Source organism: Cryptomeria japonica, chromosome 1 (genome assembly GCF_030272615.1).
Source record: "Cryptomeria japonica chromosome 1, Sugi_1.0, whole genome shotgun sequence".
In the NCBI taxonomy this organism is placed as follows: domain Eukaryota; kingdom Viridiplantae; phylum Streptophyta; class Pinopsida; order Cupressales; family Cupressaceae; genus Cryptomeria; species Cryptomeria japonica.
The window spans coordinates 395,051,093-395,195,271 of NC_081405.1; the positions used below are offsets into that span (position 1 = coordinate 395,051,093).

Consider the following 144,179-nt stretch of genomic DNA (forward strand, 5'->3'; position numbering starts at 1 on the left):
CAATAGTAGCCCAACCATGGTTTGTAATTATGAAAAGCTATGCTGGGATACCAATGTCAGTCCTTCTACCATGACTTGGTAGAATGAATGCCAATCTTGTGTAGCATATCAGAGGTAGAGATGACACAACCATTTCAAATGCTTGTCAATATGGTCATATGAGATGGTATTGGACTCTCAAATCTTCCCAAGTGAGAAGATTCATAGTAGCTTTGGAAAACAAGTCCTAGGGAGTGCAAATTCCTTCTTATGAAAGCGTAGAGCATGGACCCAACAAAAACAAGCCAAGGGAAGACCCTGAACATGAATGAGAGGGTACCACCTGAGGTTATACTAATTGAAAGATAACCCATCTCAAAAGCTAAAGCCATCCCACGAGAGCCAAGGCTTAATGACTTTCCAAACACACCATATACTTTTGGCAACAAAAGTGTCTTTGATTGGAATGACTCTTGGTATAACAAGAAGGGTCTGGAGGCCAAAACCCTTCTAGGTTGGCCCATGAGCTAAGAAGTCAAAGGAAATGTAGTGTTTGAGAAGAAACATCTAGGCCTCATTCCTAGAAATGGCATGAACAATCCATTTAGCACAGAGGGCTAAACCTTGTCTCCAAGTAGAGAGGAGACCCAACCCACCAAAATCCCATAGAAGATAACAAAAATCCCAAGCCACATGATGAAAACCTTTATGATCCTTAGAAGAGGCCCACAAAAAATCATGAAGAAGCTTCTCAAGTTTCAAATATGACACATTGGAGGGAGCCCAACATGAAGAGTAATACACATAGGTGGTCACCAATATTTTAGAACACATCTAGAATTTACCAACGAAGGACAAAAGCTTAGTAATCTAGTATGATAGCTTCTTCACAATTCTAGCAAGAATAACATTCTAAAGCTCAATTGGAGATGCTTGAAAGGAAAAGGGAATGCCTAGGAAGCAAAATATTTCCTTGTGGTCAATCCACGTCCACTCATACCCATGAAGCTATGAAGGCGTTGGAAGGAAAGACTAGCGATAACACTGCGTTTTATGCCAGTGTCTGACAAAACTAGAAGCTAAGCAAAAAGTGTCAAGACACTGAAGAGCTTCCTTGACATTTTGCTCCTCCTCAATGAGAGTGATAAATGAGATCCACAATATGCCCATTGACCAGTTGATTAGATGACTCTGGCAAGGCAATACCTCAAACTTTCCTAGAAGAGATAGAGTTTGCTAGCAAATAACCAAAACCTTCAACAACAAGAACATACAACGAGGGAGCAAGAGGGAAACCCTAGGGGATAGAGAGATTCCAGAAATAGATGATTGGTCACCATTAATGGTGATGCAAAAGATGCATCCCAAAAAAGAATTTTCACAAATTGAATGAAATGAGGGCCAAAACCAAGGAATCCCAACATAACCAGAATGAAAGACCATTCAATATGATCATAGGCCTTGCCAAAGTCAATTTAAAAAAAAAAGGTCTATCTATGTTGAATGTCAAGCTCACTCCATACCTTCTTAGACTATAATAATAGTATCCAGTTTAAACTTGGATTTGATGAAACCCTTTTGTTTCAGATGAACAATTTAAGGGGGCATATGACAGATTTTCAGAGCCAAGGCCTTGGTTATGATCTTGTATGAAATGTTGAGGAGGGAAATCAATTGCCAATTGAAAATATCTTTTGAAATGCTAAGTTTAGGTATGAATTTGATATTGCCTTTATTGATTAACTTACCTAAATACTAGTTTGGAAAAGCCTCCAGGTAGACTTTATGAAGGTCAGAACCCACACAAGGCCAAAGGGCTTTGTAAAATTCACATGGGAAGCCATCACAACTAGGAGCCTTATCATTGGCCATATAGCTGACAACCTCTTTCAAATCCTCCAAGGTGAGCAGTTGCTCATAAAAGTTAAACTAGGCCTTAGAGAGCTGACATGGCACAACTTTGAGACAATCTTGGAGAGCCCAATCTCTCTCTATAGAAGCATTCTGAGTAGTGAACATTTTCTCATAATGGTGAACAAATGATTGGAGAATGTCCAATAGCTCAGAGAGCATCATCTATCTTTCTCTGATTCTTTTAATGCTTGGTGAAGAATGACGAGCTCAAAAAGCCAGGAATTTTTTTTTAGAAGCTTGGTCACCAACTTTTAACCAGTAAAGTTTGGCTTTGATTTGAGCTCCTTTAGTAGAGTGGGCATCAACAATTTGCTTCTGCTAATACAAATGAGCCACATGAACTTGCAAAGTAGGTGAGAAAGGATCAACAACAAAATCTTGTGACATGTCAGAGATCCGAGGTGGTAGCCTCATAGGATTATTAGTGAAATATAGCAAGTTGTGGCCCATAAATGTGAAGGAAGCATGATGTGCATTGCATAACATAGTTCAACCAAGCAATCCACCCATACTATTGAGTGGGACATCATTTAAGATTCCAAACCCATTGTATGTGGGCCAATATGGGTTTGTGACTCAGTAATGACTTAAAAAAAAACTACATTTTGGAAGCATGTACTAGGCCCACACACCATTCAATGTTGAACTTAATGCGGTAGTGGTTTGATAATGTGATCTTGGGGAGAGGTAAAACAAGTAGAGCTTGAAAAGGATGCAAATGAAAAAAAGAATTGATTTGCAATCATGTCATGAACAAGCTATTTAAGGACTCCGTCATTTCCCACTCAGAAGTTGCTCCACATAAGCCATACAATTTGAGGATGCCAACGATAAGAATTGGGATCATAAAGCCTCGATTTATTATACATGTAAAACCACACTTCCTGCTTGCCAATTGTCCAGTGAAAGGGCACTGAGCCTTCTTTGTCAGACACCACCTCTACCATATTGAAATCTTTGCACACAACTCAAGTGGCAGGGGCCACTGAATCCACAATCCATCACTAGAGGGCAGATCATTCAACAACATTATTGGAAGCATAAATATTAATGATCCCAAAAGAATGATTTTTGATTGACACGAGGATCCATATTAGATGGTGAGTAGGATCAAACCCATGGTCAACAATGTAAGAATGTCATTGGGGCACAAGAAGAGTAACAACCCCACCATAATCAACCTAGTGATTGAAAGCAAAACCAGGTCAACTTGCCAAATAACCTGAGATACAACAGAAAGCATGAAAGAAGCAATCTTAATTTCCTAAAGACATAACACACTAATACCAAGATAATTTTGCAAAGTATCCCATTTGGAGTACTTCCTGGCAAGGTTAGTGAGACCTCTAAAATTCTAAGAAAGAAAATTCATGTAATATATTCTTGCATGCCATCATTATCCTCAAGCAAGGAGAACTGATTCTACAAGAAGTTTGAATCTGTCTGGAACCCAGGCAATCCACTCCTCCATTTTTTTGGAACAATCTCACCTTCCTCCATATGCCCAAAAAGCTTGAGCTGAAAGCACCAAGGCTTGCTAAGGAGTTCACACTAGAGGTTGATGAACTAAAGCCTCAATATTATTGGAAACAATACTTTTTCTCCCCTCCTTCAAAGGATTTGAAACTAGAGGTGGCAAATAAAAAATTGAGGGTTCTTGAGGCTTGATGGACACAGTTCCAAACAAGGTGGCCTTGCCCTTACGTGTCACCATTGTCCATTTTTCTTCAGATTTGTTTGCCTTTGTAGAGGCGCACATAAGCTCTGTAACCTTGGGAGGGGTTTTAGCTCTTGGAGTTGCCAAAGGGCAATCCTTGATCTTGCACTCGATAGATTGACATCAAAACCATGTATTGGGTAGATTCATATAAAACACATGTTGGGTGGGTCAAAGACCTCCTATCTGAATATCAATTGTATCCTTGAGGTCATGAGATAAGTCAACCTCAACACACACCCTTTTTTGGGGTTGAGCATGATAGAATTGGTTTGGTTCGATGCAAATAACCTTCCCAAGGGAAGCAACAATGGAAGAAAGAAAATGCCAATAAGGCAAAGGAAGACTAAAGAACTCAACCCAAACTAGGGCTTGGAGTTACTTTTCATTAAAGATACAAAAGTTTTAGGACCAGGGCTGAAAAACAAGTAAGGGTGACCTAACATATCGCGGGCCATTCTGAAAAACGAGTTGGACATGGTTAATCTAGACAAAATGAAATAGAAAACAACCTTTGGTAAAGGTTTTGAATGCCTAGCAGATCCTATGAGGGTTCCATGCCTTGGTAACTCAATCCCAAAACATGCTTTTAGAGGGGACGCTCCCAACAAAATACCCAATAAGCATAAATTACTGTAACCATTGACATGCATAATCAAATTTTAGAGCGGATAAAACTACATCTAGAAGATTATCAAAAGACATACCTTATGAAAAATTTTCAGAACAAATTTGTGAAACTGCTTGTATAATGGAACCACTCACATCAGACCCTAAAACATCAACACCAACATCAACTACTTGCTTGAAATAAGCTGTGGCCATTAGGGGAAGAGCACCAGTAGCCGTCATAGCTAACTTCGTGCACTCACTGATCCTAAACGATACGTCAGATTTTGATTTTTTTTTAGTTGTCTTTGTATGCGATTTAACTGCTTAAACCTATTGATCTGGCTTCTAGGTAGTAATGATGCACAATGTGGAATCAGGTATGCGCACAAAGGTCAAAAAGTACACATTTTAAAGTGTTGCCTGATACCTAACTAAAGATGTTCCAGTAACCATCAACTCAAAATCACTAGTACTTGTTGACAAATGTCCCAATAGTGGTGCACAAATGTTCCAATAGTGGTACACAAATGAGACAAATGTTCCAATAGTTGTGCACAAATGTTCCAATAGTGGTACACAAATGAGACAAATGTTCCAATAGTTGTGCACAAATGTTCCAATAGTGGTACACAAATGAGACAAATGTTCCAATAGTTGTGCACAAATGGGCCAATTAATTACAAAAAATGATTGACTATTGGTACAAAACAAATTTATTATTGGTGTTTTCACTATAACGGCTATTGAGGGGTCAACATGACAATAAGGTGACAGTTATTAGAACTATGTTATGTATTAGTGCTCTTCCCTAAAAGACTTAAAAAGTCCTGTTCCCACTATTAAAAAGGAATTCCCTTAGAAATGAAGCGGTTGATTCAATATTCATCAACCTCTACTAACGACATTGAGCGTGGCAGTGAGGTGAAGGGGCAACTAACTAGCAATCCAAGCTGTGTCTACCACTATTAAGAAACGATTCTTCCTGCCAGGGATGTGTAGCTCATAATCTGTTTCGTAGTTAGAAGATTGTCTAAAGCACACAACAATTCAAAGGAAAGAAAAGAAATGGCAGACGCGCTTGGGGTCTGCAATGCGTGTGGATCGCGGACAAGGTGCTCATACAAGCATGCCACAATCGTTATCTGTTGCTTAAATGTGGTCACACTCATTTTCCTGCTACAGGCGTTGCTGGCTCCTTTCTATAGAAAATCTCAGATGCGTCAGGGCATCCCAGGTACATTCCCACCCAAGATTAGCAATTTACTTTTGAACTTCAAATACCATCAACATTTTTTTGAATTCAAGTCTGCAAATATTGTATTCTGATTACTCAATTTTGTTTTTTTTGGAGATTATATGGAGGAAATTCTCTAGATTTATGGTGAAATATCGAATTTAAATTCTCTGGATTTGTGGTGAAATATCGAATTTAAATTCTTTTCCCTTTTTTTTCCCGAAATTTCTAAACTTTCTTCGTATTGAATTATACAAACAAGCACGCTTATTTCAACCATATATCTGAAAATAGCCACAAGCACGATCTCCACACAAAGGGCCCTAAGTCTGATAAACATTACAATTTTAAGAAAGTAAACAAATAATTTAAAAAACCACTATCAGACTTGAGGGTTCAACAGTTCACGAAATTGAGTGAATACGCTTCTGAAGATGTCTGAGTTTTCTTTGCTTTAATATCTGGATCAATCTACTTGATCCATCAATGATTTTTCTCATCCTGGTGAAACGTTGTTGTAAACAAAACTTACATAATTGTTTCCAGAAGCATACTCACTCAAAGAAATCTCTATTAGTAGAGCAGGAATCATGGAAAACTGAAAAGACAAGACTTTTAAAAAAAAAATCCGCTACATTTCCAGAGAAAATGTGACATCTTATATTTGGCAATTCAAGTACAACTTTCTCGTTTTAACTGAGGTCAGCCCCGTGCCAACCTTAATGATGGTGATATGTTTGTGTTGGCCATTCTGGCCACGACTTTCTAATCTGAGTACGATTACGGAAAAGAAAAACAATGGACTGGAAAAAACACAAATAGATTTTCAATTTGTTCATTTTACTGTAGAACAGCACAGTGACAAAACCTAGATGGCGGCTGTTGCAAAAAAGTAGGTGATGCTAAAAAATTCATGGATAATATGAATACTGTCGATAGGTGTATAGAAAATAAATGCTTCCTGGGCAAATAACCTAGGTTAAAGTAATTGATTAACCATAAGAAACAAATCAGCCTAGAATTATGCGCTGACATAGATTATGTGACAAAAGTATGCTGGTGAATAAGCATTGAAAATAATGAAGAAGATTGGGGTACTTGGCTCTAGGATTTAATGTAGAATATTTGGTGAAAGATTACTCTTGTTGATTTGCCCTTGTAGCTCATGCTCAGAATTGTATCAGATGACACCTGTCAAACTGGAAAATTCAGGATCTGCGAAAATGATCTTAATGCTGGTGAATTTGACCTCTGTTTGTGGAAATGATCTGAACACTTAAAACACCTGGAATCTGTTCAATTCAGTGGCTGGAACCCGTGTCTGAAATACTGGTGGTGTTGATGAACATGTTTAGGAGTTTGCTACACCCCTTAGCCAAAGCCTTGGATCTGAGTTAATGGTTCGTACAATGGTTGAAGACACACCAAGCAATCATGCATTATATCTAGTCACTGTAAATGCTGATGTCATGTTGATGCAAATACTCTTCTTATAATGATGCAATTTTTAACTAAGCTCTCTTGATATTCCCGGATGATTCAAATGAATTAGAGTTTGTCCTTGTATGCAACACCCTATGATGCAAGTTTAAAATTTTCACGTTCAAGCCAGCAAATGTTGAGGTCATGCTATTCTAATTACTGATGATGCAACGTTCAACAGAGGTCTCTTGATCTTCCTAGATGATTCAAATGAATTAGGTTTTCCCTTGCATGCAACACCTCATCATACAAGTTTAAACATTTCACATTCAAGCCAGAAAATAATGGCTAGTTGGAAGGGAGGTGTCTTCGGCCCAAGATAAAATTTGAATTTGGAAATCAGGGGCCATTTTTGAACAAGAGATTTGACCCCGATTCATTTTTGTGCCTTGGACATGACTTAGGATAATGACTAGATAGATTTTGGGGCAGGACTGATCCTTGGAGATATGTGAAGGTAGTATCGGGTTTGATTGAGGTTAGTTGCCAACTTTTACACAAAAATATGGCACTTTTACAAGTCATTGTGACTGGGACAAATGGGCCAAAATGAGTTTTGTTAGCCCTGTTTTTAAACTTGCCAAATTTTAAATTTTAAAGTCTAAACTATTGCGTTGAGTACTTCGTAATAAAAAAGGTCTCTGATTGTCCTCACATTCTAAGTCTCTTGCCATTTTGGAGTGAGGTTGTTGATGGTCTCAGTCAAAATCCTAGGAGAAGTCATCCAATTCACCAAGATTTATGAAAGCAATGAAATTTTGAAATCCATGCTATGTTATGCTAAATCCTTTTGTGGGAACATTTCTGGTAGTATTTTGGCCAATGTGGCAAGTTTTTCAGGCCAGTACGCCTTACAGTTTGGGAGATATTAAACTTTCAATTTTTTGACAGTTAATTTGTGGAAACAAGTAAGTCGAAGGTTTTGTTTGTTTTAAATGGAATTAGATTTATGGGTTTTGGTCGTAATAGTATCATCAACGAGCTGACAAAGTTTCATGAGAAAATGTTGACCTGACCAGAATTTATAATTGTTTCTCTGTTGCTGCTTCTGAAGGTTTATCAGAGAAAGGTTAATTAATTTCTTTGTGAAATTAATAAAATATGTTTAAAAAGTAAGGTTTTTGACAAAGTTGGGAATTGAGTCTCAAATAGCTTTTTTTCGAGTAGTCCCTAACATTTGGAAAAGAGAAGACTTTTGTGAAGGTTAGAAATTGAGCCTCAACTGCGCACCTTTATGTCAATTTCTAACCTGTGGAAAAAGTGAAGGTCAGGAAATAAGCTTCAATTACAGACCTTTTAATGAATTCCAAATCATTCGAAAATTGTAGGTTTTGTTGCAAGATTTTGACAAGTTAGAAATTAAGCCACAACTTGTTAGCATGCTCAGTTTTTAACAAGTTAAGAACTCCTTTTCACACCAACAAAGGATATATGGCAAGTTAGTTATCGTAACAAAAATTAATACCAAGAACAGCTCTCTTCATGAAGTCTTTTGAAGCTAAAACAAAGGTTTTAAAAATACCTAATGGCTTGAAAGCAAAGTATGGGAGCTTGACAAAACATGTGAGACCATTGTTAAATGCCTCAAAAAGATCTTGCAGTGCAACAATTGCAGAATATGTATAAAATGATGCCTGAAAAAGACTTTAGAAGTTTATAAGCAAATGCAATTGGATTTTGTATAGACACATTTGCAAACCTTTGTCAGCATTATCCTATGGATGCCTGAATAAATGTTTTGAAATGGATTATGCTATTGCATCAAAGCATATTAGAAAGAAGGTTTTGGTTAGACATTATAGTTTTGAGAATGCTCTAGTATATATGATAGGTGAAGAATCAAAGCGTACAAATGGCACCTGAACTGTTTAATATAATGACTCCAATAGATGCACTATCATGGAGCGCACTGATTGCAACACATGCACAAAATAGATCTGTTGAAAAGGTTTATAGAAATTCCTGAGCAAAACTTTGTAGGTTATACACTAAATGGATTTGTTGAAAAGGTATTCGAAACTCTCAAGCAAATACAAGCGATAGGTGTGAAGTCGAGTTCCACTGTTCCACTATATTCATCAACATTCCCTTAGCTGGGCCAGATGGGGAAGTATGGCATGTGAACTGTTTGAAATAATGGCATTATCACATGGAATGCAATAGTTTTTTGGATATGTGCAAGATTGAGGCGTTAAAGAGGCCTTCAAAACTTTTAAACAACAAATGCGATTTGTAGCTGTAAAATTAAATTTCCCACCTTTGCTAGAGCCCTTTCAAACTTGTGTGGCATAGTGAAAGTTTTTTGGTAGAGGAAGTTTGTCATATGTTTTAATTAGCAAATATAATTGGCAAGTGTAAATTTCAGTTTTTGTCAACATATGGAGTTGACAAGGCGCACATAAATTGTTTGACAGAGTACCTCAAAGAGACATCCTTTCATGGAATACTGCGATTGGAGGTCATGTACAAAATGTATTTTTTGAAAAGGTTTTAGAAACTCTAAAGCAAATACAATTGGCAGACAATAATAACAAAACAAGGCGTTGAAAAAACTCTAGAAACTTTCAAGCAAATGCAATTGGCAAGCGCAATGCCAACTTGACAATTTTTACTAGCATTCTGCTTGCCTGCGCTAAAATGGGAATCGCATGACAGATAATGGACATCCATTAAAATGTGAAAGATAGAGGAATGAAAAGATACTCGGATATAGTTGGTTCAAAGGCCATAAAATGGCATATGCTTTTGTGTAGGAGACAGATCATATCCATAGACACAAGAGATCTATGCAAAGTTCGAGAAATTGGCTGGGCAAATGAAGGCAGTAGGATATTTCCAGATTCAAGAAATTTACTTAATGCTATTATTTATCTACCGTCATAGTAAAAAGTTAGCAATTGCATTTTGGTTTGTTAAACACGACCCTTGGAAATAGTTATAGTGCCCCGGTAGACACATGCAAAATGTGGAATCATAGACAAAACACATGAATTGTTTAATAGAGTGCCTCAAATAAATGTCATATCATGAATGCAATGCTCTCACAATATATTATAAAATGAATTTATTGCAAACCTTTTTAAACTTTCAAAGAAAATATGCTCCGTAGGTGTGAATATTAGTCTTGCTAAAGACAATAATGGTAGTATTGCATGTTTAGTGGATTTACAAGAAGCAATTTTTGGATATGCTATGGAGAGATGCCATAAGGCATAGGCCAATGCATTCTTCAGAGAAGATAAGTCACACCCACAAAGGTACATAATTTATGAAGAATTAGAGAGATTGTTCGGGGAGATGAAGACCATGGGGTATGTACCCGACCCAACATTTGTGCTAAATAATGTTGAGAGAGCAAAAATAACGCATCCTTTGTCTACATAATGAGAAATTACCAATTACGTCTAGATTTATCAACACATACTCAGCCACAACTAGTAGGAATATTAAGAACCTTACAGCCTGTGATGATTGCAACTCTATCACCAATTTCAGCTTCAAGATTATTGCAAAGGAGATTGTTGATAGGGTTCTAGTTGATATCAACATTTCAAAGATGGTTTATGTTTTTGTGAAGATTTTAGGTGATGCTATGTGAAACAAGGTGCACCTGAGGCTTATATGATAATAGTCGAGGCTTATATGATAATAGTCTTGAATATATCAGATTCCTGTTGCTAGCTAAGGTAGAAATCAAGGAGGATGACCTCAATCTCTATTTGATGATTCTTAATGGTAAGGGTGGAATGGAAACGAAAGGGAAAACAATCTCATATTGGAATCTAAATGTTTTTAAATGGTAAATGAAAATTGCATCTCATAATTGATCACAATGTGAGGTGAATGAAACTTTGAAAATATTTAGATGAATGCACATGCCACGTCAAGGAAACATATCTATAGCTACATCAAATACAATGATTGCAAATAATATCTAGAAAGAATAAGAAGAAGATTCCTTGAAACTCTTTTATCAAATGTTCTTCACTAGTGTAGAATCTGATTCTGTCACCATTGTTAGTGTTTTTGTGGCATGCTTTTGTTTATCAGAACTCCAAAATGGCAAAGAAACCCATGACTACATTATTACAAGGGCAAAGGGAGCAAATGAAGATAGAAAGTTACCTCAACAAAGACCCATAACTCAAAAGCTACATGTTTTTAGTTACATTTTTTTAAAAGTGACTTTGTCACTTGATGTAAACAAAAGTTAGAAAATGGACCTAATTTCTAAATTTTTTATGTAAAATATAACTATATAAGGTTCATTATATTATTTTTAACTATTATATTTTAAAAGGTTAGTTAGGAAGTAGTTAGAAAGTGGTTACTAGGTGGCTATCAAGAGGAAGCCTATAACTATTCCAAATTGTAAAGGGGACTTTTACAGAGGGGAAACTTTGGAGAAATTTTTAGAGAGACTTTTTGATGACTTTTGGCTTTACACTTTGTACAGAAAGGTTTTATGAAATTGTATAGTTTCATAAAGATAATACATAATACTTTTGGCTTGTATTTGTTAAATGCATTTTTGGGTTATTATTTCTAGTTGTTCATATGTCAAATTGGTAATCCCTTTATGTTTAGGTGGAAATCATTTGTTATCTATTGAAATGCTCACTAATACATACAATTGATGTAATGAAACACAGCTATATCTTGGTATCTTGGTTTAAATGTGTTGAAAGTTGAAACTACTCATCTCTTCGTATGTCGAGATTGGTTACCTTTCTTTCATCATCATTGCATAACAAAACACATTTTATGGTAAAACCCCCTTGTAATCTATCGTCAATTGTGAAATCTCAGTTGGTATTCATATGTCTACAGTTGGGGTTTCTGTTAATCAGTTTTTTTTAGTTTTTCTCTTTTCTCCTTTTTGTACTTTCAGGTTAAAAGTACATAGAAACCTTAAAAATCCATCATACGAGGGAGCTGCCCCTTTCAAATGCAGAGGATAGTTGTTACCTCAATAACAACTTATCCAACTGTTGGGATATTTTTCACTGCTTGTTCGGTGAGTCACATTAAAATCTGCAGTGACAAATCTGTTTACCAACAAGTCCAAAACAAAGGGGAAAAATGCAAGGTATGCAATCTTCACCCTTACAATAATAAATGTAGGGCATTGAGCATTTAAGTTTTTGATGATAACTAAATCTGGCAATGGAGGGCATTTTATTGGTTGTATGATAGGCCTTATTTCAGCTGCAGGTATCCATTTGTTAATCTAATTAATTATTAGGAGAAAAAACACTTGTTTATTTGACTAGATACTTTGCGGGTACCCTGCTATATCTGTATCCCACATATGCAATACAGATCCACATATGGATACTGCAGTAATAGGCATCCAGTATGCTGCCTTTTGCAGGTCATATACAGACACATCTTGGATATGGCAGTGCAGTATTCATGAAAGGTACTTGTTATCAGGTTGCATCCATATAATAGCTAGATATATTTGGATATACATCATCTTCTTGATGGAAAAAAAATGGTCAAGGAGTATTAATCCCACAAAAGTTTAATTACATATCGAGAATTTCTAATGTGGGTTGGGTAATTTCTACAGTTGCTTTAACAGTTGAATACAGTGAGTTATAATTTTATTTCCATGACATGAAAGGAAATCTAAACATCTCAATCTATAATTTTTAGTCAGCTATTTAAAACGGATGATCTAAATGTTTAACAAGATTCTGGAGGCTAAGAAAGCTACTTAAAGAATCTATTTTCATGTAAAGAAAAGTGGTTTCAAGTCTTTTGAGTGTTGTTGAGCACTGCATCAACCATTTCAAACCAAGGACATCATAAGCATCCTTTTATAAAGTTATGTTTATAAAACATTATCGTCTCCTAATTTGCTAATAGCATTTTTCAATTTTATTCTGTAGAAAATTATGGTTTTTTCTACAAATATGTATTTGTCTATGTAATATAGTATGGCAAGGTCCCCGGAAAACTGCCATATCAGTAGCAATAGCTGCATCTGTGTCAACATCCCTGTATACTGGTAACTTTGGTTTGTTAATTTTCTTTTTCAAAACCTTCTTTTTTGCTATATGTGTTTATGTCTGTGTAATTTCATTTGAGGAGTCCCCTGGAAAACTGCCATATCAGGACCAATAGCTGCATCTGTGGCTGTAGGGCTGTATATCGTTAACTTCAGTTTGGTATTTTTTTTTCTTCAAAACCCCTTTTTTTGGTACTACGCTTCTTATGCTACTATTCTGACCACAGCGAATGAGAGCAGTCAACCACAGGTACCTGCTACACACTTTCATTGGTTTTCTCTTTTACAAGGAGACCTCCATTGCTCGGGTTTTAGTTTAAACTTTAAACATTAATAATTCTAGCAATCGCTTGCCTTTGTACCTTTTAGAACATCAAATGGAAATTCTTTGCACCTGTCTAGTATGATGGCTTGCCTGGAAACTGATAAATCCATGCAATGAATCCTGAAAGCTGTTCGTCATTCACTGCATTTCTTTGTGCTTCCACTGGATTTGCATGTGTGGATGTTTTTTCAATTTGTTTCATCAATGATTCTGAAGAATCTTTGTGATAAAAGGAATGAAGCTTACTCATATAGCTACCTGTTTAGGGTTTAAAATCTGTTCAATTTTGTTAGCTGCTTCTTTGGTAGAAATAAACCATGGGTTTTTTTCAGGAAGAAAACCCTGATTTGAAGTTTTTTAATTGTAAGTTGGGAAATTATAATATGTATTGCACTGACAACGAACTATTGAATTGACACTGATTTGTGCCTAAAATTGATGTACAGTAAAACTATAAATCAGGAAGTTTAGAATATTTATTGCATTGACGTTGAATTTTCATTTTACTTTGTGTTATGCTTTTAATTGATTAGGAGTAAAGCAATATATGAAGTGACTAATAGATGCTGTTTAGGGATTTATCAGCATTCATTTCAGACATCACAATGTGTTTTTGTTCTAACAATTATCTGCTAGCAGCTAAAACTAGTTTGAATAGGAAAAACAACATTTACTCAGCATCCTATCTTGATTAGGTTTCCTTTTGATGTTTTGATATAAAATCCCAGAGCGTGCAAAGTTTGTAACAGCAGGTGAAGAAATTCGTCGAGCTATGGAACCTATGGATCTTATTAAAAGAGTGAGAACACCATAACCACTATTCATAAGTTTGTCATATTGAGTATGTTCAGAAGAGTGTATGTTATTGCTTCTATTTGTAAGTAAATACTAGAGATGCCAGTCATTAAAGTCTTAGAATTAGTTATGTTTTTTGATATAAACCTGTACATAGTTGCAGTCACAAACAATGTGGTAGACTTAAAGGTATCAATTTTAGTTTTCAGATTAAAGAACTTCAACTAGAGTCAGAATCTGCATCAGAGAACCAAATACAAAGGAAAGTATCAAGGCAAAACAACGCTGCTGAGATTTCAAAGCGTCTTAATGATTTGCGATCATCTACTGACCAAAATAGTCAAAAAGGTGATTAGCTGGGTAATACTTGCAAGTATCATTTTTTTACAAATTTCTTGTTCTTTTTGATATTTCATGTCAACACTTTTCTGAATCAGAAAGCAGAAATCTGACATGATATGTAGATTTGATTTATTCAAGCCAGCATGTATTCTGTGCTCCAAAATGTCAATGTCCTTTCTAGGTTCTAGTCTATTCTTGAATTTTTAGGTTATTTGTGGACCCTTAATGCTTGGATTTTCCTCAAGTCTATTCAATTTGTATCTTTGAGAACATGTTTGCATATTAAAATATTTAAGATTAGTTTTTTAAATAAATTGTACTGTCAATTATTCAGGGAACAAATTTTCTTACTGAGTTATAAAAATGAATCTTTGGTTTCTATCTTTTTCACAGAAAAGTGATAGAAGATAACAAATGCAAAACTATAACAAGAAGCTTGGGTTCAATTAGAACAAATTTTGCTCTTCCAAGTTGTCAAATAAGTAATACTCGCATCACCTATTTTTAAGTGCGTAATGTATCATGGTATCATCATGCCAAATTTTGATCCGGCCATTATTAATGTGTCAAGACATGAATTTTAGGGATTAGGTATGGCAGGCTATTTTGATAACCTAGGTATTTAAAGAAGTTATCCAAGTTTGTTTTTTCCAATAGATGACTGTAATGTTCATTTCATATGTCAAAAGGTCCCAAGTGTTGTCATTAGGTGCAATGACAAACAAAGGCCGAAATTTTAATATCCTTACAATCTATGTGCCCAAGGCACTTATTTATAAGCCCTCTGGAGGCAGTTTTAAGGGATAAAATAATAATATAATATTTGCATAAGAATGTTGTTTTAAAATAACCCTATCTCTATCCGTTGTCAAAGAGGAAATAAATCTACTTTTAAAGCAATCTATTCCTAAAATAAATATTTATTGACCAACCTGTTAGACTCATTTTGTGACTGATTTGATTCCCTATAAATATGTTTCTTATCCTTATCCTTCTTGGGAGGGAATCTTGTAGACTGAAACTTGCTTCTAGAAGTAGAAGCCTCCATGTCGCTAGCCTTCTTGATGGCTTCTTGCAATGTAGTTGGATTGAGTGCCTTAATCCAACCTCTCAGAGGATCTGTAAGGCTATCCATGAAAAGAACCATAAGCCTCCTCTCTGAAATATCTGTGACTAACACTGAGAGTCTCTGAAAATCAGCCACATAAGCATCTACTGAACCCCTGTGTTCCAGCTGAGCCAATTCCTTGAAGTGCAACTCTAGGTCTTTCTTGTCAAATCTCTCAATGAGTCTCTCTGTGAACATAGCCTTAGAGGTGATTTGATCATGACCTATAGTGATCATCCCATGGTGCCACCACTTGTCTGCAATATCATCTAGGTGTATTGCTGCATACTTGATTGCTTCTTCTTCTAGCATTAGATTGAGCTGAAAATAAGTATCTGTCTTCTGTACCCAAGCTCTAGCCGAAGTCTTCTCTGAGCCGTCATAGTAGGGAAGGGTTAGTTTCCGAACCTCCTGCAAGTCATAGTTATTTTTTCTTCCTCTAACAGGGGGTCTATGCTTAATTTAAGGTCAATGAAGTCTCTGAGTGATATAGCAGGTTGAAAATATGGATCTCCATCCATCCAATCTTGTAATCTCCCCAAATTAAGGATGCCCTAATTCTACCCTAATTGAAGGGAGTAAGGGTTAAAGTTACTTGTTGCCTTGACTGAAACCCCCTGCAATAGGTTAGGAAACATATAATAACCATATTTCATTAAATAGATCCATTAACTAGGAAACATTATTCATGCATGTGTAATGTATACATCTAGTTACAATATTTTATTATGTTGAGAAATCAGTCATAGAGAGCATAGAAGAGGCTGACTAGATAGGATGCCCTAGAGACCCTCTACCCTAGGCCCAAGGGCAGATCTCATTCTCCCTTGGCCTCATGTGGCCAATACCATATGAGATGGAATACCCAGTGAGGTATCCTATCACCATTTTCCCTAATCATGTCATCCTTGTCCTATGCCTCATTATTTACACATCATTTCATTATGACAAAGAGCATGAGGGCTGTCACAGTAGGGTGCCCTGGAAGTCTATCCTTTATAGGCCCAAAGGCAGCACCCTCTGCACCCCTTTGGCTTCATGGGACTCCCCGGTGGCGTGCCTAAAAGGTGACCCCATCACCATTTTCCTCTAACTGTAACTTCTCTTCCTCTATCATAACTAGTAACACTCTGAATAAACCAACAGTAGAATCTCATAATTTAGATTTATTATAGCAGATATGAACAGAATATATTGTCTAACAAGGATATACAGAATATCAGCCTTATCCAATTAAAAATATGCAGAATATCGATATGATCAACATGCAAAAATATACAGATACTCTTATGCAGAAAGTCATAAATATTGCTACAGCATTAGATGTATGTGCACTGATACTAATACCAACTGGAGTATTAAGTCCGACTGCTGAGAGAAATGTCTGATCTCTATATATAATCAGAAACCTTCGATGATTGAATGATTGATGAATAGTTGATTGAATGAATTCCTTTGATTGGATGATTTGAGGTATTGGTGAGTGATAATGTAATGAAGGTTGGTTTGATATATTGGTGAATGATGATTGAATGTATGCTGATTTGATAGAATGGTTTTCTGATTGATGGTTGCTTGATTTGAACGATTGGAATGATGATTGATAAGTGATCATTGAATAATTGGAATGATCTCTTTTATACTTCATTGGTAAAAGGGTCACCACCTTTCATAAGACTTGAGTCACCACTCTTCATTGCTACCTTTTAAAATAATATATTCTTTCCGAATTTTTCTCTCTTCTTCCCGCCCTCAAATGAAACCTTCTTCCCTTTATATCTTCCATTGTGAGGGAGAAGTCACACCCCTTCAACATGCCTGCCCTTTGAAAGAGTCACAACCTTTCTCACCACCCTTCAAAAGAGCTACAACCTTTCATAATTTCTGCCCTCCTTTGGAAGAGTCACTTTCCTTATTTACTTCTTATTCCTTCCTTCTTCGATTGACTCTTATTTGATTCACATGCTCCTTCTCTCTTTTATCCTCCATCTCCCCTCTCAAATGAGGTTCTCTTCTCCCTTTTATATCTCATGTTCAAGGGAGTCACAACTTTTCATTTCATTCCTTTTGACCATTCATTAGCTTAGTTAAGTTTTAATTATATTTAATTTTATATTCTAATTTAAATGTTATATTTATTCTTTGTATTTTAATTTTATTATTATTATTTATATTGAATCCTATTTCAAAGTGTGGACATTACAAATCTTGCATAATTTAATTTTGCAAATCTGTAACTTGGGCTTCATTTTCAGCCTATGGTTGAACCCTAGGTGGGAAACTTGGCATAAGGGGCCTCAAATTAATTATTCTTGTTTTCTGATTTGCATTCTTGTTATTGCTAAGTTATTCCCTTATTCATTGTTATCATTTTTACCACCTTTCTATCTGTTGTGATGTTTTCACACATTGCCCCATTGCAAATGGGGACCCCCACTTTTTTCTACATTCTAGGATAGTTGTAGAGTTTAGTTATTAGCCTTTCATTTGTAAGAGGTGTAGTATCTTAAGTGGCTAGGAGGTAATCAAGTCAAGTCTCTCTCTTGGGATGAATTGAGGTCAGTTAGTTTTCAAGGCTTAAGAAACGAACGGTCCATGATAATCATTTACTTGCAAAATGGAGATGAAATGCAAATTTGGCTAAGGCAAGTTGGTTTCAAGGGTCAATATCCTAAGAAAAGAAAGGGATAGAGTTCGAATTACCATCAAGTGGACCGGAACAAAAGGATTAAGACAGCGAAGTTGCCATTTTTGGAGGACTTCCGATGAGGCCCTAAAAAGCACAAACTAAGACTTCCTTTGATGCCTACAAAGCATGAACTAAGACTTACTTTGATGCCTTCAAAGCACGACCTAATGTATTTCACTTCCAATGTAGCTCTCAATGTGCGACTTAAGGATTTCACATCCTTTGATACCCCAAAAGTGCGACTTAAGGTTTTCACTTCCTTTGATGACTCAAAAGTGTGACTTAAGGTTTTCACTTCCTTTGACACCCCAAATGTGCGAACTAAGGAAATACGATTTTGCAAAGGGGAAACATTTGATATGTGCGACACCTTGAAGAGGCCCACTTAGAAAGAAGAGATGTTGCATGCTAAATTTGAAAGAATAAGAAATAACTCGGCCTAGTTAGATTAAATGATGTATCCTTTTGATGCCTATAAAAGATAGGTTGATCATTTCATTTGATCAACAATAATTATCAGCGAATTTGTTGCACCAAGAGGACAGCAACCGTCACCAAATTTCTGAGCGCTTGAGCAAGGTGAATACATGAAATGATGAAGGCAAAAGGGGGCTGAATTGATCAACTTCATTCATGGCTAGAGGTAAAGATCAATATTTGTCCATGAAGTGAGCAAATCTACGACCTTGTTGGGTCAATAACTGTGAGGTTGGAACTCAACTTTGTCTCTGCCTTAGTTAAAACAGCAACATGGTAATGAACGCTTGGAACAATGAAGTGCTAAAGAATACCATCACGAAGAAGCAAGAGATCAATCATGACTTAGAAGTGCAACAATTTGTCCACTATCCACGATCAGACCTCATGATGTGAAATCTTGGACTTAAAATCCCAAATCAGGTCTTAAGCGATGGAAAATCAGAAATGAAGTGATAATTGTCAAACATAAGAACAGCGATCAGAACACCATTGCGTACCATTTTAGCATATATATCAGATTAGAAAGTTGAAAATGGGTGAAATCAGTATATGTCAAATATATCTAGTGTGTTTGATTGTATCTCTGTAAGTGTTGCAGGTGGCTGATAATGAGAGTGAAGTGGCAAGCTGCAAGCAACATCAAGGCAAAGAGTAGTGATCAACATTAAGTACTCAAGGAAGAGACATGATCTTTTTTAACGACTTGCACTTATATGAGAAGGTTTAAGACAAGAAGTGAAAAATTAAACTCAGACCAGCATCAGCACTCCATTGCACGAGGAGGTAGATTTCAATCGAATCAAGAGTCTTCAACATGGGAAGCAGATTGGTCCATACAATGAACATGAAGATAACATTGTACAATGAAGATCAAGCACACAAGGATGGCTTTTTACAAATATCTTGAATTTCCTCCGGAAATCCAAGAATCAATGCCAGTACATCAAGACAAGAAATAGTTTTAGAAGAGTTAATTAAAGTTAGAAGCTGATGCAATTTGGGAATATCTCCTACCTTTGTCTCATTCATTGATCGAGCTTGGAAATGTTGAGCATCAAGAGATATGCCTCATTCATTCATAACTTGTGATGAGTTACAAAGATCAAGCAAGTTGAGGTGGCGTGTAGTCACAACTTATCCAATCACATCATTCTAAGATAAGGTGTCTAGATTTTAATGTACCTAACTCATCCATGAAAGAGGATAACTACCACACGGGCACAAAGTTCGTTGCACTTACCCTCATCATCTATTGGTCAAATATTCAAGTAAGGACATGTGTCCCATCAAATGTAATTATATCATTGGTCAAGCATTAAATGCTTTGTAATGGGTATAACAAACACTAATTAGTGTTTCAATCTTTCAATCTTGGCCATTGATGTGAATGGTCCTTCATTGTAATGAGAGCACTATGAAAGGCTCCACTCTTTCATTTGTAAAGGTTAATAGAGAATAGATAGCAGATAGAAGTTAGATAGCAAGCAAATAGTTAGAGTAGAGTAGGAAGAGAAGGCAAAGATTGTTGCCAAGACATTGTTGTAATAAGAATGTAAACTTCATTGATGATATGGTGAAATTCTTATGGTGATTCAGCAATTTGCATGGTCTCTACTTCTCATTTAATTTCATGTTGTTTAGGTGAATGGGAGAACTTTGTGCATGGTGAAATGCGTAGTCAACTGGAACCATCTTAGCCAAGCTTAAGCTCAATTATGTCTTTGTCATTGATATGCATCATCTTGAAGGTATCTATGCTTGTAGTGGTGATTTGAAAATCATTAGCTATCCCTAGTTGCACTAGCATTATGGAGATGTTTGTTGCATGTCAGAGCAAAGCTTAGTTGAGTTTCATCAAAGATTGTCTATTGCTCTTACATTCCTAGGATTAGATTAGCTTTCTCAACCCTCATCCTTTTTCCCTTTTTTTTAATCAAGTTAATTTCTACGTTTGAGCGGCATTCAATGCATTCAAAGCATTCAAAATTCAATGTAAGTCCACCTTGTGATTCCAGCAATATCACATCAAACAACTGAGTCTATCCAAGAGCACGTGACCATGGAGTCATCCCACTTGATCACATAGCTTAGCATTTGGGGAGATTTTGTTCAAGAGAGGATAGAATACTTAGTATTTTATTCTGTGTTGCGTGAGTCATAAAACACCCATCAACAAAATTGGCGCTAGGAGGGCTTGATCATTGTGAATGCTCGAACAGTTGAACTCTAGATCTTATCAATTCATATTTGTGGGAGTAATCTCAAGCCTTTTTACTCTCCTCTGCGCTCAACAAAATTAGCCGACAACGAATGCATGAATGTGAACTCTTGAACAAGTGAATTCAGTGGAAAGAAAGAACGTTGGACTATCAATTGGACTTGCAAAAGAATTAAGCAATTCATGCAGATGGAACTAGTTGAGATTTCAAGCTACATTAGAGATTTGCAAGATCTCTCTTATTCCAAAAATCCAAAAAAAAAGTGAAAAACTAGGAAACTCCAAAAAAATAAAAAAATCAGAAAATTCAAAAGGAAAGATTTCTCAATGGAGCAGTAGCATCGCCAAGATGAATAGGAAGTTGATATTCTTCAACTTTGGTGGAGAGTGAATGCACAACTTCATCCACACCGTTTGTCTGAGTTTCCAACACCAGGGCAGTGTAGAATCCATGAAACAAATGAACACGATGAAATGCATTGCTTGACATTCTTGTCAAGGATGGAATCGACAGTACAAGGAAAGATCTTTTGGGATGTCCCCAAGCCAGAGGTGGAATCAGGCAATTTCAGTGCCCCAATGAGCAACGATCCTCTTTCAAGATTCATAGGAATAATTGGAATCAACTTGCTCTGAAAGGTAGATTGCGCTTAGAGAAGATATTGCTACCATCATGGTGTAGAATTCACAATGCACCCCACTCCGAATTCACTTGCTTCCTCTGCCAAGAAGTTATCAATCAAGCCGGATGCCAGTTCGGATTGCCGATCCTATCTTGGGACGAGTAAATCATGGATAGAGCTTGGAATGCATACCTTACAACTAATGATTATAAAAGAGTACATGAGCATGGCATGGCTACACCATTCGACAGTGAAGAAATCCAGTTGCAAGTTGATGACATAAGTCCATCAGATGATCAATGTATTGCAATGGATAGCTTTCTAGACCTTGCACCTAAAGAAGAGTCGCTACAACTTCATCCCAAGGGGAAGAATCACAAGAAGATAGTGTAAGTGAGCTGGTTGAAACAAAAGTAGTGACAGGCAATGATCAAGATGTCAGTATGGTAGTCAAGAAAGACATTGATTCACATCCATTACAAGAGGAGTTCCATGATGGTTTTCGTTCATCCTACAACAAGAGATCATTGAGAATGAATTACAAGAAGTTACAAGTATCATCCTTGGAGAGGAAGACAATCATACAGAGACCTTGTACAAAGAATTACAAGTTATCATAAGCAAGCCCAAATATGAAGAACAATTTGAGGGGGCACTCAAAGATATCATCGCCACAATGCCATTCGAGGTGCTGAAAGACCTCATGGAAGAAGTGCAAGAGGAGTCATTGCCAACGTTGTACCAAGACACGAAAGTTTCTGCGAGTGGCATGATTCATCATCAACTCCGACCTCTCGAAGCATTATTGGAAGAGTGGCCAGCTGATAGCATGGTTCAACTTGATGGTCAATATGTTACAGTGAGTGATAAACAAACCACGGGAGCCAGTTAAGCCATGTCATGAATCCTCGAGGGTGGCATTGAACAACCAAGGGGATGAAGGGCACACACCTTCCAACATAGGGGTGTCCAGAATTGATGCCGTACCTCTAGAACTGAATTGGTATTCACGAAATGGACATAAATTTGCACTCCAGACCTAGATGCCTCAAGTGCAGCAATAATACTCCTCCAAACCCTAGCACCCAACAATGGAAGAAGGCTCACGGCTCCCTAGACAAGTAGGACCAGCAATTATAGTACAATTTGGTCTCAAACACTGCTGCAAACTCTTTCAATCTGCTCCAAAATAGCCTTCTCAAAATCTGCCTTGAGTTCTTTGCAAATCCAACTGATGATTTCAAACCAACAATGAAGCCCTGCTGTGATCTCTGAATGAAACCACCATTAATCTTCCATATTGGGTCTTTCACCAACATAGAAGATGTTCCTTGCAAGGGTTTTTGTCCTCACAAAGCCATAGGATCAACAAGTTTAACCAGTAAGAGAAATCTCCAAATTATCAAATCCAAGCATAACAAAATGAGCTCAAAAGACTTCCTATGTAGCCTCCAAAACCCACACCCAACAAAGGAATACATTTTTAATTTATTAAAAACTTCTTATGTCCCATGAAATGGGTGCCCAACTCAATAAAGTCATTTATTTAATATTTAGCACTTAGCCCTGTTTAGTTTAACTTTGGGTGCTATATATTCAAATAAATAATAAAGTTAAATATATAATTTAACTTTACAATTCATCATTATTTAAATTAAAAGCACTGAACTATATCATATATCAAGATATCAACATGAACTTCATCCACTGACAAATCAAAAAATAGTAAAACTGACAATTGGCTTAGTTGGTGTCTAGACTGAGTTATTAAAAATAGTATGGGAAAATTATCCAAAACAACTCCAAAAAGGGCGTTATGCAAGTCTCAACCACCTGAGCTCAATAAAACACCTGTCATTGCCAAAAGCTGGATTGATCTATCATCACGAGTCCTCTAATCGTAACTCATTAGCCTATGGGAACCCACTGAATAGGCTAACAGTCCACCATGCTAAAGTGCTTAGGAAGGGGACATTACAATGCACCACAGAAGTAAACTCCAGTAAGTCAACATTGGTTTTCTCATCCTCAACAACTACTGGTCTGTAAATGAATGTGATCCCGGGGTTACAAGGTAGTCTCAAAAAATGACCATCATGCTAACGTTGCATCACTCTGATCATAACTATCAATCCTTTGTGTCTACACCACACTCTCCTCTTTGGGAACCCCAAAATGTAATCATCATCAAATTCCAAGCTGGGATACCTATAAGGGCTGAAGTCTATATCATGAAACATCTCCTGCTGAATCATCCCAGTAATGTCTATAACTGCAATCCCTATATCTAACATGATCCTAGTCAACTAGAAGAAATTTCTGCTCAACCCAAAACCATAATCCCCAGTTTATCTCCTTCAGGTGTTATGTAGAGTCATAACTGCAAATGTGAACTCCTCCAATCTTCTTGCTAAAAGGGAAGCAATTTTGTGCAAGAGTTCAACAAACTCACCAACATAACACCACATGGATCTAACATGTCTCCCTTGCGCTAATCTGATACAATTATGAAGACGTGTGAAATCTGTCATGACCCCCAAAGCGAATTTACATCTACACTGACCTGAGTAGGGTTGACGCAAGGGAGGGAAGAGCATTCGTATTACCTTGGGAAAATATTATAACAAATACATTAAGAGTTGGTTTGTTAAGACAAACGAAGTAGTTAGGCAGCAATATGTTGTGAAGAAAGATGTCACCTTTCAAAGGAGAGGCTCTTTCCCAAGGGACACATCATTCCAATGGTGGAAGGAGGATGGATATAAGGAGAGGAAGGCATATAGATGAGACGGGGGACAGAAACTACTCCCAAGACGGCAGCAGTTAACATCAGGAATTCTGTGATCAATTAGCAGATTGAACATCAGCACTTAATTTCATAAACACAATAACTATTCTGTGGTATAATATTGCTTATGTATTATTTGCCAATTATTATTTGCATGTATACATACTGTTTATGTAGAATAAAGACTATTTAAATGTATGTTTGTCTGTCTTAAAACCACCCAGTAGGATGGGCCTGGGGTGTAAGCAGAAAGGGACATACTTGGTTGGTAAGTAGCTGTCCTAGAGATCAAAAGGGTCCCTAGAACCATAAGACATTCACCTAGAGGACCAAGTATGCCACTGATGACCCCCGTCCAATCCCACAAGGTGGCAAGTGTATTTAGGGAGATAAGATGTGGATGGGGAATGTAGATACAAGTCACCAAGGTAGAGGGCTGTGGTAGACAACCCTCTTAGGCTTGGTATAGGAAAGTGCTTCAGGCAGACCCTCCATGTTCATTCTCCCAACTTCAATATGTTTACATGTTTGGGAATGTGAAAAATATCTAAATATTGAATATGTCTATGTTTATATTTGCATATGTTGTTTTCAGTAATGATTGCAGGTTTCAGACATTGGACAACACCTTTCAAAGATATTTACTTGGTAAGTTGACAATCTAATATTAATTGGTTGCAAATGTGATCTTAGGGCAAATTCTTGGGCAATACAGTAAGGGGACATTATAGTGGTATCGGAGCATCTTTCCTGCCATCCTGTAGAAGATAGTTGATGCAAACCAGCGAAAGGGCTCTAAGGGCTTTAGAAAGAGAAAGAAAAAGGACTGCATCTACCAACCATCCTACACCAAGCAACATGGGTGAGCACTTGAGCAATGAGTTGAGGGCCTTCATGGAGCAAACCGCTCAAACCATACAAGCCCTCATGGATCAAAACGAGAGGAATGAAGGACCAACTAACTCGTCCTTCAAGCCATTCAAAACATGAGTAGCAATAATGGAAGGGAAACTAATTCTAATCACTTTGAGAATAATAATATCTCCCCAAGTGTATCAGTCCTAGGCCAACAAGACCACCTTTCCTACCTAGGGAAGAACATGTGGAAGAATAAGAAGGAAACGAATCACACATGGATAATGTTGACGAGATTGTGGAAGCCTATCATAGAATCAACCCAGAATTTAGGAGAAGTGTTTCCTTTAAAGATTGGTGCGATGCCAAAATGAGAGCTGCACCAAATAAGAAAAGGAAAAGACATGATGATAAAGACCTAAAGAAAAGAGTGAGCAAAATGACCCTACCTAGTTTTGATGGATCAATTGGACACTTATCTTTCACTAAGCTTTATGACAAAAGAGAATGGCATCAAATTTGCTGTGTTACACTTGACAAGAACAACCCATGATTGGTGGCATCATGGCCTTGTTACCCAAGGTCATCAACATATAGTCACCTATGATGAATTTACAAAGAACTGATGCAACTTAAATGGCGAGTAATAGTGGAGGAGTTTGCCACTGAATTCCAAAATTTGGCTGTCATGGTACCAGAAATTTCTCAAAGTAGGCTCACCTATTTATTTGTCAAAGGATTGAAGGAATCGATAAGAAACATAGTAAGTGCCTTAGATCCAACCAACCTAGAAGAGGCAGTCCAAAAAGCAATGAAGTTTGAAAGTAACTCATCAAAAGACAATCCCAAAAGCTTTAAGACACCTTCCAAGTACCCTCATAAAAATGAAAGGCCTAAGAAGGAGCTTCAAGGACAATCGCGCCGTAATTGTAATGAGAAGCGGGAACGAGGATATGTATGTAAACAATGGGAAGAACTGAAAAGGAAGAATTTGTGTTTCAAGTGCAAGGAACCATGGGAACATGGACACGTATGTAAAAGGGGAGGGGAGGTCGAGTCCATAAGATAGATGCAACCACCAATGAGGAAATCGAAGAAGGCCCTAGCAAGAAAGCAAGAAACGAAGATGATGAGTATGTGACATTGGCCACCATTTCGCAAACTTCCAAGCATCGTCCATTATGAAATAAAAGCACCCTCAAGGGGCATAAATTTATTGCTCTCGTAGATAGTGGGACATCCCACAAGTTTATTGATGGGAGACTAGTTTCAAAGATGCAGTTGGGAACCAAGAACTTTAAAGGATTTACAGCAGCCATTGATACAGGAAACATGGTCCAATGTACTAAGTTAGTTCCCCAAATAGAAATGACTTTCGGATAACACCCCATTAAGGAAGATTTTTATTTGGTACCTCTAGATGTTGATGTTGACGAGCATAGAAAATCCTATTATTTTTACCTAATATTTTCCTTTTTACCCTCATACCTTTTGTCTTCCTGTCACCATTTGTTGAAGGAACTTAGATATTTAATAAATTGTAAAAAGGAAATTAAGGCTGTTAAAAACAATGAAAATAATGATAACGCTGATTGTTTTGTGGCTGCAATGATAGGGGATGGTTAAAGAAGCAACTGCAGCTGTTGGGTGCGTGGATCATGGAGGACCGATGAAGAATGAGATTATTAGAAGTATATTGGGCAACCGGTTATTTTGTTTAAAGATAGTTTTAAGTTGTTTTATCGTTATAATGGCCTGCAACCTTTAATTTTTCTAGCAGACACTTTGTTTTAGTGGCCACGAGCCCCAACAAACTCAGACTTATTATTAGCAAAAGTATTTAGTATATGTATGCATGTATGTGACAGACTTTGAGGAGAATAATATATTAATACGTTGTTATTTTCAAAATTCGATCTGAAGAATGTTATGTGCATGATTAGTCTAGCATAAAGCAAAAGTTTGTGATTCATCACTTCGGAACCAGGGAGGCGAGCCCACTGCTTGCATTACCTGGTGAATTTCAATTCTGTTGGTGTGGTAATATTTAGATAAAGGTTTTATGTTTATTCTTTCTGTAATTTTTCAGTTAATGTTATTTACTGGATTGTTTCATGAGTAATGTCTTCTTCTGAAATGGAATATGTGAGAACTACGTTTTGATTCTGTGTGAAAATTATATTATGATTTTGTATACAAACTACATTTGAGTCTTAGGCGAAGTTTTCTGTTGCCACTTTATAATCTGTTACAGTTTCTGGCAGACTATCTAATAGAGTGTTTGAGAGGACTTTTTGTCACAAATTAGAAATAAGAATAAGAACTGATTTTCTGTTTAGAGTGAGTGTGTGTTTAGCTGCACTGCATTTTCACTTAACTTATTATCTTCAGCCCTTAGGCAAACAACCCCAACACCTTTCTAAAGCTTATGGAGATTGACACAAGGAACAAACTGAAGAAAGCCAGTAGGGCTGGTTATCATCTCCAAATCTTTAATCACAGTTTTGTCCCATCATTTTGGTGCCGTTGCTGGGGAGAGGTGTTAAAGGCTTGAAATTGTAGTGAGTTAAGTGTGAAAGTCAACGCACTTGTCGACCTTGCCTAGGTGATTAACTTTGGTTTGCTCTGTTGTAGATCATATAGATGCATGAATTGTACTAGAGATAGCAAAGGAAGGTTTGTTAAGAAAGACATAGCAAGTAGTTCAAAACAAGAAAAACCAAAAAGTCATAGAACCCATTGTTGAGTCTCTACCTAATTTGCCCCACTTGCTATCTGAGATTCCACAAAAATCTTCTACCACTATAACTCCAAAACTTGCTCAACAATTTGCAGACTATTTTGAGTTACATAGTGGTAAGCCTGCTGAAAAACCATTTTTAGTTGTTTGGACTCCGTGGGCATTTGAAGAAAATATGAGTGGCAACAACAACAACAACAACAATGGGGGAATACATGCATGTAATAGTTCTGTAACTTTTGAGTTCCCTATTGTCAACTCTATTGAAGATGTTCCCATGAAAAATATTCCTCACTTTGCCTTACCAGCATTTAGAGGGCTTACTATAGAAGACTCTGACACGTTTCTGTTCAAATTCAATGTTTTGTGTCATAGCTATGAGTATCCGAATGATGCACAGAAATTCAAGTTGTTTTTGGCCACCTTGAAAGACACAACATTATGATGGTTCATGGGTGTTGAGTCACAGTCAGTCCACACATGGGACAACATAAAGGAAACGCTCCTTGCAAAATATCAAGAGTATTGTAAGACTAAAGAGGTAAGAGATGAAATCTTTCGTATGACGCAGCGTGAGGAGGAAACAATGGAAGATTACTTAGAGTGATTCTTGTTCATTCTCCAACGAAACTGACAAAATGGTTTGAATAACGAAACCATAAAAATGTTGTTTCTTAGAGGAATTTGTGATGATTGTATGGATATATTAAATATTATGGCTAGAGGTGATGTTTCTAAATTACGATTTGACGACATTTGTGAAATTTACAAGAACTACTCAAGGTTTGCTAGATCCATATGAAGTTATCTTGGAAAGCAACTCTCAGGAGGTGCAACAAGTATCACTAAGTGAGAATTAGGTGTGTTGCTTGACACCTTAAAAACAGATCTCTTAAGTCATATGGGAAAACAAATTGACACAATAAATACACGTAATAAACAGGAAGAGGCTGAAAAGGCCTTAGCTGTGTTTTGTCCAATTTTGCCAAAAAAAGCACAATAGCGAGGAGTGTTCCTACAACAAAACCAAGATTTCATCTTTAGAGGACGCAAGTAGGAACACCATTTTAAAACCTCTTCCTGTAGATTTGGCTGATATAGAGTATAGTCAAACCTATTTATATTATGGCTCAACAGAGGCCTTGGCCACCATGAGCGACACATTCGGGTATGACCAATGAATATCATCCACCAGGACCTAGTCAGCCTAATCCTTTTTTGAACCAGTCTGGATGGTATGGAGGATGGCAACAACCTCAATCCTATTACCAACAATGGCCAAACCAGCATGCTTCACAACTTTGGCAATAGGCATGGAGGCCACAATAGCCACAATACCCCCGACAATATCCATCTTAGCCGCCACCACCAATAAACAATTTGTATCAGCCACCACAATAGTTCCTTCCACCTATACCACAACCATCAAATAATCAATTTGCAAACACATGACAGCCACTGAAGACAACTCCTATGCTTACACAACCATCACCAAATCCAAATAATAAGGTGGCGCAACCTGTATACAATAATGAGGTAGCAGGAACCCCACTTATCTTGTCAATATAGTGGAGGTAGATGGAGTCCAATTAAGATCAGAAAAAGCCCTCCGAGGACCAACTAGTACTGAAATTGATGATTCACCTGATGAATTTCAAGAAACCCAAGTCAAAACACCTCCATCCCTGATTGATTCCATTATGAGCCAACTCCAAAAGAGATTTCTCCACCTGAATTTGATTTTGTTAATATTTTGAGAAATGTTAACATTAAGATTCCTCTTCTGCAGGCTATAAAGGACATTCCTGTCTACACAAAAATAGTCCGAGAATTATGTACCCGAAGGCAAAAGAAGAAACAAGATCCTAAAACTATCTAAGTTATTGGGCAACTTGCTGATCTCATGCTAGGAAAGGTATCCATTCCTAAATATTTAAACCTAGGAAGGCCGATTATCAAGGTACGCATTGATAATATTGTGATTCCTAATACACTTGTTGATCTAGGAGCTGCTATAAATGTAATGACAAATGAAACCAAGGAAAAATCAGCTCTGCAAGGACTTAGGCCCACACCAGCAGTCCTTCAGATGGCATATCGTTCCTTGGTCAAGCCTGAAGATATGATAGAGGATATAGTTATTTTTGTTGATTCTTGGGAGTATCCTATAGACTTTGTGATCTTATAGCCTAAAATTAAGCTGGGGGGATATCCCTTGAGTTTGGGAAGACCGTGGTTAGCTGCTGCTGCTGCTGCTTTTATTAATTGCAGGTTTGGAAACATGGTGATCTCCAATGGTGAAGAAATGAAACAACTAACATTGTATCCTCCAACACAACCTTTATTGGAGATGGACAATCCTCTGTGGGTTGATAGTGGCTTGGATGAATCCTTACCAGTGTTAACAATTGATTAGAGTTGGGATATTGAGAAACTATTAGAGGACAATGTTCTTGTTAATTTCCTCCAAAATCATTATTCATTTAATGATGTTTTAGAAAATATCGTTTTACATTCATGCACAAGTGATATTTGTCTATTTGGGGCAAAGAAATGGGACTCGGACTCGGCTCGGACTCGGCAAGGCCGACTCGGACTCGGACTCGGGACTCGGCGTCAGACTCGGCTCTAGACTCGGCTCCAGACTCGGCTGGACTCGGGAAAGTGAAAAACTCAAGAAATTTAGAGATTTTTAAAGATTTAAAACTTGTTTCAGACACCCTTTATTGAATACACCTTAAAGACACAAAAACATCATTAAACTCGGCTCATTTGATTACATACACAAGTATACATCAATCACATAAGTATAAACGCAAATTGTAGCTGAAGAAAATAACAAACATAGATATATAAATATTGTCAAATGTATACAATATTACAAAACTCATGGAATAAAAAATCCATGTCATCATATGATCATCATCAAATGTTTCATACAAATACCAAAGGTAAATAGTAAATACTAAATACAACTACAAGTGTACAAGCCTATGGCTCAGAGGGCCGTGCACCCTCTCGCACTGGCCCCTGCGAAGGCGTTTAAAGTAGGTCCTGGATGATTCAGCAGCCATAGTCGCTCCCCGTGACACCATGCCATGCTCACCAACATCAGGAACGGCTGTGTCATGCTCACCAACATCAGGAACATCTGTGTCACTCTGAGTCTCAGTATTTCCTGTCTTTGCTCGTGCTCTCTGCTCCTCCTCTGCCATGGCTACAGCCTCAGCCTCTATATCTACCTGGTCGATCCAATCAATGTCATCATCACTAAATACAGCTGTAGGAGTCCCAGGAGCTGTCTGATTCTCATTGGACCACTCTGCTTCAAGATCAACCTCATCTAGAATGATAGGAGACATGTCAACTGTTGCATTCTTTCTCATTCTCAGGCAGAGGTTGTAGTGAACAAAGACGAGATCATTCATCTTCTCCATAGATAATCTAATGCGCCTCTTGGAGTGTATGTGCTCAAACATACTCCAATTGCGCTCACAACTTGATGCGCTGCATGGTTGGCTCAAGATACGAATGGCCAACTTCTGAACATTTGGTGTCTCTGGGCCAAAAAAGTTCCACCAATGATCTGAGTTTGAAATGAGAAAAATAAATAAAATTAGTCTCACTCATGAACTCATTTAACAAGTTACAATATAGTATTGAATAAAACTAAAATTAAGCCTAACAATTTATTTTTACCTGGCATCATAGTTGTCCTATCGTCTTTGGCGACAGGACGAGAGAAGGTCTCCCCTTGTGCATCTGAGAACATCTGTAGCTCTTGAAAAAGGTCTATCTGAGAAGTACCAGCAGGTCCCATCTTCTCCATGATTGCATATAGCCCATTAAGGACCTCCGCATCAGCCTTGAAAGAAGGGATAAAACGGAATGCCGGATTCAGATAATAGGCTGCCGCATGGATGGGCCTATGAAGCTGATGATGCCATCTCCTATCAATGATCTCCCAAATGGGACCATACTTGCTCTCATCTGCTCCATAGACGAATCTGATGGCTTCCTTCGCCCTATCCATGCCCTCATATACATAGCCCATTGCGGGCTTATCTCCATCTGCAACTCGCAACAAAACCACCAAGGGCTTAACAAACTGCAAAATTGAAAATATTGTGTAATTTAGAAAAATGAGCAAATAAGAGAATACATATAATAAGCTATAAAACGTGAAGTTAAATTGTAGAATTTATAAAAAAATTACCTTCACTATCTCATCACAAGGGACCCAAAAGCCTTGCTCATCAAAAATGCAGTCTGCCATCTCTATCCCTACAGGGGTGGTAGCATAGGATGAGGAAGACTACTCCTCACCAACAATCATACGTCTCAAGGCAGACTTAGACCTAAGCATGGACTGCAATGTGAGGAAGTTTGTGGCAAATCTTGTGATTCCTGGACGATGCAACTCCTTCTGCTCTGTGTATTGTCTCATAAGAGCCAACACCCATGAATAATTATATACAAATTTGCAGACATTTCTTGCCCTTTCTACACATCTCTTGACCCATGGGATTTTTCCAATATCCTCCAACATGAGGTCAATGCAATGAGTAGCACATGGAGTCCAAACTATAGATGGGTGCCTCTCCATCTATAGTCTACCTGCAGCAACATAATTTGTTGCATTGTAAATTGTAATTAATGGAGGTACAAACTACAAGATAGTAATTAATTTGCAAACAAAATTAGTTTGTAATCAAAAGTTTACCCGCAACAACATAATTTGCTGCATTGTCGGTCACCACCTGTACCACGTTCTCCTCACCCACATCTTCAATCACCTCCTCTATCTGCTCACATAGGTAGGTGGCATTCTTGCAATGGGCGGAGGCATCAATGGACTTGATGAAAACGGTGCCCCCTGAAATAAAAAAATAAAGCTAGGTCAATGATCATTCAATAAACCATTAGATAAAAAATAAAAAATTAAAGACTATATGAAACTAAAATTAATCAATCACCTGCGGAAGAAACAAGAAAATTAAGGAGAGTTCTATTTCTCCTATCTGTCCAACCATCAGTCATGATGGTGCAACCTTTAGTGCTCCATATGTGGCGTTGTTCATCTAAATCCTTTTTCACATCATCCACCATTTGAGACAAAATGGGTCTCCTCAAATCACTCTCACTAGGGGCTTTGAACCCCACCCCGCATATGGTAATGGCATCAACCATTTGTTGCCAATAAGGAGACCTGTCGCAAAGAAACTCAATGAGATAAGTTAACTATAAAAATTCAATGAGATAAGTTAAGTATAAAAATTAAAACAATCAAAGTTATCAAACATAAAAGTTAGTAAAACATTCACCTGGCTACAAAGAATGGAATACAGCTGTAGCTCCAAAACCTGCCAATTGCCATTTTAGCAGCATCATGGACCTCCTTGTTCCAACCCATGCCCTCAAGCGATGGTTGGGACCTAGGAGTAGTGCGAGGCACAAAGAAGGAATCCAACCTAGATTTACGAATCCTAGGTCCAATGGTAACATTCCAACTACAACTACTAGTGGTAGGAGCATGAGAAGTGGCGGTGGCACTGCCACTTATAGAAGCAGAAGCAGAAATGGAAGCACTAGCAGTAGCAAACTGAGTGGGACGATATGGAGGTAAGGAAGAAGGGCCTCCAACACAACCTAACTGTGTCCCTCTTCCTAAAACTGTCTCTCTCCCAATGGCCGCTTGATCCTCCTTTTGTTTCTTTTTTCTTTCAATCTCCTCAACCATTACATAACAATCACGTACGGCCTCAGAGACTGCTTTTAGGCATGGTTCGGCATCATGTCCACGCACACTAGCAATATGGTATTTCAGCCTATATATAACTCCATGGAATATTGTTTTGCAAAACATACATTTTGTTTGCCCCTTTCCTTGCCCTGGAAAATCCTCATGATATTTCCAAGCAGGGTCCTTTCTCATGGGGGGTCTAGAAGCCGAAGTAGACATTTTAGGATAGTTTTGTGAAACTTGAAGTTGAGGCAAATAATAAAGTGAAGTTTGCTGCAATAAAACATTACAAATATAAAATAAAATTAATACATACATTCAAAAAAACTAAAGTAGGGTTTGTAAATTTTATTTTTTTTAAATTGTAGGGTTTGTCAAACCCTACAATTTAAAAAAAAAAATTTACAAACCCTACATACAACCCTACATAGTACAACTACATACTACATGCTACATACAAATTACAAACATACAAAAGATCTTGCATACAAGAAAATGTAAAACTTTCAAAATAAATGAATAGAAAATGGAATTTTTGCATATAAGAAACAAAATAATGTTCAAAAAAAAAATCTTACCTCTTACAACAAGCTTGAAATGAGCTGCAAACTCTTCCTATCCAACTCTTGATGCACCAAATCGAAACACAATGCAGCTCCAATGTGACAAATTGAAGAAAACTTGAGCTTCCTCCTTGCTGGTTTTTCTTCTATGCACCCTTGTTTTTCTTCCCAACTCACTTTACTCTTCCTTTTTTTGCAAGTGAATGAAATGAAAGTCACTTTTAGGGCTAGAAGACAATTAACATTAAAAAGCGGATTTAAAAAAACTTTCCAAACTAATTTTTTTTTGCGTTTTAACTTATGCCAATGCCGGCCGAGTCCAGGGCTCGGGACTCGCCGAGTCTGGCGAGTTTGGGCCAAACTCGCCAACTCGGCGAGTCTGAGTCCGAGCCCCTGGGACTCGGCCGACCTGACTCGGACTCGGACTCGGACTCGCCAAGTCTGGGCGATTCCGGGCGAGTCCCGTTCCTCTAATTTGGGGACTTTCCTCTAGTTAGTAATCCATGTTCTATTCAACACTTCCTCACATTACACCACTTATTGCCACATCACTGTTTGCATAGTCCATTTTTGTCAAACAATGCATCAACTTCACAATTGTTGGCTGTTAGTTCATAAGTGCAATCACAAGCTATGGAAATCTTACCAAGTCAGACACTTAATGTAAATCCTCAATTAAGCACTGCACAAATTGAAGATTTAATCACTATTCTTAGAAATCACAAAGCTGCATTTGCATGAGAATATCAAGACATGCAGGGTATACACTCCAATACCTGCACCCATCATAAATATATAGAGAAAGGTAGTTGTCTTGTTAGACAACCAAAAAGAAGGTTAAATCCAATCTTATAGGTGATTGTTAAAGAGGAACTTAAAAAATTACTCAATGTAGGATTTATATATCATATCTTTGGTAGCTAGTGGGTGTCTCCTTTTGTGGTAGCTCCCAAAAAGAATGGAAAATGGCAAATATGTGTTTATTATAGAGCCCTTAACATGGTCACTAAGAAATACCATTTCCTGTTACCTTTTATTGACCAAGTCTTGGATACACTTGCAGGTAAGAAATTCTTTTCCTTTATAGATGGATTCGATGTAATCAGATCCGCATTGCACTAGAAGATGAGGACAAAACCACTTTCACATGTCCTTGGGGAACATTTGCTTATAATGTCTTACCCTTTGGATTGTGTAATGCACCAGCTACCTTCCAAAGGGTGGTTTTGAGTATCTTTGCTGATTTGATACATGATTGTGTAGATGTTTACATGGATGATTTTACTGTTTATGGAAACACTTATGAGAAGCCAAAACAAATCTTGAAAAAGTGCTTAAGAGATGCATTGAGACTAATCTATCATTAAGCCATGAAAAATGTCACATTCTTATGACAGAAGGTATAGTACTTGGTCATTATATCTCTTCAAAAGGCATTGAAGTGGATCCCAAAAAGGTGCAGACAATTCAAGATTTACCCATTCAAGCTAATCAGAAAGATGTTCGTAGCTTTATAGGACATGTTGGATATTATAGATGGTTTATTCAAAGTTTTAGTAAAATTGCTTCACCTCTTTTTGTCTTGTTAGGTAAAGATGTTGCTTTTTCATGGATAGACGAGTGTCAGCAAGGCTTAGAGGAAATCAAAGTAAAACTCACTTCAACACCTGTGTTACGTGGGCCAAATTGGGAGTTACCGTTCCATATCCACACAAATGCCTTCGACCATTCAATGGGAGCAATGCTTAGACAAAAGGAGGATTCACTCTTTTACTAAATTTATTATATTAGTAAGAATTCTACTGAGGCTGAGGTAAATTACATTGTGACTGAAAAAGAATTTTTGGCTGTAGTATATGCAGTGAATAAATTTCGTCATTACATAATTGGTTACAAAGTCTTTTGTCCATACTGATCACTCTACAATAAGATTTTTAATGAATAAACCAGTAGTTATAGGAAGAGTAATTAGGTGGCTGCTATTATTACAAAAAATTGATATAACTATACTTGATAAGCCTGATTGAGAAAATGTGGTTGCATGCCCTTTATCCAGGTTACAACAAGAAAACGAACTTGTACCATTTCATGATGCATTTCAGGATGAACACCATTTTGCCATGTCAGTAAAAAGTCCATGGTTTGTAGACACTGCAAACTACCTCGTCACATGCAAGTTTCGTCCACACTTCTCACTAAGGGAGTGTCGGAAGCTCATTGAACTCAATGGCCTATATACATGGATCAATGAATTGCTCTTCAAAACCAACATTGATAATGTCATGCACTGAAGATGATGTCTTTGATATGCTTCATGCATGTCATACAGAAACTTGTGGCAGACATTTTGCACCTTAGAGGACTGCCAACAAAATCCTTATTGCTAGATTTTATTGGCCTACAATTCATAAGGATTGTAAGTGATATGTTCAGCATTGTGACAAGTGTCAACGCATGGGCCGACCCACGCGTTCTGATGAAATGTCTTTACATACTCAACTATCTATTGAACCCTTTGAGAAATGGGGTTTAGATTTTGTAGGACCAATCAATCCCCCATCGAGGAATAAGGAATACATATTGGTTTGTACTGATTATGTGACTAAATGGGTAGAGGTGGTAGCACTAAAATATGCAAGAGATACTAAAGTTGCTGACTTCCTCTATTTTGAGATATTTACTAGGTTTGGTGTGCTGCAGGAGATAGTCATGGATCAAGGACCTTAATTCACATTAGAGCTCAATTCTGCTTTGGTCCATGAATATGAAATCAGGCACCACAAGTCTTCATATCATTCTCAGGCCAATGGACAAGTTGAAGTAACCAATCGGGAGCTCAAGAACATCCTTACCAAAACACTTGCACTTTATATGAGAGATTGGGCAGTTTGACTTCTTGAAGCAGTGTGGGCATACCAAACTACATGGAAGACCACCACTGGTCTGATGCCCTATGAACTTGTCTATGGCAAGAAAGCAATTTTACTTATTGAATTTGAAGTGAAGACTCCTCATATTGCTCTCCAGTTAGGCATGAGTTTCATTGAAGCCCAAAAATAATGAATTAAACAACTACATTCTTTAGATGAACTTCAGCAGCAGGCTCTCTTCCATGCTGAAGTTGTTCAAAAACAACGTGCTCTTTGGCACGATCGTTTCATTCGTCAACGGTCATTTCAACTAGGAGATTGTGTGCTACTTTATGACTTCAGGTTTCAAGATTTCCAGGGTAAATTTCATGCTAGATGGCTAGGCCCTTATGAAATAGAGGTTATTTGTGACAATGGTGCTGTCAACTTACGTACTATTGACTTTAACAATATGGCCCTTGTTGTTAATAGTCATTGATTAAAATTGTATAAGCGACCTCTTTCCAAAGAAGATTTTACCTCCAATGTAATGAAGGAACTCAATGTCCTATCTCGGGTTCCAGTGCCTATTGGGCACCCTTAAGAAAACAATTTTCATTAAAAACAAATGCACTAAAAGGTCCAACAATGAAAACCTATAGCTGTTGTTGGCCAGTTATTACTTGAAAATTGGATCTAGTATTACTTGAAAATTGGATCTAGTAGGTGATAACTGCATAATAATCCTAGATGTGAAAATTGGTCTACTTGACGCTTCTAGGCTATATTAAGTTGAAAACCGAAGAATCAGTAGCTTACTATTGAAAAAAAAAGGATGCTTAGCCTTCTTGGAGCCCCCTTGATGGAATTATGGTGACCACCTATTTTGTGGTGGTGACCCGTTTGATTTCTCTACGACTTGTCTTCCTGTCCTTTTCTTGACAGTATCCTTTTTGTGATAAGAGGCCTTTTGCCTCTCCACTAGGTTGTTGGCTCCATGTTGGCTGCATCCATGCTGTCTGCTATTGCCTTTTTATTGCAGGGTCCACAACATGGCTTCCACATTGGCTTTCCCCACCTATTCCTCCTTTGCTAGGAATTCTGTGTAAATTCTGCAGTCAACTTTGCTCACATAGTTTTAGGTGGTTGCCCTTTGCCATCTTTCCACTTCAACAAAATCGATTGTTTTTATTGATAATGTCATGGTTCATGTCGACTTCTCGTGTGGCATCCCATGCCTATGGTTGGCAATGGACCGTCTTGTTTACTTTTCTCCTCCCGATCATTTCTTACGTGGTGCCTTTTTATCTGCATCAACATCTGCTGATTTTACAGCCCACTTTCCGTCATCATTTCCACTTCCCAAGGCATCTACATTCCATTTGTTCTTATATCACTCGTACACAATTGAGTGGCCACGCCTCCCTTTTGTCAATATGGGAGGCTGATGTGTATTAACCTTGGCTACCTCTTTGCTCTATGAGTCTGCATCTACAGATCCATAGTGGACTTTCAAAGCCGTTTGTGTCATTTCCAATATGACATTTGATTGTTGTGCCTACTCGCGGTCTCTTTGCATTGCATCGATCATTGCTCGTTCGTGTTGCGGTACTCTTGCTCATCAATGCTATTATTGTTCCTGTGTACTGGAGATTTTGTTATATTACTTCTCCGGTTGCCGATGCCACCTCATTTCTCGTCACTGTGTTTGTTGTAATCGGTTACATTTTCTTCCTTGATTTTCTTTTTTTCCATCTATTAAATATTTTAGTTTCTTTTCACAAGTGGTGTATCGCCTTGTGGATGAGTTGACGAATCAAATGGGTGGGGGGGGAGCATAGTCATGTTGTCTATTTCATCCGCGTATTAACTCGCCGTACTCTGCCATTACCATTCATAATTCCGTTTGTACCCTACCTAAATTTGGGGGCTAAGCACTGTTTGTGAAACCATTTTTCTGAAAAACCCCATCTGCAAGTAGTTTTCTACTTGCAATAGAATATTGGTATTGTGCTACAGTGCTCACTTCCTGTTACATTCATGGTAGGAACTTGTTCTGCACACTATGAACCTACTTCTATGCGAGAATTAAAAGCAAGTACAAAGGCATATAAATTTATTTAATAGGTCCACTGGAATGTTTACTTTAAGAGACTAAAAGGATATGATTAGCGGGTTGCATTGGAGTTTGCACAAAATTTTTACCATCATCAAGCAACTGTTCGGGGGTTAAAATTCACAGTCACAGTTGAGACAATTGCATAGTTCTCCAGGTTGCCATTGATTGGAGAAAATTATTTCCCTAATAATTCCAAGAAAGTGGTGGACCCGAAACCTACCTAGAAGAAGTTCTTGCAAAGAGCTGAGTCTGTAGAAATAGTTTCTGGGCAACGCACTAAATTAGATTCTTTACTAGGGCATTGGAAGGACGTGGCCAAATTTGTCATCCAGTTATCACATGTGAAGGCAGGTATTGTATGTTTTTGCCAAATACTTTAAATTGATGTTGCATTTACGAAGAGGGTTTTTGGTCAATGTTTGATATTTCCTATTCCGTTCACTGCAAAGAATGTCTAGAACTGTACAAAAAGCTAATACTAATTGTGTGGCTCACAATGGTTTAATAAAACTTTTGATTATAAGGGAATAAAGCTACTTTCTTCTCCTGGTGATTGGGACTCATTTGTCCATTCACACCAAGAGACTAGCACAAAGTCCTTTGAGGAAGAAAATTCTTCTGCAGAGGAGTCGCCGGAGGAGGAACATTTTGAGAACGCATCCTCCCTTGGCGAGAATAAAGAAGATCCTACTACAAAAGGAGATCCTTGAGAATGAAATACAAGAAGTTTCAAATAGCAGCCTTGAAGTAGAAGACAATCATATGGAGATGTTGAACGAAGAACTACAAATTATCACTAGAAAGCTCAAGTATGAAGAACGATTTGAAGGGATACTCAAAGACATCATCATCATCATGCTATTCGAAGGGGCGCAAAAAGATCTCATGGAGGAAGTACAAATGGAATCACTGTAATTTTTTTCAAGACAAACAAGTTATTGCGAGTGATATGATTCATCATCAACTTCGGCCTCCCGAGACATTACTTGAGGATGAACTATCACCAAAGATTGTATTTGATCAACTAAAGGAAATTTTTGAAGATCAATCACTCAAGGAGACTCATTTTCAAGGACATGCTTATGGAGTTTAACAAGGATGCATGGTTCATGCAAGATATTGAGTCTATCGTTACCACAAAAGTGAAGAATGGAGAGCAATTCGAGGTTGTGCTAGCTCCAGTCCAAAGGATTCAAGAACTTGCAAGTAAGAATCAACATGTTGTGGATGCCCGTGGAATGGTACACCACCAATGGCGACCTCCTGAAGCGGTTGATGATCTCTCTTCTTATGATGCGAAGGTGGAGAGCACGCAAGAGTTTCCATCCGAGCTCGAAACAGACCAGGTTGTCTCTTTCCTTGCTCTTAAATTTGAATGTTATGATTTTGATTATGGGGGTTATGGGAAAACAACATGCATTTGGATTGATCACAGACTTAATGAATTACCCCAATTGATCATTTTGAGTGAGATTTTGATCGAATATGAGAGTTGCCTTGCGAGGGCTTGCTTTTTCGTATTTAAGGATGAGTTTGCTCGATTTCGATCTATGACCTTTGCCATGATGTTGTTGCACAACTTGAGAAATCATGTAAAGCCATGTGCACATGTCGCTTATTTGAGCCGTGTCAAGTTTAGGAAGCTTGTATGTAATTTAGTTTAGCTTAGTGTAGGTTTCTTTTTGCGTGTTGTGGAGCCTTGTTCTTAATTTGCCTTGAGTCATCTGACTCAAGAATCCTAGGTAGCTTAGATAGTTTAATTGTTTGCTTTCTTTAGTTCAGTTTGCTTTTGGTTTGCCTTAGTGTAGTTTGCTTTTGTGTGCTTTAGCTTAGCTTGCTTTAAGTTTTGGTTTGCTTTCGAGTCAGTCGGTTTTCTTAGTTTAGGTGTCCTAAGTGGGAGCCTTTAGTTGTGAGAAAGGCGTTTGTGTTGTTTTGTCACTCACATGCTGGCACATTTTGGATCTTATGTTTGGTCCATTTCCTAGATATCTTCTTATGAAGTGCTTTTGAATCCGAGGTTATTCCTCTCTAGCTTTATCATTTGGTTAGGACTTGTACTTGACTCTGAAGGGAATCACTTTTTGTGTCTTGATACCGACATCTTTTGATTGCTATATCTTTACACACTTAATCAAATTGCTCTAAGTCATTGTGGTCTCTTAGGTGAAGTTGTGGCTAGGGAAAAATCTAAAATCCTGCTTCAGCGCCATTGTAATCCTCAAACCCAAGTGAGCTTCATTGCTTACGAGCCAAATTGCAAAGTGTGGAAAATATGTGAGGAAAATGCAGTATCAAAGAAAAGGAAATATGTGAAAAGAAAGCAGTATCAAAAGAGAAAGAAAAGATGAAAAAGAAAAGAAAAAATCAAGAAAAGGAAAAAAATGACTGAAAATGAAATATCAAAGTATTTGGCTTTTGGAATATGTGAGTAACTCTATCGGGGCTATGGATGCCCGACCGACAATGGAGCAATATTCGTGAGATTACAGCGATAACCTCATCGGGGCTATAGATGTTCGTTGGCAACGAGGCTCTATCCGGGATGCATATGAAGTATGGATAAACTATGTAGCCAGTTATGATGGTTTCTAAGTGGTTGCAATGTTCTTGTGAGTCGGAATGAATACACTTGCACACACATAGGTAATCAAAGATTGAGTGCCTTGATCCAGTTTGGGATTCTTCTTCCATTTTGAGTATGCTTTCTAGTTTCTTGATAAGTTGGGTTGAATTTTTCGGAGCTTGTAAGTGTAGATTGGGTCTTTATCTTTGAAATGTTCGGGAACATTTATTTGAGGTGGTGCTAGATGTTGTGACGTTTTCACACATCGCCCCATTGCAAATGGGGACCCCCACTTTTTTTCTGCTTTCTAGGATAGTTGTAGAGTCTTTTGCTATTAACCTTTGTGTTGAAGAAGCCAGTGAGTCAAAAAGTTAATCAAGTCAGTATTGTCTCTTTAGGATGGAGTGAAGTTAGTCAATTATCAAGGCTTTTGGAATGGATGACACATCTTTTGCTTGCAAGGCTAGGAATGAAATGAATGACTAAGGCACTGACATTGGCTTCCTTTGCCCTTTCATGGCATTAACAATCACTTCCTTTGCCCTTCCTTGGCATTGACTACTTTCCTTCATCCTTCCTGTGAGATGTGAAATGAGGTGTCGAGTAAGGTCAATTTGAGCATGACAAGCGAGGAGGTTTGATAGATGCATCCCTTGGATGAAGCTTCACTGACTAAATAAACTTTTCTTCATCATCCAAGAGGTCTGATCCCACTTCATTGAGAGGCAGGCTGCAAGGGCAAAATCTGGTTGTGTATGAAAATTTCCTTTGCTCCTTCATTGAAGTGAACTTGCTTCTTTGCCAATAGAAGGGAGCGAACTTGTTTCCTTTGCCAATGGAAGGGAACGAACTTGTTTCCTTTGCCAATGGAAAGGGGTGAATTCACTTCCTTTGCCAATGGAAAGGAGCGACACGACTTCCATTGCATTCTAAGAGGTGATTTGGTGAACTTGAACAAATGAAGGAACAATTTGATGAAGACATGATGGAATGATGCTGGAAAGTTTAAAGTTAAGTCATTTCCCTTGCTCTCTCATTGCAGCAAATTTGCTTCCTTTGCCAATGGAAGGGAGCGAACCTACTTCCTTTGCCAATGGAAAGGAGCGACATGGCTTCCAAGGCATTCTTTGAAGATAATTTGATGAATTTACACGCGTGGAGAACAAAACCTTAAGGCATGAATTGATGAAAAGGGACAAGTTGATAAAAAAGTTGCTAAGAGAAAGCTGGATGGCGAATTCAATGCACTTCCTTTGCCAATGGAAGGGAGTGAACTTCCAATAACCACACCCAGCAGCATGAACAAACACATTTTGGCGCCAAAGTTTGAAATCAAAAGGAAAATGTTTAATGCCAACCAAGTTGGCCACCTTAAGGAGATAATATTAATTTTATTTGAATAAATGAAGTCGGCCTATAACTAAAAGGACACATATTTTCCTTCGAATGCCTATAAATGTCAAGTTGAAATTAGTCATTTAATCACAAATTCAAAGCAATATCCTTCTCCTAACAGCGAATTTAAGAGCAAAGCAGCGAACCCAATCAGCAAGGGAGCAAATCTGATCATAGAAAGAACAGCAAATTTGATTAGAAATAAAGCAAACTTGATCAGGTGCAAGTCAAATTCATTCATCTACCTCCAACATCGGTGAAATTCCTAAGCACTATTAGACATATCTTTGGATCAGGTACATCAATTCAGTGTTAAAATTGTCCAAATCAGACAAAATCAGAACACATAAGGAATAAAAGATAATTAAAATTAGGTATATGCTATGTGCGTTTGATACCTATTTGTTTGCAGGTGGTAAAGGAGGAGAACAAAGGGGGCAGATTGTAGGAAGATCAGCACAATACTCCAAGGAGGAAATTCTTTTACATCAAGATCAAGGTCCAGGATACAAGGAAGATGTCTTCAAGAGGAAAGATTTCATCGGCAAGTACAAGGGTATCAAGGAAGGTGACTTCACAAGAAGGATTTTGAGGTATTCAAGAACTCTCATTGTATCGTGATGACATGAAGAGGTCAAAACCTCGAAGTGTAAACGAGAGATCATACAACTATCTCAAGGCAAGATAAGCAAGCGAAGATGGAGGATTGACTTAATCATGATGATGCTTCCCATCATCACCACATTAAGCAAGCGAAGTATCAAGAGATATTGTTCGAACGCTTTGTGTTGATCTATCAAGTCTACAAGTGAAAATGGAGGTGCCATCTTAGTCATCATTCCACCAATTAGAGGATTCTACATCAGCATGTCCGGATTCAGTGAACTAAGCTCATCCATGGGGACACAAACTCCAATGTACCTACCCCCACTATCTATTGGTGAAATATTCAAGAGGGGACATGTGTCCAAATGTTGTATTTATTTCATTGGCTAAGAAGAGTTTGTTGTAACAAACCCTAATTAGGGTTTTCATCTTATAATCTCGGCCATTGATCTCAAATCAATCTGAGCCTTTGAATTGTAATGAGATCTCTATATAAGGCTCAAACTTCTCATTTGTAAAGGGGAATAGCAAGTAGTAGTGTAGAAATAGTTAATAGTTCAACAATAGTGAATAGTTGATAGATGTTAGATAGCAAGCAGTTAGAATAGATTAGGAGAAGAAGGAATTGTTGCTAAGGCTTGTAAATGGAAGTACTCTTTTCATTGAAGATATGGTGAAAATGTGCTATTTCAACAAGGTACATGGTTTCTACTTCTCGTTTGCTTTCATGTTGATTAGTTGAATGATAGAGCGTTGTGCATGATTCATGATGAAAGTCCTAATCCATACCACTAGCAGTTAGTTGATTGCAAATTCGCCTTGTGTGGTCAACTGGAATACTTGAATGAGCTTAAGTTCAATTGTTATTCAATTATTGATATGCATTCAATTAATGGTGTCTATGCTTGATAATGATTTGAAAATCATCTAATTTCCTTAGAAGATCGCACTAAGCTTTGCGGAGTTGTTGCTTTGCATGCCAAAGCAAGGCTTAGCGGGGTTTCACCAAAGATTATTCGTTGTCTCTTGCATTCTTAGGAGTAGTGTAGTCTTCCTAAACCCATCTCTTTTGCTCTTTCTTTATTCTCCAAGCAAGTAGATAGAATCTAAGTTCCAACAACATTCAAATGTTCAACATTCAAGTATTCAATGTAAGTCCTCGTGGATTACCAGCAATCACATCAACAACTGTGCTCATCCACAAGTCGTGACCCGACAATAGGAACCTTGGAGTCTTCCAATTGATCACAAAGTTTAGCATTTGGGAAGAATTTGCTCAAGAGAGGATAAGATACTTTTGGGAATTTTATTCTGTGTTTGATTGTGCCTAAAAAACACATCGACAAGATGGTAAGTAAATTCACATTGACATCCAACTAATTTTGAGCAAATATAAGGTCTTTGATGACTTTCCACTGGGACTAGCCCCCAAAAGAGGTTTTGAGTACACCATAGAATTAGAAGAGGGGGCAAAACTTGTAATCACCACACCCTATTGACACCCCCACAAATTCAAGGAAGAGATTGAAAGAACCATTAAGGAACTACTAGAAATGGGACATATTCAACCAAGTTCTAGTGCCTTCACATCATTCATACTACTAGTGAAGAAAAAGGACGGTACAATGAGAATGTATATCGACTATAGAGCTTTAAACAAGAAAACAATTAAAAAACGCTTTCCTATACCAAGAATTGATGAGTTAACTGATGAATTACGTGGAGCCAAATACTTCTCCAAAATTGATTTGCATTCCGAAAATCATCAAATAAGGATGAGCAAAGAAGACATTCCAAAAACTGCTTTTTGGTGTTGTTATGGGCACTTTAAGTTCCCACCTTTTGGGCTAACCAGTGCACCAACAACATTTCAATCATGTATGAATGATATTTTCCAAAAGCAACTAAGAAGGTTCATACTCATTTTTTGATGATATTCTTATCGATAGCAAACATGGGAAGAACATCTCAAGCACATTGAGGAAGTCCTAAACATGTTGGAGCAAGAACCTTTGTACACCAAAGCTTCAAAATGCGAGTTTGGTTGAGAAGAAATCCTCTACCTAGGCCACAAGATCAATGCACTATGGGTAAGTGTAGATGAAGAGAAGATTAAAGCCATAAAGGAATGGCCAAAACCCAAAACCCTAACACAACTAAGGGGTTTCGTGGGACTATACAGTTACTATGAATGCTTTGTAAGAGGATTCTCCAAAATTGTGGCTCCACTCACGGATTTGACTAGAAAGGGAGCTTTTGCATGGAGTGAGATATCTCAACAAGCTTTTGAAACGCTAAAAGAAGCAATGAGTTCATGCCTTGTTTTATTTATCCTTGATTTCTCATTACCCTTTGAGTTGTAGTGTGATGCGTTTGGGGAAGGAATTGGAGCGATAGTTATGCCAAATAAGCATCCCATTGCATTTGAAAGTTGCAAGCTCACCAAAGTTGAAAGACACTAATCAATTTATGATAAAGAGATGCTAGTTATCATGCATGCCCTGACAAAGTTTTGACAATATTTGGTTTGTGGAAAATTCCATGTTAAGATTGATTGCAATAGGTTGAGGTTCTTTATGAATCGAAGGGACCTAAATGATAGGCATAAAAAATGGGTAAGCTAAATACAAGCTTACAATTTCAACATTGAGTATATGAAAGGGACAAATAATGTTGTAGCAGATGCCTTATCAAGACAACCCTATTTGAATGCTCTAACAAGCGTAACGGTGGATTGGAAGAATGTAGCATTGTTGAATATGTCAAAGACTCAAAAGCTAATGATAGCCTTGAAGGACATTTACCCAATGAATAGTACAAAGTAGTAGATGAGCTCATCCTATATAAAGATTAGATATTCCTTGTGCCCAACTAAAAAATGAGGGAAAAAATCCTTAAGGAATACCATGACAATCCCTTGGCAAGGCATCAAGGGTACTATAAACTTATAAACAGTTGCGGGAGAGATACTCTTGGAAGGGCCTCAAGAAAGATGTCCTTAAATATGCACAAGAATGCATGACCTATCAAAGAAACAAAATAGAGCAAAGCCATCTAGCAGGACTTCTACAACCTTTGCCCATTCCAAAATAAAAAATGGGAAAGCATATCGATGGATTTCACAATAGGATTGCCTAAAGTTCAAGGGAAGGATTGCATTTATGTAATAATGGATCAACTTACCAAGTATTCTCTATTCTTGGCAATATCCACCGAGTATTGAGTCTCCCAAATAGTAGAAGTATTCTTCACGAAGATCTTCAGATTGCATGGCCTGCCAAGGAACATAGTCAATGACAAAGATAGTCGTTTCCTTAGTCAATTTTGGCACAGGCTCTTTCGATTAGCAGGAACTGACCTTACACTTAGTACAAGCTACCACCCTCAAACAGATGGACAAACTGAAATTGTTAACAAGTGGATAAAGGGATATTTGAGGAATTACGTCACTTGCTAGCATAACACATGGGTGAATATTGCTATAACAGCACTCATCACATGTCAATCAAGATGAGTCTGCTCGAAGCACTATATAGTTATGAACTAATCTCCTTTGGAGGCTTGATTTCACAAGAAAGCCAAGTACTAAGGGCAAAAGATTTTGTACTACAGAGTCAAGACATTATGAATGTTCTCAAGGACAATTTGCATCAAGCATAGAATCAACAAAAGATTTATGCTAACTGGAACCATATAGAGAGGACATTTGAAGTTGGAGAATTAGTATTCTTGTGACTACGACCCTATAATCAATCATCCATCAAGATAAGCGGAGCAGAAAAATTGAAACCTCGATTTTGTGGGCTTTATAGGATCATAAGGAAGATAGGGGAAGTAGCTTACAAATTAGATTTGCCCGAGAACAACCGTATTCACAACATCTTTTATGTGTCAAGGCTCAATAAAGTGTTAGGGCAGCGAGTTGACCCATGTATGGAGTTACCCCCGCATTGTGACCAAGGCAAACTAATCTTGGAGCCTGAAGCAGTTCTCAATATGAGAGAGAAGCGATTAATTAATAAAACCATCCCTGAATTTTTGACCAAATGGAAGGGCTTACCTAAAGAGGATGTCACATGGGAAGGAGAAGAGATCTTCAACCATCCGAATCTGAAATTGTTTGAGGACAAGCAATCTCGAGGAGGGTGGACTATCATGACCCCCAAAGTGAATTTACATCTACACTGACCCAAGTAGGGTTGACACAAGGAAGGGAAGAGCATTCGTATCACCTTGGGGAAATAATAGAACAAATACATTAAGAGTTGGTTTGTTAAGAGTCTTAAGACAAACAAAGTAGTTAAGGTAATGGTTATGTTGTGAAGAAAGATGTCACCTTTCAAAGGAGAGGCTCTTTCCCAATGGACACATCATTCCAATGATGGAAGGAGGATATAAGGAGAGGAAGGCATCGATGAGAAGGGGAGAAAAACTACTCCCAAGGCTACAACAGTTAACATCAGAAGTTTCATTATAAATTAGCATATCAAACATCGACATTTAACGTCATAAACGCAATAACTATTCTGTGGTATAATATTGTTTACATATTATCTACCAATCATTACTGCATGTATGCATACTATTTATGTAGAATAAAGACTATTTAAATGTATTTTTTGTTGATGAAATCAGAGATATGTTTGTTTGTTTGAAAACCACCCTGTAGGATGGGCCTAGGGTGTAAGCAGAAAAGGACATACTTGGTTGGTAAGTAGCTGTTCTAGAGATCAAAGGGGTCCATAGAACCAAGTATTACACTCACCTAGAGGGCCAAGTATTCCACTTACAAATCCTGTCCAATCCCACAAGGTGGCAAGTGTATTTAGGGAGATAAAATGTGAATGGGGAACACAGATACAAGCCACCAAGGGAAAGGGCTGTGGTAGACAACCCTCGTAGGCTTGGGTATAAGAAAGTGCTTTGGGCAGACCCCCCATGTTCTTTCTGCCAACTTCAATATGTTTACATTTTTGGGAATGTGAAAAGCTATCTAAATATTGAATATGTCTATGTGTGTATCTGCATATGTCGTTTCAGTCTTGATTGCAGGTTTTAGACATTGTACAACACCATTTAAAGATATTTACTTGGTAAGTTGACAATCTAATATTAATTGGTTGCAAATGTGATCTTAGGGTAAATTCTTGGGCAATACAGTAAGGGGACATTACAAAATCTCTCACTGTTCAAACTCCAAGGGTCTCTGAAAGAGGAACCAAGGCATGCAGAAGTTTGTTGTCTAGAACCAACGTCGAGAGTAAACTACCAAAATTTACAACAGAAACCTTCATAAGTTGAACTCTCTGAGTTTGGAAGGTCTGAAGCAAACAATAATCGTTATTGGTCAAAACTGAAATCAGAGGAGTACAATTTGATTCAAGTGATCTGCACAACAGTGAACAGTAGTACCCAAGGAATTCCCAAGTATAAGCATGTGTGATTAGCATTGTGTTACTCAAAATCAACTCAGAAGTGGCTGGAAAAAACTAAAAAACTTCACTTTGTTGACAAAGGAAAAAGTGCCAACTCACTCGAATGAAAGCAAAACATAATGTGAAGTGACTAACCTGCAACCAAACAGCAAGCTCCAAACTGAAAAACTGATCCATTAATTGTCAAGCAATACTTCCAAGAGTTGACATACATTCAATGCTCCAATCTTTGCTTAAAATTTCTCTCCAATCCCTTTGGAGATGAACAAATGGAATCTGGAATCACAAGATGGCTGATAAGGAAATGAGCTGTACTATCAATTCTGAAATTTTAATCTTATCCCTTTTTTTCTTTTTGCCCTACTAGCATGAGAGAGGGAGAGTTGAGAAATGCACAAGTGTATTTGGAATCCAAGCCCATAAGCCAAAATCCGCATGGAATCCTAGTCACAAAGAAGCTTGGCGTGTAGAATGAAGGTGAGGTCTGAGTGTATGAGAGACCAAGTAGATGAGGGGAGGAAAGATTGAAATCCTAATGTCTTCCCAAGTGTCTAGCTTCACACCTCCTAAGTTCGGTGTTTTCTATCAAAAGATTGGAATTGGTCTTCAATCTAAAAACCTCCTTGCACCATGTTTCCTCCAAGCTTGACATTGGGAAGGACTCTAATTTGGCCTAGGAATGCTATTATGCTTAGGTCGTAAAGTTCAAACTTAGTGATACTGCTACTAGCAAAGCTCTTCCCCAAAACTCAGATTCATCCTAAAGTTCGGTGATGTTACAGTCAAAACTAGGTTAAGTTCTTTTCCCAAACCTTTTGCCACCACCTAAGAAAACACCGAAATTCATTGTAAACCTCTTCAAGTTTGGCTTTGGCAAGAAAAAAAGCAAATAAGTCATGTTTCCAAAGGTTCTTCCAGTCCCCTTGAAAAGACCGAACTTTAGGCCGAAGTTCCTATTTGCCTTGCAAAGTTCGCTGAGTCATGTTCCAAAATGCTTAAGAATGTAGAACATAGGGCCGAATTTCATCAAAACATGAGAAATTTCAGAGTTCTTGGAACTTTTGGCATTCCAAAATGTTTGAAAGGGCCAAAGTTTGGGCTGAAGTTAACCTTTACCTGAGAAAGTTCAGGATTTTCAGATTTTTTGGCTTTCAAATGCTATGGAAAAGGCCAAAGTTTAGGTCGAGTTTCGTGCATAACTTTCCAGACTTTGGTGGGAGTAAAGCCTTGTTTCCAGTGACCCTTCCAAGGCCAAACTTTAGGCTGAACTTTCTCATTTTGTGCTAGAATTTAGTGATGTTCTTAATACTCCTCAAAAGGCCGAGGTTCATTCCCAAGTTTGCTTCTCAAAGTTGGATCTTGCAGTCACAAAAAGGTGAGATTGAGGGCATCAAGGACCCTTCCTTGACAACAAAGAGGCATTCCAAAATCAACGTTGATTGAGGCTCAAAATCAGGGATAGCCTTCATTCCAAAGTGCCTCTCTCATTCATCCCAAGCTTATGAACTTCATCACTTTCTCAAAGCCAAAGACCCTCGTAGATTCGATGGTAGAGTAATGTTCAAATCCTTTGGGGGATGAGTAAGAAGTGGGTGATGACATAAGGTGGAATGTGATGGTGAGAATGAATGACTAAACGAAATGGTAATTGATCCTTGACTTATGTGTCCTTGTAGGATGAAGAACACAAAGGAGACCTTGTGGAGATGCTTGGGATAAAGTAAGCTCTACAACACTACCATCCAGATCACCAAAAGCCAGAAGAAGCCAGTACCCTAAAGATGTGAATAAATAGAGCTGAAGACAAAATAAGAGGGGTTGGATGAGCAAGGACCCTATCGCTATCAACATAGAGCCAAGGCATAATTAAGAGTTACAGAGTGGTGTGTTGCAGAGCAAATTGGTGATGTTTCTAGAATTCTGGAAGGCAGTGGCAAGCACAAAATGCTCAGGAGTATGCAGAAACAGAAAATGAACAGCTGATTCTGTAATAACAGTTACTTTATTGTAAAATGACTACTTGTGGGCCCGATCTAATGCAATACAAAAGGGGGCCATAGGTTAGTTATTTCCTAGCTGCCAAGTTTACCTTTCTGTGCCTCAAGCTTGTGCATTTTTTGTCTTCTAGTGAAATTAATTGAATATAGTTAAAGGTAGCTGAAAAGGTGGTTGAAGGTTGTTGAAATCTTTAACCAAAAAGCTGTTAGGACTTCTAGAAGGTAGATCAGAGCCATTGGATGGATGAAATCTTGGCCATTGATTCAGAATGTAAAATCTATAAAAGGCTACTGCCTCTCTCATTGTAAAGGGTTAGAAGATTAGATTTTAGAAGCTAGCAGGTTAGAAGTAGCTGTAATTAGGAGTAGAAGTAGAATAGAGTAGGAATTGTTGGATAGGAATTGTTGTAATAGCAGTTAGAACAAATGAATAAAGCATTGAAGCATGGTGTTTTGCCATTTGCTCTAACTTGTTTGCATGGTTTCTTTTCATCAAGTTAGTTGAAGTTCAATAACCTTAATGGTGAAGTGTAAGGGTATTTGATTTGATTTCAGGTTCATACCATTGGAGGCTTACTGATTGTAAGTCCCTGTGCATGGTTACTCTAAGCCTACCATTGCTCTTAGTTCAACTATGAATGTTTGTTTCAGGTTGCGCTAAAATTGGGTATCTAGATGAATATTCATAGTCTGAAAATCCTTTTATTCCCTTTGGAGCTTGCACTATTCCTGTGGAGTTGTGAGTTTATCTGTCGCTAAATAGGAACTAGTTTTTTTCGAAATTTGCCTACCTACAACACCAACTGTTACTGTCATTGTCCCTGGGATCTCTAAAGTCTATCCCTTTGCCTTTTGTTTTCCCCATTTCGAGAAGTAAAAGCATCACAAGATAGCCATACCACATGCAAGTCAGCTTGTCAAGTGCATAAGTCCCCTCGTGATTACCAACAAAAACACATCAACCATTGAGTTATCCTAAGCAAGTCAAGACCTGACAGTTGGAACCTTGAGGTTATCTCCCTTGATAAACCCAAATAGCATTGGAGATTTCCTTATTCAAGAGAGGGTAGGATGCACTCAACATTTTATTTTGCGTTAATTGAAAGTGCAGACTTTCGCCATCAATAGATACCCAACCAAGAATGGTCTCCATCATACCTAAAAAGGTACACAACATAACTCCAAGTGCCATCCAAACTAACATGCACATCATGGAAGTTTGTGACATCTTTGGTAATCCTTGGTAGCCTATCCGTGAAAGCATCAACAACTGAGGTGCAAGGAGCAATGTTTGTCTTCAAAATCATCCCCAAACAAAGATTATTATAATATATAACATCACTCAATCCAAAGGATAGATTATCAAACATGTAGATGTCATGTTTAAATCCTTCTTTCTCTAGAGCTATGTAAGTTACAAATTTTAAGCTACCTTTCCTTGCTATTGTTCTGAAATTTCCAGCAAACATTGTTTGAAAACTTTTCCAAAATTTGAAAAGGAGTCTCCGTGAATCAATTCATCCCATGAAGATTCTACATCTTGTAGTGTCATAACACTCTCTATGCAATCTTCATTTGTCTCCTCCTCCGCACATTTCATATCTAGTGGTCTCCCATGAGGGTAACCAATCACCTCATATTGTGAATGTAAATCAAAACCAAGCTGAAAACCACACTCTAAGTCAAGTTCTGAATCTTCTCCAGAATCCCATACCTTGCTATTTTCACCGAGTGCAATGCTTCAACCAGGAGTAGTCCCATCATTCAACTCAAAAAGTGGATTGTCATACATCATATCAACATCCATCTCAAACAAAGGGTTATCATCAATCACCACAAATTGATTCTTCCAATCATGTTCATGCAAAGAAAGTGAACTGCTGCTATGATGAATACTAAAATCAGAACCTTCATGCCTCTCATCAATGACTCCAAGGCTGTCCCAAAACGCCTTTGCCTCTTCATTATCATTTTCAGCAGTACACTGTGGATCCAAATCAACAAAGTCTCTAGGTCTTTGCTCATGATCAGCTACATGCAATGTGAAATCAGATTTGCTTACAAAACCATCATCAAAATCAACACCATCAGTGCTATCCTCAATGCATCTGTTGTGCTATAAACTCAGAACATCATCACGATCAAAAGGAAATACATTCCATGTAGGATCCTCATCATACTTTGGTGCTAATACACTTAGATCCCATGTGTTAATTTCTGATTGCTTTCTTTAGGGAAAGTATGTACCTCATGTGTGATTTATTCTCTATATAAATCATCCTCCAAGTCGTAAAAACTGAAGCTATCATAGACACTACTCTACAAAGGCTTTGTATGGATATCCAACCCATATCCATTTGAGCCAACATCACTGGAAATATTTGAAATCGAACCAAAGCTGCTATTTGACCTTTCCTTCATGCACACTCACCAACATTAACTGCATGTTTGTGTGATGAATCATCTTGGGTTCTTGGATGTGGAGTCTTTTCGTCATCTTCTTTCATACTTCACAGGTTTGGATCTTGTCACCATCTTAAGATAACCTTTAATGTTGGGGTACTTCATTAGATCAGAGAGTTCTTGCATTTCAGCTATAAACATGTTGTAAACTTTGTTATGCAACTGCTAAATTGTAACAAGTGACCACTACCCAATAAGTTGGTAGAAGAAAACTTGCTCTGATACCACTGTAGTATTCTCCCCCTTTTTAGAAACCAGTTGCACCTTCATTTCCAACTTAGTCCATTGACATTTTAACAAACAGTTTCGTTGTATGATGGTGTTAAGTTTCTGATCGTGGGTATGAAGTTTTTTTTGCTGTCTAGGAATTTAATATTCTGTTTAATGTCCTCTTTCTAGCACATGTTATATGATGTTGTCGTTAACCTATTTCTCCATAGTCCCGTTGGCTAACCTGGACATTTAAGGGATCTTGAGGGTAATAGGTAGTTTTAGTTAAAGCATTTCTGATGTGTTTTGATGTTTTTTTGAGATACTATTTTTAGTAAGTCAGTGGCCAGGTCAGTGATTCAATATTTTCAGTGAATTCTTGGATGACACTTATGTCGGTGGTAATGGTTAAATACTGGCTGGAGATTTAATGGTTATTTGGTGATATATATTATTTAACAATAAAGTTGAGTTATAAAGTTAAAATTAAGTTATTAACTTTATTTTTATTTAATAACTTTAGTGGGACACATAAAGTTATCTGTTATAAATATTAAATGTTCCCTTTCACTTAAAGTACATGGGCACCCATAGAGGAGATTAAAATATTAAACTAAAAGGGAACTTCATTTATCCCACATTTACCAGGCAAGATGAGTTGACCTCTTGAGAAAAGGATATAAGGGCATTTTGTATGCTTTTCCAGCATGTTTTGGAGATTAAAGAATTTGGTAATTCCTTGGTGAATTCAGTCTTGGGTTTGTGAGGAAGAAATCCCTCATGAATTACATTCTTCTCGCTGTTGCAAGACACAGTCAGAGGAATTTAATGGTTTTTCTACTTCAGGAGGCACATTGAGCTTAAATTTCTAGGTATTGGTTGCATTCAAGGAGTTTAATGTTTGCATATTGAGTAATGATCAAGCTAGAGGGCATTGTTGTGACTGAAGAGGCAAGTTACTACTGTGCATGCTTGTTTGCTGGGCTGTACAGCTTGCTGTACCATCTTTCCTAACCACACACAATCTTTGGGGGCAGAATCCATTCCCATGTCTAGGCTGAGACTTCCATCGTAAACCACGTGGTTGGAAGAGGAGATTATTGGTAGGGGAGTGAATGCATTTGAGAGCTGGGACAGCCACGGGTCTTCAACACCAGCCGTGTCTTCCTTATCAGCGGCCAACACTATCATTACTGGCCATTGAATGCTGAAGTCTATGTTGCAAGGCAGCCGCTAGGAATCAAGGGGAGATAGAGTTGTACAGTTGGAAGTGTTTCAGCTGAGTGTTGCTAGCTGAAACTCATTGTAATAAAAGCTACAAGTTATGTATTCTATAACTGCTTCCTGGTATGAGACCCTGCTTACTGAATGATAGTTCTTGAGGAAGTAACTTGTAATTTCTGGGTTATATTAAATTTGAAATCAAAAAAATCAGTTTATGATATTAGTTGGCATTGTTATCTTGTCATTGTTATCTATTTGTCTATGTATAAACTTTCCTTCCAAGAAGACATTGCACAAATTATAAACTTCTGAAACAAACAAACTCAGAAGTCAGTCCTGAGATGAATGCATGCTTAGTATTTGACAAATTGTCAAACCTCCCAAACTGAAAACATAAGTGCAGAAAGGACAGGGGTCTTTATAGTGGTGTCAGAGCAAAAAATCTTACCATCCTGAAGGGTTAAACATGAACAAACAGTGACATGATTGATTGGAGTGTACAACCATTATCTTATCATTATAACACACAGAGAAACAGGGCTTTGCTTAATATTGAACCAGAAGAACATATAACTGTAGAAGATTAGAATATTAACAATATTGGTGAAAGAAGGGATACGGGTGAGGAGAGATTCTTCAATATGATGGAACAATTCATGTAGGGGCAGCGACAGGCAGATCAGAGAGCATAGGAACAAAACCAACAAATGGATCTGATGTTACAGATGATGGCTAAGCAATTGGGTATTAATTATAATGCTAATGTTAGGGGTAGAAACAATGGAGGTAATAATGGTGGACAAAATGGAAATGGGGGAAACAGAGGAGGAAATGTGGATGACAACTTTGGACATGTAACTCAACCCACTAGAATGGTGAGCTCTAGACCTCTTCTACCTACCTTCCCACCTAGGGCACCAACACAGCCTGCGAATGAGCCTTAGATCACCGATTTACAAGATCAATTCAGAAGAGATTGAGAGAGTGGAGGACCAGATTTTCAAGCAGCTATATCCCTGTGGGATTACATTGATGTGAGGATGAGACATATGCCTCATGCTAGAGATAGGAATCAAAATTTGGAATTACGGAAGAAAGTAGGGAAGTTGACTCTACCATATTTTGATGCTTCATGAAAGACCACAACATGAGCTTGGGTTCAAAAGGTGGATATATATCTTCAGCTTAACCCTATGCTAGAAGATGTCATCAAATACGCTGCTATACACCTTGATGGCATTGCACATGAGTAAAATTTATTAAGAGATTGATAGACAGATTCGACAAAAAGGACCTAGAATTGCACTTCAAGGAACTAGCGGAGCTCAAAGAATGGGGACCATTGGAGACTTATATTTCAGAATTTCAGAGACTCTTAGAGTTAGTCATTGACATATCACGGAGGAGGCTCATGGTGTTGTTTATGGATGGTCTAGCTAATCCGTTTAGGGGATGGATTAAGGTTTTCAATCGACCTACATTGTAGGAAGCCATTAATAAGAATCCTAGGGATATGGAGGCTTCTTGTTCGAGGAACAAGTTTCACTCCAAGGGTTATCCACAGAAGAAAGGCAAAGACAAGAAGCATAACCAAAGTGATTCTCACCAACCCTGTAATGATTCGGCCAGACTTGACAGTGACCAATTAAATGAGCTCAGGAGGAAGAAACTTTGTTTTCATTGCTAAGAACCATGGGATCGTTCCCATTAGTGTACTGTTAAAGCAAAGGCAAAACAGATTGAGTATTTTTCTATTGAAGAATCAGCCTCAGAGAAATCAGAACAACAATCTGATTCAGAAAGTAGTGATGAAGAAAATACATCAGAAGGGGAGTTTGGAGAGGATAAGACTGTTGCACAACTTACTATCGGCCAAAAGGCAATCACTTTCAAAGTGAGAGGTGTGATATAGGGACAACGGGTAATCTCCCTGATTGATACCTGGGCTACACAATTTCATTGATGAGAGCTTGGTGACTAAGAGAGGATTGCAAACAAAAGAACATGATGGGTTTAGAGTGATGGTAGCTAGTGGACACAAGCTTCTTTGCACCCGTGAGATTTCCAATCTGCACATATAGTTGGGTGATTGAGTTGGTAGATGACTTATTTGTGGTAGACATGGGTGACTATGATGTTATACTTGACATGACATGGATGTCGTCATTAGTAGAGTTCACCTTCAATTTGGAAAGGTTGGGAATGAAGTTCAAACATCAATGAAGGAATGTGGTACTTAGAGGGCTTTTTGATGGAGGAATCAGAGTAGTTTTGCTTAAGAGGATGGAACAACTATTTAGGCACGATCAGGTAGAGTGGGAAGCAAAGTGTCTTCTTATACCTAGAGTTACTGAGAAGCAAATTAAGAGTTACTATCCAGATATTTAGAAGGTAATATCTAGTCACACCAAGGTATTTTACAACATACCTCATGGAGTACCTCCCGCGAGAGGAATAGAGTATGTCATAGAGTTGGAAGAAGGGGCCAAGCTAGAGATCACTACCCCTTATCACCATCCTAAGAAACACAAGGATGAGATTGAAAAGGCTATTAGAGAGTTGTTGGAAATGGGACATGTCAGGCCAAGTAAGAGTCCTTCTGCTTCAGTAGTGTTATTGGTTAAGAAAAAGGACATGACAATGAGGATGTGCATTGACTACAAGGCTCTCAATAAGAAAACAATCAAAAATAGATATCCAATTCCAAGAATAGATGAATTGATAGATGAGTTACACGGGGCATGCTACTTCTTGAAGATAGATTTAAGGTCCGGGTACCATTAGATTAGGATGAGAGCAAAGGATATTGAGAAGACAACCTTCAGATGGGATTATGGCCATTTTGAGTTTTTTGGTTATGCCATTTTGGTTAATCAATGCTCCTGCTACATTTCAGAGTTGCATGAACTAGGTGTTTAGGAGGCAGTTGAGGAAGTTTGAGTTAATATTCTTTGGTGAAATCTTGATATTTAGTAGGACCTGGGAGGAACATCTGTATCACTTGGAGGAGGTTTTGAGTATCTTGGAGAGTGAGTCATTGTTTTCCAAGGAATCGAAGTGTGAATTTGGCATGATAGAGTTTCTTTACCTTGGCCACATTATCAGTGTAGATGGGGTGAGGGTGGATCCAGAGAAGATTATAACCATCATTGAATGGCCAACTACGACTAACCTCACATAGTTGAAGGGGTTCTTTGGATTGTGTGGTTTTTATAGAAGGTTTGTGAAAGGGTTTTCATAGGCAGTAGCTCCTCTAACAGATCTTATGAAAAAGGGAGCTTTCAAGTGGCCAGAATCAACACAACGATGTTTTGAGCATTTCAAGTAGGTGATGTCATCTTGCCTAGTGTTAGCTCTTCTGAACTTCACCAAACCATTTGAGCTGCATTGTGATGCTTCAGGTGAGGGGATTGGTCCCGTACTAATGCAGGAGAAACACCCCATAGCATTTGAGAGTTGGAAATTGAGAGGGGTGGAGAAGAGCTACTCCATCTCTGATCGGGAGATGTTGGCCATCATGCATGCGTTGGCCAAATTTAGATCTTATTTGGTGGGAGGCAGATTTGTGATCAAGATACACCTTAACAACATTAAGTACTTTATGAGCCAGAGGGATCTCAATGATAGGCAACAAAAATGGATCACTAAGTTACAGGCATACAAATCTGACATTAAATATGTCGAAGGAAAGAAAAATGTAGTGGCTGATTCACTTTCATGGAGGCCACATATATGTTCCTTAGTTGAGATATCAGACGATTGGAGAGAGATGATTGCAACATAGTATGCTAAGCATTTGTGGGCAGTAGGGATAATAGAGGGCACTAATTAAAATGACATGTATGTAATGATTGATGATCTAATTTACTACAAGAACATAATCTACTTAGTGCCTTCATCGCATTTGAAGAAGATAAGTCTGAGGACATTTCATGATGCACCATTGGCTAGTCACTTGGGTTTCTTTAAGACAAATAGGTAGATTCGAGAGAGATTCACATGGAAGGGGCTTAAGAATGAAGTCCTGAAGTATGTTAGGGAATGTCCAATTTGTCAGCAGAATAATGAGCATACCTTTCAAGCTGGATTTCTATAGTCCTTACCCATTCTAGAGTAGAAATGGGAGTGTGTATCAGTGGACTTTATTACAAGGTTGCCCAAGGTTTAGAATAAGGACTACATTTATGTGGTGGTTGATAGGCTGACAAAATTCGCAAACTTCTTCGCTATTGTAGCCACACATACAACAACTCAAATAGCTGATTTGTTCTTCAGGGAAGTGTTTGGACTACGTGGGATGCCTAGGAACATTATGAGTGATAGGGATAGCAAGTTCCTGAGTTTGTTTTGGCAGGAACTTTTCAGATTGAGTGGTGATACTGAGCTCACCCCTACTACCAATTATCACTCACAGACTGATGGCCAAACAGAAACAATGAACAAGTGGGTTGAGGGATATCTCAAGAATTATGTATCATGGTAGTAGAAGGAATGACTTAGATGGTTGCACTTGGGTGAGTATTGTTACAATACCACCTATCATATGTCCATTAAGATGATTCCGTTCATGGCTCTGTATGGATGATGCTCCTAACTTCATGGATTTTCTCTTCAGGGATAGCAGAGTACCCAAGGCAAAAGATTTATTGCAGGAGAGTTGGGACATTCTGAGGGCATTGAAGGAGAACATCTGGTAGATGCAAAACAAGTAGAAGTTACATGCTGAACAACATAGGGTTGAGTGTAGATTTGAGGATGGAGATATGGTTTATTTGAGACTTTAGCCCTATAGACAGTCTTCTTTGAAGAGGAGTTTGTTGTGCATTGCACACACTCCCTGTCGCCGACAGGGTCCCCCCTTTCTCTTTTCTGATTTTCGTCTTGCTCGGTGTAGGATTTTGATTTTATTTGCCATTTTGAGGTGCAACAGGTAGTAGTGAAGCAATGATCTTGCAGGAGAGTAAGCCCGCCCGTTTCCTCTAGTCCCTAGGAGTTCGTAAGAGGTCAGCAATGGTCCCCTCTGGGATGAGGGGATTGAATCATGAATCATGAACTATGCAACCATTAAGTTTTGAAGCGCCTATTAATTTAAGTTGCAGGGCCAAGGGTTGGATTTGCAGGGAGTCTCGAAACTTTAAATATCCAAAATCAATCCTAGGGAGACTAATTTTCGCGTGAAAATTGGCTATGTGGGCAAGAGTGTCAGTTGTCCATGGGTTTGCAAAATGGCCTTTTAGGCTGAATTTGGCTTTAACGTTAAAACTTTTCTAAAATGCCTTCAGGTCTTTTTGACCCGAAAATGATAAATGGCGTCATTTTTAAGTGTTAGCATTTTGTCCCCCCAACCCGAAAATGGGCAAGCAATTCAAAATTAAGCAAGAAGGGCATTGATAAAAACCTTGCAAAAGGTCCTTTTGGCCTGAAAATGATAAAAGGGGTCCTTTTTATAAATATTCAAAAGGTGCTTTTAACTCGAAAATCGCCATAGAGGCGTTAAAATTTAAACTTGAAAACTTTTCAAAGATTGTTTTGGCCCGAAATCACAAGAGGAAAATCGCGCAAGTTAAAAGGTGTTATTTCTAGAACCTTTTCAAAATCGATCCCCAGCCCGAAAATCGCTACACATGGGTGTGGCGTCATTTTTTATAGAAACGCTTTTCAAAAGGCCTCTCCAGGCCGAAAAACGCACGTTAAGTGAAATTCGCGCAACTTTAAAATGTTTTTTCAAAAGGGTCCTTTACCCCGAAAAGTCAATAGAAAGGCATTAAAAAGATAACTTAAACACCTTGCAAAAATCGGCCCCCAGCCGAAAATCGAAAGTAAAGTAGTAAGGCGTTTTACTAAGTTGGCAAAAGATCATTCTATCCCGAAAATCACCAAACAGTCAAAAATCGCGAAAAATGATAAAAAGGCGTTTTTGAAGTTTGCATTTTATGCCTTCACCCCGAAAAACGCGAGTTAAGTGAAAATCGCGAAACTTTAAAAGGGCGTTAACTTTTGGAGTTCGTATTTTATCCTTATACCTCGAAAATACCAAGGGTTAAATCGCGGAGCTTTAAAAACTTTTCAGAAGACTGCGTTCACCACCGTTGAGGGAGAATCGTGCAAGGCATAGGGAAGAGTGTCTTTTTTTTTGGTAATCGTGAAGTTTGCATTTTATTATTTCGCCCTGAAAATCCAAGGCATAGGGCATGGCGTCACTTTATAAGTGTGCGTTTTAGTGGTTCTACCTCGAAAATTGACAGACACATGAAAGTTGCAAAGGCAGAGGAAGGCGTTATAACTCTTCGAACTTGGTTAAAGGCCCTCCCAGTCCAAATTCGCGTGATAGGGTTTTATCTCTGCATTTTCATTTAGCCTCTCCAACCCGAAAACACGAGTTAGGGGAAGATAGAGAGGCGGCATTTTACCTCAGCAGCTTGCAAAACCTTGCAGTCCAATATCGTGCAAAAAGGGCAATTAGAAAGGCATTACACTTTGCAAAACCGCCCAAGTGTCCGAAGTTCATTCTACAATTGGGCAATCCGCTAGGTAGGATTCGATTCCCTCCTTTAAAATCGTTAATATTGCAAAATTGGTCATGATTTTTTGAAAGTATCAAGCATAGCACGCAAAAGCAAAACCGGCTAGGAAAATTGATCGTTGAAATAGAATTCAGACATAAATTTTGAATATTTAAAAAAACTGAACTTAGGCAAAACTCTTTTCCAAGCACAAAAAATTAGGAATCATTAAAACATCCGAGCCCTGAGCTGCAAAATTGAGCATTTGCCCGTACCATCGTAATTGGTCGGAAGTGGCACTTTTTGGAACCCGCTCCAAGTAGCAAATTTTAAACAGAACCAACTTAATTTCCTGTTTTAAATAGCATTTCATTTCCAATTAAGCTCTTTTTATTGAAGCGTCATGCTTTTTTCAAATTCGATATTCCCATTAATCATTGGTTTTATGCGCTAACATCGTCCTCTGTTTTGGCTAACCCGTTCGCTTCATTTATCTCGTCTCGTAATCTGTGTCCGGTTGTGTAGGATAAATGCCTAGATCGGTGGTAGAATCCTCAAAGACACCTGGTGCAACCGGAACGTCTCGGGTTTCCAAGTCTGACATCCCCCGTAGAGGCGAGAAAATGAAGTACCAATACCAAAGGGGAGGAGTTAGGGAGTCGAAGGTCCAAAGCATATGGGAGAATGTAGGTGACACTGATTTGGGCCACATAGACATTCAGGATTTCAAGAACAGGGTATACTCTCCAAATGCCTATGGCAAGCCCAGGCGGATGATGGAGAGCTGTATTGCTCAGGCGGCAAAATTATGAACTAGTGGTTGAGGCTGCTAGACATTATCAGCCAGAAACCAGATTAGTGGTCCTAGAGGGGGTGTTGCTAGCTGATTTCACACCTGAGGCCATTGGGGAGGCATTTGATATCCCATTTCCCAATAATCCTGTTGCTACAACTATTGATGAGGCGCAAGTTGCTTATGACATGAATCCTGCTAAATGCAAGACGTTGATAAATGAAGAATGGTACAAAGAAAGAAGGCCCCCAAAGCATTAGGATTAGTAAAAAGACCCCCAGAAGTGATTTTTATAATGAGTATGGTGATATTGTCACCTTACTCAGTCGGGTTATGGGACTCCCTCAATCTAATTTTTTTGAGGAATGGATGTTCTACTTTACTGAGCAGGTCTTTGCTAGGAAGTCCAAGTTCGATTGGGCTCAGATCATCAGCGACAATATCCATACACAGCTGGTCGAGCTTGAAGAAAAGTACTTCACTATGACTTCCTACTTGATTTACATGTTTGCCCGACACCAACCATTGACAGGGTTAATCAAGAAAGGTGAGATTGGGAATGGGCCGAATCAGGTAAAGGTGTATGAATGCTACTCAACTGCATTATTATGACATAGCTCAGAGAAAAAAATAACATTGCTTACGCAATTGGTTAGTATGAGTGTGTCAATGATGCCTTTACGATGCGCCTAGTCAGGTTGATGCAAGGAGGATTGCACATAAGGCTTTCAGAGCAGGCTACCATTTTGATACAGAAGTATGGTGCATGGTTTATCCAGTTTCCTAGGTTCACTTACATCAGAATAGCAGGCTTTGAGGGAACACCATTTCAACTTCCACGCTATCCAACAACAAAATAGTCCTTATGGAAGTTGCAAGACAGGCACACCCAGCAGGCAGTCTAGTTAGAGATAAGAAGCAGTCCAGATTCACCTTCCCCATGATCTTGGGTGCCCTCGATGTGCATTTCAAAAATTCGGTGCAAGCTGTGAAGCCTCCAAGGAACAGAGTGGGAATTTAGCAATAACATTTGGATAGGCTATCCCTGAAGATTGGCTAGTTGCTCGTGCGCAGCGGAAAGCGGCCGTCAAGCCACCTATCAACCTAGAGAAATAGGAGAGATAAAATTCAAAGGTAAGAAAAGGCCCAAGACCTACTCTAGGATCACTAAGGACGAGCAAAGGAACCACACCATTCATATCGCTACCCCGCCTGCAGATAAGCCAGCAGATCACATTGCATTGGCCGATTATACTATTGCGACCATCCCAATAGGGCGAGCCACCAAAGAGCAGGAAAGGGAAGAGTTTAAGGATTCCATGCAGAATATGCTCAAACAGCTCGACGAAATGACTGCTGAGAGAGACATGTACCAAGTTCGTGCTGAGCAAGCTGAGGAGTACATTGATCACCTGCCGAAACCATTGCAACATGCCGTTGAATCCCATGTTCCCCCATTGGCATTAGCACAAAGGACTACAACTGAGTTTGAAGGAGTGCGCGATACCGCCAAGGTCGTCAGAGAATGGATTCAGGACATTAAAGAGAAGGGAGCGGATTATTGAGGATGTGAAGGAAATGGCCCACCACCGAGAGATCATCCACGTTAGGATGTTTGAAGTGAAGATGGAATGTTTCAAGATGCATGAGGTGGTTGGTACAATTCTTCCCCTCATAAGCGCTCTTTTCTGGACCCACACGTAGATTCCCACATTGCCTACCATCTTGGATCCCTATGACATCAACACTTTCAAGGAGTGGTACTGGATTGCCAACATGAAGAATGATACATAAGATACCATTAATAAAGGGCAAGAGGAGTGCGAGGAAATTTTGAAGAACATGAGGGATCTTGGTGGAAAGATCCTCAGATCAATGGTCCTTGGCTGGAAAAATAGTTTCTCCGATAATCAAGTGCAACCAAGCTGGGAGGATAGGTTGAGAATTGATAAGGTCACATACTCCATAGAGGACCTCGAATTTGCCAATGGGCTGCATACGAACATATTAAGTTTTGAGGCTGATCGGTCCGACTGGAAGGATGGGTTGAAGCATGTAGATCGCCACTTGGAGGATATGCAATATAAAATACGCCATCCTCCTATGCCTCCGAGCATGGTGCTGTTTCAACTATGCATCAGATTTCAGGAATACGTTCGGACAGAGCGTGTAGCAGGACGAGACATCTAGAAGGAATATTTGCACGACGAGGATGAATTTTTGGAAAAAGGGTCTACAGTAGAGAAGGATAAAGTGCTTTCCTAAAATATAAGTTTCTTTTTAAATCTTAAAAAGCACTCTTCAGACATAAAGTTCATTCCTAACTACCAAAACAGTTGTAAATCTTGAGCTCCGTGCATGTGCACTTTTTGGAGCAGCTTTTTGGGTAGTTATTGATTACCTTTTTGGTAGTTATTGTTTCTCCTTCTGTTGTTGTTGATATTTTGCCTCCCATTTATGGGTATGGGCAGTTTTGATAGAGGATGAATTTGACCCACTTGTTTAAGTTTAATCTTGGCCATTCATCCATTTTGGAAACTCTATATAAAAGAGTTAGTTTTTCCTTTGTTAGAGGCAGAAAACAAAGATTGTTGCAAAAACTCTGGCGAAATATATACAGAATTTAATGGATGTTAAAGCTGTGTCTGTTTTACTGTGAGTGCATGGTCCTCTTCTCCATTTATTTTATATTTCTGCAACTGTATTTACTTTCAAACAGTTATTTATACATGTATTTGATGGAAAATCTTGGTTCATACAATTAGGAAATAGTTGATTATTGTTTCCTCTGCATGGTTAGATTGAGCCCCCCTTTTGTGCTAAGTTCGGTTATTAGATTTGGATGGATGGGTGTAAGAGTCCATCATTTGTATTTGGTAGCTTGAAAATTCAAAATCCTTAGATGATTGCACTGGTTTTTACCTAGTTGTGCTAATTAGCTGGCAAAGTAATTCCTAGTTATTTTAATTCTTTCGTCTATGTGTTCAAATATGCTATCTTAGTTAAATTAGTTAGCTGTTCTTATTCACTCTTTATCCTTATCCCTCCCTTTTTCCCTTTTATTAAAGAAGCCTGCCAGTCAAGCTATAATAGCATCAGTTAGAAGCAAATCAGATGAGATAGGACTGTAAGATTTTAGGGAACCTGTACGAAATCAATTCCGTCTAACCGTAAGTCCCCTTTGTGTTTCCAGCAAAGCACATCAACTACTAAGCTATCCTGCAGTCAAGACCTGACAACCGAAACATTGAGGTAATCCCCATTGATCAAATTAACACATCATTAGGGATTTCCTTATCTGAAGAGAGGATAGGATTGTTAGCATTTCTATTCTGCGTTGGCCGGATGAAGTCGTATCTCCACGATTTTAGACACGTCAACAGAGTTGCACTGAGAAACTTAAGCCATGATTCTATGGTCCATTCAGAGTCACTTGGGGCATTGGGGAGGTGGCATACGAGTTAGAAATGCCAACCAACAGCAAGGTACTGTTGATGTGTGTTTTATGCACATATGAACATAGAATAAAATACCAAAGTATTTTACTCTCTCTTGAACAAAATCACCTCTGATGCTAAATATCTGATCAACTAAGACGATTCCAAGGTTTCTACGATCAGTTCTTGACATGTGGATAACTCAATGGCTTGATGTGATAATGCTGTTTTCACTTGGGGACTTACGTAATTGTTCGATGTGAGAAATCTTTCATGAATCTAGATTTGGAATAGGTATGCTTATAACTTAAGATTTTGCAATGAAGTTCTTGGTTCTAATCTAACAAAGGTTTCTAAAAAAATGACAAAAGGAATAGGGTTTAGGAATTCTATTCGAAAGCCTAGAATGCAAGAAAAAGGTGAATGATTCAATGGGGTCCTACTGGACAAGGTCTCACCATCAAATCAAACAATTTGACACAAGCTCAGTGCAATCATCTAAGGTATTTTTCAAAGATGTTCAAATCATTACCATCAAACATTGATACCATTGAAATTAATGCATAACAATGGACGCATAAAAATTGAAGTTAAATTTGCATAAAATTCTAGTTGACCACACAAGGCGCACTTACAATCATCAAGAGGCTAGTGGTATGGACTAAATGGATTCCACACAAATGCATTCAACAATTTCCTTCATTCAATCTAAAATACTTGAAAGTAAATTCTAATCTTAATTTGTAATCTAATTTGGAGGCAATGAGAACCACAAATGCTTGCAACCAAAGTTTAAAAACTCGGACTTGCCACGGACTCGACAAACCAAAAATTTGGACTCGGCCTCGGACTCGTGAAAGACTCGGCAAAAAAAAAAACCATAGTTTTACAAAAAAAACATAAAGAAATTAATGCATTTAGAGAACATAAGTGCCATAATTGAAACATTACACATGTCGTATGATCTACAAACACACAATATTTGAAATTTCATCATTCATACTCATAGTTTCAACTCTAAAATGTATAATAGTAGCATAAGTTTATAAATGTTCACAAAATTACATATAATGATATGTCCAACTCCAAATGTGTAAAACAACAATGAACAAACCAAAGAGAAGACTACATCTTCCTCTTTGTATTTTTCCTAATATAGCTCAATTTTTCAGGCCTTGAGCTAGAAGTAGTAGCAGTGGGTGTTGTGGTATCTAAATGGTGAGATGATTCTTCTTCAAAGTCAAAGTCCTCATCCTCGTCCTCATCTTCGTCCTCATCTTCGTCCTCCATTTCATCCAATCTTGCTCCTTCTGCATCTTGTGCTGCTCCTCTCTCTATTTATGCAATTTCTTCTTCGGTAAGGAGGACATCGTCACCATCAATTTGTTCATTCACGGTCCAATCACCATATGGATCAATTTCATCCAAGTCAATGGCCTCATGTGAAACACCCTCCACCCGCCTAACTCGAAGGCGAAGGTTGTACCGAACAAATACTAGATCATTGAGCCGTTTTTGTGTCAATCTATTTCTCTTCTTTGTGTGAATGCTCTCAAATACAGTCCAATTTCGTTCACACCCAGAAGCACTGCATGGCTGAGACAAAACACGGACGGCTATCTTTTGAAGATTAGGCGTGCCAGCACCATAATTCTCCCACCATAAATCTACAAAAAACATTTAAAAATATTAGAATTGAGAAAAAAATGTAACAATCAAGTTTGTAGGTTTTTTCTTGCACTATTGAACTAAGTTACTAAATTTTTTACCTGGTTGTTGTTTTCCTCTCCTATCAATTGCTAGTTGTGATGAGAAGAGTCTCCCCTCTGCACTTTTGTAGATCTTGAATAATGAACATTTCCAAATTCAGAAATAGATAGTCAAAGTGTCAAACTCAAATTCAATAATGAACATTTCCGAATTCAGAAATAAAGATAGAGCAATTGCAAATGTCAAATCTCACCTCCAACTCATCAAGAACCTTGTCTCTCAACTCAGGATCAGGTGCCATGTTATCAATGCATGTAATAACACCTGCCATGACCTCCTCATCAGCCCTAAATGAATTAGAGAAGTAGAATTTCGAGTTCCAAAAGTAGGCGAAGGCATGTATCGGTTGGTGGAGTTGGTTTGTCCACCTACGATCAATGATGCGCCAAAGGATTTCACATTTTCTTGTATTTCCATGATAGTAATGTGTAATGGCCTCTTTGGCCTCATCCATGGCCTCATAAATGAAACCCATCGACATGCCCTCTCCATCCACCATACGAAGAACCCTTACCAAAGGTTCTGTCACCTAAAAAAATGAAAACAAATTTTAAATTAGTACAAAATTAACCCCTAAAAAATAAAATCAGCAAATAGACAAGATTGTATAAAGTTTACTTTTGTGTTTGTTACCGCAGTCAACTCCTCTCCACTTTTGGTGAACCCTTCATCAAAAACAATGCTCACAATCTTCTCTGCTTTAGGTCTTTTGGAGTATGCAGACCCCAACCAAGCATCTGACACAAACATCTGCTTAAGATGAGGAATGGCACTAAGAATGCTCTGCAAAGTGATGAAGTGGCTAGCAAATCATGTCACTCCAGGTCGCACAAGATCCTTGCCATTTGTGTTTTTTCTCATCAAAGCAAGCACCCAAGTATGGTTGTAGATGAATTTGGTGACACTTCTTGCATCTTCAACCACCTTTTTCACCCATCCAATCTTCCCAATGTCCTCTAGCATCAAGTCCAACCAATGTGCAACACAAGGACTCCATGTAATCGAAGGATGCCTCTCGATAAGCATTCTACCTGCAGATACATATGCAGCTGCGTTGTCCGTGATAATTTGGACAACATTCTCAACTCCAACTTCTTGAACCACCCCATCCAACAAATTACACAGTCTCTGCATTTTTTATTTCATTTGAGGCATCAATAGACTTTATGAATACCATTGCACCATTTGAAGCCACTAAGAAGTTGAGAAGAGTCCTATTCCGTCCATCTGTCCATCCATCAGATAAAATGCGGCATCCTTTTCTCTTCCAATACCTTTTTTGATCATCAAACACACCTTGTGTATTTTTTACAGCTTTCTCTAACAATGGCCCACTGAAGTCTATAACTTGTTGGGGCCCCTTACCCGCAACTGTTAATGCATTAACAAAACCTTCCCAATACACATTGTTTGCTGCATTGAAAGATAGATTATTGTAAAACCAAAAGTTTGAAGCTGCTATCCGTGCTTGTTCATGCTTCTCTTTATTCCATCCTGTACCTTCAAGTGAAGGTTGTGCACCTGGAACATTGCGTGGTACAAAAAAATTAGGGTCTAATCTAACAGGAGTGCCACTAGCCTCACCCTCATTGTCACCAAAAGATGAAAGTGACTGACGACCACGAGTGTGACCAATGGGACCCGAAGTGGACAATGTGGGATTCATTGCAACTACCATGGCTTCTTTTGTTTTTTGCCTTTCTTCCTTTTGCATATCATTCTCAGCAAGAATGACCTTCATCTCTCTAATAATCTCAGGAGTTGATTTGGGGCATGCCTCCACACCATATCCAGGTATTTGTGCAAGGTGGTATTTTAATCTATTGATTCCACCCGCCATCCATTTTGTACATTTGGTGCAAGTGACCTTCCCCTTTTTGCTTCTTGGAATCCCATATTTCCATGCTTTATCTCTTTGTCTTGCTGACCTTGGGGTTGCCCTTGGAGTTGAACTTGCCATTGCTGATTTAACTTGAAAAAAAATAAAATCAGTAGGGTTTAATGGAAAATCAACAAAAAAAATGACAATGAATCATTTGGGAAAAATAGCATTCAAAAACAAGAAAAAAAATGAGGAAATAACGTAGGAAAGGAAATAGAAAAAAATTTGGCAACATATCCCCTTGTTTTTCAAGATTATTTTGATTTTCAAAACATTGAAATGATTCAAATGAAAAAAACAGAAAGAGAAAAAATCCTTACCTAGATCTCTTTTGCTGATTTTATCTTCTTCCCTCTCCTCCTTCAAACCCTACAAACCTGCTATAACCAATAGGCAATGCCAAATGAGTTGCAAAATTTTTAAAAAAGTGACTTTTATGTGTTTTCGGGCGTCTATTCTGGGTTGCGCGAGTCTGAGCAAAAGTGACTTTTATGTGTTTTCGGGCGTCTATTCTGGGTTGCGCGAGTCCTTGCGAAAGACTCGCGAGTCCGAGCAAAAGACTCGCGCGAGTCTTTGCATCGTTCGCAAAGACTCATGGCTCCCAAGGACTCGCGAGTCCGTGGCGAGTCCATGATTTTTTAAACTATGCTTGCAACACTTAAACAAAATTGCCATCAATGGAACAATGACTTGTATTCAAATCTGCAGCATATAACCGACAATTCTCAAAAATCTCTCCCTTACAAATGAGAGGCAATGGGGTTTATATAGAGCCTCAAAAGAAATGGATGGCCAAGATTTCTTCAAAATCAAGGGTCAAGGTCATGCCAACACAACCCTAAAGTTGCCCTAATTAGGGTTTACTTAAAAAATAGAGCCACCAACATGTGACCCAATGGAATAGCGCCTAATCATCAAGTAGGGATTCTTCTAGAAGATTCCGGCTTGCATTCCTCTCTGTCATAGCATATTCCAGGAATCTAGCCAATATTGCATCTAACTTCTCCATGGTAATGTTGGGAAAAGTATCTTGCTGCACATCAATCACATCCAACGCATCGGAACAAGCATCCAAAGTATTCTCCTAATCTGGCATAAGCTTCTGTGAATTATGGACATGAATCAATAAGGAAACCAAATTATCTATCTGACTCTTCTTCAAAGAATTCAATTGTGTGAAGTACATGAACTTCATCTTATCTCTCAATTCTTCTAAGTGTAGACTGTTGGCAACACTGACATCTACCCCCAACAATTTCTCAATAGATGTAAGGACCTTCAATTGTATCTCCTGAATCGATCCTTCCATCTCTGCACAATCCTTCTGTGCATGCTCATAAGTGGATTTCCTCATGGCCAATGGACAATACCAACCCTGGAAATCATATCTATCGCCGTCATGCACAACTCCCTCCTGAATCAATGTGGAGATCGAAATTTTCTTCAACACTCTAAGGTGGGGAATAGTCTTCTCCTGAATAGGCTGGAATTCATCCCAAACTCCCTCCAAATACTGTATCCAGAATATGAGCGCCATTGTCCTATCAAATATATGGACAAACTGAGTAAGGAAATCATCTGCTTGCCTCTTCACATCTTCTATCCATTTGCCAAACTCTGCATGTATACTCCTCGCTGCCTCATGATCAAAATGTAGTGCATGATCAATTGCAATAGGTGAGACAAGGGTGGGATCCTCACGCCTCATTCCTGCAATATACTCTCTTAGCTTGATATTCTCTTCTTTGTACATCTCTTTCTTCTCAATCTCCGTGTTTAACCTCGCAATGATCACTCAAATTGTATCACTAAGTTCCTGGAATTCTTTCTCTTTTGTAGTCCATCCAAGGGCAACCAAAGTGATCTAGAAATCCATAGGAGTAGCATCATCTCGAGTCACATCATCAATTGGGATAGCAACCTGTGCAATCCTCATTCCTGTTTCATCTCTAGCTATATTTGAAAGTATCTTAGTCTTCTTAGGTTCTTTCTCCTTGTTATTCCTGGCTAAATAGTCATCAATATCATCAATAGGCTGAGCCTCTACCATCTTCTTGCTTTTCTCTATGGTCTTCATCAACCAATCGAGAATGGTGGATATTTCCATTCCATCATCATGACACATCTCCTGAGTTCCTTCAGTGCCGAGATAACATCATCATCATCATCCTTGTCCTTGGTCAAATCATAAACATTATTACCCAAGCTAACCTCCAATAGGATAGTGGGAGATCCCGACTGCTCATCATCTTCATTAGGTAGCGCGTATTGAGCTGTAGCATGCAACTCCTGATTATTATCTGGTAAAATCATTGTATTGGAGCATTGTTCAAATTCCTTGCTCTGTTTTGGCATGTCAATCTCCTTGATCGATGGGACATTAAGGGGAGACAAACGAGTGCTAGGCTTTTGTTTCTTCTTCTTTGATGGCTGACTATCTCCTTTCCCTTCATCTTGGATTCTCTAGGTACACTCTTCCTACGTTTAGGAGCTTGACTCTCCTCATCTGCATGAATCCTCACATCACTAATTGTTCTTTGATCATCCTCAAGAGAGGATTCCGCCTGTTTCATCTTCTCATATGGGAAGACAATGCCCATATCTATCAATCTGTTCGTCTGCTTGTCCATCCATTCTCTGGAGAAATCCATGACATCTCTCATAAGCACATTCAAATCTGTTATCTCTAGCTTTGACCAACTAGGTAATAGGATAGATTTCTTCATTTCATTTTCATACTATGGATGAGTATGATCACTATCATCCAATATCTGATTAGGAATGGGAAAGAGTTCACATTTCTCAGAAAATCCATAGACATCTTGGACCACATTCTCCTCTTCATTGCTTGTTCATCCATCAAGTTAGCCCAATAATCTTCAATGTCCACCATGTGTATGAATCTATCTCCTCCGATCCTTTCAACATTCTTATGCGGATCAAATCTATATCTTTTCTTATAGGTTCCAAGGCGATAGAATGCAAGCTTATCAATCACTGTACTAGCTACAACGACAGATTGGCACACTTCCAAAGTTTTTCCTATAGCAATAGGAAAAGTCATTCTTGTTCTGTGCTTCTCCTTCTAGAGGAAATCATATTCCAGAAGTTGTCTCACCACCTCAAGTAGGATCATTATGTTTGTAGAATATCTAGGAAGCTTGTATGGTTTGGATCCGAATCCCTGAATCCTTAGGTACGTGAAAGTGGGAAACTGTACGTACCATGATCCATATTGTTCAAATAATTTTGTTGCCTCCTTGGACAACCTTTTGTGGATTCCGTCTTGCAACATCCTTGTAATCTACATGGTGAATGCATCATTCACCCTCCTATAATCTTCAACTCTATGCATGTTTAGCTGTGGATAAACATTCATAACTCTTGTATTGCCCTTGTCCATTCCTAACTTCTCCTCTGCATATCAATCATTTGTATGTGGCAAATGTAGCAAGTATATGCACAAGGTAGGAAGTCATGGCGAATGACTTAGTTCTTTCCACATTTCTCAATTGTAAATCCAAATTGTCGCTGATGATTTTTGACCAATTGATCATTGTTCCTCTTGTACAATCGTAGATAAAGTAAAATATCCATCCTTCAAATAAGGCTCCCTACGACATCCTAATCACTTGGTTCAATAGGAATACCAAATCGCTATATTCCTCTTTCAAATCTATACACATGAGTGTCTTTGGTGCCTTGGAATGATGAGGCCTTGGCTCAATCATCCATTCCTTATGCACTATGGTTTTGCATGCATCCGCCTTCAACTTGTACTTTGCTTCATATTCATCCTTCGTTCTATCCTTCATGTCTGCACTGCGGGGAATTCCAAATACTTCGGCAATCGCATCCTCCACAAGGTAGGCAATGGTTACTCCTTTGGGAGTCCGAATTATTCTGGAGAGAGGATCATAGTGTCTTGCGCATTCCAGAACTAACTCGCTGCATTGTATGGATTGTGGATATCTAGTGACATGATAAATACGACTCCTCATGATGTTCACATAGGTAGGAGAGGGAATCGGGTTTTTCGTTCCGAACATCCTCTGCCGCATCTGCATATTCAAGAAATGCATGTTTGTGTTTGTGATATAATCCCTCCTGGACCATCTTCAATTGCTCCTTCCAAACTCCAATCTCGGATTTAGACATGGTACCTATACAATGCTAGAAGTCAATAACTTCGAATTTTTTTAATCTAGATCACTATTTTCAGAATTAAATAAGTTCTGATTTCTTAGCATTTAGACAATTCTTAGAAGTGGAAATCAAAAATTATATTCATATTCCTAACAAATTCTGAAAATAGGATGTAAATATGACAAGAAACCCTCATTTTCAGACTTAGTGATATGGAAAACTAGGTTTGAAGACACTTAGTATACCCAGAAAATTCATCAAAATTAGGGTCATAGGAGTATACCAAAGGTCAAATTTTACTTGGAAAAGGTGATCAAAGTTCTGATTTTCAATTTTAAATGTTTGAAGACACCCTTCCAAACTCAACAATGGCTGCCAGTAGGTCTGAAGACAACCTGCAACACTCAAAATCACCTAACAAGGTTGCAACCATGTATAAACACTTGTGATTGATAAAATTTACCTCCCAAAGCGAAGATTGCCAAATCTGAGCACAAACAAAGGGCTGGTAACAAAGATTCAATTCTGAAGATAGGTCTAAAAATGGAGTTTTCAGACCTAGCCAGCACCTTAGGAAAATATAACACTCAGAAAATAACCACAAAATGTCCTAAAAATGCCCCCTCAATGAAATTGCCCAAGTGTGGAAGGCTAGAATAGAATTCCATTTCTGAAGACAAACTGAAAGTGGAGTTTCAAACCTGCAATAACTCTGAAAATGTCTCAAAAATGCTCCCAAAATGGTCTTCAATCAAAATTGCCTAAGCGGGAATGAGCTGGAAATGAAAGGATAAGTCTTAAAACTGAGTTTCCAACCAACCATGGAAGTCAAAGTAGCTCCAGTAATGGTGGAATACGCAGTTATGAGAACAATGGCAGCCCTTTAACAGCAATGGTGACCAGCAAATACAAGGAAATCGCCCACAAAATGAAGGAAATCACCCTCCAAGCAAAATCGCCAAACTCCCAAGGGTGGCACCACCTCACCAAAATCGCCTTATGTGGTCAAAATCACCACCAAATTCGCTGCAACCTCCCTTTAATGACAGTGCCCAGGGGTATTTAGGCAAATAAATCTCTCACTTGCAGCTTCAGCTCTCCAATTGTGTCCAATGAAAGTGTCCAAAATCGCCCAATTGGAAAGAAGCTCCTCAGCCAGCCACTTAGCTGTCTTCAATCAATCACATCAGCAAATATAATAATATTATATTGCTGGTTGGGCATACTTATTCTTGTTTTCACCTTGTTGTTTCACCACACAAGCAATGTGGGATAAAAAACTTGCCTGGGAAAATCAATTTGCAATAGGAAAACATTTAATCATTAATTGTTGCAAATCATTTAATAATTGTTTTTGATAATTAAATAATCGTCATCAAATGCAGAAACAATTAAATTTGGGCCCATTTTATTAAAATCTTTCAAACTATAACCAAATTTGGGCACCTGGTGAAAATCGCCCCATGTCTGGATTAAAAAATCCAAATAAAACTTATTGAAAATGTCATTATTTTGGGGGAAAATCACCCTCCTCTAGGATAAAATTCCCAATAAAAAAGCCATTCATCAGGACAATCCTCTGCATAAAAATCCATTAAATTTGATTACAAATTGTCCTGGTGGAAAATCAAACTTTATTAGGATAATTGAATTTCATCCGCATCAAAGTCATCTGCACTCCTAGGGGAAAAACGTGGGTAATTAGGACAATTTCCTACAGTAAAAAAATTACCTTCCTGGTGGAAAGTCGCCCTCCATTAGGAACTTGAATGGGGAAAAACAATGTCCATCAGAATTATGGGGGAAATTCAAATTTCATCATTACGGGTTGAGACTTAGCCAAATTCATTAAAATATGAGCAAGAAAATAGGAATACCATCGGGATAAAGTGCAAATTTAACTTGAATAACCTTCTAGGAGTGAGAAAACAAATCCTAAAGAACCTTTTAACACTTGGGCACAAAAATATCACCGACCTAGACATTTCAAAACTCGTTCACGCTCAAAAGGTCTACACTTATACAAAATTAGGATCACCTATACATCTGACATTTACGCACTTGATCCTATCCAAAACTCAAAAACCCTAATAGCAATTAGGCATGATCACATTTCAAAACTCGAGACTTGGACACTTGAAGCTAAAAAATCGCCGATTATTGCCAAAACCCTAAACTAACAAGATGTGAAAAGCAGGTTAGAGGGTCCCCATTTGCAATGGGGCAATGTGTGAAAAGGTCACAACATTTGGCGACTCCACGGAAGAAATGTTCTTGAACATTTCAAGAACAAAGCTCAATCCGACTCTAGAACATTCAATTAATCCTTGCATAACATAGCAAAAAGTTAGAAAACACATTTGAAAGGAAGGTATCCAAAGATTGTATCAAGATACTTAGTCATTGTTATCCATGTGCGTGCAATTGCATTCATTACCTTCGTGAAATTATTGTAAAGTCAGAGGATCAAAGGGATTAGCTACGTGAGTTGTCCATACTCCAAAAGCAACTTGGATAGAGCCTCGTTGCTAGTCAAACGTCTATAGCCCCGACATGGTTATCATTGTAATCTCACAAATATTGCTCCACTGCCGATCGAGCGTCTATAGCTCTGGTGGAGTTACTCGTATGTTCCCATAGCCAATTTTAAATATTTCATTTCCTTGTACTGCTTTCTTTTTTTCTCTTTTCTTGATGATACTTTCTTTTCATGTTCTTTCATATTCCGTCAATTCCTTTGGAAGCAATGAAGCTTACATGGGTTCAAGAATTATAGTGGCATTGAAGCAGGATATAAGATTTTTCACTAGCTACAACTTCACCTGAAAAATTAAAATAACTCGGAGAAAAATAATGTGTAATATATAATAATCGAATGGTGTCAGCATCAAGATACAATAAATGGTTTAAAATCCCGTAAAATACTGTTTCAAACTTGTGACACACTATACAAAAACAATCTCCAATTAAAAAGAACTTCATGGGGTATCATTCAAGAAATGGACCGAACAAAACCAATGAAACGTGGAGTGTGTCTTAATGACAACATCTCCCACATCATAAGCGGATATCCCTCAAAACTAACAGTAAGCAAGCAGACCTAAACCTAAAGTAAAACGGAAGTAGACTTGTTCTAACTATGATACAAGGGGTGGGTTTCAGAACAAACCTAATTCTCTCATGGGCTTTATCCCAATACAACACTAGGTCATAAATTCTAAAGGCTTTTACCCGTGCTTGTCTGTCAAACCATCTCTTAACTACGCCTTGGTGTTTGGCGAAAGTTTCTAATGCCATGTCTCTCTTCTCTTCTAAATTCATCAATTGTGTCAATCTTTGCACTCTGTCTTCACCTTCCATGTAATCTTTAGATAAATCTCAATGTTGGAATTCTCACTTGTATAGGGAAAACATGCTCTTGGCCATATACCAGAAAATATGGGGAAGCCCCTAATGAACTCTTTGCTCTGGTTCTATTTGCCCAATGGGCGAATCTCAATTGTGTGTGCCAATCGTTTGGGTTTCTCTCTAATAGTTTCTTGATCACACTTAGCAAATTCTTGTTCATAGATTCGGCTAACCCATTCCTTTGAGGATAATAATTTGATGAAAACTTAAGGGTTATACCATATTCAAAAGCCCAATTTGAAAATTTCAATGATGTAAAAATGATGTAAAAGCAGAACCATTATCACAAACAAGAGCATGTGGGCATCCAAACCTGATAATGATGTTCTCTAAAAATTTAATTACCACATCAGTTGTACATAACTTCAAAACTTGAGCTTCTGACCACCGAGTACAATAATCAGTCGCGGTTAGAATGTACATGTGTTGTGCAGAGGAAAGCGGATTGATCATACCAATAAATTTGATACCCTACATAGTGAAAGGTCTAGACTTGATCACAGGTTGCAACGACATGGCTGAATTCTTCTCTCAGAAAGTAGCTACTTGGCATGTGTGACACGTCTTCACATGTTCATGAGTATCTCGGAACAAAGTAGGCCAATAATAACCTTCCCTCAAAATTTGGCGCACTGTAGCCAAACTTGCACCATGACCTGTCCCAAATTTATTGTGAAAATGCTCCATAATTTGTTTTGCTTCATCTTTGCCAACACATCGCAAATAAATTCCTTCATGATTTCTTCAGTATAAAACCGAGCCTTGTAGCATAAAATGTTGACTCTTTAATCTCAATGCTCTCTTCTGAGAGGAGCTCATACGAGTGGGACACTTCTGGTTCTGTAAATAGAAAACAATATCTTTATACCATTCATTTACAGTGACATCCTCAATTGCATAGACTTGTTGGACCGGTCCGGGTCTATCCACTGCTAAAGTCTGCGTTAATGCTTGACCTCTAACAAGTCTTATTGGTTGGATCTCGATGTTGTACTCTTGGATAGTGGTGACCCACTTTCCTCTCCTTTCTCCTAGTTCGTTCTGCATAAGGAGTGTATTAATTGCTGCATCTGGCACTATGGCGTAAACATTCGTCCTTAAAATATAATGCCTGAATTTCTTTATCACTTTCACCAAAGCATAACCTCGTTTCTCAACATTTGGATATCTCAGCTCCGCATCTTTCAACGGAGCGCTTATGAATGCTATGGGATGTTCATCTTTATCTTCATTTCTCTGTGTAAGGATTGCAGCACATGTATGTTCTAAAGCAAAAGAATAAAAGTAAAAAGGCCTTGTATAATTAGGATTGACCAAAACAGGAGCCTCGGTGATGGCGGACTTGATTTCTTCAAATGCTTTCTTTGCTTTTGTTGTCCGTTCCATCTTGGCATCTTTCTTCAACATCTCGTTTAATGGTCATACTATCTCAACAAATCTGGTGATAAAATTCCTTACAAAATTAATCTTACTGAAGAAGGACATCAGTTCTTTCTTACATGGGAGGTTGATTTTTGATATAGCTTCAACTCTCTCTGGATCAATGGAAATTCCTCTTTCTGAGATAACAATGTCCTAGCAATTTTCGTTTTGTGACTCCGAACATGCAGTTCTTGGGATTAAGAGATATCCCATATTTTCTGCATCTTTGAAATACCTTTCTCAAATCTTCAATGTGATCTTCTCTTTTCCTTGAGAAAACTGTAATGTCATCCATGTAAATAATGATGTACTTTCCTATTAAATCCTCAAATATGATGTCCATGGCTCTCTGGAATGTGGCTCTAGCATTGATTAAGCCAAATGGCATCCTTAGTGAATGAGCCTACGGAGAAGAACTCGTGCAACTGGGATTTCAGGGAGTTCACTGTTACTCCATTCTCATCGAACTTCTTTGCAAACAGTGCTTCAATTGCATTGATGATTTCTTCCTACACCCTTTTGATTGAGTCTTTCAAAGTTAAAGACTCCATGCTGACTTTATCAAAGGTGTTCTTTCCTAAGAAACCAACACAGAACCACCGATGAAAGTCATAAACCTCGTTCTTCTGAATTACTTTCCCATCCATTAGTGTTTGCTTCAGAATCTTCATTAGAGCCCTGAGCCGCAAAATGGTTAAGTCCTGATATATGTGAACATCCTCCCACAAACCTTCCGCTAACTCCAATCTATTCAAAAGGGCCATGAACCTAGAATGAAGCTGAGAGAAGTCCTCAATGAATTTTCCTGCTACAATGTAGACATCCTCTACCCACTCCTTGGAATTTTGTGCCATTGCTCTGATTACCTCTGTGTCATCAACAACTTACTTAGGAAGGGATGGAGGAATGAATGAGGGACTTGCTTCCTTGAGCGACCGTTTAAGACTTCTAATGTACTTGCATAAAGCTCTATTTTCTTCCCGTAGCCTTCTACATTTTGCCTTTGTCTTCAACATCTTTTCCTTCATGGCTAAGGAAAGATCCTTCGAAGTCTCCAATTACTTGTCCCGTGGAGGCAGGACCAAGATCAAACTGTCTGATAACATAATCTTCCTGCCTAATTTCATTCCTATCCTTCTCCACTGCCGACTCAGCTATGTGCAAGGTCCGGGATCCGGATTCATCCCTCATGACCTTGGAGAATTTTTGGGGAGCCTTCTTTTCTGCTGGCTGATCCATCCTCTTCAACAACTCTTCTAATTCCCGAGCTGGATCAATTTCTTTTTCCGGCTCCCTACTTAGTCTATCTATCAGCCAATTAGGAGCGAGAATGGAGTGACTATGGATTTCCATGTGCTCTTGCTCTTGTGATTCTTCCTCCATTTCACCAAGGATGGCTTCTACGAAACTATCCTGACGAGTTTCTTCCTGGTGTGGAGGACTTTCTTGTCTTTGACCTTTTGGTTGATTGGGTTGTGTGAAGCACTAATGTTGAGTATATCTGGTGCTGGAGTATTGCTTGGAGGTGGATCCACTGGATTTTCCTGTGCGAACATCTCGACCTCTTGTACACTGGAAGAACTTGCCGGTGATTGCACCCTTTCTACCCTTGCTCTCTTTCTCAAAGGTTCTTCCTGTTGCATTTCTTGAACTTCCTGAGGAACTTCTTGATGGATTTCATGTTGAGCTGCATGATGAACTTCCTGCTGGATATCTTTCTTCCTTGCCGTCCTTGGCCTCTTCGGAGCACTTTTTCTTTTGTCAAGCCCGACTTCTCCATCTGCCTGGGCTTGCGAAGATCCTTTAGTTGTTTCACTATGGGAATCTAGACTTCCCATGAACTGATAGGTCGAATGAACATTTCCTTCCGTCAACTTCCTTATCTGCCGATCAACCCAGTGTTTAGTGAATTTCAGCACAGGTCTAGCTAGGATATTCAAATCATCAATTTCGGGCTCCAACCAGTCTGACAACTGAATGGGCTGATCTTTCACTTTCCTCAAATTCAGTTTGCTTTAAGTCCAAATCTTCTTTCACTTGATCCGACACTTGGTAAATTTCACTTATCCTGATGGTGTTAAGGGGCAGTTTTGAATACATTTTCCTCTGGACTTCAAGGTCATCCTCGGTGCTTGCCCAATAATCTTCTAAGTGAAATTTGTGTATGAACTTCACACCAGCAACCTTTCTGATTTGGTGGTAAGGATCATACTGAGCTCTGGATGTATAAAATGGCAGGCGATAGAGTGCTAATTCCTCTTTTGCTTTCTCAGCTACTTCCAAACCTGGGCACACTTCCATGAAATCACCTAGGACAACTGGGAATTCAATAGACTGCTTCTTCTTCTTCTGTAGTTGATCATAGGCTGTTAATTGTCTCATGAGTTCAAGCAGTACGAATTTGTCAGATGGATATGTTGGCAATTTGTATGATTGAAATGAGAATCCTTGCGTCCTGATATAGGTGAATTTCGAAAACTGCAAGAACGTGGCTCCATACTTCTGAACCAGGGCCCTAGCTTGTGGTGACACCCTTATGTGCAATTCTTTCTGCATAAGTCGCGTCAGGTACATAGTGAAGGTGTCGTTAGCTAGCTTGTAAGAACTAACATTGTGAAGATGCAACCGAGGATAACACTCATGCACTTTCAGCTGTGCTGGTCTGCAACCCATGATTCCACTTGCTGACAGACCATCAAATCCCCCCTTCTTGCAAGCATATAAATTACGTAGGAGCTCATGAAGAAGGATTGAGACTTCCTTTCCTTCAAGTTCCTCAACTATTCGTGTAAGTAATGACTGATCAATCTATCCCAATTGACTAACCCATTTGCATTCATGATCTCGCCGATGTAGAAGAACATCCATGTTTCAAAATTTATAGTGTGTGAACATCCCATTACCCTGCTCAACATCTTTATCAGGTCCACATATTCCTGTTTGAATTCAAAGATAGTGAGAATCTTTGGCATTTTGGAGATATGTGGCCTAGGCTTCAGCAACCACTGTTTGTTGATCATATCAGCACACCTGGCAGGACTTGCATCATACACTGCTTGAGCTCCGCCAATGGTCCTGCATGTCATGGAATGGTGTGAAGGAATTCTGAAAGCTTCACCAATTGACTCCAGAGTCAACGTCGCCAACAGCCTGCCATCTGACGTTGAAATTGTCTTCTGCTCCGGATTGTAATGCTTTGCACATTCCAGAATCAAATTTAGACATTGAATAGTAGGAGGAAAACCAACTGCCGCAACAATTCCGCTCTTGACAAACTTGACAATTGTTGGTGATGGATTATATCCTACTGTTTCGAACATTCTGATCTTGAAGGCAGCCAAGTTGAATGTGCCCAAATTTGTATCGCTGATTTCCTTCCACTTGGAATTCATCTGGGAAATCGAAAGGAAGCCCTTCATTTCTGCCTTGATCTATGCTTGCCTGGTGATGGTAGCCGCCTTGCTTGGTTCCGCCATCCTGAAAAGCACCTTGAAAATGATGAAAAATCCACTAAGTTTAACCTTTCTTCACTTCTCCAATTCTTCTTTCTTAAATCCTGCACGTGAGAAATGAAATGCATCTCCATGCTTATATAGAATTCCCCAAATCCTACTGCTAAGTTGGGAAGAATCTAATTTGGTAATTTCATTAATTATGTGTCATACTTTCCCAATCACTGCGCCATGCAAATGGAACTTCCCTTGTACTTGAGTGTGAATTTGGAAATTTCTCATAATGCACTAAGTCATGTGTCATACTTAGAATATTCTTTTGCCAACTCATTAATTTCCAAGTTTTCAAATTTTTGGAGGGAAATTGGAATATTCTTCAAGATTCACATGATTTACCATCTTAGCATGACTTTTCTTGCTCGGGAGGGAATTTTCCATGCTTTTCCAACATCTCCTATTTTTTAGGGATCTCCCTAAAATTTAGGACACGGGTCCATTAGTGAGAAATCTCTCATGATTCCAAATTTGTAAAAAATTCTTGATTCTGATAAGACTCGGTGTCTAAAAATGGAAATCTCAAAAAATCTCCCGAGGGTATTTTTGCTTTTCATTCCTCCTTGACCCTTGGATTTTCATGCCTTAGACAATTTTTCAAGTTTTCAAGCTTAAGCATGGAATTCACTCTTCATGGTGGGATTCATCATTTCATCTTGAAAAGAAATTTCAATTTTCTTGACCGTGCATGGAATTTTGACTTTGATGGAGGAAATTCGTCATTTCCATGCTCTCCATGGATACCTCTGTTTGATGCCTTCCTGTCACTTTGGGTGCTATTCTGCATGGGCAAGGAATTCATTGATTATTTTCATTCTCCTTGAGGATTCCATTTTGGCGCCCTCCCTTGGTCTAGGGCAGATTTTTGACCTTGTCATGGATTTCTCTATTTGTCCTTCTTTCCATGCCCTCTCCTATTTAGCGCCCTCCTGAGGAGTAGGGCGGAATTTGACTAAGGTTAGGGAATTCACAATTTTCAAAGTTCTCCATGAGTGCCTTAGTTTGGTGCCTATCTCAAGACATGAGTGCCATTTTTCATTGTGCATGGAAATTGGCATTTTCCATGTTCTCCATGGATTACCTTCTTTAGCGCCCTATCACCTTCTTAGGTGCTATTCTTGCTTGTGGAGGAATTCATACTTCGTTTGGATTTTCCATCATTCCTTGGATTTGGCGCCTTCACCATGCCTTGGGCAGATTTTCATCATTGCCAAGGATTCATCATATTTCCATGTATTCCAAGGACCCTCAACTTTGGTGCCCTATGACCTTCTTTGGGCGCTATTTTGACCATGGCAAGGATTTCCTTCCTTGAGCACTCTTTCCAAGACCAGGTGAGTTTGGTGCCCTTGCCATGCCTAGGGCGGAATTTTGCTAGGAGCAAGGAATACTGACTTTTCATGAATTCCATGGCAAGGTGGTTTTGTCGCCCTATTACTTTCTAGGGCGGAATTTTGACTTAGGCTTGGAATTCAATGCATTTTGATCTTTCCATGACCCCTTATTGTTGGCGCCCTCTTCCTAGCTTGGGCGTTGGATTGCCTGAGGCAAGGAAGTTCATCTTTTCTTCCCTCCTTGATGCCAGACTCCTTCATTTGGATGTCAAATTGATTTACTTAAGGATTTTTATGTTGCTTTCCAGATTTGGATGATTTTTTGAGCTTCCCATTCTTGGACTGGTTCCCAACACTTAGCCATTTTGATCCAGTATGCCTGCTTTCCAGACTTTCCGGATTTAGAAATAGTCGTGAACGTTCAACCTTCATTGCCTGCTTGAATGGTCCCGTCAAAACAAACTTTACAAAAATAGAAACTTCTCGAAATGTTAGTGTTAGACCCCTAAACAGGACACAGGAATGACTTACTAAAAATAGAAACTTACTAAAAATAGTAACTTTGATTTTTGGCAAAATGAAGGCATTCTGGGACTCAATAAAATCCCTAAAAAATAGGAACTTTCTAAAAATAGAAAGTTGCTCAGTTTTGGCTCAAATTTTACTGGGATGTTCCTTGAAGGGTCCTGATTCCAGTTATATGTTCATTTTTTCCAAAACCCTAACAGAGACCCCTAAAATCTAGGACTAAAAGCAAAAACCCTAAAATTGCCAAAATAGGCCTTAGACTTAATCAATTTGACCCCCCGAACACTTGCAAAGCAGAGAGAGTGACGAGACTGCCACCAAAAGACCCCAAAAACCAAAATAAAAGACCGAGAGGGCCTAAAAAGTAGGGGGCCGCCATCTGGGATGGAGTGATGTGTGATTAGGTCACAACATGTTCCTCATTTACAACACACACATTTGGAGCTCAAGAAAACTTCCACAAATCAAAACTGCAAAGTTGGCAAATTGAACAATTAACAACTTTGAAACCTGCAAATCTGCCATTGAAAGAAACTACACCAAATAAACTCAAATCTAAATACACTGTGAAATACCTGAATGATATCTCCAATAAATACTTGCCAGGGTGGATTCTTCACCACCAGAGCTGGTCTTCTCCAAGAGGGTTTTCATCCTCAAGAAGGCTGAGATGGACCAAGTCCAAATCTTCAGAACTCCGTAGGGTTTTCTCAATTAAAGAGAAAAATCAGAAATAATAATCTTCAACATATCCCAAATGAGCTCCAAAAACCTTTTTTTTTATAAATTGCAAGTCTTACGCCCTAGTTAGGGTTTTGCCATATTTTAATTTAACTTTAATAAGTTGGTGCCCACCTCAAAAAGTACTTTATTTGATAATTTAAAACCTTAGGCACAAATATAAAGTCACTTTATTAAATTAAATAATTATAGTTAAATTTTTAATTTAACTTTAGTATTTTAACACTATTTAAAAATAATATCTCAAAATACCTTATGTTGCGAAGATATCTTCAAATTAAGCATTCATCGACTATTTAAAAGTAGTAATAAGTATGCTAACTAACCTAATTGGTGTCTAGATTGACACTATAAATATTAAGTACAAACAAATTGTCCGAATACCCTCCAAAAAGTGTTAAACAACTCCATTAAGCTTTTTGAGGTCATTGGCAACATCGAAATGCTCCTCTGATCAAGCTGACACAAACCCAAAAAGTCAGCTCCAACTGCGTTGCAAGAGAACCCAAAAATGGGGACATTATTACAAAGTAGGCATACCAATTTCTATAAAAAATCTAAGTGCTAATAACACTTATATGAGTGTTTACAATGTTTTGGGCGTGCAAGTTTTTCAAGATAAATAAAAAGCTATTGTAGTTTCCTCATTAAAAATAGTTTGCTTGCACATAAAGCTAATTTTAAATAGAAATCTGTCTTCAATCATATCAACTAAAATAAGAAATCTTGAAATAAATTTGTCAAAAATATGAATTATCTAAGAATTGGTTAGATAGAAGATCCTCTAAAATATAACATCTCCAAACATAATCTTTTTGAAGATCATCTCAAAATAGCTTATTCAAAAACACTAGCAATCAAGAATAGTGGCTATCAAAAAATTAATAGCTAAAAATAGCTACTTTGGAACTCCACTTGATGAGCTTGACATGGGAACAACATCCTCTATATCCTCATCAATGAAACTCTATACTTGTGATTTGTCAAATGGTGGCTTTGAATTCATTTGAATCATCTAAACTCTAAGGTGAAGTTGCTCTCTTTGACCCACGTATTGATCTTGGTCACCTCCTGATCAACTTGGACATTTTTGGCAATGATGGACATGTCCATGTTTTTATTATGCTAAGGCCTTTGAAGTGTGTATTCACCAGCCTTTGAAATTATAGCTATGCCTCATCATACTCAATTGGAATAACATTCTTATTGGCAAAGGTACATGTGAGAGATGTAACCAAGGAAGCAACCAGCTGTCTTTCTTCATCCCATCGAGCCTTCTAGTCTCCCAATAAGGTGATGATCTCATCGAGAAGCCAAAGTAGAAAGTTATAGTGCTATGGCCAAGTAAATGTTTGGTCATTTGACTCTTTCCACTATGCTCATCTTAGCTAATTTCAAGGGTCAAAGAGTAAAAGTGAGTCAATTTTTCTATGAAGCCCTTATAGGGAAACTCTACTCATCATACAACATTGTTGTTTTGAAATCTCTTCCCTCACAAGCTTTTTGCTTTGGCCAATTAATCATACACCTTTCCAATGTTCCTAAAACGGGCCAATTAATCATACACCTTTCCATGCTTTTTCCATGTGTGACTGAATAGCTGATCCAATCGCCTTTGTTGATCCATGAGTGCAAAATCTGTGGTATGAAATCTATGGAGCTTTGGTGTAAGCTGAAGGTGACAAGCCATGAATTCCTTAAGATATTTGATTTCAACTTTTAGGGTAGCTTTATCCTCCCCATCCCTGAGAACTCTTTTATTGATTTTCTGAAACAATTTCAAGAAGATTCAGATCACCTTGCTATGACCATTACCCCACATCAGTCTCGACCATCTAAAAATTTGCTGGCTCAGTATCATGCAGTGTTTTTCATTATGGAGGGTATTTGTCTTCATGAACAAATAACCTTCCATGCTCTTCTTCATTCAAGAGAACTTCTTTGGCCTCTTAAATTTTGACTCCAAAAGAATGCAATTGTTGCAAAATGAACCTTATAAGAAGGAACAAGCTTCATCTTTCTAGTTACCATGGATCTCACCCATTCAGGCACTTATCTTTCTTGCTCATGTCTTCTAGGAGGGCTAGGGGAAGGAACATTGAAAATGTGGACAGGAAAAACTGGAGGTGGAAGATTTGCAGATATGGTGGAGAAGGAATGGAAGATACGAAGGTTTTGGATGTGAAGGAGGAGAGATAGGAGGATAAGAAGTCCTAGTAGGAGAAGCAGGGGAAGAGGTAGGAGAAGTAGCAATTGCAATGGAGGTTGCTATTTGAGGCTTGGATTTAGTTGAAGGTGAGGAGAAGATTTTGTATGGTTCTAAGCAACTGGCTTCAACTTGGGAATTTTATGATCTTCACCCTGGTTTTCTTCTTCTTTATTGCAACCAATGCCTTCAGAATTTAGCATTATATGTGAGGAAGATGAAGAAGGCACTATTTTCACATATAGAGGCCAAGAAGAACTAGCTGATTTTGGCACTTCTGCATTTCTCTATTACTTTTTGGCTTAGAGGAACCCCATTATCGTATTCATCACCAACTTAGCTCTTTTGGTGACAGAAATACTTTCTTTGTCAAACCACTTGACCATAGGCAAAGGCTGATGGTCAATACTTAATGCTACAGAGTTACAAACCATGTAGACAAGACTTCAGACTCCAAATCTAAATTAGTCTTGGGTATCGCTTTAGGAATGAAGCCAAGCATTTGTTTTATAGTCACATGACTATACTTCTGTAATGTCCCGTTTTAGGAACAATGCAATATAACCACAAAATGCAATGCTCTAATTCCACTTGTAATGTCCTCTTATGTTATTTCTTTAGGAATAAGGAAACAGTTAACCTGTAAATCAACTGCAAGAGACTTATTTCGTTGAAGTCTCAATTATTACTATATATATATATATATTGATCACTGCTGTATCTGATATAACTGATAACAATTATGCAAGGATGATCTTGATGTTCAATATGATATTAGCCTTCTCTGATTTGACAATGGAGAGTATGCTATGTTGTCTTCCTATCGCCTATAGCAATGAATTGCTATTTCTGATTTCAATCTTTAAATATATGCAATGCATATATGATGATATCGCTTGTAGCGATATGTTGCTGTTTCAGATATGAATATGAACTCCTGCAACAATGATAATGATGCTGTTTCTGATATGGTCGATTTACACTTGCAACAATGGTGTCGTCTCTGAATAAAGCCTTCAAACTATGCAACTGAAATATGCCAAGAGGCTGATTCTCTACGAGCAGATCCAATAAAGGATACAAATAGATAAAGGTTTCCAAATCCATGATTGATAGAATGGATTGGATATCCATTATATATCTTGTAAACATGGAGGGTAACATCCTTTGGTGGTGAAGAGACATATCCCCTTAATCGCCTTGTCATAAATAATGATTAATACTTGTAAATCGCACCTTTCCATCATTATTGGTTAAGTGTTCTAATCACTGTTTTTGTTTGTAATTACTTGCTTAATCGTATCACTCCAAGAATTATACATATCAGTCTATTATGCAAATCACACCCCTTTATAGGAAATTGTGATGTTCCCTTTCTAGCTAGTTAACCTATGATTTGTCATTAGCCTATTCTTAGGCAATCCCGTGGGCTAACCAGGACATTTAAGGGATCAGGGGAATATTTGGCCTAGGCAAATTCAGTTTCATGCCATTCCGAGGTGATTTGAGATGTTTTTGAGGAATTTACTATTTATAGTAAGTCAGCTGTGGGCAAGTTCAGTGACACCAGAGACTTCATGGACAATATTTAGGTGGATGGCAATTAATTATTTGATTGGTGTTCAATTAGTCATTTGATTATTATTTATTTAACGATAAAGAGAGATATAAAGTTAAATTAAAATATTTAACTTTATCGTTATTTAATAAATGACTATAGTGTGGACAATAAAGTAATATGTTATAAATATTAAATGTCCCCTTTCACTAAAGTACACGACACACATAAAGAGGAGCTAATATTAAATAAAGGTGTTTCTTTTATCCCACATTGACAAGATGAGTGAATGGACTCTCTTGTGAGAGTTATAAAAGAGACTAAATAGTTCTCTTTCAGGCATGTTGGATTGAATAAGAGTTTATGAAATTGTTTGAATAGTTCATCTTCTAGGGCTTGGATGATGAAATCCCTCTTTGCTAACAATCTCTACGCTGTTACAAGACACAGTTTGGAGGTTTAGTTTGGTGTTTGAATTAAGGTAAAATCTAATTGCTTCATTTAGCTATTACTTCAGTTATCCAGAAGGCTGATTTGAGACACCGAAATTGGGATTGGATCGAAAATTGAAATCTACTGGAGTTTGTGTTGAGTCGTACTATCCTGGAAAGTACCGTACAACACTGTGCAATATTAGAAAGCAAAATACAAGTTTCAAACCACTTGAAGGGGGGGCATACCAGTCCGGAAATCATCTACAGCCAGCCATACAAATCAGAAATACCTAGTACTGGGTTGTACAGTATTGAAAGTGTTGAGGGAGGGTGCCATACTAGTCTGAAACCACCTTCAAGAGGGCCGTCTGGGTCTGCAATCTACAGCAAGGGAGCCTTTTCACATCTGAAACCAAAATAAGGGAGCCGTACCATGTTGGATTGTTAAGTCAAGACTCATTAATGCTGTTATTGTACTCAGTAAACATGCTTATGTTTGGAGCAGTGAATTTGGTACGCAAATACTGTGTAATGTTTATTATTTGAAGAGAAAGCAGAGTAGTGAACTGCTGTTATTGTTTCTCAGAGTTGTTGGTGTTAGAATAGAGGAAGTGTTTGGCTCATTATTGTTGAAATTAATATAGAAAGCTACAATATCTATATTTTATGCTTATTTGTGTTTATCAATTCCCCTATATGTTTCCAAGTTATTGTAAACTCAAAATAAAACCAAAATCAGAAATCTCCATAGTCAGCTTGCAAGCAACCTATTTGACAAATCTACTGTGAGTGTGAAAGGCAAAAAATAGTGGCTAGCAAGGGGGCATCTTATAGCTGTCTGCCCTTCCCAAAATTGATTGCCCTCAAGCAATTTCAATTCTGGATGCTGCAAAACTTATTCATTCGCCCAAGTAGCATCCTCCACTGGTAGGTTCCTCTACTTAACCAGATACTCCTTGATGGTTCTTCTTCCAAGTGTTCTCTCCTTGGTGTCAATGATAGCTTCAGGAACCAAAATCAACTTTCCCTCTTCATCCAGAGGGGGTAACTCTGCAGAAGGTTCAACATTATGACCAGGGGCTTTCTTAAGTCTGGAGACATGGAAAACATTATGTACTCTACTGCTTGCTGGAAACTCCAGCTCATATGCCATCTCGCCAATGCGACGGGCAACTCTGAACGGGGCCATAAAATTTCAGTTTCAACTTCTCTGCTCCACTCTTCTTGAGTGTAGAATGTCTGTAGGGCTGGAGTCTCAGGTAGACCATATCCCCAACCGCAAAACTGCGCTCCACTCTGTGTTGATAAGCATACAACTTCTGCTGATTTTGTGAATGCTGGATGTTTTTTTTCAATGATCTCAAGATATCCTGATTATTCTATAGCAATTCCTTAGCCTTAAGGAGGCACTGTCTCCCAATAGTAAATCCATGAAGTTAGGAGCCTCACATCCATATAATGCCATAAACAGTGTCATCCTAATAGTCATAGGGTATGTGGTGTTGTAACAATACTCTCCTATATGCAACCATCTGACCCAAGCCTTCTGCTAAGTTGACACATAATTTCACAGTTAATCCTCCACCCATTTGTTTATTATCTCCGTTTGACCATTTGTCTATGGGTGATAGCTGGTACTGGGAGTAACCTCGGTACCACTTAACCTAAAGAGTTCCTGCCAAAATAAACTCAAGAATTTGCTGTCCTTGTCACTCACAATGTATCTGGGCAACCCCTGTAACCTGAATACCTCTTTGAAGAAGTCAACCACTTGTGCTGCTGTGTAGGTCACTACAATAGCAAAGTGAGCAAATTTCGTCAATTAGTCCACTACCACAAAGATACAGTCCTTACCTTAAACCTTAGGCAGCCTTGTAGTAAAGTCCATCAATATACTCTCCCATTTTTGTTCTAGAATCGGTAAGGGCTATAGTAAATCAGCTAGAAAGGTGTGCTCATTTTTGTTCTGTTGGCAAACTGAGCACTCCCTAACATATTTTAGGACCTCATTCTTTAGTCCTTTCCATGTGAACCTCTCCCGAATTTGTTTGTATGTCTTGAAGAACCCTGGGTGACCAGCCAATGGTGAATCATGAAAGGTCCTCAAGATCAGTTCCTTAAGATGTGAGGAAGGCACCAAATAAATGTTGTCCTTGTAGAAGATGAAATCTTCCGTCACTATATACCTATCATCTTGAATAGTGCCTTCTATCAATCTTGCTGCCCATGAATCTTTCGCATACTCTGCTACCGATTTCTCCTTCCAATCTACAAATATCTCCAATAAAGAGCATATATGAGGTCTCTGATAACTCAATGATGAACCACTAGTACCAAACCGGTACTGAGGGGGGGGGGGGGGGGTGAATCAGTACAAACACAAATATAGTCCAAAACCGGTTTGACAGCAAATACTCCAAACGACTGGCAAACAGGAATAACTATTCAACACAGACTGCAACCGGTAAAGCCAAGAGTGTCTAAAACAAGCATTGACCGGTTGAACACTTAGCTTTTCATTTAACTCAAAACAACACTACCATTTCACCCTCATGCATGAACAGGTAAACTATCCTCTGATCGTCATAACAGTTAGTTCAGTATGCTTTATAGACAGGCATAAAACACAGAACCATCATATGCTCAACAGGTAGTAACAAAGCATCACACATGACACACATATTTTTCACGTGGAAACCCAACTGGGAAAAACCACGGTGGGGATGAATACCCACAAGCTGCTTTTGAACTCTTTTGAAGTCCGCTCTGTTAGAAGCCTTGTCCGGTTAAAGACATTACAATAGGTTCTGCTAGGAACCGATCCTGTTAGGGATCACCCGGTTAAGGGATAGCTATAATACCCGGTTAAGGGTTAAACCCGGTAGGGTCACCTTGTTAGAGGATTTCAAGAACTCAATAGCTAAAGGATCTCCAGAGCTCTGTAGCTTCTCAGAACTCATTAACCTCGAGTTACCCGGTTAAGGGATTTGAATCAAGCCTGTTAAGACCACCCTGTTAGGGGATTTTGCATCAAGCCAGTTAAGGCTACCCTGTTAGGGGATTTTACAATTGTTGAAGTGGTTAGAGATCAACAAGAATTACAATGATCTGTTAACAACACTCAATGCCAATGGAGATTCGTTTAGGCTCCTCTTCTCCTTCTGCACATTCACTTTGCAGGTATCTCTTCTCTCCTTTGGTCTGGCAAGAATCACGTATCACTTCCCTTGGATACACATTCACAACCTTTGCCAACAACCCTAGAAAGAAACACAACATCCACCTTATAGGAAACAGACAGGTCGGTAGCAAAAACCCTAAACCCTAAACCTGTTAGGTTAAGCAATTCAAGCGGTTCAATCCTGACCGTTGAATCATATTGCATTAAATGCAATAGTCTTGAATCGATCTCAAGACATTCTCCATCGTCCATTTTCCATCGATTTCATGGTGGCTGATAACCCATCACGCGTTATCACCGTTTGACAGACTTCGCACATTCCTGAGGTAGATAGGAATAGTCTTCTTTATGCAAGATCCTTCACACGCACAGAGCTTACGTGGCAACACGCTCTGACCTCCATTATACTGCTAACTCATCACACGAAGATCACCGATTGAGTCACACAGACTTGAGGTACTCCAACCGGAAATCCTGAAGTGGAAGCTACCTACCAACCGGTAGTCATACAATGCTTCCATGTGCCGGTTCCCATAACTACATGCCGGTTCATCTTGACATGCCGGTTCTCCTTGAACAAATATACTGCTTCACTTTGGCATATAAACCGGTTCATACATATGCCAGTTCCCTCTTCTCACATATCACATATGCCGGTTCACTTCATAACACATATTGACATCAATGACAACATACAATGTCATTATGTCTTCATGCCGGTTCACATAATGCCAACAGTCTCTGTGAGAGTGCATCCGCTACTACATTTTTCTTACATTCAATGTCAAAGTCATAGGCCTGCAACTTAGTAATCCATTTTTCTTGCCTATTTTTAAGATCTTTCTGGTTCTTAAGGTACTCAATGCTATTATGATATGTCTTAATCACAAATCTACCTCCCACCAGATAAGATCTGAATTTGGCCAATGCATGCATGATGGCCAACAACTCCTGTCATAGATGGAATAACTCTTCTCCAACCCCCTAGTTTTCTTGTCTCATATGCTATAGGGTGTTTTTCTTGCATCAACACTACACCAATTCCATCCTCTGAAGTGTCACAATGTAGCTCAAATGGTTTGGTGAAGTTTGGAAGAGCTAACACTGGGCAAGATGACATTAGCTGCTTAAAATGCTCAAAACACTGTTGTGTTGATTCTGACCACTCAAAAGCACCCTTTTTTGTGAGATTTGTCAATGGAGCTGTTGTTTGTGAAAACCCCTTCACAAACCTCTTGTAGAAACCGCACAACCCAAAGAATCCCTTAAGTTGAGTAGGGTTAGCCGGGGTAGGCCATTCAATGATAGCTTTGATCTTCTTCGGGTCCACTATTACCCCATTTGCACTAATGATGTGGCCAAGGTATAAGAGCTCTGTCATGCCGAATTCACATTTTGACTCCTTGGCATAAAGAGATTCACTCTCCAAGATACTCAGGACCTCCTTGAAGTGTTGCAAATGTTCCTCCCAAATTTTACTAAATATCAAAATATCATCAAAGAAGATTAGCACGAATTTCCTCAACAGTCTCTTGAAAACCTGGTTCATGCAAGTTTGGAATTTGGTAGGAGCGTTGGTTAGCCCAAATGGCATAACCAAAAACTCAAAGTGGCCATAGTGGTACTTGAAAGCTGTCTTCCCAATGTCCTCTACTCTCATCTTGATCTGATGGTACCCCAACCTTAAGTCTATCTTTGAGAAATAACAAGCTCCATGCAACTCATCAATCAACTCATCTATCTGCGGTAAAGGGTACCTTTTTTTGATAGTCTTTTTGTTCAATATGCTGTAGTCGATGCACATCTGGATCATTCCATCTTTCTTCTTCACTAATACAATTGCTGATGCAAAGGGACTTTTACTTGGCTTGATGTGACCCATCTCCAACAACTCCTTAATCGCCTTTTCAATCTCATCCTTATTCTTCTTAGGATGACAATGTAGAGTAGTAATCATAGGTTTAGCTCCCTTCAATTCTATCACATGCTCTATTCCTCTTTGGAGGGAACTCCATGAGGTATGCTGTCAAAACCTTAGTGTACCTAGATATTACCTTCTAAATATCTAGATGGGTAACTATTCGCTTCCTGCTCAGTAGTTGTAGGCATAATAAGGCACTCCGCTGCCCACTCTACTTGATCGTGCCTGAACAATTGTTCCATCCGCTTAAGTGAGACTACTCTTAAGTCCACCGTTAGAAAGTCCCCGAAGTACCACTTTCCTTCCGTCGTGCTCAAATCTCATCTCGAATTTCTCCAAGTTAAAAGTAAACTCAACTAAAGATGTCATCCAAGTCATACCCAGTATCACATCATAATCACCCATGTCTACTACATAGAAATCATCTACTAGCTCATAATCTCCCAATCGCATGTGCAAATTGGTGATCTTTTGTGTGCAAAGAAGTTTGTGCCCACTAGCTACCATCACTTTAAAGCCATCATGCTCCTCTATTTGTAGACCTTTCTTGGCCACCAGTTGCGCATCAATAAAATTATGCGTAGCCTTGTGTCTCTTAGTGAAATTATTCGCTAGCCCCGTATCGTAGCTCGCACCTTGAAGGTGATTACCTTTTGAGCACCTATCAACCGTGCGATGGTCTTTTCATCTCCAAACTCCCCTTTAATGTATTTTCTTCATCACTGCTTTTTGAATCAGATTGTTGTTTTGACTTCTTTGAGGCTGACTCTTCAGCAAAAAAATACTCAATCTGTTTTGCCTTTGCTTTAATAGTACAACTATGGGAAGGGTCCCATGGTTCTTTGCAGTGAAAACAAAGTTTCTTCCTCTTGAGCTCATTCAACTGTCAAGTCTGCTTGAATCATTTCGGGGTGGGTGAGAATCATTGTGGTTATGCTTCTTGTCTTTGTCTTTTTCTGTGGATAACCCTTTGAGTGAAACCTATTCCTCGAACTAGAAGCCTCCATGTCCCTAGCCTTCTTAATGGCTTCTTGCAATGTAGGTGGATTGAAAGCCTTAATCCACCCCCTCAATGGATCAGCTAGACCATCCATAAACAACACCATGAGCCTCCTCTGTGATATGTCAGTAGCCAACACTGAGAGTCTTTGAAATTGTGAAATATAAGTCTCCAATGGTCCCCATTGTTTGAGCTGAGTTAGTTCCTTGAAGTGCAATTCTGGATCCTTTTTGTCGAATCTCTCTATCAATCTCTTAGTAAATTCTACATAAGAGGTAATTTGGTCATGCCCCATAGTAACCATGCCGTGGTGCCACCACTCATGTGCAATGCTGTCAAGGTGTATAGCTTCGTATTTGATGGCCTCTTCTTTTGGCATAGGGTTAAGCTGAAGATATGTGTCCACTTTTTGAACCCAAGCTCGTGCTATGGTCTTCCCTAAAGCATCAAAATATGCTAGAGTCAGCTTCCCCACTTTCTTCCGTAATTCAAAATTTTTGATTCCTATCTCCGACACATGGCATGTGTCTCATCCTCACATCGATATAATCCCGTAGGGATATAGCTGCTTGAAAATTTGGTTCTCCACTCACCCAATCTCTTCTAAACGGATCTTGTAAATTAGTGATCTGAGGCTCATTTACAAGCTGTGCTGGTGCCCTAGATGGGAAGATAGGTAGAAGAGGTCTAGAGCTCATCATTCTAGTGGGTTGAGCTACATGTCCAAAGTTGTTGTCCACGTTTCCTCCTCTGTTACCCCCATTTCCATTTTGTCCACCATTATTACCCCCATTGTTCACACCATTGTTTGCACCTCCAGCATTAGCATTAACATTAATATCCATTTGCCTAGCCATCGTCTGAATCATCAAGTCCATCCATTGGTTCTATTCCTGTGCTCTCTGTTCTACTTGTCGCTGCCCCTACATGAATTGTTCCATCATTTTGAAGAATCTCTCCTCACCTGGATCTCTTCTCTCACCCATATTGTGAATGTTTTGTTCTCTTGTAACTCCTTGTTCTTCTGGCCCTATATTTAATGCTGCAGTATTCCTTTGTGTGTTGTAATGGTGAGTGAAAGGTTGCTTGTCAAACCCAGACATATTACCATTTGCTCATATTGTACCCTCAAGGATGTTAAGATACACTGCTTTGATACCACTATAAGATGCCCCCTTGCTAGCCACTATTTTTTGCCTTTCCCACTCACTATAATTTTGTCAAACAGTTTGCTTGCAAGCTGACTATGGATTTTTCTGATTTTGGTTTTATTCTGAGTTTATAATTACTTGGAAAGATATAGAGGAATTGATAAACACAAATAAGCACAAAATATAGATATTGCAGCTTTCTATATTAATCTCAACAATGAAGAGCCAAACACTTCCTCTATTCTAACACCAACTATGAGAAACAATAACAGCAGTTCACTACTTTGATTTCTCTTCAAACAATAAACATTACACAATATTTGCGTACCAAACTCGCTTCTCCAAACATAAGAATGTTTACTGAGTACAATAACAGCATTAATGAGTCATGACTTAACAATCCAGCATGGTACGACTCCCTTATTTTGGTTTCAGATGCGAAAAGGCTCCCTTGTTGTAGATTGCAGACCCGGACGGCCCTCCTGAAGGTGGTTTCAGACTAGTATGGCACCCTCCCTTAGCACTTTCAGTACTGTACGACCCAGTTTTAGGCATTTCTGATTTGTATGGCTGGCTGTAGATGGGCTCACCTTTTGGTACGCCCCTCCTTCAAGTGGTTTCAGACCTATATTTTGCTTTCTAATATTGCCCATGGTTGTATGTTACTTTCTAGGATAGTACGACTCAACACAAACTCCAGTAGACATCAAATTGGTACGGCCCAACCAAGAGAATAATAATTGTCAATTCAATCCCAACTTCAACGTCTCAAATCAGCCTCTTGGATAACTAAAGTAATAGCTAAATGAAGCAATTAGATTTTACCTTAATTCGAACACCAAACTAAACCTCCAGACTGTGTCTTGCAACAACGTTGAGATTGTTAGCAAAGAGGGATTTCGTCCTCCAAGCCCTAGAAGATGAACTTTCTAAACAATTTCATAAACTCTTATTCAATTTAGCATGCTTGAAAGAGAACTGTTGAATCTCTTTTATAACTCACAAGAGAGTCCATTCACTCATCTTGTCAATGTGGGATAAAAGAAACACCTTTATTTAATATTAACTCCTCTTTATGTGTGCCATGTACTTTAGTGAAAGGGGACATTTAATATTTATGATATATTACTTTATTGTCCCCACTATAGTCATTTATTAAATAATGATAAAGTAAAAAATTTTAATTTAACTTTATATCTCACTTTATCATTAAATAAATAATAATCAAATGACTAATTGAACACCAATCAAATAATTAATTGCTATCCACCTGAAGATTGTCCATGAAGTCTCTGGTGTCACTGAATTTGCCTACGACTTACTATAAATAGTAAATTCCTCAAAAACATCTCAAATCACCTCGGAATGGCCTGAAACTGAATTTGCCTAGGCGAAATATTCCCTTGATCCCTTTAAATGTCCTGGTTAGCCCACGAGATCACCTAAGAATAGGCTAACGACAAATCAAAGGTTAACTAGCTAGAAAGGGGACAATACAAAAATCAAGTTATTAATCGATGGTGGCTTGTTAAGGTCTTTAGCCAAATTGTTGATTATTTATTCTTCAAGACTTAATTGGATCTTTTTCCCTAGTGATGGTGATAGTGAGAAAATCGTATATCTTTATATAAACTGGATAGTGAGAAAATCGTATATCTTTATATCTTTGTTAAGGTCTTTAACCTAATTGTTGATTCCCTATCCATACCTGTACCCAAATCGGTAACTTAGGTTAAAAACTTACAAAAACTGGACAGTGTGAAAAGACAAGACTTATTATGATGTGTTTAGTCCTGGAGGAGACTAATATCAAAAGAAACTCTTTGTTCATAAGCCTCATAATCTTAAGACCAAAGTATCACAGTTTAACAATATTTTCCTCATCCAACCCCTTTAGCATAGGCTTTCAAAAGACTACACACAGTTACAAAAGTTAAAGGAAACGTTTCACTAGAATGGTCAGTGCAATTTTACAAGAATGGGTGGCAAGGAGTAAAGAATAAAGCTTAGCTTAGTTAAAGAAGACCAGTTGGCAATTTGGTTCGTAGTTGCAACCCTAATAGAAAAACACACTTAGCCAACATGATGAGCACACCCAAAATCTCCCTTCCTTTGAATCACTTACTGTCCAACCATCAAACTTCCTTCCTTGACCCCATGGGAAAAAGAAGAATTCCCCCCCAAAATGGTTCTCCCTTTTCCTCCTTAAATTCCCAAAAACCAAGCACATTAAAAAGCACTACTTTCCATAGCTTTTATGGCATAGGAGAGTTAATGCCTCCCACCAATGATGGTTCCTTGTCAACAGAAACAAATGCTCATATTAAAAGTTAAATCTCCATTATTATTTATCAAAGTTTTGAAATATAATCAACAACATAACTTTAAGACATTCCCTAATTTTAAGCCTCAGAATAAAATGTTAGGAAACAAATACTTGAGATACACTCTTTGGTCTGTTCACTCAGGAGACCACTCAGAAACTCAATAATTAGTACATCCACATGATCAACAATGATGATAAGTGACAAATGAATATCAATCCATTTGAGCCAAAAAGACAAGAAGACCAATAGAAACCAAACACAACAAACACATTACAACTGTCACTATTTAGCTTCAAGTCAAAAGACACCTCTACATTAACACCAAGCGTTAGGAATCTACACATAAAAGTGACTGTACATAAGTAGCCTCTGAGCATCTCAAAATGGAATGAAATTGACATCAAGTTGTTCCTTCAATTATAAGTCCAAAAATGCTAATTAAATAATGAATTCAAATATGTCACCGATCAAACCCACAAGGTAGGTCTTGTATGGGGAATGGACTTGAGGGGCAAGCCACATGGGCCACCAAGTCTAGCAATTCCTTGGGCTTGGTAGACAACGGACCCGCGCAAACCCTCTCATGTTCCAACTTCCCAACTCTAACTGTTTGAATAGATTAGATCTAATTATAATAAGAATGGAATATGTATGTAGGTGTTTGCTTCCTTGGGTGCAGGTTGTTCTCCCAAGGCTACATTCTTTCAATACAAGGTAAGTCACATTCTTTACTTTTAATTTATATGTTGATAGTATTCAAAAAGAACAGTTATAATTTGTATGATAGAGTTAAGATCATAAGTTGTTTCATAAATTCGTTTAAAAGAAGTTTAATTAAAGAAGTTAGATAGTATTTGTCTCCTCATTAATCAATTTACTTCAAAGTTATAAATGTACTCAAATGAGAAAATCATTGCTAACAGGCCTATAACAACTAGGGGATATTATAGGGGGTGTTTGAATTTAGTATAACAATGAATTTTACCAATTTAAACTTTATAATCATAATAACATTATTTACTATCTTTTAACAATTATGCACTTAGTAAGAACACAATAACACAATGTTTTACGTGGAAACCCAAATGGGAGAAAAACCACAGCAAATTAATGCTTTTATATACCAACCTACTAGAGGCAACAACCCCTCACTTAGTTTGTGAGCACCAACCCACTAGAAGCACCAACTCCCACTTCTGAATTTGTAGGCACCAACCCATTGGAAGCACCAACTCTCACAACTGAGCACCTACTCAGCAAGAGACACCAATCTCTTTTCTATGAGGCTCCAACCTCCATATCAGAACTTGATTCCACCTTGCTTGTTGCTTCTTCACCGGATGAAGGATAATTCAAACTCTTCTACTCATACTTCTCTTTACAAGATATGCTTATAACATTTCTTTACACATATACTTTTCCTTCACATCTGCATAAGTGTCACTTCAAATCTGCATGTATATACATATATATTTGTTGCCATATACTCTGGGATCTGCCTTTAACCCTTCTCACAAATCTGCCTTCAACCCTCGTTACAAATCTGCCATCAACTTTTTCACAAATCTGCTCAATCTCTTTTCGCAAAACTGATCATAATTATGGAAATTTCTTCACATAAATTTCTGCTTTGAGATCTATCTCAATTGCTCATATTTCTTCATATTTCAATTTGATTTTATCCTTCATAAATGGGGTGCAAATGTTCTTCACTATGAATCTAAAGCACGCTTAATTTTTCTTTTCTTATTCTTTCTATACTCAGATATTTCTTATTGCACACGCAACACTAAATAATTCCCAAATGATTTTATATCTTTTAAGAGAGCCAATTTCTAAGAGACACGTCTTTCCAAAAGATAACTTTCAAATGGAACAAATCAAATCTCTTCATATTAATGTTGTTTGGTAAATCACATCCTTTGAAATAAATCGCGTTGCACTGATTTTAAATCACACTACTTGGGAGATCATTTGCTTTAGTCGATTCAACATATTAGTTTATTTGTATAATAAAACATATTAACCTATTTATTGTGCTCTTTTGACTCTTCTTAAATGAGCTTTATTTAACTTCAATTAATAATTATATTAGCTGCGATAACATCTGGTTTACATGCATGACCACTTCACTACCGCTCTGTCTTCATTCATGGATATTGAGGATTTGCTCTTTACTATGCTCCATTTTGTCCAATCACAAATATGTGTTCTTTGTTCAAATGTTTGTTGCATTTCTAATGCACACTTATTCCTTACTTTGACTTCTTCAGTTGCAGATTTGTCAAAGTAGTTTCTGTGATATTCATTGCACTTTATAAATAAATTGGCTCTTTAAACATAGTCGATGTCTTTAATTATAAATCTACTCTTTAAACATAAACACTGCACAACATTGTTCATGTTGATCACTGCCATTTATTTATTGACATTACCATCATAATATTAATTAATCGCTGCATCACATTACTGGTTCAAAGTCTTGTTAATACAAATTGTATTACCTCAAAACAAGCAATTTATAGTTTATGAATTTGTTTCTATCATATCCGATGGTTGAAACCAATCTTTGCATCCTTCACGCTGCACCAAAATATCATCTGGATTATAAGGCATCTCATACTACCACCTTTATATCAGTCGCTGCAAACAAACAAGCTTCCTTTAATCGATGTTCTTTCTAGTAATCGCTGCCATTTGTTACATATAAATGTTGTCTTTGTAATCGCTGCTTTGTTACACTTCATCACTTCTCATACGTTAATTGCTTTAATATGTACATAGGCTGTACACATATCATTGCTGCTCATTAGATATCTGGAAATTGATGAAATGCTACATACAAATATGTAGTCACTGCCTCCTATCCTGTGTGTGAAATTCTTTGACGTGATGCTATTCATGTGTTATTGAATGATCGATAATTTGTATGCTGGTGGCCTCTTCCAAATCTGTGGACTATGTTCCATCTTGCAAGGATGTTTCCATGACACCTCTTTGGAATGATTCAAATCATCAACTTTAAATTCTCTTTAATGCTCATTATTGTAATCTTCTATTTGCTCATTACTGAGTTCTCCTATTTTAAAATTTTAGCAACTATTCTCTCATCTTGAAGTGTGTATAAATGAGTATTCATAGTGATTTAATATATATCACATTATTGAGCAAAAATACTTAGAACTCATCATGAAGTGTATCCTTATCTCATCTTGAAGTGTGTATGAGTATTCCTAGTGATTTAATATATATCACATTATTGAGCAAAAATACTTAGAGCTCATCATGTGATATATTCAAGTACAGTCGTAATTAATATATTTCTCTTTATAAGAATTGACAATCTTCTTTACCGAGTTGGGTCTTCATATCATCTTGTCATCAATGACAGTTATAAATAATCTTACATGAGTGCTCTTGACATCGATGATAATATTTCCAACAGGAGGACCTTGGCAATGAAGTTTGCATCCTTCACCTGCCCCTCACAATTATTTGCTTTCAAAAACATTTCTCTTTTAGGGCATGCTACAATGATATTAATTTAAGGTCGGTTTTTGCAATACTTCCATACATAATAAGTGATGGGCACTTCCATTTCAGCCCATGAATCCCAAATTGGCTGCAAAGATGTTTCTTAAAAATATTTTTCTTTTGCCATTATGGTGTTGCACAGCTTTTCATATTGAAGATCCATGTAACTTTAAGGTGTTTGACTGATTGTTGTCACCATTTCCTACCTATATGGTTTTCTCACTAGGTTGAAAAGAAACCCATTGGTATAAATACAACTCACAAGGTGCTCATTTGCAATTTCCCTCACCTCATTCTGAAATACCCTATATAATGGGCCACTTATGCAGGAAAGACGGGATTTTGTCTTCTTGGGAAGACAATGTTGCAATGAGCGGATGAAGGGTAGCCATTATTAGAGAAGTAAAATATGGCTTTGAAGTTGGTTTGCACGATCCTTTCGTTGATAGTTGATGAGATTCTTTGGACAAGGATTAAGAGGTTGAGGATTAGGGTGACCACATGGTTTGCATGATCCTTTCTTGGATAATGGATGAGATTCTTTGGACAAGGATTAAGAGGTTGAGAAGTAGGGTGACCACATATTATGAAGTGGAAGAACTTGCCAATGGAAGATGCTACATGGAAAGATAAAGGTTTTATGTGGAAGCATCCATATTTGGTTGGTGTTGAGGTCGATGGTTTAAAGAGGGAGAGTATGTAACACCCTTAGTCTATTGGATGTTTAAGGTTGTGAAGCGATCAAATTGTGGTGCACATAATAACTTGATAATTTGTAGACTTAATAATTCTAAAGTAATTGGGCTAGTTGAGCTTATGGGGTTACCATATTCATTATAGTGCCTCTAACTTTCTTCGATTAATGTTTTGGTATAGTTTTTATCTGATTTGGATGACTATACTCTACTCATTGCTGTTAATAACTTTACTAATTTTTTGATGGCAACCAAATTTTAGAGGCTGTTATGATAGATTTATATGAAGGAAGTCATTCAATACTGCTGCCTTAGCTATATGGATTCCGAAAGGCACCATGCACAGTACTTTACAGCTGTCATCATTGGATTTGGGATTTCAAACTCCCTTATAATTCATCTTTAGACCTTTTCACTTTCTTTTCCTTTTGGATACCAAAAAAGGTTTGTGAATTGCGTTAAGCTGTTTCATGTAGTTGTGTACAAGAAACTTAGATTTTCAAAGCAGGTGCTTCAATGCAGGTTGAGAGCGTTTGGTTCCACCAATTGTCAATCCTCAATCCTTCACGATGTGGACTTCATAATTTAATCTATGTTGTGAGCATGTTCGATTTCCATTAAGTGGAACAGGTGTTTTTTAGCCTGATTTTCTCTTTCCTTATTGTCTGAAAATTTTTATTCGTAGTTTTCTTCAATGTTTGAAACTATAGTTTTCAGATGGCAGAGCTTAACATCTCTAGGTTAAAAGGTTTTAGAAATTTGCAAAATTGACAAATTTATCTTTTTACTTTTGCAAGATATGTGAATGCCTTTCAGTCAGATTTATGGTAGCACGTGTTAACATGATTTTGTTCCTGTGAAGCTCTGGAGGAATGGCGCAAAAGGAAAATGGAACGGGCAAAGAAACGAGAAATGGGGAAAAATGCTACAAGTACCAATACAGGGGTAATAAGAGAAAAGCACTAGCTCATGAAAAATCTGCATTTCAGTTCTTGTTTAAGAGGATTATTAGTTTGGTAGCCTAGTAAAAGGATTTGACTTCAGCAATTGAATTCTAAAGCATATTCCTGATTATCACTATGAGCTTGATATTGTTCAAATTGCACTTTGGCCTGTACTTATTTTTTTAATTCTGTTGAAAAACATACATTTTTTTGATTGTTTGGGGACTTTTTAGTCATATATTTGTTTGTACATGGATTTTTTTTTTGGACTATGGTTAAGAAGCATTCCATTTGTTTTCTTTTGGAGTGACAATTTAAGTGCTAGTGCTGGTATTAATTTTATTTTGCTATAGGGAAGATGACCCAGTAGTTGTGTGGGCTAACTTTTCCCCTGTCAAGACCCTAAATTGTAATTGAAATTTTCTTTTATTTTGCTATAGGGAAGATGACCCAGTAGTTGTGTGGGCTAACTTTTCCCCTGTCAAGACCCTAAATTGTAATTGAAATTTTCTTGTAAGTTTTATCACATTGTCATTGGCAAATTTTATTTTTGGAAATGTTAAAAAAAAACATGTCAACCCAAAACATGTGTGTTAAAGCATCTATTTTGTACACCTTATGTCACTACATGATAATTGTTTTTTTGACATTTTTAATAGAACAGTGTGCTTTTGTCCATATAATAGATAAAAATATAATAACGACTTATCATTGACTTAACAAATAGTGAACACAATTTCAAAAATAAAGTTCTCTTGTTGCCTATTAGTCTTTTAATGTGACACAAAATGGAACAAATGTGTTGCAGAATTATTCTTGGAATTAGAGGAAGATTATTTGTAAAACAAAAACTAATCTAGTGTGAACAATGTATTTACTATTTACAATCTTCACAATTTTTTTCGAGGTTGGCTTCCACTCATGATGAATACAACTAAATGTGTAACTTTTTAGATTCATCTAAGGCAATAGGTCGAGATGCTCTTAAACTCATTATAAAAGAATTTTATACTTTTTGATTCAAAATATTATATAACTACAGTTTGTTGTTTAACTAAAAGTAGAGATTGAATAGTAAAGCTTAGAAAATGTTTGAATGCCTAAAAACACAAGGAGATGAATGACTCAACAAATTAAATTAATATATTAGTACAAAGTCACAATCTATATTCAACTTTCAAGAAGTTTTTTATTATAAATCTTTCAAAAACAATTTGATCTTCCTCAACACATAACAAAGCATTTCAATAGCAATTAAAAAATGAGATGAACATATTAATACACATAACAAAACATTTTAATAGCTATTCAAACGCAAATAAGTTATATTTAATAAACATAATTTTTTTGATTAACCATAATATTGACTAGCGATTCTAACAAGTACATGTAAAAATTACCGTTTTAAATACCATTTTAAATTCAAGTGCAAATGCCACTTGTTTATAATGTTGACAAAGTTATTGCATGAAAATTAAAAAAAAAATCATTGCTACTATTATAGGAACTGATTGTTTGCAATGCAAATTTTACAATTAATCCATTAAAATCAAAACTAAAATCATGTGACTACTTGTTAGGCTAACAATATGGAATATGAATAATTATCACTTGAATTGCAAAAATTAAGATTACTAACCTTGATCCATAGCGTTTGGAGGAGAAATGAGGCACCCCGTTCGCTGTTTCGTGGAGGAAATGGGGAAAAATAAGCGGTGGTCATGAGAAAATAAGACCCGGTTTTTTATTAAAAACTTTTTTTGACAAGTATTGCGTATGCGGTTCTTTAGGGCTTATGAGCGCGTATGTGCTCACTTTCTTAAAAGCAGCGCGTACGCGCTACCTTTTTTAGGCTCGGGAACAACAGACCTAAGCGCGTACAGGATGATTTCAAATTTTATAACCTCGTACGCGATGCTTGTTTTTCCATGTTTTTTCGGGTGGTGTCCACTTTTCTGCAAGATATTTGTAGATGGATAATTTAAAAATAACATATTAGGCTATAACTAGAGATGGCTAAAATACTAAAAAAATGGGAGCTATAAATAAAGAATGCTAAAGTAGGGGAAAGCTACAAATAGAATAGGCTAAATAACTTTAGCTATCTCTTTTGAAAATGGAGAATTAAAAATGGTGCAAAAATGTTTTTGAGTAGGGTTAGAGAGAAGAATTGGGAAGTTATGGGGTACTATGATGATGTAGATAATCGCGAAAACAATCAAGTAGATGTGGAGGAGGATTTAATGGCATTGGGATGAGGATGAAGTGTTTATTCAATCTTTGGTAGGAAACCCATTAGCTAGTTGTGAGCAACAAGCTTATCTTTCTATTTCTATTATTTCATTTGGTGATTTGTTAGGCCTTTTTTGACGAAGATTATAAGGGGGTTTTCCTCCTCTAGTTTAGTAAGAGGTCTTTTTAGGGTTTTGTTCTTCCCCTTGATCCTACAAGCATTATTGTGTGTCCCAATGTGACATCTATGTAGGGTTTTGCTTTCGCGTTGGCTTATGTGCATGAAAGGGTGTTTGAAAGAGTTGTTTTTTTATTTTCTTTTGGCTTTGATGTGGACAAAGATTGTGAATTTGGTGCATCATGGTTTGTTGAGGGGTTGGTTATTGTTTGTGAGGTTCCTTTGGGGCCACTAGCATATAGTAATTCTATTCTTAGTCATGAGAATATGACTAGGTCAATGGTGGTGTCCTCACCATTGCTTGCTTTAGAATTTTGATCTAAACATTGTGTCTTCCAAATCTTGGGTGGATACAATCAAGGCTTGGCTAGTCCTACTCTTCCCTTAGATTGAGGTAGGGTTTGCAAAGATGTTGTAGTTAATGCCCCTAATTTTATTATTGAAAGGTCTTCGTCAATATTAAGGAATTTTCTTGTTGGCAAGCTTTTAGGAGCTATACTTAATACAGATACTTCTAGAAACAAGACTAGTAGAAAAGGGAGGCTTACAGGTAGATTGAAATCTCATAAGGTTAATGAGATTCTTCTTGATCTCCTCAAATAATGAAGATTTTGCTTACTCTCATAGATGGGCCATAATTCCTTGGTATAGCTGGCTTGTTCTTCAAAAATTGGTATTTGGGCTTTGATCCTAAGAATGAATTATTTGAGCATGCCCCTATTTAGGTTAGGTTTCCTAGGTTGCCTTTGGACTAATGTGGGAAGGTTTTAGAGGGCATAGCTAATTCAATTGGCCAATTCATTGCTCTTGATCTAGTAACGAATGATCTATTGTTTATTATATTTTGTGTTAATGTGGATGTTTATATGGTGATTCCTTCTTTGTTCATTTCATCTTCTAAGTTGGGTGCAGCGATTTGTTTATGGATACTCTTTTGTGGTGTGCCTAAAATGACACAAAGCAAGACAAATTGCAAGAGAAATGGGTGCACTGATTTGTTTATGGATCGCCATGCTTTTGTGATTTTTGACTTTAGGTTTCTAGACCTTAATCTTTTTGTAGAATTATTGTGGGGCAATAAATGACATATAAGATAACAATTCAGATTCATTCTACTTTTCTATAAGATCAATGGCTTGTGGATCATATTGAAGTTGTTAATTTGACAACTCAATACTAATATGCCATTGGCCAATAATTTCACATTAGCTTTACAACCCTTCTTTTCATGCAATTTAAAACCCAAAGAGTAGTGACATCATCCCACCCACATGGCATTTTTTACATTATTTTCTAACTAAAAACCATTATTGCATTGTTGGATAATGTTTGCATGTTATCATTGGCAGGTCCCTCTATTTTCTAGCTCTATATAGTGTAGACATATAACAAAGTACTTCAAAACCATTTTCTCTTTTCTAAGATCAACAACTTATGCATTATATTGAACTTGTTATAGTTTGACAACTCAATATTGATGTACTATTGGCCCATGCATTCACAATAGCCTTTTGATAGCTCCCTCCATTTTCTCAGCACATATGTAACAAAAGGAAAATGAATATGATGTGTGTAGGATAGATGGTGTCCTTATGCATCTATAAAAAATTGTCAATTTGACAACTCCATATTAATGTACCATTGGTTAGAAGCAATTTAACTTGATACTTTAGTTGGGGCCCTAATTTCTTTCAATGGGCTTGTGAACCAATGAAAATGAAGACAATGGTACTCACAAGACACATGGTAGGCGCACACATCTTCAAAATGTTTGAAGACTAGCAATTTTGTTTCAATTGATGACCACCACCTTTCATAGAATTGAGAACCCAAGGAACAAATTTAAGCACTAAGGAGCATCATGTCAAATTCCTAATGTCATGGTTATCAAATTTCGAGCAAGAATTCATGTCAAATCAAGTCAAAGTAGAGTTATGTGTCAATTATAAATGCAAAATTATGAAGAATCCCCTCCTTGTGTAGTAGTCTTGCTCAATTTTTGGCTTTCTTGAGCAATATTTTGTATAAACGAAGAGCTCCATGCTTAGTTATTTCCTTAGAAGGTACTAGATATGTTCATTCTATGTAAATTTTGTAGACAACAATTTCTCATATGTTTTCAATAGCGATTTAAGGATATGTAATAGTGCACCATTAGTGATTAATATAGGAAGTTGTGATTTATCACGTCCCTCTTCTAATTTTTCATTCAAAAAGCCTCTTATTTGCATTATAATGCTTAAGTTTTAGACTTTGTTATTGGTGTGCAAATAATGTATTTAAAAAATAATTATGTCATTCAATAAATAGCTCTTGATTGTTTGCTTAGGTTAGTTTCATTTTTTTGTGTATTTCATTAGTTCTTTCTAACCTTTTCATTGCAAAGTTTTTCTGACAACTTATTGAAAATGTCATGCAAAGATGGCTTCTAAAATCTTAGAGGTTTCCCTGCAAACAACATCCCATGTTCTCCAAAAGGAGCTTGAGGAAGGATATGAAAGACAACCTCAATAAGGGCTTCAATGTCACAAAAGATCCTATTATTCATTTCCTTCTAGATACTCCAACCCAAGTGCAGTGGAACTTGCCTCCAAAGCTGTCGAATCAAGGGATTAGGAGTTGAGTTGCCCCACTTCTGCATTGGTTGTGTCAAATCCTCATTCATGATCCAACAAAGATTGAATTTCTGACAAACCACCCCCAAAAGAGTTTTGACAAAAGCACAATGTAGGAATAAATGAGAGATATTTTCTTCATCCAAATTACACAAAACACATATGTCAGGAAATTGGAAGCCTATTTTGGAGAGCTTGCCTCGCGTGAGGATTTTGTTGTGGAGGGCAATCCACCAGAAGAAATTGATTTTAGGGATGAGGTGGAGGTTCCAAACTTGTTTCCACCAACTAGGAGAGTTGATATCCTTAAGAAGACTGTGGTAAGAAGTTTTAATAGAAAAATCCTTGCTCGGGTTCCATCTCCAAATAAATTTATCCTGATCTTGCTAAGCATGTTCTCTAGCTCTCTAGCGGTAGGTAGCAGGTGGGGCTAGTCGTGACAACAGGCAGATATGCCCTTCCAAGTGTTTGCAGAGAGATACAAACCCACTGACCAAATAACTCAATGGTGTAGCGTTGAACCCTCCTGAGGGAGGGGAAGGAAATCAAAGGTTTATCCCCTAGCTAGCAGTCTTCCCAGAAGCAAATGTTTCTCCCATTTCCAATGAGCCACTTCAGACCATGTGAGACGATATCTCTACACTTTAGAATATTGTTCCATATTTTGAAGCCCTTGGGGACCCCATCCAAGTCCAGAATCTTGTGGAAATTGTCTTGGCCGAGATACTTTGCACACATAATGCGACCCCAATCAACATTTTGGCAAGTCAACTTCCAAGCGGTTTTAGCCATAAGGGCCTTGTTAAAATGAGAAATTTTCTTGATCCCCAGCCCACCATTGTTTTTCAAGTAACAAACTTTGTCCCAACTGACCAAAGCTAACCTCCTCATCTCTTCCATCCTCGGCCAAAGAAAAGTTCTTTGGATTCTTTCCTATTTCTCAAGCCATTGAGGCCAAGATTTTAAATAAGGAAATAAATAGGGATCCCTTGTAGAGAGGAGGCTAGTAGTTGAAGTTTTTCGGCACTACTAAGAAATTTGCCCTTCCAACATGCTAGTTTCTTCTGCATTCTCTCAAGAATGGAAATCCATTAGAGACTTCTTTAACAGTGAGTGGTAGCCCAAGATAGGTACCCGAGAGGGAAGCAATCTGACATCCCAGAATACCCTTGATTTTGATTTGGAGTCTTTCAACAGTGTAGAAGAAATAGATGTTGCTTTTATCATAGTTTATAAGCTGGCCAAACGCATCTGCATAGTGATTGAGAAAAGTTTCCCACCCCTAGCTTCAACCACCAAAGGCACCTCAAAAAGGATGGTGTCATCAACAAATTGCTGCAAAACAGTAGTGAGGACCGAGGAAGTGAGTTTGATCCCATATAAGGTTCCATTGTTAATTAAAGAGTTGAAGTTCCTGCCCATGACCTCAGCCAGAAGAATAAAAAGGTAAGGGGACAAAGGATCACCCTAGCGAATCCCTCTAGATGCTACAAAGGATTCTCTAGGGACACCATTAAGAACAGAATATCTGATAGTGGTAATTTATTCCCTAATTAGGTTTAGCAGTCTATCATGAATTCCAAACATTTTAAGGACCTTGAATAAAAAGTTCCAATTAACTCTATCGTAGGCCTTTGATATGTCAAGCTTCAATATCATACTTGGCTAACAACATTTATCCATTGAGTGAATAATTTCATGAGTGGTGACGACAACATCCAGGATTTGTCTTCCTGGAACAAAAAATTTTGGGCTTTGACTTATAAGATTATCAAGAAAGGGCTTGATCTTGTTAATAAGAACTTTGGACAAGATTTCATAGATTGTATTGCAAAGGTTGATGGGTCTAAAGTCCTTGAGAAGTGTGGGTTCTTGAATTTTAGGAATCAAGGCAATAAATGTGTTGTTCAACTTTTTTAGCAACTTGCCTGACTTGAAAAAATCCTTAGTGGCCAACACAACATCAACACCAACTATGTCCTAGAAGTCTTGGAAGAAAGCTAGAGGGAAGCCATTTGGGCCTATGGCCTTATAGGCACCCATAGAGAAGACCACCACTCCTCATCAATAATCGAGACCATTATGACAACATTGTCCTCCTCCTTCAGGGGAGTTGGGAGGCATTGAAGGAGAGTCTCATCCAAATGGTGATCCCTAGATTTGTTGTCATCTTCAAACAATCTACGGAAGAAGTATGGGGCCATAGTCCCTAAACCATCATCATCCTTAATTTACTGATCTGATCATTCTTTAGGCAAGTAATGTGATTTCTTCTCCTATGTATACTTATCGATCTATGGCAGAAAGCAGAGTTTCTATCTCCCTCGCACAACAATTGAACTCTAGATTTCTATTTCTAGAAGATTTCCTCTTGCATCAAGTTTCCGTTCCACTTCCTTCTTAAAGTTTCCTCCTCTCTATGAGTAGCATCGAGGAGGTCTCCTTGATCAATTCGCTCCTGGATTGCAGAGAATTTACTATTAAGTTCCTTTGGAGAAAAAATATTTCCAAAAGTGTTTTTGTTCTATCCCTTCACATTCCTTCAAATTAGGTCCAGTTTTTGAGTCACCTTGAACATTATGTTCTAGTAACTGTAGTACCCCTGCCTCGATCAGACTTTTTAGATACATATTTTGACTACGTCATGGCCCCATAGGCCACTGCCCCTCCTCCCCTTTCAAAGGGGCAAATAAGAATATGGTTTTTTTTTTAATTTTTAATTTTTTTTATATTATTTAAATGTTGGAAATAATATTTAGATGATGGAAAAATATTTTTAGAAAATGAAAAAAAGAAAAGGGAAATTTTAGTTGAAAAGAAAAATATTAGATTTATTATATAAATGATATATATATATATATATATATATATATATATATATATATATAAAATGATGTATTTCGGAAACTTAGAAAAGTTAGAAAACTTGGTCAATTATGACTTAGGAGAGAAAACTAAATTGTTTATTCTAAATTAGCGAAGGTGTTTGTTTCATTTTGATTGTCTTCGCATTTAACTTAAATTGCAAGTCCTTAGTTTTAAATGGAATTAGGTTTTTTCATGTGGTGTTTTCCGTTGGTTGGTCATGTGAGTTGACTGTGTTTTGTCAATTGATTTATCCTATATGCAAGGGCTTGTATGACCAAGTGTTTCTCAGTGGTCTTGTACTCTTTTGTGTAACTTTGTTCTGGTACTTTGGTTTTGTAGTTCTTTTGAGGAATTTTTGTTTAGTAACATAAGGAAGAGTGGCTTTCGAGTGGGGGCCGCACCCAAAGAGGTTAGCAGGATAACCCCTCAAAAGTTGGTTAAGTAAGTGATAACCTAATAATATATTAGGGGTTTGGGTAGCTAAAATATTAAGATAATTGTACCCCGCTCATGGTTGAGTGCTAGTACAGACCCAATATGCAGTGGAAAGGCCTGGAATGGCAAACCAACAACCTTTTCCTCACGAAAGGATTGTTTGGGTCTGCATGAGACTTCGATGGGGCCGGGGGTTCGGGAGAGGTTACCAAGATAACCCAAGATGGAGGTCGGGACCTATGGAGGCCTGCTAGGATAACCATACCAAGCTATGTGATGACACTCTTCCCTTATGGTCACTAGTGTGTAGCCTTGTTGGTATCACTTGAGTTTTACTGTGGAGTCTTGTTTTGTGAGTATATGCTTTATGTGAGATTCCCGATGTTATGTTTAGACCATGTGTGCATACCTTTGTAGGTTGCTAGTGGGTCTTATTTCTATCTCCTAGCACAGTGGGGTGGTTCGTTTTGAGTCACATGGTCGGGTGGTAGTGCCACTTTCCATCGGGTGTGTTTGTTCCTTCTTGCGGGTGTTGGCTTCACAGGTGTACCACTTTGGATTCAAGCGTCTTGTATTTCCAATTGGATCCTATTTGTCATCTTGGATCATTCTTTGTATATCTTGGACCTTATATGGTTAGTTGTATTATTTGATGTGTATGCCTTCATGGCAAGATGTAATTTTAAATGTAAACATTATGTGATCTTATGAGACTTAGTGATTTAGGGCAATGTAATATTATTTCAATCATGTGATGCAAAAGAAATGTATATCTTTAATTAGTATCTTTGATGAAATGTAATGGAAAAAATCATCATGAATGGAACTTAGACATGTTAATGATAAATCATACTATTGAATGAATTAATCATTGTTTTAAGTGTAATTATGTCTTCATGATTAAATCATCTTAATTGGATTAATTAACGATAAGCAATGTTTAGTTTAAATCATGTAAACCAAGTTGGGAAAGCCTTTAGGAGTTAAGTCTTCCGTTGTGTAATTTAAATGTAATGTTAGCTTAATGCATCATTTAACTTATTAAAGTTTAAAAAATAAAATTATTTACACTCTTTTCAAGTGTTTTAGGTTAATTTCTTCGAGGTTTCCTGGCGGGGCATTACAGTAACATGAGTATTCTGTAATGCCCCACCAAGAAACCCTAAAGGATACAACTACAAACACTCAAAAAAAGAGTGCAATTTTTTTTTTAAAACAATATAGAACACATAAACATAAAAGATAAACATTGCCATAGAAGTTGCACATGCGGAAGAAATAACTCAAAATCCTAAAGGGTTTCCCGATGTGAATTATCTAATTAAACTAACCTTTACTTATGATCAATTAACCACTTAAAAAATATATTTAACCATTAGGAAATTAGTTACACAAAATATTGATTGTTTTCATACTTTGCATGTGATAACAATAACAGTACTATACTTCTTTCATGTTAACACATTCAATTACCTTACAACAATGATTTAATGAAAGATAGAATTCCTAACATCTAACTCACATCATAATACATTTCTTTACATTTCAAGAATAATTTAGTATTACAATTGTACTTAATACATCAAAACTCATACAAATTACATAATGATTACATCAAATTGCAACTGCCATGAAGGCATACATATAACATATGATACAACCGACCACATAAGGGTCCAAGAGATACAAATATGATCCAAGAAGAATAAGAAAGATTCAATTGGTACAACAGAATGAAGTGAAACCAAGAGAAACAACTGGAGCACCTGCGAAGCTAATCCCTTGCATGAAGGCACAAACAAAATACCCAATGAAAAGTGGCACTACCACCCGACCATGTGGCCCAAAAAGGAACCACCCCTCCGTGCTAGGAGATAGTAATAAGGTCCTCAAGCAAGCCGCAACAAAGCATCACATGGTCTCACATGTACATCAGGTACTCACACAAGACATAAGCATACAAATATGACTCTCACAAGAGTGCTCCAAGTAAAGGCAACACATGACTACACCCTAGTGAACATAAGGGAAGAGTATCATCGCATAGTTGGTATGGGTTATCTTGGCAGGCCTCCATAGGCCCCGACACCTATCTTGGGTTATCCTAGTAGCCTCTCCCGAACCCTTGACCCCATCCATGACTCATGTAGACCCAACAAACCTCTCGTGAAGACAAGGTAGTTGGTTTGCCATTCTAGGCCTTCCCACTGCATCCTGAGTTTGTACTAGCACTCAACCATGAGTGGGGCACAATTAATCTTGATTAATGTTTGAAACCCAACCCTAGTTTATTAATTAAGTTATCACTTATTACTCAATTTCCAAGGGGTTCCTGGTAGCCACTTTGAGTCCCGACCCCTACTTATTAGCCACTCTTTCTTATGACACTACACAACCTCCAAAGAACCCCAAGGAAAAACACAAAAACCAACTAACACGTGGAGTTCAAAAAATAACACTGAAGAACAACTTGATTATACAAACCTTCTACCAAGATTAAACCACTGGAGGTGTGAAACAAACAATTGATATATTCACAAAACAAGAACAACCAAAGTAAAGAAAGTACGACCACAACCAAACTTAACCAAATCAACTTGCACAATAGACTTACATTCAACAACATGCCATCATGACACAAGAATAACTTTCAAATCAACACCAAAATCCACCAATCAGTGTAAATACTAAAAAGGGTACACATCCATGTTAAGGAATCATAACGATTACTCAAAATATAATTAAAACTAATGTTATCTAATTGCATCTCTTTCAATAAACTGACTCCTTCATGATAAGAAAATCCACAATAGGGAATAACGCATAAAAAGGGTCTTAAGTACACATACACCCAAATAGACTTGCACAATGCTTGACTTAAAAACCATACACTCTTAAAAAGAATAAAAGCAACTCGTAGCCTAAATAAGCCATCATTTAAAACAAATATATAATCATTTCAATTTAAGCCAATTTCGCGATAACAAATACCATTTGCATTCAAATTTCAAGTTAATGAAAATAACATTTAAAATACATTTGAAAACTAAATTCAATATTTAGATCAAAATAAACCTTTTCAATTAAAAATCACATCGACTATACTTAATTGATGACTATTCATATAGCCTTATTTTCACAAAATAAATAACGATTACATCAAATCAATCTTTGACATTTAATTTCATATTACTAATTCCAAAATACATATTTTACACACACACACACACACAAATACATATATATTTACTTATTAAATTCAAAATCAAAAAATCATTTAAAAAATCCGTATCCACTAAACCTCATATTAAACACACACACACACACACACACACACACACACACACACATAAATATAAACATACAAGTATAAAAATCGAACTATCAAAATAATCCACCAAAATAATACTCATTTTAAACTGAACCCACACGAAACCCTGGGAATCCGAGTACTGCGGCAGCATGGTTTTTTCCATGTTGGGGAGGGGTTTACCCCCCATCCCACAGCGTGGTGGAAGGGGTTCATCCTCCCCCCTCCTCACTCCCCACGACTGTGGTGAGGGGACACCACAGTCGTGGTGCCCTCTCCCCACCACGATGGGTTGAGAGGCACCATGACTGTGGTGCCCTCTCCCCACGTCATGGGGTTTGGGCTTCACACCCCTCCATGGTTATATATATATTTTTTAAATCCTCACTATTAAATTCGACAAAGGCATATTTAATTTTTCTTTAATTAAATTTCTTTTTCAAACAAATTTCAAAATGAAGTATCAGAATGAAGTTTCCAGCAACAACAAACAAAAGCACTAGTCCTCTACCCAAAACAGGGCATGGACATTTGGCAAACAAATTTATTGGTAAAACACTCATAATAATAATTTAACAGCTTGAATCGAAGATTCAACAACAAAATTTTGAAGATATTTCACAGTCTAAATTTTCTTCCCAAACAAGAAATTGAAAAGAAAACTCATTACCCCAAGAACCCATTTTGCCCAAAAAAGGAAGCTATAAATTTCTTCCAATTTCACTAAATTTTGATTAAACCCATCTATAAGAGAATACTAGCAGCAAATTCTTTCAACTAGACAAAGGAAGAGACAAAACAATCACACATTCACAAGAAATCTTAACAAGAAGAACAAAGCAACATAAGCAAGCAAGCAACCTGCAAAAGCTTTCCTAGAGGAAATTTGAGGAAGAGCCATTCCAATCCTCCCAAAAAAATACCAGAGTTCACACCAAACCCCAATAATCAACAGAGAGGAAAGATTTTCTCCAGCATGAGAAAGATTTTAAAAAAGTTTCCAAATTATAAAGCCATTTTCCTCAAAAATTTATTTTAGGGCATAAATTCATTTTTTTATAAAAATTGAAAATCTAATTTTTAAAACATTTATATTTTTCATTAAAAATACAATTCCCTCTCACACCAAAGTCAACACGCTATTTAATCCCTTTTTTAAAAATAAAAATGATTTTTTTTTATAAATACACAAGGCATAAAAATAAACCCACTATATGACGAATTTTAAATAATAATTTAAATCAATCGACCAAGTATGCTTGCTTTATTAATTTAACCCTATTTAATTTATAAATGCAATTCACATAAAACAACACCAGAAGAATAAATAAGTCACAAAATGCATAACAAGCAAAACTCAACTTTAACAAAATATGGACATGACCCACATACCAACGTTGGAACGATGGCCTACTTGGCAATCTGACAAGGTTGACAAAGGACTAACGACACTCACAATCGAGCAAGGCTAGGGACAACATTAGGGCCTTAAAACTATCTCCTCCACTTCCATTAGGTTAATTAGGTACGCTCAGACCTATGGAGTCAGGTGGAGTCGATACCTAGTACTTGCAATTCCTGCATCACCTAACCACACATACATATATATACAAACACGGTAAACACACCGGTGAAGGAGAATTGTGACTTTCCATGTCTCAACGAAATGAGTGACGAGAAATCATCTTCTCGCACCCCATACACTTTCCACACAACATGACGACATAAACATAGTACAACTCACATATGAAGTAAATGTGTTAGTCCATCATTAGTAACACATAAATAAAATTAACATTTCATCATTTATAAAATACAATGCATAAGCAGAGTTAACAACTACTCCTCAATAAAGGGATAAATTCGGATAAAAAGAGGGAGGATGAAAACAGAGAGCATATTAATTGGAAGCAGGAAATGGAGAATAAGGTAAAATCGTTGGAAGAGGGAAAAGAAGCGAAGAAAAATCTGATGGGAATTATTCCAAGTATCCTCTCTGCTGTCACCAAAAACCTGGAAGACATTGCCAAGGACTTTGACCATACTCCTAAATTGGTTGTGGATCTTGACCTGGAGGAGGAGACCATCCATACTGGAAGTGGTGGTGATGCTACCCCGGCGAGCGAAACTGCGAAGAAAACCAGGGCCAGTATCAAGAAAGCTATGGCTGCTGCGGCCAAGGACCCTCCCAACTTCAAAGACAACATCAAAGAGCTACAAGAAATTAGCAGCACCCTGGCTAAAACCCTGGATAAAATCTGATTCCTGGATGGCCTGCTGGCTTTTTGGGGCTTTTGTGGGGTTTCCTCGGTTTTCCGCTGGTTTTTTCCTTTTGTTCTATTTCTCTCTGTTTCTCGTGGATTTGCTATTTTATTCTTGCTTGTAAAGGGTTTCAGGGCCCCTTCAAAACCTGCTTTTTATTCCTCAATAAGAAATAATGCATAATCATATTCGCCAAATCACACTCTGAAGATTCATAACGAAATACAACATGACAATCACAATAAATCAACCATCCACGTAAGCCATCAAAAGTCAACCATGGTCAATGAGGTCAAAAAGGTTTGATTAGGGTAGGGGTACTACATATTCCACCATCTTTTAATACAGTGTTTAAACTTTGGATGAGAGGTCCACATTATTTCATAGCGGAAGCGATAACCCTCCTTGGCAAATTGAAGAGGACATACCGGGAGAATGGGATTGTAGTCAGAGATTGTTCAGGGTAAAGAAAACATGGAGGCATTAAAACCAAGATCCCAATTGCTCGAGATTAAGAATCTATCCAGTCTGACCTGTATGAGATATTTACCTTTCCTATGATTGGACCAGATGTAATGCTCACCAAAATACCCTAGAGAAATTAACCAACTATCTAACCAAATAGAGATAATAATTTTTTTTCATGTACTTAACTAATGCAAGTGCTATAGCTCAAATTCACATACACAATTGATCAAACATCTACTAAACATACACATTATCAACTTTATCATAATCATTTGAACACAATACACAAGCATAATAAATATCAACTCATCAATTAACATTCCCTAGGGCATATCAATGTCATTACCTAATATAACACTAAGTATGTGAACATAACTAACGTCATAGAATTTTATCACATTCTAACATTCATTTGAATCTATATCCAAATCCCAGCATTTACTTCTTACATTAACATAAGAGACCATCAATTTAATTAAGTCATCATAATTACATTCCATTAAATCCAAGTACCAATTTATTTCCTTTAGGTTAATTTTAAATCTCCAATTCCAAAAGTTCCTAGTCCCTTCTACTTCCATAACATAATGCATACTAAATATCCTTTTTTCGGGCATAATCATTATTCTCTCCATATCTTAATGCATCGCACATGACTAGGATATAATCCTTATTTCGATGCTATACAAACACATGAATACTAACCGATAACATCTCTTATTCCATTATCTTAATAATTTAATATACCATCATTACCTATTACTAAACTATCTCCTACAACATGCCTAGTTAATTTCCATCATTAAGAAGAATCATATTTATCCAACATAATACTCATACACAACCACTTTCAAGAAACAAGGGCGTAAAGGAGTAACTTCATTACAACTAAGGGCATATACTCTAAACCATTCAAGACTAATCCAATATCCTCATTACATCATAAAGCATCCATATCACTGAGCCAATAGAAATCCTTTAATTTAACCATGAATCTAAACCTTAATTACATGAATAATGAATATCCAAGATACGACATAGAATCAATCAAGGATTACACAACAACATACACTACTACAAGAACATTATGCACAAACTACTACATCACTTTCCATTACATAAGAATAGAAGATCCTTTAACATCAAGATACATTGTCTCCATTTATGGATACAACTATTTTATGATACATAATTTCCTATCCTACTAATTTAAATGACACATGAATCACTATTACAATATTGGTTTACATTACATAAATGTATACAACAATCTGCTACAAGAATCCATCCATAAGATGAAGAGATAAAGAATTCACATCCTCACACAAAATAATCCAATGAAGAACATCCCAATGGAAGAAGACATCAAACCATCCAACCGTGTGGAACCATTAAGGAACTACCTCTCATGCTAGGAGATGACACAAGGTCCCACACACACTCTAGAGCTAGGCTAACACCTAACAACCAAAGGAAATTCAACAACAACAATAACTAAAAACGTCCACATGAACAATAATCCACACCACATCAAGAGGCTAAAACAATAGCATAAAACTTCTAGAGGCATACCAACAACCATGACATAAGGAACAAGGACACATGTAGGGAAGAGTGTCATCACATGCTATCCTCACAAAGAAGGGATTAAGAATAAATAAATTGCCCAATCTCCACCCGACACCTACGTGATCTCCATTTGTCCCCTTGATAGACACGTGGAACCGTCTCAACCTATGAGAGAATCAAGGGAGTTTGGTTTACTATCTCCACGGTCTTCCCAAGATCATCCCAAGTCTCCACTCAAGGGATATGAGGTCGAACACCAAAATCATTTTATTATCTCTATTAGGTGATTCCTAATCACCCAACCCAACTAATTGAGTTATTATGGTTATCACTTGTTTAATCAAGAAAAACTTCCAATGTGGTCCTAGTGGTCTAAACTTCAAGCATCCTTACAAGGAACCTCTTGACAACTTATTCTCTCATGACCTCGACCATAACATGGAAGCCCACTCCCCCTAACCATGTTTCAAGAGCTTAGGGTAACCACATAACAATAACAACAACACGGAGGCTCATATCAATGTATAATTAACAAATATTGTTCACATAAAATACACATAGGGATGTAGGTATGAAGCAATAGCCCGCTGTCATACTGCCAACATAATACAAATCAATAGCCTCAATAATCAAATAATCAATAAACAAGAGCAAGGTATAATCCTCTTGATCAACCAAATCAAAATATTCCTCTACAATGAGGCACCCATCATCTTGTTGGAGGGATCCCTCCGCAGCAAGGAATAAACCATCTTGTTGAAGCCGTATCAATGCAATCCTCAAAATAAAGGCACAATTCATCTTGTTGGAGCTGAAACATAAACAAATATAAAAAACTGAATGATGTACAAATTTTGGTACAAAGAACATACCAAGAAACCCAACATAGAAGATCAAATGATTAAAACACATAGAACAAAGTAGATTAGCACCTTTGTAAATTAGTGCAACACATTCACCAAATGCTTCAGTCCATAAGAAAGGTAGAACAACGCATATAAAACACATTGCATATGATGAGAAGTTTAGCACATATATCAAACTCTGCAATACTTATGACAAGAACAATGATGCAAAAATTAGATTTTGAAGCACATGTAATCAACTCGACACCACATATACCAAATAGGGTAGCACATAAGGAACTCAAACTAGCGCACACACATAGGAGAATAGTGCATACGTATAAAAGAGTAGCACGTACATTTATCTAGCGCATTTGATAAAAGGTCTAGCGCAAATACTAACAGACACAGAAAGACAAAAATGAAAAATACATGAAAATTTTAGAATATAAAATGTGTATAAAAATGACGCTCAGACCCACCAAATCGAGCAATACAAATAATAAAAGACAAGGAATAAACCTTAGAAAAGAACTCAAACACAAAGCATAATGCAAGCATCTGGAAAAATGTAGAAAACAACTTCGACACAGAGGACGCTCACGACAACCAAAACTATGGGATTATTCAGCAATAAATTAAATGCATAAACCCAAACACACACATAGCATCACTACCACGAAGAAGACTTGGGGAAAACTTAGAGTATCCAACACCAATATGCATAACTCACAACAATACTCCAGTAATGAAATCTGTAAAGTATAATAGTCCCAAACAATATTTCTTAGACTATATAACTATTCTTATTGCAACCAAAAAACTTCCTACAAACAATCTTTTCATGGGCGCAAAGAATACAATCTTTACAAAATTAAAATCAATAGAAGGAAGAATTCCTCCAACTTGAAAATCGAAGTTATGACAATAAAATTCGAAGTAAAGCAATCCAATCCAATATCCAGCCAAATCAAACCAAGCTCCCAAGCCATCAAAATCTTCAAACAATGCAGAAAATTCTTCAAAAGGCCAACCCACGACAATGCTTCGAAAGCCCCATAAATAACATTTCATTCAAAACTGTACAAAAATCTCCACCAATCAAAATAATTGATACTATAATATTTCTTACCAATACCCAAATTTGAGGTAAGAAAATATAAAACAGTATTATTTAATTTACCCAAATCTCTGAACCAATAATCAAAGAGGGTAGGTAGGATAAAATTTAATAATCCAAATGGGTAAAAAGATATTAAACAATAAGTGTTGATACATGATAGCCTCGGTAAAATAAATGATTGAATGAGAGATAAATGAAGTCTCTCATTCAATCATCTATCTCATCGATACGCTATGATAAGACTTCAGTTATCATTCCTTTGTTTGATGATTATTATAATTACTCTTCGATATGTTATTTTCGTTTTATCTTATATCAATAATCGTATGCATGATATATGATCTAGCTATGATCATATCCCTCGATTCATACATATAACCTTGCATATAAATCCCGGTTAACAATCGGGTTCTTAACTAATGTCTAAATACCGATTAACATCGGTTACAAATCGTAATGCACAACACATCGATTGGTATCGGGTTTATTGTTAATCGCATACACACCGATTGGTATCGGGTTTATTGTTAATTGCATACACACCGATTGGTATCGGTTAATTCGATTATGGTTTGAAGAGGCATGATCAAGTAATATCTTGATCGGTCATGTCTAATAGACATGACCGGTCAAGGTATTGCTTGATGTCCTCTATTTGCATATATATAATAATCAGAAATGTGGGAAGAACATCAAAATTAATAAATGCTCTTTCTCCATCTGCAACATACCATATAATAATCAGATTTATTATATTGTGAATTGACAATTACATGAAAGATACAATAACATTATATATCTTGCTCATTGAATAGAAAATTGAAATACATTTACAATAAGAACAGGTCAATTGTAAAAGAGGGCAGGAAAAATAATTAAATAAATAAATAAGAGAGGGTAAATAGTAAAAATAAACCAAATACTAATAAATAAATAAATCATAAGCACAAATAAATATAAAAACCAAATTAAATCCATAAAAAATATATAAAAAAATAGATAAACAATTAAATAATATTATCTCACAAACACAACACTCAAAAAGGCCAATCATAACAATGGGTAAGTAAATAAATAATAACCAATAAATAGATAAGCCAACAATAAATAAATAAACAATAAAAAAAAATTAAATGTAGGGATAAATATAAATGCTCCAGCCAATATAATTTAAACTCAAAACTATAAATATCCCCCACATACACAAAATATAATAAATAAATGATCTTTCATGTATAATTATAAATGTCAAATATTATGATCCACAAATTAACATTAATAAATAATAACCCTCAATAATTAAATTACACAATAATATTTAAATATTAATGCCATCCATTAATTTAATTTAATATTTAATAAATTATATGAATCAATTGATTGTTAATTAATAAATAATCACAACTTCCACAAGGCAACTCATCATAGGGTTGAACAACATACCACACGACACCTACAAAATGTGTCAAGCTAAGACACTGAATTGACAAGGTCAAGACACACTCAGACTTATGAGACTAGTTGGAGTTGATGTCTAGTACCTGCAAACCTACATCTACCAATATCCTCGAGGCAACATATACATTGCATAAATCATAAATAATCAGATAAGTGAAGAGAATCGCAACATCATATCATGCTCGCAATGACTAATATGACATCGTCTTTTATCACGAATACAGTAGTAAGATGATCATGGCAATCACATCATCATCTCATCCAATATAATCATGAATTGGTGTTAGCAATAACAAGATACCATCATCACCATAAGCAATATAAATTACACGTGTAATAAGTGCATATAGATCACCAAATATAATTCCATCCATCATGATAATCTAGGTTGTATCATCATCCTCATAAATCATAATGTATCATCTATCAATACATGAAATGTCTAAGATAAATCATCATAGGAAATAAACAAGAACTAATCTAAAAGTGTTTATCACATCCTCTCATAAGGGATGAATCAGGGAGGGGCACTACATCCTCCCCCCTAGAACTGAACTTACTCCTGGAAGTCGCAAAGCTTAAGTTGAAGACATGCATGCATTAGTCCAAAACTTCCTTTGAACATATTCAAATTAAAATCTTTTCTGTGGGACAATTACAAACAATATACCTAATCTTTCTCATTTAAGTATTCATCAATCAATAAAACATCTTAGTTCAAACATTTTCTAGCTCAAAGTAGTATAATGACAACAAAAGTTTCTTTTCTATGCTTCAATTATTCAAGTTAATGCATTACACAAGATAAAACAAGACACAAAACTCTTACCAATTACAATGAGCATACTAAATCATTAAAATATCTTCAAGAGAACTTCATTTAACCATATTTTGCAAGGCAAATCCATAAATCCAATCACCAAACTAGCATCTATAAATGCAAAATATCATAATCCACACTTTTCAAGGATGACCATGCTCCGTAAACATGTATACATATGCAAATAAAATAACAGTTTTACTTGTTACGCAATATTTTACACAGATATTCCCCTAACCTATTGAGGAAGTCATGTCATACATTTATATGAGGGAAAAAAAGATAAAAAATAAACTTCTTAAAATTCAAATATAATTATGATATCACACAATAACTAAAATCAATAACCTACATACTTAAGGGGAAACAAGATTTATGGCGTGAAAACATCTTGGTATCCACACCATAAGCACCAAACATGAAGAATAACACCATCTTAACTAAGGAAAAAGGAGTAAATCTCACTACATGATACCAACATTTGATGCACCCTCCATCATTCATAGGTACCCTTATTAATTAGTTATATATGAAACATACATAGGCACTCATTGAAGAAAAGAAATCTGCAATTCATTTACATTTAACTATTTTGTATACTACAAACTTCTTAAATCCAAATGCACTTCTATCTAACATTTCATAAAATCTAAAAATTTACTAGTACATTTCATCTTATAATTATATTTTATTACTCAACTAATATCAACATTATGTAATTCTCTGCTAAGTCTAGTGCACTTCTCTACGATGTGCTCCCTTGCACACACTATCAGAGGTTTGAAATGAACATGATAGAGACAACACTTAACACAAAATGAGGGCCCACAATTATTCAACATTCAGAATGACCACCATAGACAACAACAAAAGTGAGAACCCAAAAGGAAAAGATCATCAAATTCAATGTTAAATCACGAAAAATTGTTGGTGTAATCAATAAGAAATAAAGTGTGACAAGTGCCACCATATAGAACAAAATATATGAAAGAAGAATAAAGAAATCCAAAAATCAAATCAACTCCAACGATGCTTCACACAAATCACAAAATAACTCAAGGCAAAATAGCCAACTCATCGAATCCACATCAAGAGGTGATCGATATCACTCATACTAAAGGGAGTAATCACTGCTCAACACCCAAGGGTACAATGCCCTGAATGTGTTAGAGAGTGCACTCCAGACAATTAAGACCATAAATTTATTATGCCGAGAGGCATCTACAATGACATACAAATATCCATAAACAAAAAATTGTTTTTGAATAAATTTGATGTGTAGATGACATGCAAATGCATGCATGTTTCAATTTCTCTATAAGTATTATTTTATTACTTTGAATAAATAGAATCATTGCCACTTGTCTCTAAGTATATGAAACTGTTACATTTTTAATGAGTGAAAGAGTGCAACATTATTCAGCTCCATGTCCTTCTTGACAACTAATAAACATGCAAGACAATTATGTTATATCTCTTGGCATTATTTTACGTATATTGTTTTAGAATACAAGTATACTAGTTTATATATCCATATTCCTTTTATCATTTTTAATGCAATGCAATCTTTTACGTAAGTCTAGGGAATTATCCTTTATGGAAGAAGACATATTCCAGGAAGAGATAAAGTGCCTCAAATCGTGACTAATGTTCAAGGTATCTATATAGGATGATCACATTTACCAAATTATAATAAAAATATATATCATAACCTTAATTAATCACTTGATGATATACTAAAACATACACAATTTCTCTTAATGCACAACCAATAGCATATAGACGATTAGAATGTGCTTCATGAAGTCATTAAATAATTTAGTCAATCATATATTTACACAAGAAAATTACTTAAATAAGAAATAAGTCTCATTACTTTAAGAAAAATTTAATATCAGTTTCCAATCACACCCACTCCGAACACCTACGATCATTTCGTAACATACCATTAACCAGTCAATTTCTCTATATTAAGCATAAAATTGGATATCATAGCCATACTTGCAACCACCTTATTTTCATTTACATTTAATGTCACACAAATTCAAATACATTCATACATAAATTATTCTATTCAAACTCATCTCCTAACAATCCTTAACTAAAATCATTCCTAAACTAAACATTACTAGTAATTCAAGGAAAATTGTCATTTAGGAACACATTACAATCTCATTCGATTCATTGTCAATCCATCTTACTAGATTTCATTGAGCAAGCACTTTCTAAAAATTCAAATAGGGTAATGAGATATCATCTTTCCTTAATCTATCCATTTGATCAAGTTGAACATTTCATTCTCCCTCGGCCTCTTGTGATTCTCCTCCCGTTCAAAACCTTGAGAATGGCCAACCCTTTCCAAGCAATCTTGATCCTTCTTCAAACATGCTCGACTCTGAGAAGGAAATTGTTACAGATGTTTTGGCTTTGGCTAGGGATGGGGTTGTTGACACTTTTAAGATATTTAAATGGATCTTTCATGAAATTAAGGATGTTCAGTTGAACTAGAGGGCTAATAACAACAATTTAGAGATGGTCAAAGACAAAGTTAAGCAGATGGAGAAGTTGTAGATGACTGATGAGATTATTCCTGAGTCTTTGAAAGATAAGGCTTTGGTCATTGACTGTATTAAATCCACTATGGAAGCTTTTGATGACTTCAAAAAGGGTTATGAAGCCAGGATGGCCACTCAGGAAGACCAGATGAATAAAGTCAAGAATGCAATCAAGAGGATTGTTAATACAATCCATGAGGTGTTGATTACCACTGTGGATAGTTTCAAAAACATGATTAACAGTCTCAAGGAGCAATTCCAGCTGAATGATGTTGTGGACATGGATACAAACATTGAGCAGGGTACCAATTCTGGACCAAGTAAAAGGACTAGAGGAACGCTGAAGAGAAAGGTTGGTGCTCCTCCTCGTAATTTTGAGAAGCTCAATAAAATCACCACTATGATGGAAATTGAGAAAGATATGGAGCAGTCCATCATACCGCTAGATTAGTGCTGGTTCAGTGTTGTTTCTGTGCTGGTTCTTGGCTGGTGTTTGTCTCTTTAACTCTTTATGTCTATTTTTGTGTTGTGTTTCTACTCTTTTTGTTATGCCCCTATAATGTAATGTTTATTATGGTTGGTGTGGTGCCTTTTTGATCTAGCTGGTGTTTTTGGGCTTAACGCCTCGTTAAGTCATCTCTGTTCTCTTTTGTTAAAGGGTTTTGGGTCCCTTCAAAACCTATTTTTGTTCTAATAAAAAACATTTCATTAAAACTACGCCAATATTTCACGAAGCTAAGACTTTTATCTTACCAAACTAAATAAAGACACAACGGTATAATTTCTAATTTTCTATACTATACTTGCAATGCACAAACTTTACTTCATTCAACATATATACTATAACATGATCTTTTAACCTATTATTTCCTAAAACTTTCTACATCATTTATGCAAGAGATATTCTACCTAACTCTTCTTTTAAATGGATATAATTAATGCAATACATAAATCTTAATCTTCAATGCAAATTTATTCCATCCAAACTTCTCTTTTAATGTATGTAAAATCATACTCATCAATGATTATTCAATGCTTCTATTTAATATCAATAAAATCCTAAGCACTTTGAATCTTATATCCAAATAAAGAGAAAGGAAGGAAGAGAACTTCCCAACAATCAATAAATGCACACAAAAATTATGCATGATCAATTTGAATTTTCTAGACATGCCATATTTATCGTGCCATGCAACTACTTACATCATTTTCTAAGATATGCAAATTCAACCTTCCATGAGGTCTCCTAACATTACAAATGCAACTAGAAATCTCAAATCCTTATTGAAAGATATGATTTACTTTAACAATCTTTTCTTGCATGCAAAATGACACACACACACACACACACACACACACACACACACACACACACACACACACACACACACAAACACCTGATTGTTCTGTTTGGTACCCATACATCACTAGTTAACTTCCTTATATTTTACATAGGAGAGATACTATTTACTTAAATATATAGATGCATCCCATACAAGTTCTTCAATTTCACATCATGAAATACACTTAAATCATTCTTATATGCATAATATAAACACTTCATCTTACTATTCATAAGAAAACCAACGTAACAAGCTAATCCTATAAACATAACATTAGTTAGAAGAACACACACAATTTTCTCTCATTTTATAGCATAATCATTTATATAGGGAAAACAACCTATAACATTCAAGTAAGAACTAGAAATTAAAAAAGAAATCAAGACCACATAGATTCATATAGATATCGCTTGCATCCAGGAGGCATGCATAAGTAATGAATACACATATTGCACACAATTATGATTTCTAGAAAGGATTAGGGAGAAACCACAAAGCATAGACATCTAAGATCTCCAAGGTTCCAATGACCTTTTCCAACACAAATCTCAAAAAATAACTCAAGTCAAAGAGAACATTATAGCACACCATGCAAGACTAAGAGTAACAACCTTAACTAGAGATCCCAGTGTTTGCAACACAGACTTTGATACCAAATGTAATGTCTGCCAAAATACCCTAGAGAAATTAACCAACTATCTAACCAAATAGAGAATAATTTTTTTCTTCTAAATACTTAACTAATAAAACACTTATAACTCAAATACACATATGCAATTGATCAAACATCTACTAAACATACACTTTATCAATTTTATCATAATCATATGAACACAATACACAAGCGGAATAAATATCAAATCACCAATTAACATTCCCTAGGGTATCTCAACGCCATCACCTAATATAACACAAGTACATGAACATAACAAACATCATAGAATCTCATCATATTCTAACATCTTCATTTGAATTTACATCCAAATCCCAACATTTACTTCTTACAAGAACATAAAAGACCATCCATTTAATTAAGTCATCATAATTGCATTTCATTAAATCTAATTACCAATTTATTTCTTTTAGGTTTATTTTAAAGCACTAATTCTCAATTTTCCTAGTCCCTTCTACTTCCATAACATAATGCATACTAAATATCCCTTTTTAGGCATAATCATTATTCTCCATATCTTAATGCATCACACATGACTAGGTTATAATCCTTATTTCAATGCCATACAATCACATGAATACTAATAAATAACATCTCTTATTCCATTATCTTAATCATTCAATATACCATCATTATCTATTACTCAACCATCTCGTACAACATGTCTAGACCATTTCCATCATTAAGATTATTCATATATATCCAACATAATACTCATACACAACCACATTCAAGAGACAAGGGCATTAAGGAGTAACTTCATTTACAACTAAGGACATATACTCTAAACCATTCAAGACTAATCCAATATCCTCATTGCATCATAAAGCATCCATATCACTGAGCCAATAGCAACCCTTTAATTTAACCATGAATCTAAACCCCAATTACATGAGTAATCAATATCCAAGATATGACATAGAATCAATCAAGGATTACACAACAACATATACTACTGCAAGAACATTATGCACAAACTACTACATCAATTTCCATTATATAAGAATATAAGATCATTTAACATCGAGATACATAGTCTCCATTTATGGATACAACAATCTCATGATACATAATTTCCTATCCTACTAATTTAAATGCCACATGAATCACTATTACAACATTGGTTTACATTACATTAATGTATACAACAATCTGGTACAAGAATCTATCCATAAGTTGAAGAGATAAAGAATCCACATCCTCACACAAAAGCATCCAATGAAGAACATCCCAATGAAAGAAGGCATCAAACCACCTGACCATGTGGCACTAACTCATTTGGGTGCATTTTTCGATGAAAATTTCTGACGAACTATGTGATTTTTTTTGTTTTGTCGTATATTATGAGGTTAACTGTGTCAATTTGTTATTAAAAAAAAAAACTTGCTCGACGTTCATCGAAATTCTGACGGTTATTAATTTTGTCAGAGTTATGACGAGTAGTTGTTGGAATTTCAACAAAAAAACAAAAAAGTTAAAAAGTAAAAAAAAAAACCCTTAGGGTTAGTCAAGTTAAAAACATAAAAAATCACGCAGACAGTGTTTTCCATACTTGCGACAACATTTTGCTAGGTTTGTGAAGGTTATAGATCAAATTTTTTATAGTCTGATTTTGTTACATGTGAAGAAAAATCATGTCAGATAATATTAGTCAAAAGCAAAATAAGGAGACAATTGCTAGATTGTGGTCTAGCTTGAAAAGAAAAGGTGATGGGAAATGTTATTGTCCCTGCAAAAATCACAAGGGCTTAAAGATGAGAAGACTTTCAATCACAACAACTGAGAAACATTGTAGGCAACATGGTCACATTGAAGGGGGGATAATATCGTCAATTGGTAAGTTTTTCATTATATGTGTTTATATTGATTGCATTTGTAAATGTTTATATTGTTTTAACAATTTATATACATAAAAAATCACTTGATAATGAGATCATGATCATGGTTTATTTATGTTGATCATTATTATATAGGTGGGGCACCCTAGGGCACATGATATGGACTACCATGACCCGAAGAATGTGGTTTTCCAAGTGGAGGATCATGGAGGTGTGAATATCGAAGATGAAGATAATGATCCTATAGAAGAAGATGATCATGCGCTAGAAAACATAGTTGAAGATGATGGTACAAATACATTGATCCATGACACATTTAGTACTATCACTGCTGATCATGATGATCAAGATGACTTTGATGTTGTTCATGATTTACCTATACTTGAGAAGGCATACAAGCCCCTTTATGAAGGCTCCTAAACAGCTCTTCTCTATGTTGTATTTTTGTTGGTGAACTTGAAGGTTATGAATGGTTTATCCAACATAACAATCTCACGTATGTTAAGGTATGTCATATATGTCATCTTTTTTCATCTATTTTTGTTGTTATTTCATCACTAGTAAATAAAGGGTGAAATGTGTACCATTAATATTCTTTATATTAACAAATCATTTTTTTGTTGTAGATTGATAGGTGGATTTTTGTTACCACCATCAAATATTCTACCTCGCTCATACTGAGAATTATCTTCCATTATGAAAGATATTAGAATGGAGTATCAAGCAATAGAGGGGGACTCAGGGGGAATTTGATAAAGTTTCCAATGATCATAATATATATCATAAACAAGATGAATTTGCAACAGAATGCCCTGAATGTCATATCAGTAGATATAGAACAGATCAACTAACAAAAAAGGTGCCTTGCAAGGTTCTTCATTATATTCCCATTAGTCCACGTATGCAACAATTATTTAGGTACGAAAGCTTGGCACAATTTATGGATTACCATGCACAAAATAGAAGTGGAGATGACATTCTTCGAATACCTACAGATGGTTCTGCATTTAGGGACATAGAGGATATTGCCACACTTTAAAGAAGAACCTCGTAATCTTAGGCTTTCATTGGTAGCGGACGGTGTCAATCCATTTGGAGAGATGAGATCTATTTACTTGGTGTGGCCTATTTTTATTATCAACAATAACATTCCTCCATGGATGTCAATAAAGAGCGAGCACATAATGTTGGCAATGATTGTTCTAGGTATATTTTTCATTTAATAGTCATGTACTTTAAATTATATATATTGTAGTAAAATGGTTGTAATAATTATGTAATGTTTATGTTCATTCAACTAGGCAAGTACCAAGTTAAAGATATGAATGTATATATCGAGCCTCTTATTGACAAGTTACTAGAGTTATGGAATGGTATCACTATGTATGATGTCTCTAGACCAATAGGACAAAGACAATTTCAATTCCATGCAATGCTTGTATGGACAATTCATGATGCCCCAGGGCTAACACATTTTTGTGGTATGTTATAAAGTTCAACTTGCACACTTTAATAATATTTAATTTTTTAAAGTATAAATCATGCATTTTTAAAAATAATCTATTCGATATATATATAATTATAAAAATTAGCATATTTAATCCAATTATACATGATCTTACAAGCTTCAAACAAAGGGAAAATTTGCATGTCCAATTTGTGGTCCAAAGATGAAATCTCGTCATTCAACAAGTTTAGGAAAGCAAATGTTTGATGAGTATAGGCACTTCCTCCACAAAAATCACAAGTATCGAACTAGTGAAAAACATTTTTTCAATGGGAGAGAAGAGACTACATCAATACCACGAAGAACGACACCTCGCCTATGGAAGTTGGAATATAATAGAATTAATCGTTAAGGTAATGTCATTCAATCAAATTGTTTATCCATCATATACGATATGTTTGGAACTTATATTTATATATTGTGTTTTATTTACTCATGTTGTAATTGATAGTGATTGTCGTTGTTAACTTTTTAAACTTATATGCTTCATGAAGGTCATCAAGGCATTAATGACCAACTTCCAAAGGGACTAAAAAGTTATCCTAGACAATTTAGTAGGTTTCCCTACTATGAGAAGCTACAAATTGTGCATTTGTTTGATACTATGCATATTGGGAAGAATATAACAGAGACGTTATGGAAAACATTGGATGGAGGGTGTGACAAAAAAAAAATTGTCAAAATTTGAAGTGACATTCAAAAATCTAATCATGCAATGAAAAATCTCATTCAATTAAATAGCAATGGAGACCAAATTAATATAAGCGCCCTTCCTTGGTTATTAACAGAGCAGGAAAGCAATACTATAAAAGAAGTCATATGAAAAAATTGATTTCCCATAGGATTTATTGTGTAAACAATATCATACCAAAGAAAGGTTAATTTGGGTCAGGGATGAAAATGCATGATTGGCATACCTTCTTTAAGGTAATTCATGTTCTTGTATATTTACTGTATATTTGTATACTGCATGTACTTTTCATTGTATTATGTTTACTAGTTTTGGAAAAACAATGAAATCATTTTAAAATTGTTGCAGTATGTTCTACCTCTATCTCTCCCAGACCACTTTGACAACAATGTCAAGCAAGTTATTTATGATCTTGGAAAATACATGAGGTAAGTAGTGATATTTGTTCAATTTGTTGTATAGATATTATATTTGCCATTTGTTTTACTTGTTATGTAATATATTGTATATTATTTTGTTAAGTCTCGTTAATATATTTGTTACTTGAGTCACTTGTAGATGGTTGTCATCTAAAGAAATCAATAAAGAAGATATAAATTATTGGAAGAGAAAAATTCCTCATCTAATATGTGAAATGCAAAAGTGTCTACCTTCAACATTTTTCAATGCACAAGAACACTACCTCATACACCAAGTTGAGGAGATTGAATTGTGTGGACATGTACACACAAGGTCAATGTGGATGGTTGAGAGACACTTGAAATTTTTGAAGGCTTTGGTTTGACAAAGAGCACATCCTGAGGGTTCTATGGTCGAGGGATATATGGTATACCAGACTATGGTGTACATTACTGAATATGTTCCTAAGTTTGCAGCAAAGATCCATGTAGATTACATTTGGGATCCCAACTCCATTAACAAATTCGAAGGGGAGTACCTGATGGGGAAAGATAGATTGAATAAAGTGAGAGGTAATTATAAGATGTTCATGAACATTAATCTGAATACATTTTAATTATATCTGGTTTTTATATATATTGTAGTTAATTCTTAATCTTCAATATACATCAATTGTAAATTTCTATTTATTTTTTATAGAGTTGGTCAAGAGTGGGATGCAGTACATTTTTATGTTGCAAACAATCTTGATTGAATGACGGTATGGATTGAACGATGTCAACAATCTGGTCGTGCATTAACATGGGAAGGTGTGGCTTCATTGGTTAAGGAATCTCATCTTAATGGAGATTCCAATGTTACACTAAGGGAAATTGATTTAGCATATGGTTTAAGAGATAAATAGGTATGTATAAATATATTAATCACCCATATTATTTAAAAAAAATTCAATTGTATTGATGCATATATATATGTTTCTTTTTGCATACATTCGACCAAGAATAAATATGTTTATCAACTGGCGATGCAATAATTTTTACATGTTTGACATATTGCAAGTAAAACACCACAAGGCTATGTGGTGCAATGGTCATAAATTTCGCATCAAAAAGCTAGATAACACGAAGAAATTTTGTGATTCTGGGATAACTGCAATCTTCCAGGTGATTAATGTTTCATCTAGAAGCGACATACATCCTCAAGTCTCAAAAAATCTATACTATGGGATTTTAGATGATATACTTGAGTGTGACTTTAGGTTCTTCAAATTAGTTTTGTTCGTCGTTCAATGGTACATGCTACGATTGAATGAAAATGATCCCAACATAACTGTTATTGAACATGATAATGGATTTACAATGGTTAATACAAGGTCATTTGAGCGAGCTGCAAATGAGCCCTATGTTCTTCCAAGCCAATACGAGCAGGTATTTTACTCAGAGGTTCCAAATAAACCAGGTTGGTCATTTGTTATTGGACGTGATCCTAGAGGAAGGTTAGTAAATTATAATGTAATGGAAGAAGAAGATACCGAATAACTAGAAGATGATGTAGAAGATGATCATGATCAATAGTTAGTTGATGATGTGCCTGACGAAAATGTCGAATAAGATAAACAAGATCACGATGATGTAGGAGTTAATGTGCATGATGATGATGATGATGATGATGATGATGATGATGATGATGATGATGATGATGATGATGATGATGATGACGATGATGTTGCTGATGATGATGATCCTTACAATGTCGATTCTGGATCAGATGATACAGACAAAGAGTTGGATGAAGAAGAAGATCAATGACATGATTGAAATGTATGAGGTATGTGATTAGTATATATATTATATATTTGATATTTATTTCTTGATAGAATTTTATATGACTTATATAGTTACATAATTAATTCATTATGTTTTTAATTTTTAACGCCATTACATAATTAATTCATAGTAATTACTCTCCTTTAATGAATGATAATGATGTGTCTAAAAATGATAATACTTCCTTTTGTGATTATTTAAGGTGATGTTATACCTAATAATGATATGACCTAATTCTTAATGTCATTCATACCTTTACATTACAAATATTTGCATCATGATGTGTTCCCTACTAGGACATTTATGAAAAATTTAATGGATGAATCCTTTTAATGGTTTTTTATGCAATAACACAATGATTAATTCTCACAACCTTCATAACCCTTAACTAAATTAGAGTTATAGGCAAAGAGAGATAAGAGGAGGAAGGGAGAAGGGGATTGAGAGAGAGAGAGAGAGAGGGAAGGGGAGGGAGAGAGGGAAAGAGAGAAAGAGAGATATAGGGAGAGACTTGAGAGGGAAAGAATAAAAGAAAGAGGGAGAGAGGGAGAGAGGGAAGGAGAGATACTTGAGAGAGAAAGATATTTATAGAAAAAGAGAGAGAGATGTGAGAGAGAAATAGAAAGGAAGGAGAGGGAGAGAATGGACAAAATGAGATGGAGACACCTGAGAGAGAGAGAGGAAGGGGAGGAAGAGAGAGAGAGAGGGAAAGAGGGAAAGAGAGGGATAGATAGAGATATAGGGCAATAGAGAGAAGGGGATTGAGAGAAAGAGAGAGGAAAAGGGAGGGGAAGGGGATGAAGAGAGAGAAAGAGATAGGGAGATAGGGAGAGACTTGAGAGGGAAAGAGATAAAGAGAGATATAGGGACAAACTTGACAGGGAAAGAAGAAAAGAAAGAGGGAGAGTGGTGCAGTCACCGGTTAGGAGGGACCTCAAGAGATCAATCTGGACCGGTCAACAAGAGTAAACACAAGAGAAACACAAGGATATGATGGAGGCAATGTAGAACTGAATGGATTATATCATGAAACCTGATTACATTCAAACGATAACAATCGAGTTACAAAAACTGGCTCACTGGCCTACTAAAACATGCTTAATTATAGAACAGGTCACAATCGGGACCTCAAAGCTTAGGATATATCTTCTACATTCTATATCTTAACTTATCTCCACTTATCTACATTCTAATTCTCAATTACAATGATTTATACAATCCAAGGGGATCTGGTCGGCCCAAAAAGGATCAAATACCGAAGAACAAGACCGAGCGTGTGAAAACAACAAGGTTGACCTCCACCAAAGAAATTCCTCCAAAAAATCCAAAGGATGAAGTTTAGATCAAAGGGAAGCTCAAACACAAGCCAAGGAACATCAGAATCAACATTTAGGGCTCGGCAAGCTATGTAAGGGATTTGGTAGATCCCGGTAGATTACAAATGCAAATAGCTTCAGGCAACCGGTACCAGAAAACTGTCTCGAAAATCGATAGCGATAACTTGCCAAAAAATGATCCAAATGCTCCGTGGTTTAGGAATAAGGTATAGATGGTCAAGTCCTCAAGAAAAATCCAACTCCTTAAGATTTGGTGAGCTAATTCTAGAAAATGAATAATGAAATGCTGAAACTGCAAAACAGAAAGCAAAATAGAAAGGAAATATTTTTGGTTGATGCAAGATTGCCAAGAACCGGGGATTCTCTTGCATCAAATATCTGGGGTTGTTGAAAAGGTGAGTCTCTCACTTTGTTGGGGTCAAAGGAAAACCAAAGGGGTCTACCTTTGCCTGAGAAATCCAAGATGAATCTTCAACTAGTTTGTCTTTCCACTTTACAAGATACTCCTTATATTGACTGCTCCAGGTCCTATGCCCAATCCTATTGTCCAAAATGTTTTCAATCTAATCTAGTTCCTTCCGAGGAAACTATTTCAACAATTCTAGAATACTGTCCTCACTGAATTCTAGCTTATGATACTGATGTAGATCTACAATGTTAAATACAGGTGAAATACTCAGACTATCCGGTAACTCCACTTCATATGCATTTCCGGAACTGAACTTTCTCAAAATCTTGCAAGGTCCAAACTTCCTCATCTTCAACTTGTTATAGGTTCCAACCAGGAATCTTTATTTTCTCAGATACACCATCACTTCATTGCCAACTTCAAATTCTTTATGTCTCCTCTTCTCATTTGCTTTCTCCTTATACTTGTTGTTCATGTCCTCCAAATGTTGCTTAACTTGAATATGTAATTTTTTTATGTGATCTACAAATTCTTCTGCTTCAGAACTTCTTTGGTCTTCACTGCTAATATCTCTTAATTCTGATATACCTCTGAGGTGTGCTCCGGTAACAATCTCAAAAGGTGTCATTCTGGTACTTCTATTTACTGAATTATTGTAGGCAAACTCTTCTTGTGCAAGAATCAAATCCCAACTTCCGATTTTGTCTCCAACTAAGTATCTTAACAAATTTCCCAAGCTCCGATTAACTACTTTTGTTTGTCCATCAGTTTGTGGGTGAAAAGTAGAACTGAACTTCAAATTTGTCTTCATCTTCTTCCAAATTGCTCTCCAAAAATAACCAACAAACTTAGTATCTCTGTTTGAAACTATGCTCTTAGGTAATCCATGCAATCTCACCACTTCCTTGAAAAAAAGGTCCTCTATATGCACTGCATCTGATGTCTTCTTACAAGGTATGAAATGAGCCATCTTCAAGAATCTATCCACTATCAAAAATATAGAATCATTCCCTCTTTGTGTTTTAGGCAATCCAAGTATGAAATCCATGCTTATATCTTCCCAAGGTCTCTCTGGTACTGTCAAAGGTTTATACAATCCCACATTCTGACTACTACCCTTTGCAACTTGACAAATTCTACAACTTTTCACATATTTCCTAACATCCTTATGAATCTGGGGCCAAAAATAATGCTCACTCACCAATGCTATTGTTTTATCAACACCAAAGTGTCCAACTAATCGTCCACTATATTTCTCCTTTATCAAATTCTCCCTTATAACTCTTAGGTATGCACAACTGAACTCCTCTGAATAACATCTCATCTTGAATGAAGTAATCCAACCACTTGCTTCTATCCATTGTAACCGGCTCTCTACATGCTCTCCAAGGTTATGCAAAATCCAGGTGATCAACATACAAGGTCTTCAACTCCTCAAATCCTAATACTGTCACTCTCATCTCTGTCAGCATGTTCCTTCTTCTACTCAAGGCATCAACAACTTTGTTAGATTTCCCACTTCTATGCTTCAACACAAAGGTGTAACTCTGCAAAAATTCTACCCATCTCATGTGTCTCTGATTCAAGTTACTCTGACTATTCAAATACTGCAAAGCTCGATGATCCGTATACAACACAAACTCCTTAGGCAATAGGTAATGTCTCCACTTCTTCAAGGCTTGAACTATGGCATAAAATTCTTGATCATACACTGAATATCTCCTCCAGGCATCATTTAACTTCTCACTAAAATAAGCTACTGCTCTCCCTTCCTAACTCAATACGACTCCAATTACTGTTCCACTTGCATCACAATCCACTTGAAATACTTTGTTGAAATCTAATAAAGCTAACACAGGCTGCTCAGTCATTTTCTATTTCAACAATTCAAAACATTTTTTTCTTTGGTGGTCCACTTGAACTCCTTCCTATCTCCCCTCATTGTCTCAGTCATAGGGTTACAAATGGAACTGAAATTTTTGATAAACTTATGATAGAAACTAGCCAATACATGAAATGATCTTACCTCTCCAATTCTTTCCGGTGTAGGCCATTCAAGAATTTCTTTTACTTTCTCAAGGCCCATCTTCAAACCATCCTCAAATATCACAAATCCCAAATAGACTAACTCATCCTTCATGAAAGTACACTTCTTCAGGTTTATCAACAACTTTTCTCCTCTCAACCTCTGCAAAACTTGTCTTAAATGCAACAAATGCTCCTCTTTTGTCTTACTGAAAATTAAAATGTCATTCAAATAATAAACCCACTCAATAATTTCTTCAATACCTCATGTATTAGCCTCATAAAAGTACTCAGTGCATTAGTCAATCCAAAAAGAATCACCAACCACTCATACAGTCCTTCATTTGTCTTGAACGCTATCTTCCACTCACCCTCTTCTTTGATTCCGATCTGATGATATCCACTCTTCAAGTCTATCTTTGTAAAGTATTTGGATCCACTCAAACAATCCATTATGTCATCCATCCTAGGCAATGGGAACTGGTATTTAACTGTGATCTTGTTTATTGCTCTAGAATCGGTACACATCCTCCATTCTCCATTCTTCTTAGGTGCTAATACTGTTGGTACTACACAAGGACTCAGACTTTCTCTGATCAAACCTTTCTTCAACAACTCCTGCACTTGTCTATTCAACTCTTCATTCTCTGTTGGTGTCATCCATCCGGTGTGTAGCTTTGTTAGGCAAACTAGCTTCGAGAATCAGGTCCATGCAATGACTGATACTTCTCAAGGCAGTAATCCATCAGGAACATTATCTGAATTGATGTCTTCATACTCTGTCAGCAACTCTTTTATCTATTCCGGTTGTTCTTCTTCATGCTCTGGGTTCTCAGTCTTCTTAGGAACTAAGGTAAAACACACATTCTCATGTCTCATTCCAAACAGGAATTTCCTTCCATCCACCAAATAGATTCTAGCATTCGTACAAACTTCACTCTTCAAAGGCTCCTCCAAGGGCAACAAGGTTTACTTCATCCCATTGGCCACAATAGTGTATGTATTCTTCCTCCCATCATTTATTGCCTATGTATCAAACTGCCAAGGTCTACCCAACAAAAGGTGACAAATATCCATAGGCATAATATCACACAAGACTTCATCATGATAATTCCCAATTTTTAATTTCACCAAACATTTCTCACTTACCAACAACTTATGTTCATCCTGAATCCATGCTATCTGATAAGGATTAGGTTGTTTCAATCTTTCCAAATTCAACTTATTCACCATCTCTTTTGAAATAGGATTATCTGAACTACCACTATCAATAACAACTTTACAACACTTACTGGATACCTTACATCTAGTCTTGAACAAATTATTCCTCTGCAAGGGCTTTTCATCTCCTCTGGTATGACACAAAGCTCTCCTCATCATCAACAGTTCTCCATCTTCTAGTTTATTAGCTGATCCGGTGGGGCTTTCTTCCACCCCTGTTGTTCTTCTGGTATTCTCTATCTTCTTACATTTGAAAGCACAATGTCCTCCTCCACATTTATAGAAAGTTTCTCGAAACACTCTCTTGTCTTGTCTTCTATCATCTTTTCCAAAATTCTCATTCTGGTAGCTGTAGCGTCCTAAAATTGCGACACTTGCAATTTCGACTGCATTTCGGTCTTCACGATGGCGACGCAACACGCAACCTAAATGGAGACCCCGAAACCTGATTATGACACTGAAAACTGCATTTTCTTGCACCCTGGCCTGAACCTCCTTTGCACCCTGTTGTCTCGGGAGGTGGGACCAGAGCGCCCAGTGCCCTGGTCCCCAGGACCATGGCGCCCAGCGCCCTAGTCCCTGGGTCCTATTTTGGGCCCGATCTCTTTTGGACTTCGGGTCTTTATGTTTGCAAATTGAAAAATTATCTTTCCTGGTCGGCCTAAGGTCGGGAAAATCAGTCTATCAGCCCTAATTGACAAGTATATAAACTACATTTTCCTCTCCCGTTTTAAAAGGGAGGTGATATGTGTACAAGCGTGGAAACTATACTCAAGCATTCAAGCATTCAAGCATTCCTTCAAGCAATTGATCATTTCAAGTCTCCATTCAAGGCTAAGTGTTGCATTCAAGACAAGGATTCAACCATTGAAGAGGAGATCACTTACAACATACTACTACAACATACAACATACAACATCTATACCTTCACACATAAGGATACAAACATCCTTACAACAAGGTATTAGTACTTGTTTTACATTACAGACATTTACATTTACAACATTGCTCATTTCTTGGTTAATTCCAAAACCGGGGTTTGACCTAAAGGCAAACCCCTAATCCCTAACCCCCCAATCGTCTTCGCTTTTCTATGTGTAGGTTACAGATCTGCGGCTGAAATTGAAGATCTGGAATCCTTGCGCAGAGACGAACAGATCCCCCTTCGTTTCGCGGATTTTTCGGAGGACCGTGGCGCCGGGCGCCATCGTCCCGACAACTTTTGCTCAAATTTGCAGGATAGCGCCGTATCGACATTTTACTGCTAATTCCAGGTCCGCAGCTTCATACTGTATTCCTATCTCAGTTTATAAGCGAATCTTTCTCACTTTCTATGCATTCCTAGCTTAATTCTTCTATGCACACTCTTTACAAAAGAGGGTAGCCTTGTTGTCATAACCCTTGAAACTCATTTAGCATCCAATCTTGCATTGCATGGGATTGGATCTTGTGGGTTTCAACCCCTCTTTTGAATGTAAAGTCTCTCCCCTAAGTGAAAACCATCAACCCTAGAGTGAATCTCCCTTCTCTCTCCTTGGAGTTGGAAGAGGGGAGAGCAACTAGGGTTCGATCGCGATTTTCCGCTTTACATTTTTGGTGAACCCGACGTGAACATCCTTTCTGATTATTCATAGTTAGATCTGAAAATTGGATTCCTCGATTACATTTCCATGTTTGATCTTTTGCAAAATTTTAGAGGTTAATTGCATAAAAACCCTAAATTTTCTTTTTAAGTAATTAAACTTGTGAAATGTTTAATTGTTAATGCTTGTTTCAGATCTGCCCTTCTATTACAAATTATCAATTCATATTTGTGACTTAATTTTGAAAATTAAGTGGTTAAGTGTCAAAACCCTAATTTTTGAAACCCTCTTGATTCAACCTTTGTCCGACAATTTCACTAATCAAAACATCTCCAAATCGGCTGTAACTTTGGATTCCGCAATAAAATCACAATATCTTTCATCCCTAAAAATTTGGAAAAAAGTTGCGAGGACCGTGTGCACTCCGAGCGCCATCGTCCCCGACATTTTTTCCGAAATTTCGGGAGCTAGATCTTACTGTATTTCCTGCTAAAATCCAGAATTTTGACTGATTTTATCAATTTTAACACCTTCAAAATTACAGTCAAAGTTGGTCTAGCGATTGCTTTGATTGAGGCTTCTAATCATTCAAAAATTGTTGAAATTGAAATTTGTGTCAAAATTGTGTTTCTTACAGTCCTAAATCTGAAAAGTGTGTTTGCATTCATTCGAAATTTCAGTGCTTTATTCAAATTCTTGCAATTTGTGACTTTTGAAATTAAGTGCTTAATTACAACAACTTTGATTTCCGCTTTCAAAATTGAATTTTGCGTGAAATTGAGTCGACTTTTGAATTTCAAAATTTGCATTGCTCTTGACATTCCCTCTAAAATCATAAAATTCAAAATTTCAGTTTCCCTCTCTTTTTCAAAATTCAAATTTTGCATTTTTCGACAATCTTGGTAGGGTTCAATTTCGAGATTGCAACTTTAATTTGGCCTATCTACAGATCGTAAAACCACTCAATTTTTTCAGATTAGCTCCAAAATCATCATAACTTTCATCCCTGCAAATTTCGAAAAAAGTTGCCGGGACCGTGTGCACTCCGAAGCGCCACGGTCCCTGACATTTTTTCTGAAATTTCGGGAGATTGTCCTGATTGTATTTAACAGCTTAAATCTGGAAGATTGGCTGATTTTACTGAAAATTGCTACCTCTAAATTCAAAATTTTCTCTCCCTCTCTAGTGCATGAGTTTTACAACAATAAGCCCTACTTACACTATTCCCGTTAGACGAAGCCGTAGAATTAAGTCTTTCCGAGGTTTAATTACCGAGGAGATGGAACCTAATTTGAATAGCCTTTTTAACGAGGACATGGGTAATTCCTCTAATCCTCCTAATGATGAAGAAGCTCTCCATGAGGTTTCTGAAGAACAAATTTCGAAATTGGATAACCAATTTGACGATTTTCGACAATGGATGTCTCAAGAATACCCCGATAGTCAAGCTCTTCCTTTAATTGAGGGTCTAAAACGTATGCTTCAAAGTGATAAGAATGGAATTGATATTTTGCGTGGTATTGCACACATTGTGGATTCGAATGTGATGCCTATGAAGAGTTGTGCTGAAACCTTAGGTTATACACAACCTCCTACTCAAGACAATCATTCTATTCCTTTGACGACTCCTATTGCTAGTATACCTACTTTTACATCAAACATAATGACTACTTCAATACAAGACACTCCTCCTATGATCACCAGTCATGGGGGAAATCCCTCTTCTTCAATCAACCCTCTTCCTTCATTTAATCCAACTTCTTCATTCATTCCTTCAATGAGTGTCCCTATTATATCTCCACAAATGAACATGACGCAAGGGGGCAATTCATTCAATCATTCCATTCCTCCTTGTAGTGTTCCTCCTGTCCAATCATCTCCTATGACTAATTATCATAGGGTCCCACCACCTTATTCTTTACCTTCTTTCAATAACATAACACCTCCATCTCAATCTAATACATCTAATATGAACTCTTCGACTGAAGCGACCATTAACAATCTTGCACAAACTGTCTCTTCTTTACAGCAACAAATTGCCTCTATGAATCAATCTAAGTTTAGTGTGCCCACATTTGATGTTGCGAGCCCACTTTCTCTTGATATTGTTCGAGCTATTCCCCCTAAACATGTTGAAATTCCGCATTTGGAGCTTTATAATGGTAAAGGTGATCCTCTAACACATGTTAAGACCTTTCAAACAATATGTACCGATTTTGCTTATGACCAAAGGTTGCTTGCAAAACTGTTTACTAGAACATTAAGAGACAAAGCCCTACAATGGTATTGCTTGTTGCCTTCCTATTCTATTACTTCTTTCGAACAACTTGCAAATGCTTTCATTCAACAATTTCAAAACAATATAAGTCCTAAAGTTACTTTGATTGATTTAATGCATTGTAAACAAGGTGTTAAAGAAAAAGTGACTGATTTCATTGGTAGATATAAGCATTTGTATGCTCAAATTTCTTTTCCAGTACCTGACAATGATATTCAAAGAATCTTTATTTCTAATTTACAAAAAGATATTCGAGACAAACTTCTGTTTTCTGAGTTTACTTCTTTCCAACAGTTGTGTGCAACTCTTCACAATTATCAACTGACTGTGAGTCAAATGGAACAATCACATCCTATGGCTCCGAGTGATAAGGGTGATAGCAGTCAACAACCATTTGGGAAGTTTAAACCGAAGAGAGATTCCATCAAATTCAATGAAAACATCATCAACAACAATGTGAATGCAGCATCAGGTGTGCCTCCTATTTCTAAATTTTTCAAGAGAGAAAGAAAGTTTACTCCTTTGAATGAATCATTGCATAGTATTATGAATAAGTTATTGGAACAAAATGTGCTTACTCTTCCTCCTATAAGGCAAATTGATCCTGCAAAGATTACTTCACCTTATTTTGATAACAAATCTTTTTGTCAATTTCATCGTCAGCCTGGGCATGATACTGAAAAATGTTTTTCTTTAAAGGGTAAAATTCAAGATTTGATTGATAATAATACTATTTCTGTTTCTGGAGTGAATGATAAAGGCAATACGTCTGTAGCTCCTCCTAACCAAAATCTTCAGATTTTTAC

The 144,179-nt window shown here is 37.2% G+C and overlaps 1 protein-coding gene and 1 long non-coding RNA gene across 3 annotated transcripts; one reads left to right on the forward strand and one right to left on the reverse strand.

Annotated features, from left to right (window-relative positions):
• The first annotated feature begins 5,088 nt into the window (after window positions 1-5,088).
• Window positions 5,089-103,743, forward strand: LOC131070936 (uncharacterized). 2 transcript variants are annotated; one of them, XM_058006630.2, is made up of 4 exons: window positions 5,089-5,456; window positions 14,008-14,078; window positions 14,284-14,422; window positions 103,432-103,743. In XM_058006630.2, the coding sequence occupies exons 1-4, from the start codon at window positions 5,288-5,290 to the stop codon at window positions 103,584-103,586; spliced, it is 534 nt and encodes a 177-aa protein (XP_057862613.1). In that variant the 5' UTR covers window positions 5,089-5,287; the 3' UTR covers window positions 103,587-103,743. The 2 variants fall into 2 exon arrangements, with proteins under 2 accessions (XP_057862613.1, XP_057862615.1); XM_058006632.2 differs by having other exon boundaries at window positions 5,096-5,456; window positions 103,424-103,743.
• On the reverse strand, window positions 67,349-67,822 carry LOC131874630 (uncharacterized). The gene is made up of 3 exons (XR_009372021.1): window positions 67,781-67,822; window positions 67,587-67,659; window positions 67,349-67,484 (listed from the first exon to the last, which is right to left on the reverse strand). It is a non-coding gene; the product is annotated as an uncharacterized LOC131874630 (long non-coding RNA).
• Window positions 103,744-144,179: the final 40,436 nt, after the last annotated feature.

What these genes read in the sequence shown, in the direction of transcription:
- LOC131070936 (XM_058006630.2), top strand. Translation starts at nt 5,288, where the DNA reads ATGGCAGACGCGCTTGGGGTCTGCAATGCGTGTGGATCGCGGACAAGG. An exon ending in GATGCGTCAGGGCATCCCAG is followed by an intron (nt 5,457 to 14,007) that starts GTACATTCCCAC and finishes ATAAAATCCCAG; the next exon opens with AGCGTGCAAAGTTTGTAACA. An exon ending in CTATGGATCTTATTAAAAGA is followed by an intron (nt 14,079 to 14,283) that starts GTGAGAACACCA and finishes TTTAGTTTTCAG; the next exon opens with ATTAAAGAACTTCAACTAGA.